This window comes from Ammospiza nelsoni, chromosome 5 (genome assembly GCF_027579445.1).
Source record: "Ammospiza nelsoni isolate bAmmNel1 chromosome 5, bAmmNel1.pri, whole genome shotgun sequence".
Classification (NCBI taxonomy): domain Eukaryota; kingdom Metazoa; phylum Chordata; class Aves; order Passeriformes; family Passerellidae; genus Ammospiza; species Ammospiza nelsoni.
In genome coordinates, this window is record NC_080637.1 from 57,989,681 (window position 1) to 58,133,838 (window position 144,158).

Here is a 144,158-nt window from a genome sequence, read left to right on the forward strand (position 1 = left end):
GTTTTCCTGTGGAGACCACCCGTGGCCACCCCTGCCCTGCTTCCAGTATATGGCATGAGGAGCACCTCACCCTGGCTTTCCTTGTTCGCAAAGCACCCTCTTTTTATATTTTTTAAATAAATAATCTTCATTAGAAGTCAGCAAGCTAAAATGAGCATTAAAACACCTCCTCACAGAAAGATAAATATGAAATTAAACTCACAGCAATTGGATTACTAGAGCTGTCAAATCACAGAAAGAATAATTCCAGAGAAGAACATACCTCCAGCTATTAGTTAATTTTCCAGTACACTAATTCAGGCTATTTGCTGATGGATTTTGCCATGCCTGATTATCAATCAGTTAAAACCCAAAGCCCTTGCTTGGAAACTACTGGTTATCCACAGCATTTCTCCAAAGATAATGCAAGCAGGATTTCCATAAACTTGCTTTAGCTCCCTGATAGACAATTAATTCTTAAATCCCTCATGCTGGATTTGCTTCAATGCTTGGATGAGAGGAAATCAGAGATATTGGAAAGTAATAAGGTCCAATACTCTTTGCTACATGCAAATATAGCTAAGTATGCAGAGAGGCTGCCACTGAACAGTCAGCACAATTATCTGCAGCTAATCCAAAATAGCTTATAAGCAAAACCAGAGTGAGCAGTTCATGCTGCTCCTAGGATTACAAAGGAGGCTTTCTTGATTGCACTGGCACTAAGCCAGCAACAAGTGGATTTTCTGGAGCCACCAAGTTTGTGATAGATTTTGTTTCAGAGGAAAGTTGTGATGAGGAGGAGGTGGGATCACCTCCCAGACATTTATCCATGGTTCTCCCCATAACGGGTCAGCACCCAGGCGCCCACACTCCTCCCACCCTGCCTTCCATTTGTGTCCCATGGGTGGAGTCCGTCACTCTCACAAGCACTCTGTGACAATCCTGCTTGGTCTAGGAGTGGCCCTGGAAGGCATCCATGCAGCATCCCCATGACGGCAGACTGTGTATTTTGAAAAGGATTTTCCAACATGCTCTAATTTGGTTTAACTCCCACCGAATTCACAGCTAAGTCAGTGGTGGGAGTCTTCAAAAAAGAACACCCACGGGCCAGAGAAAGCACCATTTTTGGACAGTATCAATGCCTCCTGTGGGTAGAGGAGGTAGGAGGGAAGGCACTACCTGCCTGGCACACATTCCACATCTCCTCGCACACAGTCACCTCTGAGAGACCTTTATTCTTCTGCCCTCAGAGCTGTGTGGTCACTTCCACCCATTTATTACCACCAGTACTGGCAGCATTTCCTACCCAGCTTTGTAGGAATAACCTCACAAGAACAAGGCAGTGAGAAGTCAGAGAGCACTTTCCAGCATGCTCAGTAAGGTTGTTTGCTGATGGATTTTGATACACTTGATTACCGAGCCATTACAAAAATCTCTTTGGAAGTACTGTCTGCCCGCCAGCATTTCCCCAATGGATATTCTCCTGAGCATTTATGTGACAGCTTACATGCAGCTGGGCTCCAGCAAAGACTCAGGCCACCTGTCTCAGGCTCTGCACCATCAGAAGCAGCACAAGCTGGGACCTCAGAGCTGGCATTGAAGCACACCACACTCAGCCTGCTGGTCACTGAACCTTTTCCTCTAAGGGACACAGACCTGAAGGTTCCCAACCATCCATCAGGATTGTGTTTTCTTGCCTGTGTTACTTTGTCTTTCTGTGGTCAGCAACTTCTTGGAAGGTTAGACAAGGAGAACTGTGAGGCTGTTGAGAAAATCTAAACCTTCCCTGTGTACCCTCCTGTAGCTATCCTCCCCGTACCAGTCAAGTTTCTTCCTCCTCCAGGCTACCTGTGCCTGATTGCTCTCCTTCTCCAGGTAAAACTGAAATCCACTTCCTTCCTTGCCCTGCCACAACTCACAACTGTCATGGGGTCGACAACTGGCTGAACACGAGCCAGCAGTGTGCCCTGGTGGCCAAGAAGGCCAATGGTATCTTGGCCTGCAACAGGAATAGCGTGGCTAGCAGGAGCAGGGAAGTCATTCTTCCCCTGTACTGGTGAGGCCACACCTTGAGTGCTGTGTCCAGTTCTGGCCCCTCAGTTTAGGAAGGACGTTGAGAGGCTTGAGCACACCCAGAGAAGGCAATGAGGCTGTTGAGGGGCTTGGAACACAAGCCCTGTGAGGAACGACTGAGGGAGCTGGGGGTGTTTATCTGGAGAAAAGAAGCCTCAGGGGGGACCTTATCACTCTCTACAGCGACTTGAAAGGTGGCTGCAGTCAGGTGGGGTTGGTCTCTTTCTCCACTTAGCAACTGACAGAACCAGAGGACACAGTCTTAGGCTGTGCCAAGGGAAATACAGGTTGGATATTAGGAAAAAGTTTTTTACAGAAAGAGTGATAAAGTACTGGAATGGTCTGCCCAGGGTGGTGGAGTCACCATCTCTGGATGAGTTTAAAAAAGACTGGATATGGCACTCGGTGCCATGGTTTACCTGAGATGTTAGGGCATGGGTTGGACTCAATGATCTTGAAGGTCTATTCCAACCTAGTGACTTTTTGAATTCTGTGAGTTCTGTGAATTCTGTGAATTCTGCCCCTCCTCACAGGTCACTTGTCGACGGAAGGAGACCCAGACATCAATTTGATCATCACAGGCCCAATTTTATTGATCAGTACGGCGGGTTAAATACAGTTAATAATGAGCTTCATACATATTGCAAAAGTGGAGCTCAGGATTGGTCAGTTACATATCAGCACCTACGCCTACTTCTGCATTCCTATGGTTCTACTTTTGATACTTTTCACATATTCTCAGGATATATTCAGGACTAATCTCTACTCCCTTTCCTCATGTTGCAGCAAGGTCACTGCTGACCTTTCCTTTTAGCTTGCTGACTTCTGACTTTTCTCCTTCAGCTTAACCAGCGGCATTATTTCAGCGTGGCCTTTCTCAGCTAACCAATTATTAATAATACTCTCCACATTTCCCCCGTTTTCTTCTTGCGCAAGGAGATTAGTTTGCCATGTTTTTGCTATTGTACGGCTGACCATGTTTTGAATACAGTTAAAGATACAAGGCAAAATAAGCAAAAACAGTAAGATTACACCCAGCAGGCCTATAGCATAGATCACAAGGTTCCTCAGCCACGGTCCAAGTCCTAAGCCTTTAAGCCATTCGTCAATTCCTAAACCGTCTTCTTCCTTAAGTTTGTGAAGTCCCTGTTGCAATTCTTTTATCTTAGTGTGAATGGACACCGAATGATCAGACAGATTCATGCAACACATTCCCTCAAACTCTTCACATCCATGCCCTTGTGCTAAGAGCAAAAAATCTACAGCAGCTCTATTCTGCAAAACAGCATGGTTAACACTTTGCACATCTGCAGTTAACATGTCTAGAATTTGTGATGTCTTGTTCAGCTCATCCCTTGCCCAGCATCCTAATTGTTTTGCTAAATTCATAGCTTTATTGGCAGATCCTCCTGGCAAGATAGTTGAAACCACCACCTGTTTGAATGTGCCCCAAAACCGTGGATCTCCTATCTTGCTGCAGTCTAAGTCATGTATGCTACGTTTTTTCCTGTTTGAATTTTGACTCAGCTGCATTAGCAAGGACACATTAGGGTGAAACAGTGACAATTTTCCCAAATAACAGGGTCCACCCTGTGGTTTAGCTGGTATACCATTCCACGCCCTGTCTCCACAAATCAAAAATATTCCTGTGGGTAATTTCATTGGTGCGGTGATATTTGTGCCGTTACATTGACTGTAATGCTGCGGAGAGAATTTACTCAAATTCAGGGATGAATCTAGGGTGGCCCATGTTTCTTTAGGTTGGTTTAAATTCTGAGCACCCGAAAGTCTGAAGCTAAACCACCCACCAGCTGTAGTGTTAGATACGCTGGCATTTGTACTTCCAAAAAGATCCAATTCCTCAGGAGGAGAATGCAAAGAGGTGTTAAGTGATTAGATTAGTAAGCATTGACGATAGCCATCACTCTGACCTGCAGTATACCCTTGTTGTACTGGCAATGTGATGTTTGACATGTTAGACATACATAAGGTTTGATTGTTTATCAAACTGCAAAATTCTCCAGGAGACCACAGCGGAAGTCCTACCAGGCATGTTCGAAATGGGTTAGTGACTCCTCCAAGACTAAGACAAAGTGATGATTGGTTAGTTTGATTAGCAAGTGTCACCCATAAATTTTCCCTTGGTTGACTAAAGTGTGTTATTCCTACTGCTTCACTTGCTACAGCATTGAGCAGCATAACAAGAACAAACCTCATTTTTCTTTTTGCTTGCTTTGCTTCTCCCTTTCTTCCTTCTGCTTGCGTTGTTTTTCCTTTCTTCGCTGTCTTTTCCCTGGTTTGTTAGATTGTCTATTGTAAGGCTGAGTCAATTTTTGAATATACTGATCTAATTCTAAATCAGCATCCTTGCTCACAGGTATAGCATGAGGTAAGTTTGAAGGCAAATCAGCTTTACAGCGAGCTGCTATGATGCGTGAGGCTTTAGTAATTTCAAATACTCTAAGGTTTTCCTGCAACTTCCACCTAAGATATGCTATAATCACTTGTTCTGCACTCTCAAAGAGCTGTAATCCTGTCCGTCCTGGCAGGCCAGTACTTTGTTCAAGAGCTCTAACCCAGAAAAAATTTCAAATCCACCTTCCAGAACAAGGGTTACACCATAAATAATCTACTGACCTCTGTGAATACCAATAAACCTGATTACAATCTGCACAATGCAAAGCTACCCATGCATAGCATTCATCATTATCCCTTTTGCAAACATAACAAGGAAGTGAATATAAGTAAGGACCAGTATAAAAGTCTGGTTCTTCAACCCAAAGCAACCAATTCAATGGTGGTGATCGCAAAGCCTCTTCAGCTTTTTTACTATATGAGGCTAACAGCTCAAGGTATTTCTTTAACACAAGGCGTATCTTATTCCGTAATCGTAGTTCTTGTTCGTTATCCTCCTCAACAACTATATCTTCCCGAGGGTCCCACAACTGTAAAAGTGTTCTAATCATAGAAAATTAATTAGCAATCACTGATACCCTTATTCAAATGAGACCTTTTTGCCTTCTTTTTCTTATCTGTCTTTATTCTTGCTGCTCCTGATTTCACTGGTCCTGCCACTTGCAAACTCAATTTTTGCAACTTGTCAATGCAGCAATCTAATGCTCTATCAGGATCCCCTTGGAAGGGTCCTACAATTGAATGCTGTGTTAAAGGCACTAATTTCCTACACCTTATAGAAACTATACGTGATTTACTTTGAACCTTAATTCTATTCACAATACATTGTACCTCCCATCGATAATAAGCAAGAATTTTCTGTTCAGGAGACTCATAAAGATTTAAAGCTATATATGCATTTTGCCCTGTTTGTCTCCTTAATTCATCTTGCCAACTTTTACCCCACGTGTGCTCGTGTTCACAATATGACACCACAAATCCCACAATAGTGATTGTTCTATCCAAAAAGTTCTTTCACAACCCCCACAACGTAGAGCTATCCAGGCAGCACAATGTGGATTGTGACAGTCAAGACAATGTAGTTTCGCTGGATTTGTTAAACGAAAAGTTGATAATGAGTCAATAAAACCAATCAGCTCCTGGGCCGTCCGATAGCGACGTGTCAGTGCTCTGTCCAACGCTTCCGAGCACCCCTTCAATTGTAACAGTAGTGGTTGTAGGACTAGAAGCAGTTTCTTCCCCAGTCGCTCCCTGTCCTCCTCCGTGAGGCGATCCACCAGAGGCTGCATCAAAAACAGGTTTAGTCTACTTAGCAGGCACCCACAAAGGTCCTGTAGGTGAGGAAACACAAAGATACCCCCGACCCTAATATAATACTTTTGCAGGTTTTTCCCATAATCCTGTACTTGGGTTCTTATACTTAACCCAGATCTCTGTTTCCTTAGTATTTTCCTGACCTGACCTCGGATGATGTTTCATTGCAGGGGGGGTATCATCTTCCCCAAAAATGCATAAATGGTTAATCACATACAAAACCTTAGCCAAACATGCTTGTGGATCTGCCAAATCTTGATGTTTTTCAATATACTGCTTAAGGGTACCGTTTGCTCTTTCCACTATTGCCTGTCCAGTAGGAGAGTGTGGAATACCTGTCACGTGCTTAACAGACCACTGATTCAAAAATTTCTGGACCCTAGCACTTACATAAGCTGGACCATTATCGGTTTTAATACTCTTTGGAACTCCCATAACAGTGAAACAACTTAACAGGTGTCTGATAACATGTATAGCTTTCTCTCCTGCCTGAGCCGTAGCCCATATGTAATGACTATATGTATCTATAGTGACGTGCACATGCTTGACTTTACCAAATCTAGCTATGTGTGTAACATCCATTTGCCATTTCTCATTTATTTCTATACCTCGAGGATTAACCCCGATGCCTAGACCTATCCCACCATTATGATAACTACATGTTGGACATGCTCTGACAATGGCCTTGGCTTCTGACAAACTCAGCTCAAAGTGTTTTGCTAAACCCCTTGCATTTTGATGATATCTACTATGTGCTTCTCTGGCCAATGTGAGCTTGTCAATAGGACAAAAATTATCAATGGGTAGGGTAACCAATTTATCTGCACGTTCATTCCCTTCTCCTAAACCTTCAGACCACTTATGACTCCTAATATGAATCACAGAATATGCTGCATTTCTTTCTCGTAAAGCCTTCCTTAACTGTATCAGTAACTCATACAATCATTTATTATTCACTTAATTGCTGCTTCCTCTATTCGTTTGGCTACTCCTGCAACATACATAGAGTCTGTGACCACATTTAAAGGCTCCTGTAAGTTGGACACCGCCCATACTACTGCTAACAATTCCAAAGTTTGTAAGCTATCTGCAGGGTCTGCTGTGAGGAGTTGATGCTTCCATTGTCCTTTTTCTTGCCAGGTGACAGCAGCACGCCTTGATTTCTTTCCTGCATCTGTAAAAGCTGTAATAGCTCCTTCTATGGGGTGTTCTTCTCTCAAAGGTCGAGTGATCCAGTTCCATTCTGTCATCCATTGCAAAACTCTAGGCACTAATTTACTAGTCTCTACTTTAGCAGGTGACATCAATAATGCTTCTTGTAAATTCTTCGAATTAATCAAGTACCAGTCCAAGGTTTCTTTTTCCATAGGCAATCTAATAGTAGCAGGTTCTCTACCATCCACTTCAAGAATTCTGAGACGCCACTTTTTGATTAATGCAGCCAATTGTTCAATTTTTGAAGATAGTGTTTTCTTATGCTGCAGTGGTGGTGATAACCATTCCAACACCCGTATCTCCCCCGTTTTCTTTTGCAACTGAGAGAGAGCACCAAGCAAGTGGCAAGGGCTATTCCAGATAGTAAGGTCAATGGGGTGACCAAGTTGTCGACGAGACACATACCCTTGCTGTACACAGTTACTAATTTGCTGCAAGGCAAGATGATGCTCCTTTGTCAGGTGTACAGGAGTAGTAGGGTCCACGCCTTTTAACAAAGGCCGTAGGGTTTCTAATAAATGATTTGGTATTCCCACAATAGGCTTCAGCCACTGTAAGTCTCCCAGCAACTTCTGTGCATCATGTAGAGTTTTAATGTCCAATTGTAATTCCAATTTTTGTGGTATTACTATTTGATCTATCAGAGTCCATCCCAAATATTTCCAGGGCTTTGTAGTCTGAATTTTCTCTGCAGCAATAACAAGTGAATATGCAAGGGCTTGTGGATAAACGTAGGTGTCCCTTTTGTATATTGTTCCTGTACCAATTCATGGGCATGCATAAGACTCTCCCCTTTTAATGGCCATTGCTTAACCACCACCGGTGTATCCGTTTTCCAGGTGAGTGGAATGGGGAAAGTCCAAGCAATGGCAATTACCCCAAAGGGTGCTGATTAGTCAACACCACTCCCAATTGTGTTAAAATGTCCATTCCAATTAAGCAAGAAACTGTAGGAGGCAGTTGAACAATTGAAAACACAGCAGATATTTGTTGATTCTCAATACACACAGACAAAGACGGCGATCTGCTTGCCAATGTAAATCCTCCCACTCCTGTGAGCATGTTTGATGAAGGAAATAGAGGCCAATGTTGTGGCCATGCTTCTTGAGAAATGATGCTGGTATCTGCTCCTGTATCCAATAATCCATAAAGGGTTATGCTTTGATGCCCATAAGTAATTTCAACCTTTTGCTTTGGTCTATTTTGTAAATCCACAGTTAAAAGTGTAACACCAGTAGAACCAAAACCTTTTTCATCCCGTGTGTGTCCAGTAAATGATTGTATTCCTGATGTCATTTGTGACAGTGGTACCAATTGTGCAATGCGTTGTCCCTTTGTAATTTTAATCAGAGGATAAAGGGTGTAAGCCATGATTTGTATTTCCCCTGTAAAATCTGCATTGATAACACCAGGCAAAACAAATAATCCCAACATAGTTATAGAGGAATGTCCCAGCAATAATGCTCCACATGTTTGTCCATTTAATATAAGAGGGCCCTTTACTCCAGTGGGTATCCTCTCAGGCCGGTTCGTCATTAGTGTGACGTCTACTGCTGCTGTTAAGTCCAAGCCGAGGCTCCCTGTTGTTGCGGGTTGCAGACAGGAGGTAGCAGCGATGTTACGGCAGCAGCTGGTGTCTCCGATGTCACGGCAGCAACTTGTGTCTGTCCCTCATTGCCGCATCGGTAATACTTGATGAATGGTCTCGAGCCTCCTTACGTGACTGCCAGTGAGCCGCTTTGGAGAGGAGCAAGAGCAGCTAACACCTGAATTTGAGTAGACTATGCTTTTGCAACCCTAATCCTAATTCCTTTAAGGCTTCTGCTATAAATGCCTGTGAAGCTGTTGGCATTAATGCCATTTGCTCTAATGCTTCCTCAATAGTCCAATTTGCCCCTAAAGTAGCTAACACTCTTTGGGTTGCTGGATTGCTATTTTGCAAGGCACACTACTTCAATAGCGCCCTGCAACACCAGCCCGATCTATAGCAGTAGCTGTTCTATCGATAAAATTTCCAAATGATTCTTCTCTACCTTGTTTAATGCCCATATAAACCGGTAACCCTCCTGGCTCTTTAACCATGTCTATTGCAGCACTCACTAACCACATAGACTCCCTAAGTTTATCTTCTCCCGATATCATCTGTGCCTCTGTACGTAAAAATGCCTCTAAGCCCATCAGCTCCTTTACTGTTACTCCATGTAATGGGTCATGTGCATTAAACAATAACTGCTGATGCTGAGTGAATATCAACCGAACTATTCCTCTTAAATCATTAGGACATAAAACCTGAGTATTAAAAAGATAATCTAGCATTTGCCTAACAGGTTCACTTTTTACTCCAAACTGACTAACCGTAGAACGTAGCTGAGTTAACAGCTTCCAATCTAAGGGAGTATATTCTTCTATATTATGCGTAAGGTTCCCCTGTGCATCATACTGTGGTGTGTATGTAACTGGGCATGCAAGACTAGAAGCTATTTCCACTGCTTCACCATCCCCCATTTGCATTACTTCCTTCGCCAAAGCAGCCCAAGCTTCCCTCCTTTGTTTGGCCATCTCCCCCCATGGATCACGGTGTGCCCCTGGGATGGGATCTGGCTCTTTAAGGGTGCTATGCTGCTGGCGCTTCGGTGCAGACACCGAGTTTACGCACGGGGAAGGCAGTGAAGCAGAGGCTGGCTCGCGCGGGGGAAGCGGCCCCCCCGCTGGAGCTGACAGTGAAACCGGAGCCGGCTCAAACGGAGCCGGCCTGCGGGGGGCAATCAGCCCCCCCGCTGGAGCTGACAGTGAAACCGGAGCCGGCTCGAGCGGAGCCGGCCTGCGGGGGGCAATTAGCCCCCCCGCTGGAGCCGGCTCGGGCAGGGGAATGGGCCCCCCCCCGCCGAAGCTGTAACCGGAGCCGGCTCGCTGAGGGGAAGCGGCGGAGGCAAAGCTGGCGGCGGAGGCAAAGCTGGCTTGCTCCCACCCCCACCGTCCGACCCGCCTGAAGCTGGTGGCGGAGGCAAAGCTGGTTTGCTCTTACCCCCACCATCCGACTCGCCCTCCCCCTCTGACAGGAAAGGTGCAGACGGTTCCACTGCGCCTATAGGAAAATCCTCCACACCACTTTGCTGGGGACTCTTAGGCATAAATAAGTATCTTAGTTACAGAAGGTGCCAGGGGATCATCCTCACGACCATACCCTATATTCCTCTTATGAGCTTCTGTCGCCCTCTCTGCTGCCTTTCTCTCAGAGACCTGCTGAAGTAACGTGTTATACACCACCTGCCATAACTTCAGGATTTTCTTTGCTGACTTATCATCGTCTAACACTGTATCCCACAATATTTCCCCAAACTTCTTCCACTCTGCTAGCTCATGAACTGTATGAGGATTAGAAAAGATACCCTTAGCATGGCCATAGGCTAATAACCCTGGTAGCTCCTTTTTTAAATCTATCCCTTTTATCCCTCGCCACTCTAAATATGGGGCGAATAAATCATATGCCGCTTGCCTATTCACACCTATTAATCAGCGCGCGCTGTTGCAGCTCTCCAGGCTCCGGCGGACACGTATTGGCTTAAGTCACCGTTGTGAACCTTAAGGGTGCTTCAAATTCCGGCACCGTCCTGGCTGCAAGGACCCAAATCCAACTTCCTCGACTGTGGCGTAATCCCTTTTTCTTTTAATCCGAGAAAAAGGGCAGAGATTCGGTTATGCCCGCATTCTCCACCATTTATCGACGGAAGGAGACCCAGACATCAATTTGATCATCACAGGCCCAATTTTATTGATCAGTACGGCGGGTTAAATACAGTTAATAATGAGCTTCATACATATTGCAAAAGTGGAGCTCAGGATTGGTCAGTTACATATCAGCACCTACGCCTACTTCTGCATTCCTATGGTTCTACTTTTGATACTTTTCACATATTCTCAGGATATATTCAGGACTAATCTCTACTCCCTTTCCTCATGTTGCAGCAAGGTCACTGCTGACCTTTCCTTTTAGCTTGCTGACTTCTGACTTTTCTCCTTCAGCTTAACCAGCGGCATTATTTCAGCGTGGCCTTTCTCAGCTAACCAATTATTAATAATACTCTCCACAGTCACTTCCTCAGAGATACTGCCACATCCCCTCATCCATGGAGCAGGAGACTCTGGGCAAGATTTGCTCTCCCCAGGAGATAGCAAATGACTGTGGAAAAGAGGTACAGAAAATGATAGTCCCCTCACCCCACTGGGGGCTCTGGCAGCTCGACTGCTGAGAAGGAGACAAGCTGAGCAATAGAAAACTGACAAACCCTGATTAATAATAAAGTCATAATGAAACTGTGCCAGCTGGCAACAGCGTGGTCTGTCAGCAGGACTGGATTAGTGTGGAGGGAGCCTGCTGTCATCTGGGTCTGGAAAGATGCACAGGAATTGTGGAGAGTGAGGGCGTCCCCCCACCCTCCTCCTTGTCAATAGAAGTCCCACCCTGCACCTACATACCAGTCACAGCATGTGACACACTGCTGGCCATGATGGCCACCCATTTGGACAAGGCAGTCACTGGAGTAATGGTCTGCAGAAGGGAAAAGACTGGGTTTTAGGGCTCACACTGAAGAACTCACTGATCTTACTGACTCCCAGCCTGAGCTGGGCACAAATAGGTTCACCTCAGCAAAGGGATTTCACCTGCAAGATGTGCAATGCGGCGCTGACATGTAAAACATGGACAGTGATTCACGGCTGCAGATACAATATTTATTAAAGGCCATTTTAAAGACATGGCCACCCCTTGGGATCACGTACAAGCACAGTCTGCAGGTCTTTATGCTCCTCAGGTATTACCTGTAAACACTGTCTGAGGCCAGGTCTTTGGGGTGCTCAATATATCAGCTCAGCTAAATAGCAAGGAGGTAGCTGGACAGTAGTTTCACACTGTCACACATCAGATAAAGCTAAAAGAGCATTACCACAGAAAATCATTTGGGTGTAAAGCCTTGCCATGCCTGCTGAGCATTACAGACCAGTCTAGGTGAGGCAGCTCAAATGGGGTACTTTTGCCTGTATTACACTACAATATTTTCAATAAACTGCTTCAAAGAAGTGAAAAATATGACTTTTACCTAAAGGGACCTGAAGAATCTAGTTCTTCCAAGGAAGTTTTCACAAGATGATCATTCTTAATATGATCAGTCTGGTAGCTTTATCAGTGCTTTAACATTCATGTTTGTGTATGCTCACTTCTCATTGAACACTACTTGGGTTTCTTGAATCTGATGATAGTGGTACTACACTTAATAGCCTACTCTGTGCAGATGTTAAAAGTTGCAGAATCTATTTTTGTGGGTTTTTTGCAATAAAGCCTGAGACTTTTATGTTTTCCTGATTCTAAAATAAAGGGAGGAATTATTTCAAAGAGCAAATTAAAAGACAATGAAAAAAAAAGAAAGTTGTACCAGCTGGAAGGAGATTGTGGCTTTGGAACATGAATCAATTTTCTGGATTTCATTTTCTACTCACACACTGGAGCTGCCTTTTCCTACCTCCACTCAAGAGAACAAGTAGGGACACAATTTCTACTTTGTTTTTTTTTTTTAATTGTTTTAAAAACTTTTGGTATGGCAGATGACACAAAATGTGTTAGCTGCCCACTTCTGCAGAGATGCAGTGAACTTCAGTAACACACTATGAGCTGAATTAAATTGTCTGCCAAAAGCAAGCAAACTTTTCTAGACAATCTGTTATTTGACACACTCCAAGCAGTAAAGCCTGTTGGACCATCTGCTCTGCTTAAAGTCCAGGGTACGTGTTTCACATGGTCCTAAACTTAGCAGTGAGCCAGAGTTAATATTTCCACAGTGGGGATCCCCTACAAGAAATTCTATCAACAGCTCTTGCCCTCTTGGTATCCCAGATCCAGGAAAACCCCTTTCCCCAGCCCTACCTGTTCACTGCCAACCTGACACACCCAGTGCTGCACACACAATTCCTACATCCAGAAATCCCCTATACAACCACAAAAAACCCCCAGGATACAACAACTGCACCAGAGGAGGGTGACCTGTTGGAGTTTTCAAACACTCCAAAAATTTCAAACCCTCCATATTCAACATTTTCCTGCCAAAAAAGAGAATACAGCCAGGAAAACTACGCACAGACAGACACACATATCTCAGCTGCCCTGCATCAAAAGGTAAAAGGGGGAAGAAAAATTAGCTCATTACTGGATCTGGCTGTACTTCTACATCCCTAAGATGCTGGCTCAGTCAAAATGTTATCTGCTATCTTTGATATTATTTTAATGTTGGAGGAAGGACAAAGAAATTCTTCTTGCACCACTGAGAAATATTTTAAGTTCCTATGCACAGCAGCCAGCTGGTGTTTCCAGAGTTTTTACACAGCTTTTTTGCATTTCAAATACAGCTTCTCTACCAGATACCTTCCCAATGACATCCTGGCAGCTCAGAGTATGAAGAGGGGAAGGAGTTGTTGGACCACCTATGTCAGCACCACAAGGGAGGCACAAAAGGGAGGAAAATTGGGGTGGACAAGGAGTCAGAATGCCAAAATACTGAAATATGCAGGGGGAAGCACACATAGAAAAATTGGATGCTAGAATGAGGCTGCAAATTTAGGTTTATTCATTTTTTCTATAATTTTAGTCAGTGTGTCTGCAGAATATCTGACAAAATACAAATATCTGACTCCACTAGGAGTCTTTATCTTACTATGACACTGGTATAATTAATGTGGCCCAAATTATCCAGACTTTTTCCTATTTTATAACAGAATTGTGTTCTTCAGCTGTGTTTAGGGTCAGATCACATTTTCATTACACCACTGCCATTTCAGATCATATATTTCAACTTTCCATTTACCAACATGGGCACAACCCTGTAGCTGGGCTCTATTCCCCAAAGAAAGCTGAAGCACCCCACTGCCATGCGGTGTGTGCTCCCTGCAGCCCTAGGATAAGTTCAGTGCAGGCTGCAGCTCTCTGGAGCAGGTAAATCCCAAAGGCACCTGCAACAGAGTGCAGGGAACAGCATGAAGCACCCCAACTGCAATTCCCCAGCATTTCATGACAGCAGATTTGGGGAACTCCCATCTAAGCAACCAGTTACAGTTCTACAGATAAAACTAATCAGTTTATGACTAAGCTACTCCATTCTCCACTAATATTTAGCTGCTATTCTCTATTATTTTATTGGCTCCTTGGTGAGAGGTGTGAAAAGAGTTATGTGCAGGCTGAGAGAGGGCACCAATGGAAAAAATCCTTAGTAACTTTAATTTTAGCCAGTGGCTAGAGCAGAATGATTTGGGGGACTCTGATAATAAAGGAATGACATAGGGAAAAAGGCTTAGAAAACTCAGGGGGGAAGTGAATGGCAAAGGTACCCTGATGCGCTTTGTTGAAAACAAAATGCAAAAAACCCAGAAGTGATTCATTGTGTTTGGGTTTTTTTCCTCCTCATTTTTAAGTTCTAGAAAGTAGAGTTGGTTAATGGAGAAGACGGGATAGCACAGATGTGCCAGTCTGCAGTACTGCTGTCCTGATTTCATTTTCACTTGTCTCAAAACTCATCTCTCCATACCTCAGTCTTTACATCCTGTTCACAGTCTCACCATCCTAGAAAATTTTGAATGGCAGAGGAAATCCATCCATCTCCACAGTGAGCAGAAAGGCTCATATACACTCATTTGTTTCCTTCAAAGTAACACTTTCATCAAGTCATTATAAAAATATTAATTGACTAGAAAAAAAAATCACTTGTGAAAAGCTAACAATGGCTTTTACTCTTTGGAGAAATTTTAGCAGCCTGTAAGAGAAAGAACAAGGTCCCTTCATACAGACACAAACACAGCTCCTGGAGAAGAAGAATTTGAATGAGCTACTTTCATGGTTTGAAAACCTAATTGCCAAAGAGACTTACAGCAACCACTGTGAGCATGGCTCCCTGCAAGAAACAACATAATAGAAACCATTTGGAAAGAATAAAGGAAGGGGGAAAATGGAAAGGAAGGAAAGGGGAAAGGAAAACACTATTATTGGCACCCCCACCCATCAAGCAGGTGAAGGCTGCCAGAATTTTCTATCTGAAGTTCCCCTGCCCCATTGCAAGGCATCAAGGGCCTCACTCCAGGGTGCAGCCACATGATGGGGGCGACAAAAATGTCAGTGTGATCCTGACAGGACCGGTTCCCAAGGAGAAGAAGAAGTTTTGACAGCAGGGACAGCTCTTGAATTCCCTGTCTCAGGCTTTACAGGCAATACCAATCTCAGTCAGTGGCTTGATCCTGTTAATGAAAACTTCTGTGCATCCACATTCGCCTAAAATCACCCTGGTAACTCTGCCCCTTCCACCTGCAGTTCTCTCTTCACAGCCCTGCCACTCCACCTCCAGAAATATGTATTTTTATGGATGAGTCTGGGTATTTTGGATGGGTAGATGATGGAAAGATGACAGCAAGCAGGAGTTGGGAACCCTTCAGATCTGTCCCACTTTCCAGCTACTGCTGTGACCCAAAGCCACAGCACCACTGGCCTGTGAGACAGGAAAAGCAACAGAAGCTCCTGTAGGGCTTTGGAAGGGACTTTAAAGATTGTCCAGTTCCCACACCCCTTCTGTGGGCAGGGACACCTTCCACTAAACCAGGTGTTGGCATATTCTTTTTGGCTCTGTCACTTTATATTTATTACTAAAATGGTGCCAAGACTGTGGCTACATCTCAAGTGTGAATGGTGCATTTGTATACTACACCAATTTATGGAGTGGGTGTCTGTATGATGGATTAGTAAAATTCCACAGCATGTTTTAGGAATCAAAGACAGATCCTTTATCAACGAGGTCATACACATCAAGTGTATTAGAAATTTGCTCTCAGCATAAAAAGCAGATTAAAACATTAATTTTTGGTCTCAGCATGTTTTTGATTCAAGCACATTAACTGTCTTTTCTCCCCTGTATGTTTTCAAAAGAATGACTTGTTTATAACAGGTTTAGGCAAGCTGGTGTTGGAAAAGGAATATGATCCTTTCTTTCATTAAATATCAAGATCTAGACTTCCCCTGTTGGAAGTACAAGCACTGAATTTATTTATGCCAGAGGCATGGAACACAAAACTCAGAGCACACGGATTAAAATTTCCTAGCTAGAGTAGTTTCCTTGAGCAGAACCATCTAACCAGGGCAGCACTAGCTAATCCTCCTAGCACTGGTGGCTTTTTCCTACCCCAGGTCATATGCCTGGAGTCACACCCTGGAACTGAATTCTGATCACCAGCACAGGGCAAGAGGTTTAGGACAGCTTCCCAGGAGGAAAAGGCCAGACTGCTACCAAATCACTGCCCAGGCCCTCCTGCCCCCTCACCCCTGCTCTCCACAAGCCACATCCTGGGTTTATCTGCTCAATAGCATTTCATTCTACAATGAATGCATGTTCTATGTGCAGTGTTACAAAATTCTGTGAAGCAAGAATGAACTTCTCAGGTTTCCCAGTTGATTCTTGGAAGCCCATTAAGGAGTCAAGCAAGGTGCCTGTGGGAACTTGCAAATGAAAGAACCAAGTATTCTTTACTTAAATTGCCCAGATCAGCACCACGACTAATATTTGCTGGGGAATCAAGTGATCTTGGTCGCTCATTGGCACCAAAGATTGTATTTTTCTCTGTAAAAATGTCACAGGCTAATTCTTGGTGGAGAAGAGATTGGTCTCAGGGCAGTTTGCAGTGTTACCATTTTCAAAAGACTTATCAGTATTGCTATGTAAGGATCTTCCCTGGGCTGCATGATCCAGAGGTAGACACAACAAATTCTTCTCTGTAAATGTCAGCACTCACACCTGGTGAGCTCTGGTTTCCCATTAACCCACAGATGGAGGATCAGACCAGAGATCAAATGTCAGAGTGACCCATGGCAGGAAATTTATTCAGTTTACATGGAAGTGAAAAAAAATACTGAAACTTTTTTTTTTTTCTAATTATATCTCTAGTTTTATACAACATGACATAAATTTAAGGTCAAGAGAATAGATGGAGGTTTTGAAAGGAGTTCTGATTTAAATCCCCCAAGAAAGACTGAGGGTGATGATTAATAAATTGTGGCTACCTTGATGCACCCAGAGGAAACTGCTGGACAAATTCACCTAGGAGAGCCTGACGAGTTTGAGATGACTCAGCTGTCAGAGGCACTGTGAAGCTGAATCCACTGCTCCCACCCGTAGTGGCCTCTATCACCACCAGCTGCAGAGCTCAGCCAGCATCTGCCCACCTTTTACTGCAGATAAAGTGCAGATGTGACTCCCTCTCAAAGCATGCTAGACAGGGATTGGCATCCCTACTAGCTAGAGTTGGTGTCAGGGCTGCAATTGGAGCTGAACGTGATTTGGCACTGGCTTAGCAAGGAAATAAGGGCATCCTTCTACAGCTGTGCAGCAGAACCCCCTGTTCCTGCAGCTTCACACCAGCATGTTGTACTGAGTGCCTTTTCCATATTCAAGCAAATGAGCACTGAAACATTTATAAAACACTTGGTAAGTTCACATTTCATTTTTGCTATCTATTCATTTGGCATCCCATCCATATCGTCTTGTCTGACAGCACTGGCCACCCCTCTGAAACAGGTTTTGAACTTGAGGTGTGTCTCAGCCCTCCCTCTCTGGTGGGTCTTTCTCATCTCTAGTTTTCCAAATGACTTCCCGAAGCAGGAAAATGGGGAGGGATGCAACAACTTTCAAAGTCACCTTCAGGAGCAAAGAATACAGGGCCCAGAAAAAACACACATTTAATTTCTTTGCAGCATTGGGAGGGCTCAGAGAATACAGAAGGCAGGATCTAGAAGAAGAGCTACAGCCCTAGAATAACACCAGCTGTGGAAACACATTTACAGTTGCTCAGGCTGTGTATGTGAAACCTTGCATGAACAACATATTTGCTATACAGTGTTAACACAGCAAGTGTCAAACACCAGTGCATGCCCAGAAGCAGTGGCAAACAGAGCTGGGAATCCAAAAACCATACCATGGACTGCAAGGGACAAAACAAAACAAAATAAAAAAAAAAAACTAAACTAAAACAAAACAAAAAAAAAACCCAAACCACAAAACAAAACAAACAAAAAAAAGGGCAGCTCAAGCTCTTGGCCTTGTTCTTCATGCTTCTTTGGTTCTGTATTTGGAATACAAGCAATACAGAACTCGCATTATAGCCTTCGTATCTCCGTTCACAATATCTGTGGATACACAAAACAGACACAACAAAACCAGATGGGAAGTATTAGCAATCCCTGGAACAGGATGAGACTGCTCCTGCCAAAGACAGTCTCCCACATTTCCCCAATTATAATGTGAACTTGGACAATTGAATTGCAACAGGAAGCAAAACAGGAACTACAGAGGTAGAAACCAATAATTTATTAAATTAATATGAAGAATAGGGACTTCTGCTGCTGGAAGACAAATAAGGGCAAATAATGCAGAGCAAGAAATTAATTAGCAAAGAGCAGAGTAGATAATTTAATAGGGCTTTATATCTTGAGGGTTTTATGATTATTCTGTGTTAGGAATCATTATTTTTTTGTTGTACACTTTTTTTGTTGACACTTTATTTTTGCTGTAGTGTTTCCATCATGTTTTGCTGCCATTTGATGCATTGTTTTTTATTGGTTTTGTTTTGTTTCTGTTGTATGGAGTATTTTTTTTTTCATTTAGTTTTCAGCTTCTTTCTTCTTGGCTATATAAACTGCTCTTTTATTTAAAAATCTCAGTGGAAGAGGGTAATGGATTCAGAGGGGTTTCTGTTCTTCTTATGGTATTGTAAATCACTGGGAGAAAGACCAACAAAGAAATACTAGTAAAATTAGATCCTTTTAGAATCTAAATAGTGTAGCTCTAGCAATGACTCCTAAATAGTATTATATTCACTCACTAGCTGAGGATTTCCACAGTGAAGGTAAAGGACTTGAGGATGCTGGCACTAGTATTTCTTATACTGATCACCTCTGTGTTTGAGGCAGTGCAGAAAAGCCATAGGGGAGGAAGGAAAGCCAAAGGGGAGGAAGGAAAAGATCTATTTCTTTTCACACTAAAGATGGATCTCAGCATGGAAACCTGAGCCCACACCCATTACTCTATTAATGTTAATATAAATAAAAGCTCTTTAGCTTTCCAGGCTCCTTGCTCTGTGCAGCACTGCAAAAAGCCTACAGTTTGTGGATGCCCAGCATGCAAACTGCTGACATCACCAAAGCAGTAGTGGGAAGAGAGAACAAAAGGAAAAACAAAGGAAGCCCAAAATCCTCTCTTTCCCTCTCCATGATACCATGTGTTATGTACCCAACACATGCACCCACTCACAAATAACTAACAGGGAGCTAGAACTGGAATACTACTTGTTACTTTTAATAAAGATTTGACTTCCTTTTTCAGCAACAAGCTTGTAGAGGAATGCAGGGATTATGTGCCCTGCAAGAAATCAGACTTTGCAACCACAGCACCACCCATTAATTAACCACATCCCTCCTCCCCTCAAGAGCTATCACCAAATTTTTCTGTGGAGTATTTTAATTGGAAAACTGGACTCATCCAAATGTAGTTTGTTTGCTTGTTTTTGTGGTCAAGAAAGAAAGAGGAGCATGCATGTACATTGATTCAGGGATGGAAGCATTCACTTGAATGAAGGAGATCAAGATTGAGCTCCCAAGTCTTAACCAAGCATAAAAGCCACTAAAAAAACTGTGACTTTCATATTCAGGAGACTGACCCACCACTCTTCTGAGTTTGAATAGAGTGATCAGTGTTTCTGATTTTCCAGAGAAATTCTTCAAGGTATCTTCCCACAGAAACAAGCTTGCTTTTAATGCACTGAAAGCTTTTATAAGACAGGAAAATAGCTTTGCCTCCAGCTCAGCTGCTGTAATTTCCCTAGGAGCTGTCATGGTTTAAATTTTAACAAATACTGAATTACTAAACAGCTTAAGTTTAGTGTAAAGTTACTAAACTTATAACAACCCAACTTTTTTAGTATAGAAATAATGATTTTTTTTTTAAAAAAAGGTCTTTTGGAGCTGTAGGGCAGCCATATAAGGAAATGTGCCAGTGTCATTTCCAGAACCTGCTTCCTGCAATTACCTGAACATTTGCTAAGCTGGGATGTTAGCAGTTCTATTCCAGGTAAGTTTGCATGTCATGACTCACCTTCAGAGTTCACAGGAAAATTCAGAAGGCCTCCCTCTGCTAGCAACTCCAGTGCCAGGTTAACATTGTGGAGCTGTTGGAGAGAGATATTAATATAGCTGACAATATTTTCTAACCAACAAAAGGTTTTAAAAGTATTTCTCTAGTAGCTGAAGAACTGATTCATAAATATGTATTCGTATTCCTCTCCTTAGTTTTGATGAAGTGCTCTTCAGAATTTTTACCAATTATCATATAAAATTATATGTAAAATCCATCTCCAGCAAAACATATCCCATGAGGTGGGCAGAAGAATCCATTTGTTTAAAAACAGACCTTGCATGTAAAAGACTTGTGTTAATGGGGAAAACAGGCTAGATCCCTAACTGGATCTAATGGATGCATGGAGTGTATTTCTGGGTATTTTTAAGCAATGCTCATATGCTTACCACATTTGGAACAAATGAAAAGGGAAAAGTTCTCTATATTTCCTTCAGAATTGCAAAGATCAGGTATGATTTTTAGCTACAAGTTTCTGCTGTACTTCTAAAATGTCTATTCACATTAATAGCAGTGATGATATCCTTAATAACACTCATCAGAAATTAAGCCCATGTCTATGAATGAAGGCTGAGGGGTTTTTCTCATTTTTCCTCACTGCTTTTTTCTCTCCCTTCCCACATAAAAGCAGCATCACACACATGAGCAGTAGTTATAAACGATTTTTTTAAAGTAATATCGCCTTCTAACAGCTTAAGGGTAGTTGTATACTTGGCTGATAATTACCAAATTCCCTTCCTCTAAAGGAGTAACAAGACCTGAAAGAACTTCAGATTTTCTCTTCCTGCCTTCCCTGAGTTACTGGGCAATCTGGGCAATTTATCCTTTGGGAAGCTGCTGTTCCTTGTTATGTTGTGACAATAAGCACAGGAGTCCCCCCTGCATAAGCCAGGCAAAACCCCTGTGCTCTGAAGTGAAGCAACAGATTTATGTTTCACCTGGTTCTCTGGTTTACAAGTAACTGAGGGTGCCTGTTTGGATTCAGGTTTGTTTCCTTCCTCTGATAGTCAGCAGACAGGAGAGCTTAAGACCATGCAGTTCTACACAATTTGCTGATTGGAATGAATAAATCAAACGTTTCCTTGGTGAACCAGCACAGGCAAAAAGGGCACACTCTCTGTAATACATCGGGGATTTTCAAGGAATGGCAACATGTGCATTTCAAAAAGAATCTTTAGACAGAAATAACAGTAATTCCCCAAGAAAGGGAAGCCTTGAAAATAAGGCGCTTTTTCCAGCTGTGCTTTCTGACTCAAAAGATCTGGACAGTTTTCTAGAATTTACAACTGGACAGCAGCCAGGACATCTGGGGTGTTTTAGCTCTGGGCCTGTTTTGGCAAAAGAACTAAATTCACACAGTTTTGACAAGCACACAAGCCCTCCATCGTCATCATAGTCTTCATCTCATGACTGTACAGATATCACCCCTAGTTTTGTCTGACCTATTTTGTGATGGTATTCTTTGTCTCAGAAAACACACACCTTTCTACACTCACGAGCACCCAGAGCTGCATTTCTGTACAGTTCCTTGTAAATGCCATTTTTAGCAATAAAGACCCAAAAAAAACCCCTGCTGCAAACCTACCCACGTGCAGTGTTAGCTTCTTGCACCTCAAAATTGATCACCTCCTAAATTTCTGTCATGAAATTGTTTTGGTTAGAAGGAACTGTAAGGTGGATGCACCACACTGATCCCAACAGTGCATGTGGTTGTCACCATTCCAAAAACAAATGTGATCTTTTAAATCCCAGCAGACGCTATGTCTTCATACTTTACTGTACCAATTAAGGTCTAAAATAACCGGGAGTTAGAAAGCACAGGGGAATTGAAAGACATGTTTTGTGTACAAATGACAGCTGGACTATGGCTGATCGATATTTTTCGTTGTCATCCCGCTTTTGGCAAACTGTTTGACAGCAAGTCCAGTCCTTAGGAGTAACTTTGCTAAAATGAAATTATTGTACTGAAGCAGTACCCAACCCCATTCTATTCTTCTCTGATGCCAGTGATGGGCAGGGTAGGAACTAGGAAGTCTGAGCTTTGATTTGCACCAGAATTGTACCAGGGCTATCTCATTTCCAGAAAGACATCTGTGAGGCTAGAATAGGGCTGAACCAAAAGGAAAATAGTTATTTATGAATTTTTAAATAAGAAAATATTCAGTGACTTCTTCTGAATAAAGCTAATGGAAATGTTAAAAATTTCTGTCCAACTCAATGGGAACAGACCTAACAATTTTGAAAACTGAGTGGAAGAGAAAGGGAAGAAAAACAACTCTAAGGAAATGTTTTGATTATGTCTAATTAGATGCTTCAAAATGTATTTTCCCTGTTCTTGGATTTAAAAACACATAAAACAAACAAAAAAAAATTTTCCTAATACTTTGAACAGTTACCCACTGACAGCAATAAAATTTTGACAACATTTGAACCTAGGTGTCAAACAATTGTGCTTCTAAACTTTCTGATGAAAAGCTCCATGGGAATATTTATTTGTTAATATAGGACCTCTGAGAATTTTTGTTACAAATAAATATTACCCAGGGGCATTAACTGTGCCAAGGTTGGGGAAAAGATGAAAGCTTCCTCTGTGCGGGGAAGCCGTACCAGAGGAGAGAATTTCTTCTCTGGCAGCTCTCAAGCAAAAAAGATCTGACACATTTCACTTCCAGAGATTTGAGCACAAAACAGGAAAAACATCTACAGTTTCAAGATTTTCAGAGCTACTCAGAGACCCAAGTGAATAAAAGCCTACCCACACCAGAGACAATCTGAAAATACCTCAAATATCTTAAAATATATCAACATTCCAGACCTGTGGAGGAGGCAGCCCAGCACACACTTCCTTCTGGCTGGTGACAGCTTTTACTTTTAAAGCACAGATGAAATCTGCCTGGTAGAGGTGGAAAAAGGTGCCAAGCAGGTCTGGCTGAGTATGTTACAGCCCCCAGCCTTGGGGGAGGAAAGGATGTAAACTCTCAAGAGTTACCCAAACACAGAAGGGACCTTCAGAATGTTCTGGCCATGTCTTGATTGAGGCATATTTTTAGGGCAGCCTAAAGGAAGTCACAGAGAGCCATTTCTGCTATGCAAGACGTGTCATCCTCTTCAAATCCTGTTTGCAGCACAGACTGGTAGAAGACAACGCACCCATTTTCCAGCACACAGAGCCCTGGATTTCACCAGAAGGCTGCAGAAGCATGGCCAATGCCAAACAAGTGCAAGTAACAGGTGTTTGCCTCCCATGAGAAGCTAATTTTGAAGAGGACACTGACCTATTCTGAGATGTTTTGACAGCACTGAGTGCCTGTGTTGGCACTGCCCCAAACCCCCCTCCTGCAAACACTGTGGGTGTGGGACTTCACACACAGCAGCAGCAGTGCAAGCAAGAGGCAGAACACACAGTTTTATGGCTCAAGCTCTACATAATTACAGAACAACCTACCATTTCCATGGTGCTGGCCGGAGTCAGGAAGAAATTCCTTAAATTCAGAAAGTAGCCCTCTAGTTGTCCAATTAGGAGAAGTAAGACAACCCCATCTGAAAACTAGATAAGAATTGCCTGAAAATTATTGCCTTTAGTAAGCTATTCCAGTAAATGCCATTCTAGCAACAAAGGAATTTAGATGTTACTCAGGCAAGCAGACAGTCTAATGACCCAGCTCCCTCAACCTCTTCCACAGTGAACTTCATATTTAGTTAGGTAAGGCTCCCAAATTCACATTTGTGAAAATGCAACCTTGTAAAGGGATAGCTGTTAAAACAAACAATTCCAAATAGGAAAACACTTCAGATGAGCACAAATGCATAACTATAAATAATAGAAAATTGTGCCTAGTTAGGTATGACAAAACGCTTGAAAACCCTTTTTTCTTACAGTTGCCCACTGGAAAAATTCAGAAGAGCACCTGTTCACCAGAGCCCAGGATGCTCAGCCCAAATTCTTGTGCAATTTCATATTCTAAAGAAGCTCTACAGTCAAGGATGAGACTTTGAAATGTGATGAAAATAAGGCCTTCATACCATGAAGCAAATGCAACATCAACAATCACTAAATACAAAAATCAACTTGATTTCCATTTTAATTTCTGGAGACCTTTATTTCCATCCTGACAAAGAGAGCACCCTTAGGAGCTGGGCAGACTCTGAGAATTACTCCCTGTAGCATTACAAAGGGCAGCATTCAATACAAAGGCAGTATTTTTGCATTAATTATTAGCTTCAGAAACTTCAGAGACCAAAGCTTGATATCTTAACCTAAACCTGGAAATCATTATGTTGCCAAATTTCAAATTTACTGTAATAAAAAGGAGAATTCCTAATGGTGAGAGGAAACACCCAGACAGCTGACAAAACATGGGTACCATGCAGCTTGGAGCACCCTACCTTAGTTTCTATGTCTTTCACATTTAATCCTAATTTTCCAACATGCTGGTCAACAAATTCCAAAAGTGCCTAAAGAAATAAAGGGAAGAAAGGTGGAAAGGAAAAAATAACTTTTCTAGACTTTTCTAGTATTTAAGCTCAGCCTAACAGATTTTGATGTCAACTAAAAAAGTAAATTACCTTTTTTACAGCATCCAGTTTATCTGGATCACAGCTAAATAATTCATCAAAGGCATCATCTTCTGTATCAAAACAACATTAATTGGTTTCATTTTTAATAACTGAGAGATCAGAGCTTTAATGTGGCTACAGAAGGAGAAAGGTATTTGCAACTTACAATCCAAGGAGGAAAAGAGTAGCAGGGAGGCAGAGAAAGATGCTGCTTTTATATTTATCAGACGACAGGATGACAGGCTTCCCTTCAGCCTGACCACATCAGAGAAAACAATTTACTTCATTCAGCTCTGTAATTTTCATCTGCAGAGGTTCTCAGTTTGTGCTGCCACCAGTCTGAACACTGGCTAAGTTTCACAATACTGTGATTTATTTCTTTTCACTTGGGTGGTTTTTTTACCCTGAACTTCTGGGATAAAATGCAGGGAGCAGAAGAGCTGTATGTTTTACTGCTCTCCTCAAACAGAAATGTCAGTTACACCAAATTTGCAGAAAAATACCCATCCTCCTCCCTTCAAAAAACCACAAGCAAGATATGGAGACTCTACCCTTCCTCTGACAAGAGACCTCAAAAATGGCCAGTTCTGCCACCCAGTTTAAAGTGGGTGAGGAGCTGGTGCCAGCAGAGCTGTGCCAGAGAACTAGTAGTCTAAAACTTCCAAGGAAATGAGATCCATCCGAGTCCCACCCTCACCTCCCCTTTCTGCCCAGGTGCAGCAAAAGCAGGATCCATCTCCTCACCCAGCCGCAACCTAGCTCTGGTTCAAGCATGAGCAAAATATTTGAAACTCTCCAAGCAAGGAGAGGTGCTCTGGCAGCTCAGTTAAATGGAGAACCAGTTTCTCCAGCACAGGAAAGCAGAGGCAGCTTTGCTTAAGGGAAATTCCTCCCAAACGACGGTGACAGAGCAGCCTCCTTGGTGAAAGGGATTCCTTCGGTTTCTCTGTTCTGCGGGTTGCTGCAGGAGCAATGCCAGGGAATAGGTGAATCCATCGAACAAATCAGAGAGAGCCCTCTTCTGGAGCCACGCTTTGGGATTTCTCTCTTGGCTAAGAAAGCCGTGTCAAAAATAGAGAGAGAGCATCTTGAAGAGTGAATTGCAGATTTCTCTTCCCAGCAGAATCAGCCCACTACAAGAAACACCTAATTATGGGTTGGGGGTTTTTTCTTCCTTTTTTTTTTTTTTTCTAGTTTTATTTTCTTTTTTTTTTCTTTTTTTTTTTTTTTTTTTTTTTGCTTAGGGCAGGGGGTGAGAGTTGGAGTTTTTTCACAATTTCAGCCCACACTATAGAAAACTCAGTGGAATAAGTGATAAATGGATATTAAATTATATCGTTTGCACCTCTGCAAAGGATGAAAATGCCAAAATAAAGGACACAGAAGAGAATTCAAACGGTTGCCTTGGTTCTCTAGGGGTGCAGTGTGCTCCTTTGCATCAGGGAAGAGCAGCTCACACTGAACTTGGAGCAGCACCCAGAGCTTCTGCAGGCTTTGCCCACGGGGACATTTTTCACCTCAAGTGTTTCCCAGCCCTCAAAATCCCTAAGGGTAAAATCTCTGGGGATGTTTGACTGAGCTGCCATCCACGACCCAGTACCAGTGGATTTCAAAATCTCATTTGCAAACTGTGGGAAGGAAAGTACAAAACCCAGTAGCAATGAGAAACACAGTTCTGAAGCCTTTATAAATAGTTCCAACAGTGAACATGGTCCATGCACAAATCCAAGCTGGCATTTTGCCTCCAGCCAGGTTTCTTTTTTGGGTCATCAACCCACTTTCATGCCCTGTCTCCCCTCCCATCTGTTGCCTGTAGCCTACAGGCAAAGTGACCACCCATTTTCCAAGCTGTATTCTGTTGGTAAGAACAGACAGTAACAGAAGACATTTGGAGAAAAACACGAGGAAAAAAATCCATGAATCTCTATTAACTTTAGTGGGAGCATACTGATTTTATCACGGGGTAAAAATGGATCAGGACATGGTGTCCAAAAACACATAACAAAACACCGAACTTGGCAATGCCAGCACTTACTTGACTGAGCTTCTATATTCTCTCTGGAAGTGCAATAAAAAGCAAGAATTAGAAAAATGATTCAGCAGAGCTGATCTTGTTCATAAGCTTTGCTTATCTGCTCTCCTGTAAAGCAGGAGATAGAGTTTAAAGTGGCATTAACTTTATTTCAGAGTGACTTTCCAATAGACATTTTAAAGTAGATTGTATATCTGTGTAGGGTCTTGGAAATATATGAGATTTTAACTGGCCCACACACTAATGAACATTTATTTTACAAGCACAGTACTCAATATCCTCTTCCAAAAAGCTGCTCATGATATTAGAGCTTGAAGATGTTTTGGCATATAAAAAATGACAGTAGGAAAATGTGTTTACAGTTCTTAGAATGATGCGCGTGTTTTTTTGGTTATGTAAATGGTATCCTACTAAACTCCTTTAATAATGGCAGTACCTCGCACACTCAGCAAGCTAAAACTTTTCTTTCACAGTAAAATAAGAAAATAATTGCCTTCTTTTTCTTTATTTATAAAAAAAAGCAGCAAATTTAAAGTGGATTTAAACCTTTGTGGCTTTAGAAAATTTCCAGTTTAGTGTGGCACAGGTAAATTTACAGGACTGGAATTTTATTACTATATTTGCTATGAAATTCCATGGCAATAACAAATGCTAAGTTTAAGGAACAATCATACATATTGTTTTATATATATAGAATAAATAAAGGGATTGCACCATAATGCCAAACAGGAAGAGGGGAATAAAACAAAAGAGAAGAAATCAGAGAAATAGCTGACATGCATTTACCTGCCTGGGCTTACACCTTTGTCATCATCATGATCCCAGCTACTTTTTGCAAGGGGGAACATACCCACAATGTTTCTTTTCTGACTGACAGTGTAAAAAACAGCTATGTCCCCTCTTACTTGTTTTCTGTGATATATTCCACCGCATTTGATGTCTTTAATCCTCCAGAGATGGACTGTTGAAAGGACAGTAAACAGTGTTGGGTTTGTCACACAAAAATATTCCATAAACAAGCTTTCATGACCTGTTTGCTGCCTTAAATGATTATCAGAGGGCACTTAGTCAATAACTCCAGTACAATTAGCACAGATACTTTGAGAGATTTCTGCTTCCTTCTGCTCTCTTCAGTCTCAAACGGGAAATCTCTTACTTCCTCATCAGAGGAAGTCCTTGGTGTTTGCTGCTCTTCCCTTTCATGCAGTGAAAAACATTGTGGTTACATACACTGGTGGTGTAATTTTTGCAATTATAAATATTTAAATATATTATTGTAAATAAATATAAAATAAATATATATTATAAAATATAATAATAAAATAAGTAAAATAAATAAATCGTCTCCTATAGTCTCAGAACAGACTTTAAGAAACAAAATAGAGGAAGAAGACATGTAGATATCTGCTTGTAGAGAAAAATACCAAAATGTTACCCTAACAGAAAGGGAGTAAAAACTCCCATCACCTAAAGAAAGAAATATTCAGCATCAAAAATACTTAATGATTTATGAATACAATCTTCTATTTTAAAATATTTAGAGACAGTAACAGTAGAATTTCTTCATTTTCTTCTTTACAGAGATCAACATCTGTTTTCAGTTTTGACCATTCCCTTGTTTGGCTGAGGAAGAAAAACAGCATAGTGCTTTTCCCCTTTTAAAGACAGAGTATCCAAACTGAATACTCAATCTAATCCAACAAACTCAGAAATTGAAAGGTGTAATTCACAGAAAATATGAGTATCTCTTTCACAGCTGCACACATATTTCTTCTAATTCTAAGCAGGTTAGCCTTGTGAAAGGACTCTAGGATCTACTTTAACAAATACTGAAACTACAAATACCTCGATGGTGATTGTCTCCACTTGAACATTTGGAGGCAGAGCCAGGGTGGGTTCAAAGTGCTTTGCTATTGCAACAAGAAGATGCAGTGTGCTCAGTAAGTCCTTTGCCAAGATAGCTATAAAGGAAGAAAACAATGCTTAGTGTGCAAAACATGTGAACTTCCCTCCAACATCATGAATTCTCCCTGTGCAGAGAACCTCAAAGTCATGGAGGGCCATAACACCGGTGGGACACCAGATTGCAGTTTGTATAATATCAAAATTTAGCAATAGCACAGCTTAAAAGTGAGATATACAGGGATACTGAGGACTCTTAAGTGATTCACAAGCCACACACTTAGAGGAGGCAGACCCAGGCAGGTCAGATATTTCTGTCTCACTTTTGATTCAACTAGTAATTGAAAACAGGTTGTTTAATTACTGTTCTGGCAGCACGTTGCCTCACAGCAGCCTTATAGCACAAGAAGCCTGTGATGGATAATTTTTCTTCAATTTCACTTCTGCACCTACATTCCACACTCCATTTCAGCTGACTTTCTTCCAATTGCAAACACTTGGCCACGACTTCCAGAATCACTGAGAGTTTCTTTCGCTGTTTTTTTTCTGTTAATGCAATCTTGTCAACATCCAGCTGGAGAGATCCTAAATTTTCTTTTACAGATGATCCATAGGAAGAAGAAGGATGTATTTTAACATCATTGTAGGGAAAAAGAAAATAATTAGAAACATAAAATGACAGCAGAGCACACAAACTCTTGTTTTTAATGTTCAGTATCATTTAAGAGCTTTACAAAAGGGACAGGACTCAAGTCACTCCTTGTAGCATCATCCCCTAGCCCTAACTCTTTCCATTTCTTCTACAGAAATCCAAGGAGTGAATCTTTTCTGTAGATAATATACAAAGTCCATATCAATTCATATATAGAAGTTCATTGCTCAGGCAAGTAAACTATGAAAAATCAGCCAGTCCTGCTCATGCTGCTGCTCTCAGCCCTGGTGGAAAGGAGATTTAAAAGACAACCCCAAGGAGAGTAAAAGGGAAAGAAAAATATAGTAGGGACAGGAGAGATGGAGAAATAGGTAACAGGCTGCTCTAGGAGGCCACATCTTTATACCAGCACCACATAGTGCCAAAAGCCTCTTAGATTTTACAAGTTCCAGAACAGTTCTTTGGACCTAGCCTTTAATTTTTTTTTTTTTTTTTTTTTAATGCAGGAAAACATACATTGCCATGCTGATTCCATCCAATGTTTCTGGTAGCACCACAAGCCACCTTTGTGTCCCTGGTTTATGTTCCTTGTTTGTGTTCCTCCTTCATTTCAGAAGTGCTGAATTTCACACTTCATAGTTAACCTTTTCATTATGTCAACTAGCAGGTATTAATAATTTCTTAGAAGTAAAATAACCATATGAAACAATAGTGGGAATTTGTTCAGAATTGTGATTATCACAGCTAGCCCTCAGTGCAGTGAGAAGTGATGACAGGTCCCTGCTACTGTGATTCCTGAGGTTTATTCTCTGATTGGAAAGCTCCTCCATGAGATGTCTCCAAGAGCTAAACTCAAAGGACCAGCTCACCCAGGAGATGATGAAGTACCAGCCCATCATACAGATCTTCTTCTAGACTTTTAACTACTATGTGTTCCTCTTTCAGAGTTCTGTTGATCCACTCAGTCAAGAACTGCAGGGGAAAACAAAGCAATTATAATCCTGTGGTTCAGACAGCACAGCACTCGGTGCTATATTCTGTTTCACTTCTCTTCAGTCCCTTATCTCAGATCTTGGTTTGCTTTCAATCTCCACTTCCTTTGTGCTTTTTGGTAGTTTTCTAAAGGGTTCGTTTTTCCTAATTTTCAAGTGAGACAGACATCTCGCTACTTATAGTCTGAGGAATTATGTTACACAGCTCAGGAAAGAGACACTCTTCCCACTTCCACCAGGGAAAAGGCTGCACAGTACACTTCCCATCCCCTGCCTTCATCCCACATCACAGAATTCACACAAATTCAACTGCCAGGCAGAAGTTTGTAGGAAAAGCATCTTGGCTCATTCTGTAGGTAGTTTCTTGTACTCATCCACACTATTAGCACTCCTTCCTCTCATCCCTTGGTTTTGTTTTCTTTTTCTTTCTGTAATATTGTACCACTCAATCCCCAAATACCTCCTTGGAACTTTCTTACATGGTAGTCCTCCCACTGTTCTTCCAATATTCTTCCTGCCTTTGCAAAGAGGAAGCTGCTCAGGAAGCCAAGGTCTGGCTACAAAAGGAAAGGAACCACATGTGTTTCTAGATGGAAGAACAAAGCAGTTCCTCAGTGCTTCTCCAAGCATGTGTTTTTTTCACATGTGTTGAGGGAAAGGGAATATGACCTGGTGAAGCAGAACAGAAAAGCAGTAGCCCCAGCTGGCTGCCAACATGAGCATCCCTCTTGTAAGAGGGAAGGGTATTGCTTTTATTGCTGTGATTGTTATGAGTGAGTGTCTGGAGTAGATTATATTCTTCTCACATGCTGTAAACAGAGGAGAAAATTCGTACCAGATTCCTGTAAGCTCGCCAACATTAACAAAAATGTAAGAACGGTTTGAGAAATCTCTGAGAAGCTTGAAACTGCACAAGAAATAAAAAAGCCTGAACTGGGAAGGTGTCAAACTGTAAAAGGCATCCTCAGCTAAGAAATAAGAGCAGAAAGCTGTGCTCTTCAGCTGATGCTTGGTGACACTTCAGAGGTGTGAGGGGTAGAGCAGAACCCCGAACACAAGAGTCCAGCCAGAGGGAAGTCAGAAAAGCAGCAAGCACTGCCGAGCAGCCCTATGGCATCCCTCCTTTGCTCTCCCAGCCTGCAGCTGACACAGTTCTGCTCAGTTGTGGGGGCCCCAGTCAGCTGCAGAGCAGATCTTCCTGTCTACAAATGAGCAAACAAGAAAAGGAGAAAAGGAATACTTTGTGAAGTTTGCTGCTGGCTTCCAAATTTAACCATCTTCTATTTTACATGCAGCTGGATATTTATAGCAGCTACAGGGAGCCATTTTGTATTTCTCACTTCTCCTAAACCACCTCAAAAGGAAAATGCAGTGAAAGTGTCTCTCCCCAGTGAGTTTCTTTGCTTCCCTTGTTCTTCCCTTGAAGATTCCTCCCTGTCCCTGTCTCCATCCCAGATGTTTCTGTAGAGAAGCCATCAAATCATTAGATTAGGAAGGCAATCAAGGGGCACTGATGGAAACCCAGAGGACTTTGTCTCCCTCAGGACACAATTTCCATCTCCTCATCACCCAAAGAAAAGACATTAGACAGTGATGAACATCATTTCAGGGATCTCTGAGAGGAAATGGATTAAGCACTGAAACTCACAGAAATTTTCATAACTGAGGAAAACTCTTCATTTTCGGCAATCTCAAAATAACAAATCCAGTCTTTCTGTAGACAACATAATTGCATTTTGCAGCACCACTTTTCAGACTTTCCCTTTGGTATAACAACATCATGAAAACCTGACACAAAATCAAAACTTGTTGATCAAATGTGCATGAATACCTAATATAGAAACACCCCTACATATTTATAAATGCTACAAAATACAAACAACAGCACATATCTTAAGCTGCTTTTCATAATATTTATAACAATTTCAGCACCTCTATAATGCAAGGAGTGCATAAGACACATGCCATTTTTCTTCCTGGAAGTTTTATTATGTGGACTGTGTCATTAGAGAAATTGAAACAGTGATTGAACTCACTGGGGAGACTTTCAAAATTAGATGGAAATAAAGTACTTGCCTGTGGAATAGGACTCATCTTTCACAGTTACCTCAAGAAGGTAATGCACTGTAGAAGGGCCTGAAAGCTTTCATCCTGAATTCCTGGTGACTTGCATACTCTTCATCCCATCCCCCTCTGCTCTCTGCTAACCTTGCCAGCTGAGCCAGCTGCTGGTGAAGGCTGCTGCAAATCAGTAGAGCACTCCTAAAAGTTACCATGGGATCAGTGCAGCAAACCTGCACCATATCTCTTTTTAGTCACAGCAAATGCTGACATTTCTGCTTGAGATCCCAAGATTCCCAAGAATCCCTGGATTCTTGTAGCTGCTACGTTACCCTCACAATGAAAGAGCGACTGGGTGCTTCTGGTGTGGCTCACCCACGCAGCCCAGGTTAGGAGAGGTGTCACATCAGAAGCCACTCAGGTTTGTATCTGCACTCCACACCCAGCAGTGCTCACTGCATTGGATGCTGGATCCTGTATGGCCCCAGCCACCCTGATGCTGTCCTGGAACAAAAGTTTGGCATCCTTTGTGTGAAACTCAAATGCCAAAAGCAGAGTTCATTCCCATCTGTAGAGACTGGGGACAGAGGTCAGAGGGCTGGGCAATTTACAGGGCTGAAAGAGGTTAAAGAGCCAGGTTCTTTGTTTGCTTTAGCACAACTCGAGGTGAGGGTTAAACAGTGCAGTAAAAGAAGTGATACCAGTTTCAATTCTTCTAGTTTGGGGTTGTTGCTTGAGGTTGGTTTTATGAGTTTCCTCTTCTCGCCTGTGGAAGGAAGCAAACAAGATCCATCACAGTTATCAGATATGACTAAAGCAAGTGTAGCTAAATCTGCTATCAGTTTGATATTCCCAGTATGGCTGATTGCCTGATGTAGAAGCATTTATTTTTCACTTTAGCTAATTCCTTATGAGCAAAACACTGGTATAGCGGACTACTAAACCTGCTGTTGGAAATTATGCTTCAGTGTACTTCAAATGAGTAAGATCTAGATGGACAATTCTAGAAAGAGGAAAACACACTTGGTCAGATATGTATGAAACTTAAATTTCAGTTAAAGAACCAGCTAGACTTTGTTTTGCATCTTCATGATCTGCCCCCAAAGAGTCAGCAGCCAAATGACAAACATAGGGCTTACTCATTTCTGATACAGCCATGGGATCACTGTTGAAAAATATAGAATTCATTTGTATGGCACATTTTCTGTTTGGCCCTTCAGGTGATTCTTTGGCCTTTTTTTCTGTCCTGGTTCATAAAGCACATACCTTTAGCAATGACATCTTCAGTTAGGAATCGATCAAGTGTAGAAGGCTGTGTAAATGCATTTAAAAAGTCTGGATCCATTGTCTTTAATCACTCCTGGTAAACTGGTAAAAAATTGGGGGGAAGGGAACATGAATAAAGAGACATAAAGATCCAAATTAGTACTAAGAAAACAAACAAACTGAAGGGGGGTTTTTTATCAGTTACTATTTCATCACTAGCTGCTTTTAAAAAAATCTGAAAATATATTTAAATGTGTGCAAAGAAAAAGAAGCCAAAAACAATTTTCATTTTTTTTGTGGTAATCATCAAAATGTAGGAAAAAAAGACCTGAAGACCTAAACTAAAACTTGTTTTAATCACATCTAGTTGTATTTTCCCTGTATTAGATAAGTAAAATACTATTTCAACTGAAGTGAAAAACAAGCTTCCCTAGGTATTCATGGACATGAAATACCATGAATGCTCGAAAATATAAAAATTATCAGTACTTAAGGACTATTAAATCAAGAAAACAGTAGTTATATTACTGAACAAGTTACTAAATATAAGCAGCTTCCTTTATTGGACCAGCTGGTACAGTTGTGGGGAAACAAGGACAGCTATTGGCATCTGAATAGTCTCTTTCACAAATTCTAGTACAGAGTCATAGAATCAGTTAAATTGGAAAAAAACCTCTGAGAACATTGAGCCCCAACTGTTCACCCACCACTAAATCGTGTTCCCAAGTGCCACATCTGCATTTCTTTTGTATCTTTCCAGGGATGGTGACTCCAGCACTTCCCTGGGCAGCCCCTTCCAATGCTTGAGAACCCTTTCAGTGCAAAAATTTTCCCTCATGTCCAACCTGAACCTCCCCTGGCACAGCTTGAGATAATTTCCTCTCATCCTGTCCCTTGTTCCCTGGGAGCAGAGCCTGATCCCCCCCAGCTGTCCCCTCCTGTCAGGGAGTTGTGCAGAGCCAGAAGGGCCCCCCTGAGCCTCCTTTTCTCCAGGCTGAGCCCCCCCAGCTCCCTCAGCCCCTCCTGGTGCTCCAGCCCCTTCCCCAGCTCTGTTCCCTTCTCTGGACACGCTCCAGCCCCTCCATGTCCATTTCTTGTCCTGAGGTTCCCAGAAGTGCCCCAGGATCTGAGGTGTGGCCCCAGCAGTGCCAGCCCAGGGGACAGTCACTGCCCTGGCCCTGCTGCCACACCATGGCTGGCACAGCCCAGGTGCCATTGGCCTCCTGCCCCCTGGGCACGCCTGGCTCCTGTCCAGCCGCTGTCCCCAGCACCCCCAGGGCCTTTCCCATCTTTCCAGCCCCTCTGCCCCAGCCTGGAGCTGCAGGGGGTTGGTGTGACCCAAGGCAGGACTGGGCCCTTGGCCTTGTGGAATCTCAGAGCACTGGCCTGGGCCCATGGATCCAGCCTGTCCAGATGCCTCTGCAGAGCCTTCCTGCCCTCCAGCAGATCCACACTCCATCCAGCTGGGTGCTGTCCATGAACTGACTGGGTGTGCCCTTGATCCCCTTGTCCAGATCATCAATAAAGACATTAAACTGGCCCCAGAGCTGAGCCCTGGGGACTCCTTGGGACTGGTCACCATCTGGATTTGACTCCATTTCCCACTGCTTTCTGGGCCCAGCCTTCCAGACATGCAAGAAGCAAAATGGTTCTTCATAAACTAAATGCACACTGATTTAAGTGCCAGAAATCAGAATTACAAACTGCAACTGTACTGTGGCCTGCAGAGGTGAAAGAGATCACAGGAGGATGAGGGCTCTGGACACTTAGAGCAGACTGTAGTTCTAGCATGAGTAAGAGAACTCATCCTTCCCAACAGTCCAAAAATCTTTGGAAGTCAGAGCAGAGCAGTTGTCATGACCAGTCTTTTACTGCTGGGCCACTGTAGGAGAGGGAGAGGGGATGCTGACTGGTTTTGTGCTTTTTTTAACAGAAAATGAGATGCTCCAGAGGTTCCTGCAGGAGAGTTCTTCACTCCCTACCCACGGTGCCCACACTGAGAGCCCTGTTTTCTAACTCTTCCTGTGAAATGAGTGGAAATGGGACTTTTTTAAAACAACCCAGAGCATTTAAATGAGTAGCTAATACTAGTTTTAGGAAAAGAAACTTCCTAAAGTGCACTTCAAGCACCTGGCTGGTGCTGCAGGTGCCTGAAGTGAGGTGCTTCCACCACTCAGAGCAAGGCACCTGCTGAAAATGCTGTGGCACAGAACATCTCCAAAGTGGCCTTCCTCTGCTCAATAGCTTTATTCACCAAAGAGCACAGTGCTGCTCTGAAGGCTTTCACATATTTCTTACAAGGGCCAGTCAGTATGTTATGAACATGTGTTTTAACAAAGATTTGCCAAAGCTGACAGAATATGAGTAGAAAATAGTAATTGGATACTTTTGCACATCAATCTGGTAAAACAAATTGGTACAAAATTGCCAGCAAGGCACTAGGAGAAAGGGTCACAAGAGAATTCATTTAATTATGGTGGTGGCAAAATTGAATGCCATCTGTAAAAAGGTGCTTGATTAAAAAAGATAGGAGAAATTGAGTGATGTAGTGCCTGAGGAACAACTGAGTTGTGTGAGATAAGACTGCCCAGATGAAATTAACTGAGAGAAGTTAATTAACAGAGAGCAACCCAAAGGACAACTTATTTTTAAATTAGGTTTCTGACAGCTGTGATGCCTTGGGGAGGTCCAGCTTATAACAGAAATGGCCTGTGTAAGCCACAACTTATTCTCACTCAGCTTTGCAATATTCCGTTTGTGTATCTTTTACTTCCTTCAGCTATCAAAGTGGTGTGTTGCCTGCCACACCCCCCGGGCTCTTTTTGGCCAAGGAACCTGAACATCAGAAGCCACTCTAAAATTTGGAAACCTGTAAGGAAAGGCCTGAAATTCAGAATTTGCAATAAGGTGGCATAATACCCTCTAGGGCCTCAGTCCTGTGTGTCAATCAGAGTTAAAACTGCTACCCTGGGTAAGATTAACTTGCCTGGTTTCTCCCTTTCAGTACCTTAGGGAAAAAAACCAGAACCCCAAAACATGCAAGCAGTGCAAGGATATAGAGACACTTCTCCAAAACACTTTAACAGTCTGCAGTTCAGACTTCCTAAAGCAAAGCTGGGGGGCCTGGTCACTAGGAGGTGTCAGCACATTTGCTCCCCATGAACTCCCTGCTCACCCCTTGAACATGTGTCTGTCCCTCAGCCCTCAGCAGTGGGGAGGTGCAGTGTGGCCCTACACCACCTGAAGCCCCATCTCCTGTTTCTTGCTCTCCACCGGCTGTTCCTGCAGGCACCAGGCAAACACCAACTGATCCACATTTTTCACACCACTGTGTTAATGCTCCATGTCACTCCTGCCCTAGAAGCCCAAAGCCTCTGTGTCCATCTCTTTCCAAAACTGAGCAAAGACAGCCTACAGTTACCCTTCCCTGGAAAACCAGCTGTTCATCCTCAGGGGTCTTTTCTGAGCTTCCTCCAGCATGATCACAGCCTTTTGGAAGTGCTAGGAACCAGACCTGCCCAGATTTAGAAGGGTACACTGCAGCATGCACAGTGGTATCTACTCCTCTCCTCCTAAGTCCTGCTTGTTTTTTTCATCACTGCTGACCCTTTATTGGAAATTATCTATTAGATCTCCAAGATCTTATTCCTACATAGCAACACACCAATGAGAGCCCATCATTTATTGTATTTCAGCTCACATTTATCAGTATTGATTTCCCACAGGCATTTCAGAGCCTGCAGTTCTCAAGCATTTAATAGACCCATTGCTTATTACTCATAATTAGCATTCACAAGCAGCCCTTCATGTGGCTGTGCAGCATATTGGTGAGGCTTGGTCCCAGGCAACAGCCTTTCAGAGAATAACATACTGCAGGAACAACACAAAATGGAACATGCCAGGGTTGGGACACCTCCTTGGGTGAACTGTTTAATGAAAAACAGGAAAGGTCAGAAAAGTTGATTGTCACACACAAATTTCCGTTTTTGCTGCAACCAGCTCCTGCCTCCCACCAGCTAAATTTGCTGCTCAGAGCTGTGGCTGACATCCTGGTTTTCCAGCCCCCATCCTCCTGCACAAGTTTTTTTATCAGTACTTGGAATACATTGTAAGAGACAACTGCTCGAATACTGACTGTACAGGCATTTCATTACAGCATCTTTAAATAACATAGATGTTTAATTATGGACTATTCAAAGGAAATGGCATTCTCTGAATGAAATGCTCATGCCCTGGATGTACAGGCTTTCCTTTAAACCCAAGGGGTGTTTGATTTCTTGTGTGCCACCTGCAGTGGCTGCCAAGAAGAGAACTGTTCTTAGGTCAGGAGTTAGGCTATTGCACAAACTTGCCATGTCACATCTACTGATAACATACTAATTCAAGTTGGGTCAGAGCTCACTTTTCCTCCATGAGCCTTCACAGGGTCTGGCTCCCAGACATCCCCAAAGCACCACACAAAGCACTAATGGGGGTCTCTAGCTTACAAATCAGCTGTAGAATATTCACAAGGCACTTTCCAATGCTACCAAACTCTTTCACTTGTTTCATTTCCTGTTTGAAAAGACAAAAGTCCCACTCTGCCTAGCTCAAACAAGTAGATCACACAAAGGAGGAGAAAAAAACCAAATGGGAATGTTAATATTTCAACCTTTGGGAAACCAGAATTAAAAAATAAATGAGGGGGGAAAAAGAATGCACATTGTGCACCCAGTTTAAAATTTATTTTCACTTCCCTGTGTAGTACCAGACTTCTCAGGAGCCATCTTTGCTCATAAGTATAAGAAGAGATGTTATCTTAGTAAGAACAATACACACAGACACAGAAAATCTCCCAGTTAAGAACATTAATTATGGGAAAAAGCACGAAAGGAGCCCCACTTTCCAGACTTACTATTCTCTCCTTCAGTAACTCTCCAGAAGCTCTTCCAAGACCTCGTCCCAGCAGTAAGGATGCAATTTCTGGGGGTGAGGGCTGAGCCCAGGCTTGGAGGTCTCCCATGCAGGGCAGCACAAAGCACACAAAGGGGAAGTTATGCCGCAGTGCTCTGCTCTTAAAAACGAAACCGTGGTCCCATCCGGAACTTAACTGTATGTGCTGGTCCCTGCTGCAGAGACTGAAATAAACAGGAACACAAGTGCAGCAACATGCAGCCCTGCAACTCCTGAAGCGCCAGAAAGTATTAAAAAGTTATGATTGTTCTTGGATGGCACTGCCCAGCATGACTGGGCCAATTTGTCTCTGGGGTGACTCACAGAGCACTTCTGCTTTGTAAATAATAAAAAACTAGACAAAAGCAGACAACATCATGTTCCAATACACCTTTTCTTCATGCTCCTTCCAGTATTTTATAAAGCAGAACAGCACCACTCTACCTACCTGACAGAAGGAGAAACCTACAAAACTAATTTATTTATCCTTAGAGAGGAAGTTAGCCACACCAGGGCCAAAACCCCTGATGTGAGATATGAGTTATCTCCAGCAGGCAGTGCTGCTGCTCTTACTCCCCTTTCACATCAGTGATTAAAGAGGAAGAGCTCCCCACAGAAACCACTTTCCCTGGACATTTCCTCCAGCTGTGAGCTGCATTTATTAACACACCTATTTCCCTCCAAAACCTGATGTATGACCAGTGCATGGAGTATCCAGACTTACATAGACAGCAGTAGTCAATCCTGTATGAGTTGCATTTGATGTCATGCCTATGATGCCTAAATATTTTTTGCTTTTTATACATTTTTCATGTATTTGTTGCTTTGCAGATGACTGTTAATACATGGTTATATAGCTCCTAGAGTTTTCCTACCCTTTCTCTTAGATTTTACAGTAATAAGCAATCCCTTTTAACATTCCTGAAATTCTGTTGAGTCTTAATCTCAAGAAGGGAGGCTCTAACAAGGACATTTTGTTTTGCAACCAGAATCTGAGGAGACATGGCAAGAAAATAGGGCAAAGAAGTCCCTGGACAAGCTCCAAGGGGCTGACCCAGGGTGGGTGTTTCTCTAAGTTCTCAAAGCACATCTCATGCACACACCCCCACCACAAACACCTGGCCCCCACATGAAAATAGCCACTGAAGAACAATTCAAGGATTCAACAGCAATAACAAGTTCTGATAATGCATTTTCCTGCTCCTTCACACAGCCCTGCTGTATTTGAGAGCCACTCTACACTCTCTGCACACCAGAGCAAAGGGAGGCTCATCATTCCTAAGTTCCTCCCACAGATATTTCCACTGAGAATAAAAAAAAAGTAGAAAACATAGTGATCATTATTTGTTTATTTGAATAAATAGTACAACTGTCAAAAACCATGCATAAACACTCCTGCTGTGAATTTTAGCAAACATAGCATTGCATTGTAATTTGCTTACAGTACACAACTCATCACTAAGATGGATATCTCCAACATATGACAAGTCCAGAATTTTATCTGCAAGGCTGGTTTTTAGTAGTTAGAAAATCCAGAGTAAACACTGTTAAAAACAGTAGAAAAGACTCTTAAAAAACACATTAATACTGACAGTACTGGGGTGAGGGGAAGAGGAGTAAGAAATCCTAGACAGTTTAAACTGATTTTAAAAAATCTGCCACTGTCCATTTTTCATCTTGAAAAACAGAATGAAGCTGAGGACTATCTGAGCTTTTTCAGTGGTAACAGAGCTCACTGTAACTGAGTGTGTCAAGTAAATGCACCTAAAAGTCAAGTTGTATGGACAGGAAAAGACAGACATTCATTAAGCACTTACAAATGTGGGAGCTTTAATGCTGCAGAGCATTCAGCATTTGAGATGAACTCTAAAGGATTCAGACTGGTACCCATATGTAACCCCAGTAACACAAAAATATCATGAATAACATCTTTAACACTGACTCAGCTTTCTGAGAGGCAAAGAATTATGGTGCATGTGTCACAGAAAGGCAGGACAAAAGCAGGTGTTCAGAGAAGCTTTACCTACATGGCTTCTCCTGGAAATTGGGCTCACTGGGATGAAGCCACACTTCAGCTCAATCTGCCCTGCTCACAAATCTGGTTAACAATAAATACAGTGTCTACAGAACAGTGAGCTGGCCAGACAGCCAGGAGCCAAGGAATGAAAAAAGTATTTTCCCTGTGCAACATCTACCAACAAACAAGACCACAACAGAACAGGCTGTGACTCCTGATCCAGGCGCAGTCCTGCTGACAGGGACATTAACAGAAGGAATGCTAAAGGAGACCTGTGGTTGTAGCAAGGGGACCAGAAACACAGAATTCAACAAAACACTCTTTCATAACCTGCTCACCTCTGCTTGTGCTCTGAACATGCCAGCTCTATGATCCCAGCTCAGAAACAACCATTCCCTTTCTAAAGCCAAATCACCCTCACTCATGTCTTCTTTTTATCTTCTGTTTGCTTTTGATATTAATACTGCTTGCAATTTCAAAAACTACACTCTCTGGAGGTCTTTCCCAGCAACTCAGAGAATATAAACAGAGCTGGCACCTCCACCTGAAGGAAGGAGGATGGAATAACAACTATTTAACAGACTTGCTTCCTGCAAATAACCCTGCATTCAACTAAAAGTTTGAGAGACTTTTCAGCTCAGTGACCTTCAAGCCTCATGATACCTTTATTTCTCAGCACAAAAGTTAGACCAATTTCCTTCACCTGCCAGGAGAGCTGTCCACTAGGCCTTAGCATTTCTCCTGGTGCAAGTCTCCTCTGTTGGTGTTGTGGTGGAGTTCAGTGGCCCCATATGAACTGCACATCCTTGTTCCAGGCTCAGTATAAACAGTGAGAGGTCAGCTCTTTCCTAAAGCACAGGCATGCAAAGATTCCCCAGAGAGCCTTGCAGAGCACAGGAGACCTGATTTTTTCATGCAAAAAAAGGGCAACTTCCTTCCATCTTTATTTTTTTTAGAGGTGTGAGGGAAGGTGATCCAAGTAATCCAAATACTAGAACTGAGAACCCAAAAATACAAAGCAAAGAAGCAGAAGCTCCTTTCTCTCCGAGATGAAAAACTGTTTGAGAAGGGAAGGAGAAAATCCCAAATGTAAAATTATACTGTTCAAATAGCATGTTTTCTCTTGAATCTGAGCTCAAAGGCAAATAATATTTGGTGCAAAAAAATTGAAATTTAGGGAAAGAAGACGCTGACTTACAACAGGACTCAAGTGAGCCTACGGAGCAGAGCAATTGCACTTGCTCTCCTTCAGGGCACTCTGCCTAGTGTTTCAGCCCATAAACAATGGATGCCCATAAAACAAAAGCTGCTGCTGTGATACATAAAAGCAGCAATCAAATCTCTCCTCTGTGTGCTCAAAGGAAAAGGGTGATACTGAATGCATATTCCACATATCATTTACTCTGAAATTGCCAATCCCATTTCCTCCACAAAGCTCTCCTCAAAAATCCATTCAGATAGCTCCTGCTCCAGCACATTGCCTCTGTTAGTTTCAGGAAGGACAGGGGAAAATGCACTAACCCAGCCTGTGCCTGTGTGACCAGCTCTGGACCAACCTGACTGAAGCTGCCTAACAGGTGACAGTGGCCCTAGCAACCAAATTTTCTCCTAGAAGAGATTAAATAAAAAATAGACACCAAAGGATTAGTTGGTAATCCCATTGCAAGACTTATTCTGTGTAAACACTGAATGGAAGTAACACTGAGTAGAAAGAGGTGAACACAAAAACTGAAGCTTTTGCCATTAGCTTCAGACAGTGCCTGTAATTCCCCTCAGCCAACCCACCCAACAGAACACACAAACCCTTATTTCATAGAAAAGGCTCAGCTTCTAAATAAATTCCAAAGGTGATTTTCTACTGTTAACACTCTAAGCCTGGAAAATCATCAAATGCCAGTTGCAACCAAGGAGTATGCAAAAGAAAGTCTTCTGCAGAAGTAAAGAATCTTGAGCCATGAGGAAAGTCTCATGTTCTCCCTGCTTATTAAAGTAGTTAGTGGTGTATTTCCTTTCTCAAAAGAACATTTGTGGGTTACAACAGATCCATTTGGCAAAAGTGTGAAATACCTACACATTTTCAAGTGACCTGGAGAATATACATGCATCATTTTTAGTGGGATTGTCTTGCAAACAGCTACAGAAAGAACACATCAGCTGTAGGAAGAATGCAAGAAGTGCATAGCATAAGGCACAATGGGAGCATGCAGAGGGCGTGTTTATTGTAACTTCTGCCTGGGGAGGCTGAAGGATGAAGAGTCTCACAAGCTTCCAGGATCACTCAACGTTCTTGTACTTGGTGAAAAGGTTGTACAGAACCCTGAGGGTAGACTTCAGGTCCAAGTTGACAACATCTGTGGAAGAAAAGGAGAAATCCTTAATTTGCATTGTGTTTTCCCTCATTTGTCCTGACAGGAACAGAAGTCCCCACTTCTCTGAGCTGATGGAATTGTGAATAAAAAAAAAATCCACAGATTTCTGATCTCCCCAAGCCTTTTAAATGTCCTGCACAATTTGCTTCAAAACAGCTTGACAATCACACAGTGACAGCTGACTTTTCCCTGGGAAACAGGAAGGTAATTCCCTTCCCCAGCTAAAACTGGCTACAGAGAAAGTCTGCTTCTGTCAGAGACCTGAGATAAAGGCTTTGGGAAATACTCCTAATGACTTCCCGGGCCACAGAAGCAGTGAACAAGCAGTCACGCACATCCTGAGGTACTGAACCACATCCACAGCTCTGATATGGTCCATGAATTAACAAAGCCTGTATCCTTAGCAGACTCCAAGCTTTTTATTATTTAATAACTCTTCTTGCCATGGTAGGCCAGGGAACAGGTCAGGGACAGCTCTCAAGTAAAACCTTTCCTGTTAGCACCTCTCCACCTATACTACAATAAAATGCCAAGAATGCAGGGATTCTGAGGGGAGGCAACAGGACAGAGAAGGCTGAAAAGGTAGAAAGAAAGTTTGAATATAACATGACAGAAATGAGTAGGAAGCAGCAAAAAATACACAGTGACCAATATATATGGAAGCAGAAGTGAGGAAGAACAGATAATTAAAAAATCATCAGAAGTCCTAGGAAGACAGCAAACTGTTAAGAGACCAAGCACAATTAATGTGAGGTCCAAGGGAAAGCCCCCCACTGTCTGCTTTGAAGACTCATTGCCAGGACCTCTCCACCCTTCCCTCCCACCTCACACTGGATACCACTCTCTATCCCCACACTTCATCTGGCATTTTCAATAATCTCTTAAATATTCTTTCTACCCTTTTTGCCTGTATTATTTTACATATTTCATTTACGATTTTCAGTTCACATTTGCAGAAGAATCTTCTCCTGCCCCAAAGAAAGATCCTAATTGCTGTGAAGTCATGCATCCAGAAAAAAAATGTCTATCCAGAAAACTGAAATACAAAACTTCTAATTTTTCCAGGTATCACAGAAAGTTGATACCCAAATTAAAACACAAGTTTAATGCTGAATGTTTTCTTATTTTTCTTTTTTTCTATCTTCCAGTAGTGAAAGTTCCATCTCCATTCCTTGATAATAGAGACCAATGGTTAATAACGACTGCTGCAAAAGTTATACTGTAATTCCAGTTTACCATTTCCCTAACTTTCAGACCTTGTTATGTCTTGGACTGCTGTATTAGACTACACAGTGTGCAGTGCATCCTCCCTGGTAGGCAACTACAGTGTTGCTTATTGATCAGTGTCTAACAGGTATTTCCAAGAATAACCATTCTCAGCCTCCTGCTTCTTATAATAAGATAAAACGTGCACAGCTATATCATTACCAACAGCAACAACTAATAAAATGTTAACTGAAAGTGACCATACACTCTAAAATTACTTTAAAATAATCCATTAATTTAAAACTCTCACAGTCCATAACAACCTCATTAGAGGATACTAAATTAATCTACCACAACATAGTTCTGCTGCAATAACTCAGCACCAAGTTCTGCTGCTGGCCCAATCCACTGAATTTGGCTGGAAGAACAGAGAAGAGGAAATGACCTGTATGGTCTCTTTCTGTTTACACCTGTACACAGACACATGCAAGATTTAACAGGACCTATTTCTTCCAAGCACTGCAGAAGCATGAGCTGTGGGGATAAAAACAATGTTCTGCTCTAGACAATGTTTTTCCTTAAATCCTACAAGTAATTAAACTGGTTGGACAGAAAGGCCCACTTTCACAGACATATTTTATGAAAAATCCTTTTGCCAGAGTCTTTTCTCCTGAGAAGATGAGAAGCTTCAGCTTCTCCATGTTTTGCTGCTTTGGAATGTGATTTGGAGAATTGTTTACCCAGCATGTGAAATTCTTTTCACTTGATGACCAATGACAGCCACTTGTGTTGAGGCTGTGAGCAGTCACAACATTTTATTATCATTCCTTTCTATTCCTGTCAAGCCTTCTGATGTCTCCTTTCTCTTGTCTTTTAGTATAGTTTCAGTATATAATTTTCTTTTAATATAAATCATAAAATAATAAATCAGCCTTCTGAAACATGGAGTCAAGATTCTCATCTCTTCCCTCATCCTGGGACCCCTGTGAACATTGCCACAGCCCACTACCTCAAATCCTGGGGGCAGTTTTGGGAATCTCACATCAGAAATGACATTGAGAGGCTGGAGCATGTCCAGAGAAGGGAACGGAGCTGGGGAAGGGGCTGGAGCACCAGGAGGGGCTGAGGGAGCTGGGGGGGCTCAGCCTGGAGAAAAGGAGGCTCAGGGGGGCCCTTCTGGCTCTGCACAACTCCCTGACAGGAGAGGACATCTGGGGGGGATCAGGCCCTGCTCCCAGGGAACAAGGGACAGGATGAGAGGAAATGGCCTCAAGTTGTATCAGGGAAGGTTTCCCCAACTGAGTATTGAGAAAATTCCTTCAGCAAAAGGGTTGCCAAGCATCAAAACAGGCTGCCCAGGGAAGTGGTGCAGCCCCCATCCCTGCAGGAATTTAGAAGCTGTGTAGATGTGCCACTTGGGTATGTGGCTTAGTGGTGAACATGGTGGCTCTGGGTTAATGCTTGAATTCAATGGTCTTAGAGGTCTTTTCCAATTCTATGATTCTAATCCAAGAGGCATTTACTACCCAATTCATGCTAAAGAGCATGGATTCACCTGACAGGCTTCCCAGCCTATTGATGACCAACAATGGATCAGAGTGTGGCATTAACAGAGCATAACTATACACAGAATTCTTTGGCAGAACCTAAGATTCTCTGTCAAAATTAATTACTGTTCTGTGAAAGACATATTGCAATACATGATGAGATCCTACAAATGACACTACGGTAACAAGCCATTCCCAAGATGTGACTGCCCTCTCCAGGGGAGCAGTTTTTCAGGAGCCACAGTCAGTTTCACAGATACCACACAAGCACACTCACTCCAACAGCTGGGAACTGCTGCCAGGAATGGCCACACACAGAGAAGAGGAAGGAAAACACACAAGAGATGGTACATCTTGCAGCAGCAAAAAGCAAAAAAGGAATGTTGTACGAGCTAATTTGGCTCTCCAGCTTATATTAATTACATTTTCAACCAGTAAAACACTTAAAAGCATATTTTGCTCCTTACTGAATCTCCACAAGCAAGATCTGGTATAGTGTTTTACCATTCATGATAATGTAAGAAAGCCTCATGAAAATGTAACCTCTTCTGGTTTTCATCATTCTTTTCAGCATTCTTCAGGAGCACTTTTCATTCCCCAGTTTACAACAATGTACTGAGAGCATGTATAAGCCATTTAATACTGTCTTTTGCCTTTTCTCCCTTCTACAACCATCTCCACTCTTTGTTAATTTATTTACTATCACAATTTTTCCCATTTTATGTCAGAACAAATGTTTCTTGCAGGGTCCTCGTTCTCCTCTGTTATGCAGAAGCTTGTAACACAAAGTCTGTAACATCAGGAATAAAAATTGCTCATTTAGCAGTCATAAAGTTTTAATTCCTCTTTTTATCCCTAGTGCAAGGAACAGTGCAGACCTCATCAATTATTAAAGTTATTAAATAATTTTGAAGTTCAGAGAGTTAACGGGAAAACCTGGGTTTTACACTTTTTAGTTCCAACCCCTACATCCACATAAATGAAGATTTTTTGTACTGGTTCTCCTAAAAAACCCCTTAAAGCCTTCCAGTTATATGCCACTGAAATCCAATCACAGGAGTCCAGACTAGCACCAGTTGCAAGAATTACGAGAATTAGACCATGAAAAGCTTTCTGCTTGGATTGTTATTGAAAACACCAGCTGAATTTATCATGTAGCACAGAACAGCTCTTGAATGACTCACTAAAGCTCCACTTGGACACCTCAGTGAATCTGCTCCAGACAAGAAGCATGGGCAGGATATACCCCAGGCACAGACAGTGAATACTTTGGAAAACCCTCAAGGGGCCCATTCATAGCTCCACTTTGTGGTACTATTACTACTTTGAATGGAATTGCACTTGAAATACACGTGCCCTGATGACTTTATACACAGTTTAAAGCCACGTGGCACATCCATACCTTCAGGTCGAGCTTTTGGCTTCTTCAGGCCTCCATCTTGCATCAGCTCAAAAGCAAAAGAAACATTGTGCACCTGAAAGATATAAAAGGTTTAGAATCTCAGAGTTATATAGGCATCAAAAGCCTTTAATCAAATTTTTTTAGAAGCTTTATTCTCTCTGTACTTGATAATTCTATTTAAATCAATATTAAACATTTACATGATTAAGCATAGCAGAACCATAAAGTGCTTGGTGACAGCAGCTCCTGAGTGGCAGAGAATCTGCAAAATAAGCTAAGCACAACTGTACATAAAGAGCTTCTGAACAAGCCCCTGGAGATCACACAGGAGCACAAATTCTGAGAAAAGAAAATGGACCAAAAGGGAAAGTGAAAGAAGGCAGGTGTCTTCATTTAATCTCTCCTTTGAGGAACAAAAATTACAATTTAAAGAGATCTGCATAGCAGATTTCTTGTCCACACTTATTGAAATTTAGGCAAGGTAATTAACATTATGAATTCTATGCAGTTTTGTCACTGCACATGACAGTTCTGGAGAGACATAGTTTACTACTCAGGACTTATTAATAATCTCTTTTACCTGCTGCAGTTCCTCCTTATTCATTGTGACAAAGCCAATCACTTCCAACATGGTATTTTTTCCCCCCCAAAACACAGAGTCTACCTCTCCTTCTTCAATTTACAAATCCCCATTCCTCAAGGCTAAGTCTCCAAACAAAACCACACTTCTGTAATACTGGATAATCTTTATGAATTCCAACCATTAGTAATAAAATTGTAACCAAACAGATGCTGGCTGCAGCTCAGCATCCTGCATTTCAACAAGAGCAAAAATTGAAGACAATGGGATAAAGAAGCAAGAAAAAGCACTAAGAGATGTGTGAGATGTAGTAGAGAACTATCCTTCCCAGAGATGCACCTTTGCTGAGGGGCTGACAGCAACAATGTGTGCAGGAGCCAATATGAAAACCCCATTTTAAAAACACTCACAAAGCATTCCATCTTTAAACTTTAGCCAATGTTTCCCTTTTTGACCTAGCCCCCTCCTGCTGCAGCTCAGCCAACACAAAACCTGTCCTCTGCCCTGCAGAACCTGGCACAATGAAAAGCAGGGGGCACCTGCAGGACTGCAGCAGGACCAGGCTCAGGGTATTCTGATACACCATCACCAAATATACACAATGCACGTGCAGGTCTGGGACCAAGTGCAGACAGAGGCAAACTTTTGGTTGTGACATGAAAACACAGCCTAAATACTTTTCTCATTGTGAGCACAAGAAGCACATTTCAGGCAGTACTACAATCTAAAAAATTACTTTGGTTATGCAAAATACTATACAGTACAGAGCACTCATTACTGTATTCATTCACCCTGGACTTTAGTAAGCTTTATTTGTTGTCTGATGCCAGGAACAGAGTATCTTTCTTCCTTAACTATGAGGAATTTACCCATTCATTTCATAATTTTTAGAGGTTTTAACCATCAAGTGCCACAGCCTATTTGCTAGATCTTCAGAAGAAAATATACCAGCTTCAGTTTCACCTGGCACAAGGAGAAAAGATAAAACAATTGGAAATAACCATGTGATAATAATGCAGAAAGAGCATAACCTGGAGTTTCTACCCACCTTTTGATCAAAACTTTCAGGTGTTAAGTAGAAGTTGTGAAGAGGAACAAAATAGTCCTCAAGGAGACCCATGAGCAAAACCAAGTAAACACCATCTGCAAACTAAAGAGAAATATGAGGAGAAAGCATCTGTTTTGTAAATCACCATTCATAAACAAGAAGAAAGAATGCTTGGCCCAAATTATGTATTTAGATGATTTATTTTTTTTTTGCTAGCACAGAAGTGTGAGATGGTTCAGGAGTCTTTTCTTGCTTTCCTCATGTTCATTTAATTTGCTTGAGGAATCCTGCCAACTTCACAGCAGTAGTTAAAAAAACCCCAAACTTCCTGGGGCACATTATATACTCCCAGTCCTACTGCTACAGTATCAGGTAATTTCAACCACAATCCCTCTTAAATTGTGTGTGTTAGACATTCAAATCTTTGCCCTTAATCAAATCTTGAAAATAAGTCTCCCCTGTCACAGGTAAGAAGTTGAATTTAATAAAAGAATTTTTTCCCCAAAGTCAAAATAGATTGTTTATGGTTTCAGAAAATACTGAATAAAATCCTACATATTTTCAGCCACCCTATTCAGTGTTCCTACCAGACCAGATGGCTACTGAGTGGCTAAGGGGGATAATGTTATGCAGTTCTAAGACTTCCCACTTGTGATCATGATATGGCACATGTGACATCCTCTAAAAATCAAATTCTTGGGTATGGCTGAGGCAACAATTTCTTGTGACAGATCAAATCCAGTTGCCCATTTATTTCAGCAAAGCTGTAAAATAGCAGTGAATGAATGACTGGTATTACACCAAGCCAGGCTCAAATGAATTACCCATACTCCTGGTATAATTCTCTGGATACTGTGCTTATCATTTTGCTGGGACAGTAAGATAACCATCTCTCATGGCTCAGTAAACTCTGGAAAGAAGATCTGCTTCTGCTTAGCCAAGCCATATTTGAAAATCTGCAATTTACACAGACTACATCCAAGAAGACAAAGCTTCCTACCTGGGTTTCCAACTCTGTTACTTCCAAATTGAGTTTATTCAAGTGTTTGTTCACAAAGGTGATCAGAGACTATTAAAAAAACCAGCAGAAACAGTGATGTCAGACACTACACTCAGTGCTGAGGTGAAAAAGCTAACATAATCTTTGAAGACATTTTTAAAAACGCAATAGGCATGTTTACTGCCTGCTTTTGCACATATAAGTATGCAGGACTTATTTGTTTGCACCAGATGCCAGAACTCAGCAGATGGTGCTGTTACATGCAGCTTTCCCAGCACATCAGGCAAACTTTAGTGGCCTGGGAAAGTGCTATGATGACATCAGAGCCTGAAGATGAAGTGCGCACTAGGTGCATTTACTGTCCCCAGTAATTTATTAAGGTTCTTGAAGGTGCCAACAGCACAGTGGTGTGCACACAACTCTGTTCCTGGAGGGATGTGTGCAGGATTACAGCCAGGATGTAGCCCAGGTCTGGGATTCCTATTCCTGATGCAAATCCTGCCATTACAAACCAGACCTGTGCCAATGGATTGAAGCACAGAGATCTGTCAGCCCACTTACACCACTTACAGAAGGGACACATAGCACAGTGTTACCACTTTTATTGTGTGCAAAGAGTTAAGTTAGTTCTTTATCCACTTAAAAGGACTTTTCTAAAAGACATTTCAGGCTGGAAAGATAAAAATCTTCCTGAGACTTCAAAGCATTATTTTAAAAGCACACATCCTTTGTTTCACACAAGGGGAAGGGACATTTTACAACACTGATCTTCACATACTGCTCTCCTAATAAGCAGCTTAACAGCCAGGCTGCAACTATCTGATGGAACTACATGGAGTCTCTTATATATTCCCCCAAAGCAGCAAGAGCTGGCAGAGAGAGATAAACAGCTACATTACCCCTCTGCTCTAACACAAAGCCATGCCAAAAATATGGATGGACATGCTGTGCAATGATGCTCAGCCTTAAAGGACAAACCAAGGGACCATAGGAATAAGTGCTTAGCACCTGGGCAAAAGCAGCTCTTTTGTAAAAGCTTTATATTCAGCAAACTTCTTTATGGGTGAATCACATTTTTACATTTGGAAAACATCACCTGGCTTTGACACAGTGATCCTTGGGGATAAACACCCCTTTCATTACTTCAAATTCTTCTTCTGTTATTTGCTGGATGCTTCTGAATATCTTTCCAAAAGCACAAAAACATTGCAATAAATAAATTGTGGAAAATAAAGCTAGGATTTTACTTTTTACCTTTTTGACTACGCTGAGCTTGTCTGGTGCATGATCAAAAAGAGTGTCAAAGGCATCACGCTCTGGTTTGGGGGAAAAAAATTAAAATCAGAACACCTCCAATAGCACAAGTGTGGAAAGCAGGTTTCCTGTCCAAAACCTAAAGGTTTTTCTCCTCAGAAAGTCACGAAACAGAGACCCAAGCTAAAAGCACCCTATTTTGGTGTCTGGATATATGCAAGAGCAAACTGCCCTGGGAATTTCAGAAGTAACTGAAAATAAATTCACTGATTTCTAACTGAATTCACTAACTAAAACATATTCACTGATTTCACTTTTCTGCCTTTCAAAATTGGTACACAAGATATGTGGGTGAAAGAAAAATTAAAATGAAACACAAATTCTGACTATATCCCAATCCTAACTTAAACAGCTATGGTTGCATCCACATTCAGTGTCAAATTCAGACATTAATTAGGTTAATTTAAAATTACTGGTAGTATCCCTGACATCAGTAAAGCCTAGAACTGAACTCAAGGGAATTCTGTTTCAGCAGTGTAAGAAGAGCAAAGCCTACAGACAGCATAAAGATTCAAATTATGTTTCTACCTTCAAAGCACTGTCTATCAATATCTAATCAAATCTGTTTTCAACATAGTTTTTAACAGTTTTTCCATGATCAAATACTTTTTATTTACAGAACACATTTTAATAGTTTTCTACTGTCAAATAAACAAACATTCATTATCTAAATTCTTTTGGTATCTGAAGTTACATCATTTAGCCCCTATAGCTCCCTGACATTACTTATTTTCCAGTGCCTTTTTAATATTTAATGTAGATATGCTGCAAGAAAAGAAATGATAGTTTTGACATAATAGGCAAATAAAGAAAATAAATTACTTCTTTTCATCCCTTACAGGAGCATACTTCTTAACATGAGAAATTACTTAATGCTTCTAAAAAAAAAAGAAATTCAAAAAAGGAAGTCTCTTGGCAGCAACAGCAAAAGAAATGGGTTTTGTTTAGAAGACCAGACATACAGTTGGTAAGGCCTAAACTTCAAAATCTAGAAACTACAAAGGAGATAAGATCCTCCATGCAAAGGAATTAGATCTGGTCCTACCCATTATGCTCCGTATCTGCATGGAGTAACAAAACCTGCCCCCACAACACATTCCAACCTCATGGAATTGCTCAACCCATTGTCTTGGTCTGCTGAAAGAAAAAAATTACCAGATTTCTGTGCCTGACAAAAATCAAACAAAAAAAAAAATTCAGAGTTGTTACTTACCAAATCTTCCCATCATCATCCTGCAAGTCAGAGAATTCAAAAACATGAAGTTAGTTCATGAATAATCAGTCTGGGAAGAGAATGGCCCTAAAAGGAGTTGTCCTTTAATATGCAGAGGGCCAACAACTTGTGCAGACTCAGGGGTCTGAGCACATCACAGGGCAGACCCAATGTGCTGCAGGAATGCCCCCAGCAGAGCACCAGGGAAGTCAGGGAAATCCATTTGAAATTAATGGAAATACTTAATTACATTTTGCACACAATTATGACTTCTTATCCATACTTTTTATGATGAAGGGTGAATGACTAAAAGTGCTTGTATGTGTATTTCCACAAATATAATCTAAACCACACAGCTTACAAGAAGCAAAGCCATCTATCTCACTTTAACCTGTTTTCTCTGAAGAAAACACAATCTATGTGAACATTATGTAAATAAAACTGCCATGTATGAAATACATACATAGCCAGTGACATCACCAGACATGTAGATGTTTATCAGCTGAGAATCAGGCCCTGATTTGCAGAGAGGAATTGGAAAGTATTCAGTGAATGTTGGATTCTGCTGATCACTGCATTTTCCATAGGTGTACTTGTGTCTGGATATGCAACACATTAAGCAGTAACCTCCTAATACTGCATAATATTAATTAGCTCCATAAAATATATGTATAAAAAACACACAGGCAAATCTGCAAACATCTTTCTTGCTAAAAAATGTCCAAGCCCCAGCCTGCAGATCACATCTTGCAAAACACATCCGGAGAAGAGCACAACAAGCTCACTGTGTTGTTCAAGGGCATAAGAGAGAGAGGAGGAATTTTGGCCCACAAACCTGAGCCAGAGCTCTGATCCTACAAAAACCACTATGAGATCTTTAATGTCCACACAGAGATGTTATGATCTCATTTCTGTGTGTTTCCATCTGAAAGACCTTCCCCACTAAGCACCACATTGTGCTTCATTTTATCTTCAAAGCCATGGGAAGCTGAGCCAACTCTACAGGGAGCCAATACACAGATACACTGAGGGAGGGCTTGTGTAAGCCCCTCCTAGAAAAGCTGCCTTCAGGCCATGTGAAGGAAAACCTCAGCTTTCAGTTGAAGCCAAAATGTATGTCTAGCCTTCTCTTTACAAAAAGGACTGTAAAAACATACAGCAAAGTAAGCTGGTACAAAAACTGGAGAGGGAAGAGGGTTATTTATTTATTTTTGCTGAGCTCTTCTCTCCTTACAGTTCTAACTGCATCACTTCAGTTTAGAGAGCTATGTCAAAGAATTGCCTTTTTTCAAACTAATTCTCCCCCAAAATATCTACATTAGCCCTTCATTTCATAGAGAAAATAACACTAAGCAGAAAGCATATATATAGCTACATCCAGTAGGCAGGGGGGGAAAAAGGCTCACATAAGTCACTTTCAGTTAAAAGCTTCTAGGAGACAAGAATTTCCAGAGGACACTTCTCCATTGTAGCATATTTTCAGAGACCAAGTCATCTTCATGTAGTTAAAAAAACACCACATGAAAGGATTTTATTAATTTAGCAAGAATGGGGGATGATTAAATTTCTCCCTCATGCTCAGAAATGGTCTCACATCCTGCACAGAAGCATTTTGTGCTTACTCTGTCGTGGTCGTCAGCTCCTCTGAAACATGAGTGGTCTGAAGGAGGCCTTCACGTTTCTGGAAAGGAAGATGGAATTAGCAAAGAAGCTCATCAGAGGCTCATTCAGCATCTTTCAGAGCACCAGAGGACAGAACTGGACGAATTCACTAAGTTTCACAAAGGCAGAGGTGAAACAGCTGACACAGGAGAATTCATGCCCAGAACAGTGGCATTGATCAGGCTGACAGCCACAGGAATGTTTGAGAAATGTGTGAAATGTGTTTGCACCTCTATTTGCAGCTAACCACCTCACTGGCAATCCTCCTCCTCCTCCTCAGACCACAGTGAACATCATGCCTGGAATACAGTTTGGAGTTTGTCAGCCCCACTTTAGATCCCTGCAGGGCAGCTGGTTGTGTCACAGTGCCTGACAGCAGCTCAGCACATCTGGCAGCCTGACTCTTCTGGGACTGAAATGACACGGATGGCTGTGCCCAGGCCAGGGCTCCAGAGTGCTGCACAGCTCTCCTAGAATAGGCATGGCACTTGGGGCCACTGCCACACACCTGACACAGACACACACATCCTGCAAGGAAACACAGGGAGCATAAAAAGCTCAGCTAATGATTTCAGCACTTCCCTGATACCAGGTTGTCTCTCCTTCGCATAATTTTCTGCATGAATAAGGAGTCTCTACCCAAGAGAAATAGCATGTGTTGAGACAGTTTCAAAATACCTCAGAGGGTGAAAGTGCTTTCACCTGAGTGAAAAAACTCGCTTAGCATCTCCACGGGTTCCTTTCAAAACTATGCCTGAATAGAGGAATTTCTTTCCTCCCTTCTGCGTGCTCAAAAAGCTGACAGAAAGAGCTCAAATCTCAGCAGCCATCTCGGAACCAGCTCTGTCAGAATGACTTAGGGGAGGGCTAAGGGAAACAACCCCCCCAAGCACAAGCTCTGCACATCTTTACCATCTCAGTCAAACCTCAAGCAAGAACTTATTAGGGAGAACAGCTTTGAGGAGAAACACATCCTTCCCCAGAAGCAGTTTGAGAAATGAGAATTGAAATCTAAAAACCTGTAAGAAGAGCTCCTGCCCCTCCACTCCCTACTGAAGTAATGAAGGCAGGCAGAGCTGCTGGAAGGGAGGGAGCTGTAACAGCTCCATGCCTGCCAGGGCTTTGTGCTGCCAGCTGGCCACGTCTGCACAGCCCTCACTTCCCTATCACACTCCTATCTCATCCTGCTCTCCCGAGGGAGCCATGGGAACAGCGCCAGCAGCTTTGGGGGAAAAGCCAGCATGACAGCATGGATGGAAAAATGAGGAGGCATCTGACAGGGCAGTGTTTTCCTGCATACAAAACAATGCTGCCTTTATTCCATCCCACCACGTCTCTGCTTTATTAACACAGGGCTCAGGACCTTCCAGGCACCCTGAACCCCAGGGAGAAGATGGTGTAACCTGTGAACAAAACCTCAGTAAGTGATGACTCGTGAGTAATGCCTCCAAGTGCCTGATAAGAAAGAGAAATAGTTTCCAGCACTGGCTGCCCAGCTGGTAGAAAAGGAAGCACTGTTCCCCCTCCCAGGCAGCCCAGCATGCTTCTCTCACAGCAAGCCTAGGTCTCCTGACCTTGCAATCCAAAAGCAAATGTCATTCCTTGATAAAATGTTGATTCCTTCCACCACTGGCACCAGACACATTTATTTTTCATCCTGGCTTGGCTCTGACCTTTCAGTCTGCAACTCACACTAAAAGGGAATTACTGTAAAAATACCCCAGATCTCCCAGCAGCACCAAGCTGGGACATGCTGCAATTTTAAGAATGAGGCTGACGTGAGTTAAGCATAAAGGATGACAATTCCTGAGCCTTGCAAAAATAACCAATACAGTGAGCCTTTAGCACATTTTTTCCACTTAATTCTGAGAACTTTTTTTTGTTTTCCTGAATTGGGGTATTTCTTCATCATGCAAGCTTACATTTAGAAAAACAGGCAGTCGAGTCAGCTAGAAAATATCAGTCCTCACTGGAAGCACCACCAAAACCAACAGTTTCTCTCCTCCCTGCCCTCACTGAGGAGGGCTGGAATGACAGGCATGTGTTGAGTGACACCAGCATTAAAGCATGTATCACCCTAGACTCTCAACTCAGCACTTAGAGTAGCCGCTCACAGAATTTAACTAGAAGACCCACCCTTGCTCTGCCAGGACCCTTCTTGAATAACTTGGGTATACATTGCCATGATCCCCCAGTTTCCTACTTCACACAAAGAAACCAGCAAGAAAACTAGTTCTGGAGGTTGATTTCAAAAAGGTTTTCAAGTTACTTCCAAGTAACTATTTCAGGAACTCTGCTCTTGAGAGGGGCTATTATGAAATAGCCCCTCACAGAGGCCATTATGAAATAATAAAAAGATAAGTGGTTTTCTGCTGGGTTGGTCTTGTAGTTGTTCAACAAAATATGGAAAAATGGATAACTAGCTAAAGGTTCTTCCTGCCAAGGAAGGTAAAACAGAAAGTCATCTCCAAAATGCTTGTGGGTTTCTGAGCAAACTAACAGTGCAGAACAAAAAAGGATAGTGCATTGTTTGACAGACCCAGATTGAGCTACAGATATTTCTCAGACTCTAAATCAATTATTTTTAATTAAAAAAACATATGCAGCACCTTAAGAAAGTCTCAGTCTGCCACTGCAAGATGGTAAAGGAAGAGAAGGATTTAATGGAAGGGCAGAATTACCATGGAACTGTGGAGATCTGGATAAACACCTCCCATGTGCTGTCATAATATTATCTCACTTTGTGCATTAGGACACTGAAAGTAAGAGGAAAAAAGAGCCCATAGCACTTACACAAGCTCATAAGGTGCTCTGCATTGCTCTGGGATGGGCTCTGGAAATGCACACATCTTGGCTGAGCAGTCACTTGCTAAACCACTTTATTTTCATGGTGTAAGCACAGTCCTTTTGGGGAAGAAGCACCTCAGGAATCTGCACAGTGTGAGGACAGCTCAACAAGTGGATAAAAATAATCAAAGTCACCCATGAAAATGAGACTTAGCTAGTTTTGAAAATTTCAGTGTGGGTGTGTTCCTGCACCATACTCCCACAGCACCTTGCATGGCTGTCTTGCTGCAGGGTCAGTTCTGAAAGATTTGCACAGAAGTCACTTAAACTGTTTATTTACCCCCTCAAATGTATATCCAAGCAAAAAGAGGCATTTAAATGAAAACCTCTCAGTTAACACCTTATGTTAACTGTGATCTAGTTTGACAGAACCCTGTTCATTGTTGGGATATGTAACAAGAGATCACTTCAAAACAAATTGGTAATAGTGGCAATAATTTTCTTAATAGTAGTTTTCTTGTTCGGATTAGGAACAATATTCACCTCATCACCATTCTGTTTGTCATTAGAATAACAGAGACCAAACAAAGTTCATTTAAAGAGATCTGTGTTACTGAACCAGCATGTATTTTTAGACTAGATTATGGATGCTGAACTACAAAAATTCAGTTTACCAAACTAGAAGGCAGAAGGTTTTTTTTCCAGAATGAACACGCTCTGTTTCATACCACCCTTTGCTTTCCATTTAAATAAACAAAGATGAAGAGTTGCAAGATTTTCCTAGCACTGGGTTAGGGGCTGAGAGAAGCCTCCTCTTGCACAGGGCCAGCTGTGTCCATGCCCATTGCCAGGACTCCAGGCTCTAGATCCAAGAGCAAGAGCCTCTAGGATTTGACTTAACCCCCACTATACCTGACTCCTTGGGGACACAGGTGTTGCTCTCTCTCCTGCCTAGCTTCTTGTCAGCCTTTATGTCACCCTGTCATCTAGTCTCAAGATCCAGGGACTCTGGTGAGCCAGATGGAGTCTCCTCTATATCCCTCCAACAGGAAAAGAAGTGAAAACCTTCTCCACAGCCTTCTTTCTGCTGTAGAGGTGGATGGTTCTGTAGCTTGAACTAAGGACAAGGAAAGGGAGGCTTTATCTCTCTACCTCATATTTTTTTCTGCCTTAGCAGTTATAGAAGACACTTGACTGTACTGGGCAGAATGAGGTTTTTCACATCAGGGTGTGAGAGAGCTGCTGACCAGCTTATATTTATATATTCCTCCTTATCTTTCCAAGACAGACAAAAGAAATCTAAAAATAAATCCGTCTCCTATTTACATTCATGTTACTTTATAACTAACTCACTGTTCTTAAATTCAAAACCACCTCCTATAGATAATACACACATTTATTATGAACCAGGGAACATCCATCAATTTCTCATTTACCTCACACCCTGCACATCTAGTGCATCCAGGCAGGCAACCTGGAAACACCATTATTGAATATAAGGCAAAATGAAGCTCATCTAATCAAGCACCCTGCATCTTGTAAGGGGATCCAGGTTTGCAAAACAGGGCATGGGATCACTTTATCCTCTTCATTCTTGAAAGGAAACCCACAGCTGGAACAGTAAATTGCAGAGTGAGTGCCACAGCAAACAGGCACTTACAGAGCAGAGTGCCAGCTGGAACACATCTGCCTGAGGTTCAGCAGCTGGGAGAAAAACTGGGTTCCCATGGGAAACTTTCCCTGGGATAGAAGGCAAGGAAAAAAAAGAGGTACAGGTGCTTGAAAGTAGAGCCTTTGTAGAAGGAAAGGTCAACACAAAGCAGAGAAAAGAATAACCAGAGCAGTATCTAGGGCAGGGGGGAAGCAGTCAGGGTTCCTTAGATCAGATCTCTCTCCCATATCTAAGGAAAGCTAACAAAAATATAGGACTGTGAAAGAAATTATGAAAGTCTATCAGGCTTGCCAAGGAAAACAACGTGTCTAAGTCTGCACATGAAGTCATAGGGGAAAAACCACACTGCTAACAGGCATTCCAGACTGGGGAGATTTTATGAGCTGAGACTCCTTGCTGTGTTGTTTAGGTTTCAATGGCTTCTCTGCAAAAAATGCATGGCAAAAAAAACTGTACCAGAGTGACAGAAATTACAAGCCCAATGCTCCCTTATACAAAATCCCACTGCATGTTTGAGCTTGCTATTACAATAGCAAAGGGTGGCCCCAAACCTACTAAAGATGTGCTGCCTTTGGGGTCTCATTTAAGCACGTGCAACCCAAAAATGCATTCCCAAGCATGGGACTCACCAAACAAGTGGGACACACATTTTTTGAGTGACAAAAAGATGGGAGGCAGTGGGTGGGGGCAGCCCAGCCGTGCAGAATGCCCTCTGCTCCTGCCAGGAGCTGGTACTCACCCGTACAACCACCACCTGCACAGACACGTGCTCAGGCAGCCGGATGGGAGCTCGGAAATGCATGGCCAAAGCCACCAGAAGGTGCAGGATGGAAATCAAATTCTTGCCATGAATGGCTGCAGGGAACAAGGGAAAGGAAGACAGTCAAAGGACACTGAGGTGTTATTTTAAACAAACAGCTCTGGGGGAAAAGGCAGTGAAAAATGCTTTTGGTCAACACAGTCTTTTTATCCTTCTTCCTCTTTTTCCAAAATTAGTAAGGCCTACAATGTAACTTCACAGGTAGCAAAGCCTACATTCAGCCCTTCCTTTAAGCATAACTTACAAGTCCCAACCCCCTCTGATCACAGACAGGCAAACCCAACCACTTGCTTTCCACTGCACTGGAGGATACTGGGGAAGGATGATCTTAGCAGACTTCCTAAGTGATAACACACTTACTGAGACAGAAAATATAGTAAAAGTTCTTACAGTCAACATTCCACTTGATTGTCCAGCCATGGGGTCGGAGTAAATCATGGACAGCTTCCAAGACCGTCTGCAGCTTCTGCTTCTGACCAATTTCAGATTGTGTCACCTCTGCCACATTCAGTTTACGGTCAGCCAGTTTTTCTGCATTTGAAAAACAGACAAAATAAATAAAAAGGGCAGACAAAACCAGATTAAACTGTGTGGAGATAAGCACAGACCACTGGAGTCTACTAGAGCTTTTCTAAGATAATTATTTTCCTTGGATGGAAAAATAGCTGAAAGTAAAACTTTTACCAAAATATGTCAGTTCCAATAAAAATGTGACAAAACTGGTGAAGTCTGGCTGAACATGCTCATCAATCAGATATAAAAATCTGTAACAACTTTCAGCTAGGCATCAAGCTAACAGCAATATTAATTATACCTCCCACTTTCTTTCGCTGCAGAAAAGCATTTGGCACAACACAGCCTTCACTGCACAAGGAATCTGCACAGGTACAAAGGACTTTTTTAAAGCTAGTTTAGGACAATAAGTGGGAAATATTTTGTATGAACATTTACTTTAGCTTGACAAGCTTAATTTCAAGTCAGCTGAAGGTATGAATTTAAGCTAAAGCACATTTTGCAACCTCAAACCCTCAAGACTCATACCAGGATTAGCTCAGTGGAACTAATTTAAAACGTAAATTGGTACAATCTTGTCATGTTGTTGACATTGTCACATCATAGTTGATTACTTCCAAAATGAAATAAAACAGGAAAATATGTAAAATTCCATTACTAAAATTTCAGTTCTGCTGATGTAATATAACTATTTGTGGCCAAAGTCACAGACAACTTGTTCTTCTCTTTCTCTGTGTTGTGGCCCTTGCCAAAGAGACAGAAGCCAACATTCTAAAAAAAAGAAAAACCAAGCAGCTGAGGAAGGTGGGTTTGAGTCCTCCAGCCATCAGAGCAATGGGAACAGCTCATCCCTGTTCTTGTTCCACACCCATAAAAAAATGTGGCCAAACTCACTGCGCTGATCTGTCCACGATGTCAGGACTGGTTGGCCATATTCTAATTATATACTATTCCACTCTCTAAAACAAAGAAACATACTGCACCAAAACTGTTTTCACAAAATGAGATTCTAAAGACTCTGATGACTCTTTCAGAAATGTTTCAGAGTCATCAAAATTCCTCTTTTTCCAATAATGGAGATATTTCTGCTCTCAAAAGCATGCTTCTTCTGGATGTTTTATCTAGCTGAAGATATCTTTTTTCTTTTGTTTTTAAAGTGGCAGCAATACAAAAAGCACTCGAGTAACCCAAAGAGAAAAGACTTGGAGGTTATCAACTAACAAATACTTTGAACGTTTTGAATGTTTCTAGCAATCTAAAGTACAGATTTTTTTAATCAATATTTTTTTATCAAGATTATGAAAACAAAATAATTTTTCGGTCACATGTTAGGGCTTCTACCTATTCTCAGCCCAGGTTACCTATCAGTCAGCAATCAAATTTATTTCCTTTCACGCCAATATCATGTGTACTAGGCCATTCCAGCTTCTCTGAGTGGCACTGCTTGCACCTGGATAAAATTAACTAAACAAGGAGCTCCACCTCCATCAGTCATTTACTAATATCTTACTTCCAATCCCTTCAGCATAAGCCCAGTGACAAGCTGTTGTCTTTCATCCTTTTTTGGGGGCCTGGCTATCAAGACAAAACACCTCTCACTCAAAAGGAATGGTTAACTACTACTTGAAGTTTAATGACCACACCTTGTTAGTTTTTCCAGGAAGGTGAGGGAAGGAACAAAGACACTGCTGAAGAACAGCACAAGACTGGGGCTGAGCTGTGGTAGCTCCAGGTCAGAGGAGATGCATCTGCTCCCCAGTCAGGGGCCCAAAATGCAGGAAATGAGTAAAAGCTGGTGCAGTGAAAGATCTCAGGCTGCAAGATGTCCAAGTCCATCTTTCCTAACTGATCTACACAAAGAACCATAGAACCATTTGGAAGGCTGGAAAAAACCTTCAGATCACTGAGTCCCAGCACTGCCAAGACCACCACTAAACCACATCCCCAAGTGCAAGACCTGCATGATTTCTGAACACCTCCAGGGATGGTGACTCCAACACCATCCTGGGTAGCCTGTGCCAAAGCTTAACCACTCTTTCAGTGGAAAAATTTTCCCAATATCCAACCTGGACCTCCCCTGGCACAGCTTGAGACTGTTTCATCCTGTTCCCTGGGAGCAGAACCCAACCCTCCCTGGCTGTCCCCTCCTGTCAGGGCATTGTGCAGAGCCAGAAGGGCCCCCCTGAGCCTCCTTTTCTCCAGGCTGAGCCCCCCCAGCTCCCTCAGCCCTTTCCCCAGCTCCACAGAGTGACGAAGAACAACTGGATTCAAGCAAATACTCCCCAGTTAAAATTGCCTGTACATTGCTGATCCATACAACATTTGGAGGCTCCTGGCTCCATGCTAACCCAGAAGTGTTGAAAGTATTCTTGCTTCATTCCTCAAGTTATTGTTTTTGAGGAGTTTCAACTGCACACAAAGGTAATTGTCATTAACTAATTTTAAAAGCTTGTGGATGTACATCAAAACACCTCTCATTTAAGGGGCCTGTGCAGAAAATCCAGCAGCCAGTGGAACCAGCAGCACTAAGTCCTCCTGCCCCACTGTGACACACACACATCCCACAGCCCAGCCGACTCCTGAAAACACATCAGAAGTGAGCTGAGAGCAGTCTGGCAAAGAAAAAGTGTGTATTTATTATACAGTACTGGAAGCCTCAAGCCTTTTTGTTTTCTAAAAGCATTCTCATAAATCACCGGATTATCCTCAGTCTTCTCCACTGTGCTTCCTGCATCAACACACACATTGCAAAGATGGGAGGGGGCTGCAAAATCCCAAATTCTCAATAGAGTGTATCCCCTCATGTGTCATTCACACAGAGGTGCACATTTTGAGCACATGTCTGCTGTCATTTATTCTCTTTTTCTTTTTTCCCCTCAAAAAGTAATACTTTTAATCAGGACCTCAAAACATCTCTCAGCCCAAAAGCTTTCAAAAGCAAAATACACTGTCAAAATTTTGGACCACATGGCTTCTGCTTGGCCCCACAAACACAAACCTCTTCACTCCTTTTCTACCCCACATTTCAGCTGCCTGGACTACAGTCAGTCCATGAAACAGATACCTAGGGATTACCTGGATTGCTTCCCCTCTCAGCAGACAGCCTGAGCAGAACAGATGGAGAAGCTGAGGCAGCTTTCAGTGACATCAACCATCTCCCTGAGATGTTGAGTTACGGCACAGTCTGCAGCTTTGGGAGAGGTTAATTCTGGGCCCTCCCAGTCTTTGGTGTCTCCTTCTCTGACAGGGACTCACCCAGCAGCTTTTGCAGCACCTGCCCATCGTACAGGTCCTCTTCAAGCTGTTTGACAATGATTCTCTCCTCCACCAGCACATCATTAATCCAGTCAATTAGAACCTGCAAGCACAGAAAAAGAAGGCAAATGTTTAAAACCAAACAAAATACATTCCTTCCATTCAAGGCAGTAATCAGGACTATAAAACAGATGAACTGCAAGCATATTTATGTATTTCCAATTTGCAGAGATGAGATCTGAATTTAAAAAAAATAGAATAAAAGCACCTGATTGTCCCTTATTGTTTTAAATTCAGGTCTTGACAACAGGACAAGGCATTTTATCCTCAGCTATTGCAGAATACAAAAGTCCAGAATTAAAATCTTGATCAAATGGGTCTGATAATAATTCTACCATTTTAACAGTTCCCATATGCTGACTACCATAACTATGAAAATAATTCAGTCACCTGTAAAACTGGAATGAGCATAAAGAATCTTTAAAAAGAAAAGGAACTGAGCTAGATCTCCCAGGTGCCAAAGACAATTTTTTCTGAACAGTTACAGGAAAACAAACTTTGACTGTTTGAAGCTGGTAGTATCATTCTCCTCCAATTTACTACTCGGAAATTTAAATTATTTTCACAAAAATAGCACAGTTCTGTGGGAAGAGACACAATGTTAGCTCCTGCTACTTCCTAGGTTCCATAAGATAAGAGTATTGCCAATCACAGATGTGAAAAATCCATTGACTAGAGCCACCCAAAACAATAAGCTTAATTTAAAGATTCTGTAACCTTTAGTTTGCATTCATAAAAAGTTGCAGATTCTTTTAATTCACTTCTGATTGGACCCCATATTTCTGCCTCTTCTTGGCAGTTGTGATGGCTAAGAAGGTTCTGGGGTTTTATTACACAAGAGGTTGTGAAACAAAAGCAAATAAACAAAATATATGCAGGCTTGCAGTGGAAAACAGCCACCCTGGGACTCCTAGGGAACAAGAGCATTTGAATGTGTTGGGCACAAGGACATTCAGCCTGGCTGCTGATGTTCATTCAACCTAAGAAACTCAAATCTGGCTAGGCTTAGTGACCATGAAAAGGTTTACAACCCAAACATGAAATACTAATGCTTCATGTGCCTCTAATCCATGTCTCTAGTGCCTCCAAAGCATGCTGAAAATGCAGAGTGAAAGTCAGCTCTAAAAATAGGGGCGGTGCGTAATTGGCAAGGAAGCTTTGGCTGAGAGATTTGGCAAGTGCTCATTCCATAGAAAACAAGGGTCAGCATCAATCTCACCCAGGTAAATCACCTTTGCCCTCTAAACTGTCCAGAAGGATTAAAACCTCAACAATAAAAATTACTCTTCCAAAGATCTGCCTTTGAAAATAAAGGTTTTCTGTTAAGTTATTCACTATTCAATATCGTCATCTTGTGTCAGAAGAGGTCTTCTCTCACACAGGTACAAGAGGGGAGGTGAGTGAGGACATATGGATACACAAGGATGAGCTCTGCAGCAGCAACATCATCACCCCATTGCTCCCCCAGGACAAGTCAGCAAAAGATCACCAATGAGAAGCACAATGCTATCTTTCACCTCAAAAACTTCCCCAGTTATACAGAAAAATCAGTCCTAGATAAGACATCAACTAGAAAGAGAATTTTTTAAAGGTGACTGCCTAATTCCATAATTATACAAGCTTGAAACACTGACATTCATAAAAAATCAACTGAAGAAATCAAAATCATAAAAGGTTTAGGTCTTCTGTGAGATTTACAGAACAGGCTTTCAAAAATTATCTGAAGTTCAGCAGAAGATATTTAATATACTCAGATCCCATTCCAGACCCGAGGTTGGGTTTCAAGAAGTCCTCAAAAGCTTTGTTAAAGGAAGACTCAGAATGCTAAACTATTTGAAACCATTAATAAACATTTTATTTTGCTTGTCCTGTGCTGAATGGTATTGAAGTCAGAATCTAGAAAATGCCAAGGAATTGTAAATAAAAGACTAAAATGTAAGATCCAATATCCCATTTCCAAGAGTGCAGATACACAGTACAGGGTCTTAAAAAAGGAAAATATATGCACTATGTGCTAATTAAATGTTCCACAAAAATTTAGAACTGAAAAACTTTAAGTAAAAACTACAAAAAAGACAAATTAAACAGGTCTAGTCACAATTATTTTATTATTTTCAGAGTTTAGTACCCAAATCAAAGAAAAATATCCCAAAAAACATTCTAACTTCTCTACTATTCAGACTACAACTTTAGCTCCACTAAAAAAAAAAGAGTTTGCAAAGAAAAAAAAATCCAGGTGTTTTTTTCCAGCAGCTGTTGAAGACTGTAAAGTACTGCAATGAAAAAAAATCCCAAGCCTTTCTTGATTCCTTGATTATGTCTTAATTAGAAACCTGGAAAAGCTTTCAGCACAGATTTTTTCTTTTTAACTTTTACAGAGGAAACACCACATTGCCCATTGAAACGATGAAGGTGCATAAATAGTTTCTGATTATGCTCACAGAACATCAGCTCTCTCCAGTTCTTTGTGATTTCTCCTTCATAAAAATGCAGAAGCAGGAAATATTCAATAACCTGAATGTCTCAAAATTTTAACAGCCTGACACAGGCACACTGATGCGTGGTGGGAAGCAGACAAGAGCATCTCCTGTGCATGAAAAGATGCTTAACCTCGATGTGTCTGGTCTCACACTCTACCCATTCCTTCCTTCCTGTGCTTGCTCAATATTACATTTTGGGCTCATGAAAAGCTGCTTTTCTATAGCCTTCTATAATATTTGGGGCTAGTAGCATGGTTTTAAAAATTTAATATGATATTCTGATGTCCTCACAACTGTGCCTGACATTTCCTGCACGTTTGCACTCATCTAAGGCACTTCTGAACTGGGCCAAATGCTCAGACACATGCACTTGTAGCTGCAAAAATTCAGAGTTCAAGGGCATAAGGACCCCACAGTCACCACTGTACAGTAGTGGAGAAAATGCACAACAACTCAAAATACATGAACACATCTGGCACAGTGGGAAAACAGGAAGCCCAGCCACCAAAAACAGCCCAGAAAGAAAACCCTGGCTTCAATGACCCACTTCCCCTCTGCTTCTGGGGAAATCAGGAAGCAGAGATCAAAGGTATGAAACTGGCTGAGCATGAAAATTAATAGCAAAAATTCACATTCAGGCCTCGTGGCTAAGCACAAAGCATTGGCATCCTGTAAGCAAGGGGAAGGCCTCCTGTTGCCAAATGCAGATCACAGAGCATTTCAGGAGCTCGGTTTCATCTGGTCACAAGTGACAAACCACACGTCAAAGGACAGTGGCCTCATTTTGGTTTTCTCTTTACCTCAGTAAATCTAAAAAAAGCCATAAAACCAGAGATGGGAAAAGTTGGTATCTTCCAGGACAGTGAGTGTTTTACTACAAATGAGAACGTTTACTCTTTTCAGGCAGTGTCCAGAGCAGCAGTGTTTGGACCTGTGTAAAGTTTAGATGAGTCTTTTAAAGGCTAGAAGTTGTTGCAGTTCTAAGTCAATCTTACAGAAAGCTTTGCAGGGAGGAAAACCACCTTACAACTGTGGTTTGCTACCTGTGGTCAAGGCACTTTCAGACAGGACCCAACTCTTGCAAGCTGATGTTCTGAAATTTTGCATTCAATTAGCCAAAGCCCTTTCTCATATTTTTCCTAATGAAATACAGAAAATGAGCAAATATTGGACAAGAAGTAAAAGAAGCTGACATATTTCAGACATTAAAAATAGAGCATTTTGTGAATGCAATATTTATACACACATATAAATAATAGCAGCAACTTATCTCTTTCCCTGATCTGAATTTTCAGTTTTAGGTCTGTTCAACCATCTACCAAATTTTCATTACACACTGGGCCAATTAAGTGAGTTTAAAAAAGCTGCTGGCCAGAGAGGGAACTTTGCTGAACACTTCATACTTACAAATTGTGACTATTTTTAGTAAACTGTCCATGGTGATAGCATACAACATTTACAGGCATAATGGTTTTCATATGTGCAAGAAGACTTAAAGCAGGTATTTTCACATCCCCAACTAAGCAGCCTTCAACAAGGAGATTCTCTGTATATTTGCTTTACTATGAGAGAGGAATGAGGTTTTTTCTTGTGTTTTTCATCTGCTGGTCTCTGTATGACCACAATGCTGTACAGTCTGTCCCTCTAGAGTTACAAAGACTCTATCAAAATCACTTCCAAATGCCCAATCCACAATGCATATAATTCCTATGGCATGGAGTTAGCAGAAATTAAACCAACATTTGGTGGAGACAAAGAGGTGCTAAAGCGGTGTCAGCAGCAGAGATCTCTGCTGCTTCTTTGCACTGAGATCCATTTACCCCACTGCATTCAACTGGCAGGACAGAAAGACTCAGCATCAGTAATGGCAAGCTGTTGGCATGTCTAACTCTGGTGCTGAAAGAGACCTGGGCTGGTCCCAATGAAATTGAGTTCCACTGCCAGCTTTGAAAAGACACCAGGATCTGCTGCTGTTATTGGCACACTCCTGTCTGAGGGGAAAGAGAGAGAAGGAACCACTTGGAACTATAAAAACCTCCATCTATTCCAAGTTCCCACTCCTCACTAGTCCATGGAGAGCTTTCCTTTCAGGCTCTGCAGGGCAGACACTTTTCTGCTGGCTGGGTTTATAAAGCACAGCAATTCTCATCCAGCACTGGAGCCCTGGAAAATGCCATTACCACCAAGGAACAGAAAACAAAGAATAAATTACTCTTTTTTTTTTTTCATTATCCAAACTCTGTAGTAAAAAGCAAGTTTTGCCAGCATAATTTAAACCTCCCCTTGGCTTACAGACTGACACCAACACAGTGTGAATTCACATCAACACCGCTGAATCTCTGTAAAAAACTCTAACTGCAGAGAGGTATGCAAGTTATTAGCAATTACCCAAATTACACAGGCACTCTACAGAACACATCTCTCCTTTGGGGATGATCCCAAGGAAACAATCTCCAGTTCCATGCTGCTCCCTGCACCAGCTGATCCCATTCCATTGGAACTTCTCTCCTTGTGCAAGTGTGAACTGGCATAGTGACCCTGAACCTCACTCTGCAATACACTCAAACATTATCCTCAAGCATTGTTCTGGCCCTGGTTTTCATTCCTCCTGGAGGCTTTCAGGTTTTTAAACTGAAAAAAAACCCCAAACCTTACTGGACTACACCATCCAGGGAAGACTCAAACTTGTATTAAACTCAGCAGGAAAATTCACAATTTAAAAGCAATTAGAGTCTCCATATCAAGTTTCCTGAATCTCAGAGTACATCTGGTTCCTCCACTGCAATGACTCTTGTTCACATGATAATATCACTGCTCCACTAGAAGAGAAACCACATTACATTCTGAGAGGGTGATGCAAGACCGCTGCACCTTTCAGAGAATTAATGGATTTAGGTACTAACATAGAAAGAATGTGCAGTCGCTTAATTCAAAACCACAATGTACTCCCGGTGAATTAGAATAACAGAAATTTGAGCACAGTTCCTTGTTGAGCTCAGTCTGATGTGGTTTTGTGATGCTAAACACATTATTGCAGTGGTAATAACAGATCACTGGGCTTGTTTTAAAGATGTACTAGGTGAGCAGTTTGCTGAGGCATTTGCTGAACAGTTGGCTTTGGGGAAGCAGCCAGGGTGTGTGCAGCCAGAGTGCATCAGGTTTTCAGCAGGGAATATGCTCAGCCCCCTCTCAGGAAATAATATACACTATCCAAAAAAAGTTTTCATAGCCACACAGATATAGCCAGATTGTCATTTCCAACAAAATTATTTTTAGAATTACTTTAAAGAAATGAAGCAAAAGTGCAGTGGGAGGTGTAACACCAGCACAATACTTTTTTGAAAGAGATCCCACTTGTTCAGGCCCGTCATCCCTTCCCTTCATGCTCAAGCTTGCACTACATTAACCCCAACAACTTTCTGCATAGAAAAGGCTCTCTCCTAAACACAAATCCTTCAGGAGCAAGCCCTCTGTCATGCCAGGCAGGAACTATGGGCACTGCTGAGTCAGGAATTCTCATGTAACATCAGCACATCTGGGCACACCATACCAACACCTAGGGCAGTTGTGTCCAGCAACGAGACAGACTCAGAACCACCTGTCCCTGACCCAGCACACAGGTAAACTGAGGACAGAATGTAGGGCAAGAAGAAACTCAGTTCCAACTTTCCCAGAACACAAGAGGTTCCTTCCTCATTCCCTAACATTTCAGTCCTACTCTTTCTTCTCCTGAAACCTCACTAATGCTTTGCAGAGCTCCTTCCCAGCTTTCAGAAACAGAAGGTACCTACATTTTATGTGCAGGGACTCAAACCAAGCACTGATCCTTGCTGTCATCATCACAAGGATAGAAATGGACAATGGAGCTTAACTCCATAACTCCATGGGCACCCTGACATTCAGCCTTTCCTTGCCCCTCTCACTGTTTCTTTTAGCCTTACCTTGTTGTTGACCTTGCTCTCAGTTTCCACAGCTACATTCCAGTAACAAGTTGCCATTCCTCAACTACATTCTTGGGTGACCAGCTTGTAAATTACTCCAGCTCACTAGTTAAAGGTTTGAAGAAGGAAGGACCAAAGATTGATTTCCTACCTTGATCAGCTCCTTGAACTTGGGGTCTTCTTTTGAGTTAGGATCGATCATAGTGCGTTCCTCATTCTCCTCTGTTCAAGTAAGAGGGGAAACCTTAGTGAGATCCACTTCAAATGTGCACTGCTGAAACTGCAACAACTCCACACCATTAAGGGGCTCGTCAGCTGACTGAGAAATGGCAGGGGATGTCCCATGACCCCAGTGTCAGGCAGTTTTAGAGACACACAGAATGACAGCACAGCCCCACTTCCCTAAACCAGGATTGTCCCCCCTGACCCTCCCCTGTTCTAGCCCTGCCCTATGCAGAATGCTTCAGGAAAATCCCTGTCCTGATGTGGGGCACATTCATAGTAACAAACCAAAAACCACAGTGAACTACTTTTCTGCTTCTCCTCAGTTTGAATTTAAGTTCTAATTGAAAACACCTGTCCCAAATTGCAGCACCTGGAAGAAAAAAGTGAGCTTAATGCACTACATTCAGTGCAGTTGCTGAGATTTGGGCTGAGAGTTTGTGCCTCCACCCTCTGGTTCCCCAAAACTTGGTCACACATGTGCTCCTGAGTGCAGGAACTCCTCAACCTTTGATTAAGCTTATGAAATAAAATTACCCCACTTTCTATCAGCTGTGCTGGTGCATGGGGGAAGAACATAAAATAGATTTCACTGGTGTAAAGTCTTCCATTTCTTCTGCTGATGAGATGTGTGAGAAGTGCTAATGGCCAGAAGGCAGGCCATATACAATCCAATTTTCCTATTGATTTTTCAATTCTTTCTTCCTATCAGGACAACGAAGTTTTGGTATCACCCTTGGTCAGGCCATTGTCACACTGCTCAGTGAATCCCAAAACCTGGCAGTGACCAGCCTACAGTGACTTCCCACTGCAGAGCTAGACCTCACTGCTGTCAGATGGGAAACATGACACATCCTGGTCATGAGACTGACTACACAGCGTTTAGTAACCAGCGTTTGACTGGTTACCTTAGACCTCACCCACACATTTTGGGGTCAAGATTTTCCAGGGCTCTTCATTTTTATAAAAAAAAATACGACTGTGCTACCTAAACACGCGTGAAAAATTTTCACAAACCAATGAATAAAACATGAATTCTTTTGCTGCCTTTTTTCCCACCCTGTTCCTTTACTTCCTCATTACTGCCTACGGTGAATTCAGGCAGTCATCATAAGGAAGTGACACCCACTACACACCCGAAACACTAACCCTGAACTGGACTTGACCCATAACAGAACATGATTTACCACAAAACTCGTGGTGATCACATCTTTGGAGGACAGGCCTTCAGCAGAAGTTCTGCATCTTCTAAAGACATACCCAGCTTTAGTGGTATCCAGAAGAAATGACTGGAGACACTCCTGGTCCAGACATATCAACACAGAGCAACCAACACTTCACCCACATCTTAGGAAAAAGTACTTTGCATTTCCTGCTACTCTCCTAATCAGAAAATCCAAATGAATAACACCTTCTCATTTTAATTTACTATTTTATCATTTATCCTGATGTCTGATTTACTCTTTCATAATTAGCTTGCTTCAACTAATTGCATAGATTAAGAGATATGTGGCCAGGAGAGACAAAAGTGGTTTATTTCAACAAGTTTTAACACTTTTTGCTATTAAATTATGCTGTTTCTTTTGTAGGGACTCAGAGTGCGGGAATGGGGATGGACATGGGAGAGAGTCCATAAACTACCTCGCTTGGTATTGCTCTTCAAACTCCATTTAGCCTTTTTAATTTCTAGTCTACAAGTAATATGCAACTTTTTTCAATTGTCACTTCCAATCCTCTCAGCTCCAACTGGACAATCTACATTCAGCACTGAAGCAATGACGTGGGGGCCACAGTGGCCCCCTTCACAAACCATCCCTCCAGCACAAAACTTTACCTAATAGTGTGTCTTCTGGATGGATGTCCACAGTGCTTGGGTTCATTGGTGCATTGATGGCATTTTTACCTTCTTCTTGGAGGTCACTCACTGGATAGAAGAAAAACAAACAACAGAAAGAGTGTAATAAATGCAGAATTGGTGTATATGTAGGGGTTGGGGACAGTGTTCATAGTAACAGACAACATCTGGTAGATCCATTTTAGAACAGGACCACAGTTTATGGCATGAAGAACTGCAGCCACAGTGGAAAATAAAATCCAAGTAACATCCTTTTATAGCTTCCTATTAAACACAGCTACTACAGAAGTGGCTGGAAACTTTTAAAAAGAAAACCAATTCTGCGGTAAGAACAAGCTCGGAGTGCTTGTTTCTCCAGAAGGAAGGGGTGTGAGCTTTGCCTGCAGGACAGGCCCAGCCTAGAGCAGACATCAAACTGTAGAAACAAACCCCTTTTCTTACAGCACAACCACTCACCACCACCCTTTCCAGCTGCAGAACATGCAACTTGCTAGTGCCCTTGTTAAATCCTCAGAGAATTCCAGGCAGACCCACTAAATAAAGATGAAAATGTATTTAATTCCAGTGTTGCCACTTGATAAAATAGATGTGCCATGATCTGCTGAACACAAATAGGAATTTTTCTACTTCAAGCTGTCCTAAACTTACAACTCACATTGGCAAGCTCAGTAAAGCACATTTTATAAATAAAATGGATGTTAAAATACTTCCATGCATCCTGCTACTAGGAAGGAACTAAACTTGAGGGCAAACACTGAATAGTTCTTCAGTATTTTCCCAGAGCTTCTCAGTAAGAAAAGCAACAGCATTGTTGTAACACTTTCACATTCTCCAAGGCACATCTCCCCTTAAGCTCAGATGACATTGATTACAAGGCATGAAACCACAGCAGCCCTGTACTTTCAGTGACAGTTCTGTGCAAGCATGAACTAAAATGACTTGTGGCAGCACTTGTGGTAGTGCAGTCTCCTTTGGGAGGGGTCGCACACTCTTTTCAGGAAAAAGCAAGGACTTTGAGATAAATAAGGTTTGCTAGACAAAATTTTCTCAGGAAAGAAAAGGAGGAACAGTTAAATAATGGTCACAGTGTCCCTGCAAGCTCTCCCCTTAAAGAGCAGCCATTATTCCCCTTTCCCACTGGAAAAACATTCCACAGGCTTGACATTAGCATGCAGTCTGTGAAGGTTACAAAACCCTGTATCAGGACTTGCTGTTTTTCTGCCCCATACAAGTGGAAAAGACAGAGATCCTACTGCCACAGGGGAGGACAGGGAAGAAGAATACACTGCAGTCCCCACTCCTTCCCTCACAGAAAATTGAAACAGGTGCTTAAAACAAGTTCTCACATTTCTTAATTGAAGTCTCAAGAGGTTACTTAATTCTGGTTCACAGCATGGTTCTGATCACCACTAACATCCTCGTTATGGAGTGCAAGCAATAAACCCCAGTCTTGTATTTTGAGACCTGAGGGTTTATGCCCCATGGTTCCCCACTGCAAACAGAACACAGGGTCCTCAGGCCGAGATTTTTCCTCCCGAATAAAGACGCTGGTACAGAAATTCTGAAGTTCCCCTTTTCAGCATTCCTTCTCATTTTCTTGAAAAGGTCCACAAACAAAAAAGTCAAGGAGCAAGAAGGCATCATACAACAGATCCAACCAGCTCTAACAACGTGCTTTACCCAGCCCTGTTTGCATTATTCCCAACTGGAACTTTCTCACCCCAACAACTCCTACATTGTGATGCTGCCAGGAGGGCATAAGACAATTCACATGAAAACTGAGGTTTGATTTTTAAAACCCTGCTAGGACTAGAAATGTTTCAATTAAGTCAGATTTATTTAGGAACTACCAGCCTTATTTCTAGATGTAGCACTCTTCATTATCACAGCAGTGCTGTCATTCTGGGAATGCCAAGTGTTCAGTGAGTTCAGGGCATCACTGTTCCCAGTGCTTTGCCAATGCAGAGAGCTGCTAAGTTCCTCTGGGCAGTGAATGCATGGCACAGTGTATGTATATGAAAAAAAATGATGCATACATTTCAAGCCAGAATACTTCTAAATGCAACTAAACTAGATTTATTCCCAGAAGTTCAAGTAAGGTGATGCACTTACTCTTTTATTTTAAAATAAAGGTTATCTCTACTCTTCCTAACAAAAATACCTAGTTTCTGAGCAATTTACTAAAATGGAAGAAAACATCAATGCAAATTTGTGTATTAAGCCCCCATCCCTCAAGACATGAAGAACCACACAAAACCTTCATACTTATCTTCAGACCTTGTGCAGCTATGCCACATCCCATGGGACCAAAACATCTCTCTCACCTCTGCCAGCTGAAAGCTTCCCAAAGCTGCTTCCCAGGAAGAGCCCACCAGGTCCTCATTAAGAGATTCCTGCCACAGAGGAAGCATTTCCTACCTCCTTTTTTGCGCCTCCTGCACAGCAGTCCGGCCATCCCAGCCCCAGCAGCAAGGACAGGTCACAGACAGAGCCCATGGGGTGTCTGAACGCTGACGGAGTGGCAGCAACTGGATACGGCCCTGCCACCTCCAGACTGCCAAAGCCCTAATTTGGGCACAGTGACACGGGAGCAGGCACCAGGATCAGCTCCCAGCTGCTGGGAACAGGGGCCAGGAGGGCGGACACAGCACTGGGCTGTGGTCCCAGCCAGGAGTCCCTCCCTGTCCCAAGAGAGCCCAGCACCTGCCTTGGCCAGCCTGGCTGCCTACGGGCAGGCACCTAGGGATGCTGTTTGCTGTGCACGGAGCTTCCCAAGCAAGCCACCTGCACCTTCTGGTGAGGGCACAGCTGGGTGTCCACAGCTGGCCCCCAGGGACACACAGTTCCCAGAGGCAGTGTGCAGACAGGCACCTGCACTCAGGAACATGAATTTTCCAGGGCACTCCCCACACCTGCAGCACTCCAGAAGCCTTTCACGCTGTGCTGGAACAATGCTGAGGACTTTTTCCCTGCTCACTGCCCCCAGTATTCACTTATCACTGCTGAGCAAAGAAACAGAATCAGGAAAGGAAACAGAGCCACAATGCTGGAAAGAAAAGAGAACCCACAAATGAGCAAGCCGAGGCAGTTATAATCAGAATGGAGCAACGGGTACATTTCTGAGAACCCAACAGGTATTTTAATGCAAATGTACAACAAAGAATGGCTTTCAGCCCATGCCTTCACAAACCCAAAGGTACTGTAGAAGATTATGGATATTAAAAGATTGGCAAGTGCCAGCAGCAGGGTCTTTGCTGTGAGGCTTATACCAGAGCTGTCCATGCAAGAGGCAGTGACTGGAGAGCAGAGCTGTGCTTGCACAAGTTATAGTCATGACAATTCCCACATGAGGTATTACTGCTCCCTGCCTGCCCAGTCACAGGGCTCCTTTTCCCCTTCCCTTCCCCACAGGGAACAGCCTCCCCTGTGGTGATGGCACAGGTGTTTTGCTCTCTACCCAATGCTGGTGTAAAACACCTTTCTTTAAAGCCTGGTCATTCCATTTCAGAGACCAGTCACAGCAAACATGCAGCATGAAGGGGTAGGACATTGAGAAGAGGCTGAAGGAGCACAGCTTAATCCAGACTGGCTTTCAGCAAAAACACTGTGTTTTCCCGTAAACTAGAAATTTAAATTCACATGAAAAGGTCGCTGCTCTACTGGTCCCCAGGAAAGCAGCAAGGGTTCCTGGCAGCGCTGCAATATTTTTACAATCTCCTGGCAGTGTCAGCAGTCAACATGATTAAGTCACATTGGAAGCTGTGCTGGCCTTTCAAACAAATAAATAGAATGATCAGATCACACACACAGACACACAGAACAGAGCACTAGATCTGCAAGCCAGGTAGGCTGTCTCAGACATGGGATTACAGGCAAGCTGCACACAGCAAAACCAATTAGATACAAAAGCTGGAAGTGCCACCAGAGCTGTCAAGGATTTCTCAGAAGCCAGGAGATGGCCTTTAAAGTTAGCAGGAGCACTATAAAAAGATGTCCCAGCTTTCTCCTTTTTAAAAGAAAGAGTCAACTGATATCAACAGCTTTCTACCTTCACTCTTAATTTGAGTGTAATTTTAAAAGGTATCAGCAACAGCACAGGTCACTTCAGTCTTTGCCATTCACAGCCTTGTTATAAAAAATCTGACCACAAGCCTCTGCATCTTACAAAAACAGATGGAAAATACTACTTAATTTTAGCTCTGGTTATTTCTGACTGCAAGGCTGAATCCCACCCTGCAGAAAGCAGCAGCTGTTGTGACACTGATCCCAGAGTTCCTGTGCTTCTCTTTGCATTCAGTCAGTGCCCAGCTGGCTCAGCACAACTTTTACATGATGCACTTCCATCTCGTGATTCAGTCCTAACTTTGGAAGATATCAGGCTGCTCTGAGGTCCTTGGATGATGGTGGTCCTTGCAAATGACCTGTCCAGGTAACTTTGTCCTCCTCTCTGGTGGGAGCAGCACACAGACAGCAAACTTGCAATGCCCCAGTAACTCAAACTGCACAGGAAGCTCCCTTCCTGCCCCCAAGTTCTTAACGCTTCCCAAGTTTCCTCCTCCTCACCAGAGACAAAACTGACCAGCTGCACTTTTTCAGACAGCAACTCACCTGCCTGCATTTATATCCTTACAGTCCAGATCAGCATGTGCAAAATAGAAAGCCCATATTCAGGACCATGCTTGGCCCTTTCACTCACATCTCAAAGGAGAATCCCCCTGGTTAAGCAGCAAACCCTTGCATAAAAGATCAGGTATCAGCTGGAGCTCTTGCTTTCCATGGGGGAGGTCAGACCAGAAGGTAACAAGTCCCTGAACACTCTGCAGTGCCAACCTCTTAACTTGCTCCCCTGTCTGTCACAGACTAACACAGGCAGCCATGCCCACAACTACATTTCCACCTGACAGCTAAACCTCTTACAAAAAGCTGTCTTGAAACCTGCAAGCTTTCTAAGCCGATTTAACAAAAGGCAGTTTTGCTAAATCTCACATTTTCTGAGAAAAACTGATAAACTGAACGGTTTCAGAACCAGGCCCAAACATGCTGCTACACTGCACTTTTTTCTAGAGACAAACCACACACAGCTCAGACTACTGATCACTGCACATTTACAAAAGGCCCTGAGATCTTTTCATAGAGGCTGCAGGAGAAAGACAAAGCAGCCATTAACTATAACAGAGAATTAATAATCCCAGGCAGATCAAAGGCAAAGACTTGACCAAATCCACATAAAGGCACTGTATCAAGGGACTGCATTCACAGCAGAACTGTGGTAAAAAAGCAGATTATTTCAATGCCTCAGCAGGCAAGGCACTTGCAATGGCCAGACTCTGGTATGTAAAGAAATGGAAAGGCATAAAACAAAAGGGAAAAGCAAAAGCCAAAAGCAACTTTTAGGAAAGGGCTGTAATAATGCTTTTGGTTTAGTTGCAAAGATCAGGCCACACTTGCTTAAGCGGATGTGTTAAAATTTACACAGGTAAGTGTAAGTCTTTCTGCCAAATGAAAGATCTCCCCTTTATTTCTGCCAAAGGTAAAACATGAATCTGCCATGGTAAAAGCATATTCAACACTTGAGCCAGCTGGGAACATTTATAGGAAATTTGGGCTTTCTTTTGTTTGCGAGGGTGAAATACTGCTTTTGTATTTTCACAAATAAGAAGGTTCCTTTCTTTCTACGGAGTTGTCTGGGGGGTGTCTGTGGAAAGAGGAATTCCATTTTTTGGTGGTGTTATGTTGCTGTCTTCATCAGGCAGGGATCCCTTATGGCAAAGAGGCACTCAGGCTTCATCCTGAGCCCCACCTGCCACTCACCCCTTCCTTTTGCAGGCATTACTGGTTCCAGAAGCCACAGAATGTCACACAGCGGGGAAACTGTGTGAAAACTAGCCAGATAAGAAAGAGGGAAAATATATAAAGTTAATTTTCACTGTGTAGACACACAAACATTAATGCTGGGCAAAATTAATTAAAAGAGCCAACCAAAAAACCAACCAAACAAAAAAATTACCAAAACCAACCAAAAAACAAACAAACAAACAACCCACTCCACCCCCAGACAGCAGAAATACCAGTGTGGACAAGAATGGTGTTTTAAAGTATTTGTAAAGTTACACTTAAAAATATAATAATAGATGGATACCCTCAAGGATGCACAGCGGATACCTTCTACACTCCAGGACATGCACTTACTTTGTCCTGAATAGATTGCTTCAATACCAAAGCTTTTTGACTGGGAAAAGCCAGGTAAAAATTAAAGCTGAAGAAAACCCTAAAAACAGCCAGGGAAAGCTACATTCCTCCCCCTGCACCCAAGTTCTCCTTGAAAAAGGGGAAAATGTACTTTTTCAGCCTCTCCCAGCTATAATTCCCTCCCTCCACAGAAAGGGTCATTTCTCCCCTCAAAATAATGGTGAATGGTTATGTTCTCCCAAGGACACTGCATGAGCACCAGAACAACTTCCAGCAGAAGGGGAGATATGGAGCCAAATCTGACATAGGAGAGCAGAGGGAAAGACAAAGTCTGGTAAGAAAAGAAAAGGACTGAAAGAGATTTTGGTCTTGTGTCCACTCCCAGTAGAAAACCATCAAGGCATTTTCAATTTACTGCCATCCATTTTCCATGAAAAGCTGTGCTCTCCTAGAAAGTCCTTAGTACTCTCTCAGGCTTTGGTGTACTCCTACAACCAAAGCTGAAGGAACAGCCCCCTCATGTCTAGGAACTCAGTCCAAGATCCCAAATGAAGCAGGTTGATTTCCACAAGATGCCAAGCAACAACAAGCCTCTTTTAGCCAAAAGCAACTTTAGAAACCAAAATCAACTCACTGCTTAAGGCATCCACATTTAATGGGTCCAGTGAAAGCAAACCACCAAGGGAGAGACAACAGAAGCTGTGAGAAGCAGAGCTAACAGGACTACTCTGGAATAGACACGCAACCCATTCATTCAGCCCTTGTCTTCTGCAAGAAGAAATCTGAAGAAATCTGGGAGAAAAGGGCACTTCAGTTTACAGCCTCCTATAAGCTGTACCTCTGGATCCCACACCCACATCTAACCCTGCAAACTTTATCAAGCAGAGCAGTCAGCTTCAAACAAAGTAATTACTGCAGCTCAGGCTAGCATATTTTACAAGTGACCAGCTTTCCATTCCTCCACCAACTTTCTTCCACCTCCTCCACATGGTTTGGCACTATGTTTGTAGGCAGGTAAGTGAGTGAACCCCCCCTTAGTTATCTGCCAAACCAGTGTCATCTGCCTTATCTTCTTGCTCTCCCCATATCCTTTGCACAGAGGAATGAAAAGGTCACCACCACCACCACAAGTAATCTGCTATGCAAATATGAGAATGTTTTAGGCTGTTTGTTCTTCTGGACATGCCAAGAGAAGTACAGAGTAACAGACTCACTTCTAAAGGCACTGATGGCAGGATGGTGAGCAGCAGCAAGGCTCTGTCTTCCACAGCTGACAGGAGAGAGCTCAACAGCCAAACTCCAGGGGAATGGAAAGGAGGCTGCAGATATGACTTGCACTTCAAAGAAAAGCAACTATTTTGCTCGTGGAACATGATTCTACAGGAAGAACAAGCCAAGATAAATGGTTCTGCAGACCACAAAAAGTGCACATGCCTCATTGCTGCAGTTGCCCAAATGTCACCCAGAAAGACAAGTAAAACCCTGAAAAACACTTCCATGCAGCAACTCCACTTGCAACACACACATTGAGAGTTTGCTAGCAAATACCAGAGGACCAGTGGAGGGACAGGCCATACTCCAAACTAGAAGCTTTACACTAAACACTCAACACAGAGTTTTCAGTGTACCATATCCCAAGGTTGCTCATGTCCAGCTGCACTTTCCTGTGTCCTCCCTGCACTCAGGGCAGTAAAGCAGTGTGTTAGAACTGAGATGAAAGATCTGTGTAAGTAAAAGCTACAAAATATAAGGGAGCTTTCTCACTTTTTTCCAGATATGTCATATGAGGGAAATTATTTTACTTCTTGCTTTCAGCAGCAGAGGAGCCTGTCAAGACAAGCACTTCAGTGAAAAGCACTTCAGATCTCACAGTAAAAGCCTGGAACTCAGAGCCCACAACCAGATAAAAGCCAGTCCATGAAGGGAAGGTACAGTGGAGATGGTGGCTGCCATAAAAGCATTTAGATGATTTACTCTGCTGGGTTTAAGTCAGAAATAGCCCCAGAATTTCCTAATGGAGCTGCTGAAGACTACATAGGAAGAGTGGAGCCCTTCAACTGACTTTGCAGTCCAGTCTCCCAAGCACAGCCCTCTAGGGATATCAAAATGCAATCATGAAACAAGAGCCAGCCAAAGAATCAAATCAAAACAAGTCCAAAGCACCAGAAAACATCACATTTCACAAAGTAGCAAAAAGACCTGCCGCTATTTTTATTCATTTACTTAGTAAGCACAGCAAAGTTTCATGGGATTTGCAGTTAGAGCTTTCTGTGGTCCCTTTCAAAGCCTTTGCACTGGTAACACCAGGCCCTGTGAGCTAGAAAAGGTGGTGCTTCAGTGGTGCTGGACATCTTAAAGACTTTGAAGCTTATTTACAGGTCAATCCCAAATCAGGGAACAGGATACATCCCAAAACATGAGACAAAGAGCTCACACAGCATAGGTGTAGCCCAGAGGATCTTCTCCCTTGTCTTCTGCATCTCTTCTTACTCTGTCCATGATTGCAATGGATGTGGAATCTTACACATTCCCCACAGAGAATCACCTGGCCAGCTATGCTGCAGCGTGCTAAACCACCCAACCCCCTGAAACAACAGTGCCCATCTCCTGTGCATTCAGCACAAGAGGGAAATTCCCCAGCTCAGACAGTTTCAAATTGTGTCTGCAGTCTTGGAGAAACTTCTTACCAACCACTGGATCAACAGCAAATGAAGCACTCCACTGAGGATGCCTGCCATCAAGTTTCTGGGTAGCATGGCATCTATACCTAATGCCATTCACAGCAAGAAAAGTCCCTCACTAAAATTTCTTTTATCAGACGGAAACAATTGTATAAATTTTTCCCTCAACCATACAGCAAAGAGTGGAGGCCAGTCCCTCTCATCTTCCATTACCATCTGTCTCTTTCCTAAAATGGGACCCTCAAAAAACTCAGAAACAGAGAGAAACTCAGAAAATAGGAGACCATAATCAGAGAAACTTTCCTTGGAAGGACCTAAAAAGTTCAGGTTGAAGCTGGACTGTTGCGGCATTAGGTTAGGTCAGGCACAACAGCTTCTTCCCTTCCACATGCAAAAATAAAACCCAGCCACAGTGTGTGGTAGACAGCATCAGATCTGCTTCACAGGCAGCACATCTGGTTTGCTCCTGGCACGGCAGGGCCATTTTGCAGCATGACATCCTGGATGCAATTAAAATCCAGTGTCCCAATCATATGGCTTCATTACACAAGCTTATTTAATTACCTAATTTCATTACCTGTGCTTCCAGTTGCAGAGAGCTGTGAGAGCCAGCAGATCAATACCTGGCTTCAAGTCTGGTTAGGGTCTTGAATTTTGGATTTTTTTTATCATGGATCAGTTTGCGTGACACAAAGCCTGGTGGTGACACATGGGATACATCTGTCTCAAAGGGGTTAGAGTCTCTTGGGAGGCAGCTCTGAAGGGAAAATGGGTCCAGGAAGGCTGGACATTCTTCAGGAAAACGGTTTATCACCTTGGAAGGAGGGCAGGCAACTCAGGACGACTACAAGGATGGCGTGAGGTTATGCAGGGAGAAAATTAAGGGGGTTAAGGCCCAACCAGAACATAAAGGACAATAAAAAATGTTTCTAAAAATGCATCTGCAGCAAAAGGAGTGCTAAGGAAAATCCCACCTTTTACTGCTTGCAATGGGGACACATAATGAAAAAGGCTGAGGAAAAGGCAGAGGTACAAATGCCTTCTCTGCCTCACTCTTTAACAATCAGACTGGTTGTTCTCCTCGTACCCAGCCCCTGAGCTGGAAGACAGGGCCAGGGAGCAGATCCAATCCTGGAATCACTTTTGGGCCCCTCATGGCAGAAAAGACACTGAGCGTGTCCAGAGATGGGAAAGGAGCTGGGGAAGGGTCTCAAGCACCAGGAGGGGCTGAGTGGGGGGCCCAGCCTGGAGAAAAGGAGGCTCAGGGGGGCCCTTCTGGCTCTGCACAACTCCCTGACAGGAGGGGACAGCTGGGGGGGGATCGGGCTCTGCTCCCAGGGAACAAATGATGAAGCAAAGAGGAAATGGCCTTAGGTTGTGCCAGAGGAGGTTCAGGTTGGATATGAGGAAAAAATGTTTTCACTGAAAGGGCTGTCAAGTACTGGAACAGGCTCCCTAGGAAATGTTGGGGTTATCATTGCTGGAGGTACCTACAAGATTTGTAGGCACTTGGGGACATGATTTAGGGATGGACTTGGCAGTGCTGTGGGAACAATTGGACTTGATGATCTTATGCAACTTAACTCCAGAATTCGAAGTAGAGCATCAAGATTCCTGTCAGACCAAATTCTGCAGAGTTACCATGCCTTCTTTTCCAGTGGAACCAATTCACTGCAACAATACTGGGAGCCACACATGGGGAAGAAGGCAAACAGGAATCCTGAGGTACAATTTCATAACCCTGCTCCTGTGGGAGAATGTTAAGTGGGAAGTGCTAGTGGTTACTTTTTCCAATCATTTTTGAAGAAAATCCTGTCAGTTTTGCAAAGCCTCCAGATCCATCTGCTGGACTAGGCAAGCCAGAGAGTAAACAACACTATTCTATTTTAAAATGACAGAAGTGTCTACATCTGTTTAATGGCACCAATGCATGCATCTGCCAGACTAGTGGAACAACACTTTCTGAGGATTACACATTCTTCTATTTAAAGACACTCAAAGAGACACGATACCATGCCTCTATACAGACATCTCCTCATCCAGTTCTGTCTCCTTCCTTACTCCAAATAAACTGTGTATGCAACCTTCCCACAGCTAATTAAAAATTAGCAGTAAGGCCATATGGCAGCCATAATGGAAAATACACTATTTTTTTCAGTGGATTTCATTATTATCCAACCACACAATGAAAGAAGTACTAAAGAAGGAACTGGGATTCCAGGAGCCAGAACAGTTTGCTTGTTTTATGACCAACATGCAGCATACATTGAAAAGAGTTTTCATAAAAGTCTGTATCTGATTGCCAGACAGGGGATTATAAAGAAACCTTTTCTGACCTGGAGAAACAATCATTGAGAGGCAGAACTGAATTCCCAGTTTTCTCACCACCAGAAAAGCCAAAATGAGATTCTCATCCCATGGTCTCCCCTCTCAGCCTAAGGGCTCTGGAGAGGTCTGCAGAGAGTGCAAGGAAACAAATCAGTGTACAGGGTTTATAATTAGGAGCCCCATTGTTCCTCCAGGAGGAAGTGACAGTGATTTAAGGGCCTGGAGCCTACAGACCCACTGCTCCCAGTACGTGCTGCCAGGTGTGCCTGTTCTCTCCACATCTGGTTTTCAGAGCAAGGCTTCACTGGATTCAAATTACAGAAGGCTGACACCACGTGTTTCCTATCATCCTGTTCCAGCCAAACCAGACATACACAACAGAAGTCACGAATTTCAGGTTGCAGCTTTCTACTTGGCCATCAGAAGAGTATAAATTAGGGAATCTGCACCTGAGCACAATATGCTTCACCCTGGAGAGATCACTTGGCCGCTGGCCTATTAGCTGTACAACACAGAGGTTTCTGTTCCCCCTTCCCATCAGTGCTGTGCCCACTCCCAAAGGCAAACAGGGTTTGCTTACACACAGCTGCTGGTTTAGACCCCTGCCCACAGGCACCGAGCAGCCTGTCCTGAGCAGAGCTCCAGCACCCAGCTTCAGGAACCCCTCCTGAAGGCAGCCTGGCAGAAGCCCTGGACAAGCAACGCTCTCCTACTGGTCACACTCTCCTTCATTCCCTTCCACTTCCATCCTCCTCACAACAATTCTCACCTCCCTCAGCAGGGCACCACTGCTGATGCAGCCTATGACACAAACCAGAGACAGGTATGCTACAGCCACCACAGAATCACAGAATCCCCTGAGATGGAAGGGACCCACAAAGCATCAAAGTCTAACTCTGGCCCTGCACAGACCCCCCAACAATCCCACCCTGTGTTTCAGGGCGTTGTCCAAGCCCTCCTGGAGCTCTGGCAGCCTTGGGGCCGTGACCATTCCTGGGAAGCCTGTTCAGTGCCCCAGCACTCTCTGGAGGAAGAAAATTTCCTAAACTCTAACCTCATCCCTCCCTGACCCAGCTCCAGCTGTTCTCTGGGTCCTGTCCCTGGTCACACAGAGCAGAGATCAGGGCCTGCCCCTCTGCCGCCCCCAAAGAGGAGCTGCAGGCCCTGGTGAGCTCTGCCCTCAGTCTCCTCCATTTGACAAGACCCAGTGCCCTCAGCTGCTCCTCATGTGCTTCCCCTCAAGGCCCTGCACCATATTAGCCTGCTCTGGATGCTTGTAGCCCTCCTCTGGACACAAGGCCTCCACCAGGCAAAGCAAGGGCCAGTCCACACCATCCCTTGTGAGTGAGTGAACAACTCGGTTGGGCTGTGCCCTGAGCAGAAAAGCTGAGCTTCATCAGTGACAGTGCACACCCACAGCACATCCCACAGAGCACGCAGTGGCTCTACGAGGGTGGGGATAAGCAACTACCAAGGTCACCATGAGAAGAGCTCAAGGCTGGGCAGAGTAAGGCATGTGGATATTGTGAGAGCTGAGCAGAACAGAAATCATGCCATCAGCCTCATCCTGACACTGGCACAGGTCAGATCATTCTCTGCAACCACCTCCATGACCCTCAGGTAGTTGGCTTCTCTAACAAGAGAAGCCTGTTAGTTCAAAGAATCTGGAAGTGTGCTGAAGTTACAATTTCTCTAATGCTCAGAGGTCAGCACAAGGAGGAGCCTTTGAGAAACATGGTCAATTTCCTTTCCTTCTTCCTTGCTGACCTCCAGATCTCCTGAAAGGGCTGAGAGAGCTGGAGGGCTGAAAAGAGAACAAGACTCCAGGGCTGAAAAGGCACATACAGTCCCTCCCGCACTGCAGGAGTGACAAGGATCACAAACCAGTGATGGTACAGGTGAGGCAGAAAATTCCTTCTCCTTGTGATACACACCAGTGTCTCTGTATGGTCACATTCCCCTTTGAGACATCATATCCCAGAAACACTGACAGAGACAACTGCAGGAATCTTGCAGGCTGAGATTTCTAGTGATGCCCGAGAGATCTGTACACTTGACTGGCTGCATTTGAAAGCTGAAAGCAATTTGGCATCCAAATCCCACGTGGGCAGCTCTGAAGTAGCAGCTCTGCTGGACTTCCACAGCTACAAACCTGAATCTCCTCAACTGTGACTGTGAAACTTGTGCGCACAAGGCACACACACCAAAGCTCCTTCCAGCTGAACAGCAGAGCTGTGGCTGCTGAAACACCAATTCCTGCAACCAGCAGACTCTGTCTTGCCCTGGGTTAGCCTCAGACCACATAAGCCTGGATCCCTTAGCAGCAAGTTGTTCTGACATGCTTTTGCAAAGAAAAAAGCTTGCCAGCTAATCTCCCAAATCTCCTAACATCAAAGGACAATCCAAAGCTCAGAGCAGTGCATTAGAAGACTCCACCAGCTCCATCTGTTCTCAGATCCACTGGCCTGTAACAGTCCTTGAAGTACATAAAAAGGCATTCAGCACTGTCATGCATGACTATACTCTCTCTTCTGCACTGCCCTGTTGCCAGTGTGCACATCAGCAGGATGCATGTATGTTAATGAAGTGATCTAAGTGTCCCAACGCTTACCAACACAAGCACACAATCAGTAGATTCATGTATTGATGATAATGCACTGCAGAAGACAGCCTGATGTCCCTGCACAGATTCACCACAAGATCAGGAGTCCCCCTTCACACAGACTTTCCGTGAGTTGTGACTTTGCAGCTCCCCCCATTCCCATCAAGTCCATGTGCAGCTCTGCACTACATCAGTCTCACCCATAAACTCCTTGGACACAGCCAGATGCCTCCTTCTAAAAGTCTCTCTCTCCAGCGTCATAATTAATAAATCCTTTAGAAGAAATTAAAACAGGTATCATTGAAAAAATGCTCTGAAATAAGGGTAGACTTTAGGGAGAAAAGGATTGGAATTCTGGTTTTGGAAACCTGGAAGTGTTGATAACCACCCTGCTAAGGTTTTACAATGAAGGTTAACAGTATTCTTACAATGAATCTTATTTGAAAGATTGAAACTCTGGAAATAAAATGACTTTTGAATGCCTGTTTTCCTCAAAGGAAGGCAAGGCATTCCTTTAACACTACTGAAGAGCTACAGAGCTATTTTGTGTGTCTTGCTGCATCCCATCGGGAAGAAAACTGGGAGCTGTAATTCCTAACTCACTTGTCTCACCAGGAGATTGTGCCTGAAGGTTAACTGGGTGAACCATCCTAGCCTAAGTGCAGCTACAGGAGAAAAATGTGGGGGTTATGATACTGTTAAAAGCACAATTCTTGTGCATGTAAAGTTCATTTCAGTTGAGATATTAACACAAAATATATTCCCAATACAGCTTTTGCCAGAATAGAACAGAGAACCAAACCAGCACCACTCTACCAAGATTGCAACCAGACCTGGTCAGGCCTGAGCTCTACAGTAGAAACAGCAATCAGGCTACACAGGTTCCAACTGCAAATTTAGGTCTTTCTAAATCAGTGGTAGAAAGGATAATAAATCGAGGTTGAAATATGAATCTATCTACGTGTGTTTGCACAGACTTTCTATATATACACACATATCTGGAACAGTGTGTAGCTTCAACATAACTACTACTACTGCAGAAAGGAACTGCAAATTCCTTTCTTAAAGAGCAAGTCCCTCTACTTAACCAGCACTCCTCTCATCTTCTGTGGGGGTATTTCAGCAGCAGTAGCACATCACAATGCACAGACACACTTCTCCAGCCAAGCATCCTCTCAGTCTGCAGCTAATGTACTCGTGTGAAGCAAGACAACAGAATTAGACCCCACTCCTTTTGTATTTGTCTCTCCATCTGCCTAAAATTTCACTGCCACATCCTGTGAGTGCAGAAAGTAAATTAAGAAGGGGGTGAGACACCATCAGGACATCTCATCGTAACACCAAGACAGGGATCCCAAGAACAGCGCTTCAGCCCCCCTTGAAATGCACAAAACTTTCCCCAGATTCAGCTCCTGTTGCAATAATCCTGCCCTCTGCAGTGCTATCCTCTCTTTCACTCCCCTCTCCACCTGATTTCATCAGGCACAAATGAATGGCACTTTTCCAGAACAGATTCCTCAGCCCTGTGTCCACCCTCCATCATGTCACTGGGACACAGCACTAAGCAATTGCTTCTGTTTTATTTCTCTCACTGAGTGCCCCATATTGGCTATGCACACACACAGATACAATAACAGAAAGCTTATTCAGCCAAACACCTGCTGCCCAGATCTTCCATACAGCGTGTCATGAGGAAAAGAAAATCAAGCTTTGCAACAACAAGGCTGGGAGTGAAGCTTGCAGCAAAACCCCCTCCTTTATTTCAGTACAGCAGCATCACTCTGACAAACATGGAAGGGCAGATTTTTCAATTTCCTTTTGCAGATGAAGTTGAAATGCAGTACTACCTGAAACCTACAAAATCTGAAAAGAAGCTAAGGAATCATCTGCTTTAAAAACCATATCCTCTATGGGCCCTGCCAGCACCCCAACATTTTTCTAAGGTATTTAAAGCAGATTTTGGAGCTCTTGAACAGGTGGCACATTTTGAAAGACCAAAATCACAGAATCATAGAATGGTCTGGGTTGCAAGGGACCTTAAAGCCCATCTCATTCCTGCCATGGGCAGGGACACCTTCCACCAGCCCAGGTTGCTCAGAGCCCCATCCAGCCTGGCCTTGGACACTGCCAGGGATGGAGCAGCTGCAGCTGCTCTGGGCACCCTGTGCCAGGGCCTCAGCACCCTCAAGGTGAAAAATTTCTTCCTAATACCTAATGTAAATCTCAGATACACCACGAAAGAGACGTGGAACAGTAAACAGATATTTGCAGATGTCCATGTAGCCTAAACGGGGAACAGGGAGAGAAGTAAAAACCAAAGAGGTCACAGAGCACTGGAACTGACACATCCCACTTTTCTAAGGATGTGCATCATGACTGACTGTAAGATAAGGAACACACATCTCCCTCCATGCTATCCCATGGCCTTTCCTGTCCTTTCTCTGGCCAAGTCCCTCCCCAGTGGGCTCTCAGTACTGTCATGGTGTGGTTGAGTTCATCTGCTGGTTTTCCTACTGCAGAGCTCCTCCGACATGTTCCTATACTCACTGGTGACCCATTCTGACATAGCCTGCAGGCATTAATAATCAGCAAGACTTTTCTCCCTGGGACATTTTTACCCAAACTAGGGGTTAAAAATATTCCTGGGAAGGAAGAGGAAGGGAGGAGCCAAACAGACACTGAGATCACTCACCAGGCTTCCATAGGAAACCAGGGTAAAAACAGCTTCCCCACGAGCTGCTTTCTCTCTCAAGTTAAGGCTGTCTAAAAACTCTCCCCAAAAATGCATTGCAATAAGGTATGGAGTAATTAGCAAAAAAAAAAAAATTAAATTTAGATGCTCATTGTTAGCAGCCACACATTATGATTATTTACAACCTGTGATTAAAGAAACAAAAACCACAAATGAGAACTTTTTCAGTATCATTACAAGGAGCTTTGAGCTGCATGGCTCAGAAGTTGTGCACAAAAATGAAAAGGATTGATATAAGTGCATTTTAGCTCTCACAAAGACCCCATCAGAGGTCACTATCTGAGCACAGCTGGGACAATAACAGCTGCAATACATAGACAGGCAGTGAAAGCAAGCAGAAGGTACAAAGAGCCCTCAGGCTGGAGCTTTTGGAGCTGATGGAGGCAGAGGAGGAAAGGATCATTTCAGGCTGTGGCAGCCTCAGCATTCTCATTTGCCATGGACAGGATTTACTCTGGGAAGATCATTCTGACCTCTGCTGGTCCCCTCAGGCAAACCCAGCAGAAACCTGGAGGCAGGCCAGGAATTCCCAAGGGCTGAGCACATGGGGAAATGCTGAACACATCTGCTTTTACTAACTCTTTCAAGGAACACCACTCAGATGATCTTCCAGTTTACTTCTGCTCCACACTCACATAAAAACAAAAAAAAATTAGTTTCTAGCCCTGAAATTTGCTCTTGAGGCTGCCCAGGTCCTTCCTCAAGACGTGTTCCAGCCTCTCTCTCCCTGGTGCAGACCCTGCAGCTCATCACTCTCACCCCTTGGCCCACTCCCATTGCACAGGCATGGCTGGCACAGCCTCCACTGGAGAGCTGCTCTGCAAAGGGAAAAGGCCATATCCCTTCTCAACAAAGGGCTGAGCCCCTGCAGCACCAGGGAGTGTCACACCAGTGGCTCCTCAGTCTTGCAGACAGTGGCATTTCAGACTGGAAGGAATGCTCTCATGAAAAGCTGCCCCTTGTGTTGCAGATTCCTCCCCATCACACCAACAGAAGCAGGGCTGCGAGGCTGTGGTGTGGCTCCCCACCAAATACCAGGCACAATGACCAAAAGAGGCCCTTCCAATGCCACGAGGAGCTGTGGCCACACAACTAGGTAAAACCACAGGCAAAGTCAGCAAAACCAGCAGCTGGCCCCTGCTGTAAGTGGCCACATGGCCTAGTGAGGCTGAAATGCCTAAGAAGGGAAGCTGCCAAACTGTTTCAGCTTTGAAGACACCTTTGACATGCACTTTTTTGGAGCACGTGCTTGGCCTCCTTGCCAGAGATGAGTTTTTTACACCATCTTCCTGAAAAGCAAATGAGATCATCTCAGGAAGACACAACTGCTTGTGCTGCTCCTCAGTAGAACCACGTCAGGGAAACTTGATTAAAAATAGATAACAAAGGAAACACCAGTAAGCCACACCAAAACAGGCAGCAGAAGGAAAGGGAAGCAATTTCCTTGAACCAGATTTCAAGGCCGAATATTGTGTTTTTTAAGATTAAAAAGCTGTCTTCTGAATGCTGCTGGCAATTCATAGACTCAATACAGGCAAAACATGCTCAACAGTCAGATGAAAGGAGGCTGAAACTTGAATTACATCCCGACCCTACACACAGCAGACACTAGGACAAACCAAGGCCAGCCATCAAGTCACAGTTGTGTTAAGCCATAGGGCAAGGACACACATATTTCCTTGGCAGATGCCGGGAGCCTGGGGATAACACAGACACATCTTCTCCACAGAAACCAGCACTGGTGAGTCGGGGCAGCTGGGGAGAACACCAGACACCATCCCCAGAGGACGGGCACACTTTGAGCATTCAGGACTGGGCCAGCTTTATCAAGTCCAGCAAGGAGACACCTCCCTTTTCCAACAGCAACAACGCTGCTATCTGCACAGCCCTGGCGAGGGCCTCACTGATGTGCCCACGCCCCAGGTCAGGGTGCGCAACAGGCTGAGCCCCCAGTGTAGGTGCTGGTCCATTGGGCTCGGGCTGGGGAGCTTCTCTGTGCTCTCTGGAGCGAAGGGAAGGCTCCTGCCTCCCTGCCTAGGTAGCACGAGCAGCGACATCCCACACGGACACACTGGTACAGCCTGGGCGATGTGTGCCCATGCGGAACCCTTCACAGTGAGGTGGGCAGGATGGGTGTGTCTCTGAGCACTGTGCCTACACCAACATAAAGCCTATGGATGAAGCGGACCTGGAACGAAACAGGGGTGGACTTAACCATTCCCTCTAGGGTCCTCATCTCTCAGACCACAAGAAAACGACAGCCACAGTCTCGCTGGTCACTAGGACTTTATTTTATAGCACAAAAAGGGTTCTGGGCTTACCTTCCCGGACACGAGACATGAGCTGATGTCCCGCCCTCCATCGCTTCAGTCTCCCCCATCGCTGCCAGCCTCCCCCCACTGCTATCAGCCTCTCCCCATCGCTGCCATCCATCTCCCATGATTCCAGTCTTCCCCCATCGCTCCAGCCGCCCCCCACGCCCGTGCCCGGCCGCGTTGTGGCTCTCGGGGGCGTGCACGGCCCCTTCGGGGGCCGCCGAACAAAGCGCGGCTCGGGGGCTCCGCCGCTGCTCCCGCGGAGGAACGGGACGGGCCGGGACGGGGCGGGCCGGGACGGCGGAGCGGCCGCGAGTCACGCCGGCCCCGAGCACGTTCCTTCCTTCCCCCGCGCCGGCGAACTCACCCTCCTTGGCTTTCTTCTTCCTGGCCAGGGTCCCGCCGAGCTTGCCCAGGAACGACTCCTCTTTCTTCATCCTGTGCGGCCGCAGCGTCGGGGAGCGGACGGGCGCGGCGGACATCGGCTCTGCCGGGGCTCGCCGGGGGAGCCCGCCCGGCCCGATCCCGCCCGGCGGCTGCGGGGCCCACGGAGCCGAACCGCGTCCGGCAGCAGCGGGGAATCAGTGGCCCGAGCGAGCGGGGCGAGCCCGCGGTGTGCGCTCGCAGCACTGGAGGCGGGCTGGGAGCCGCCGCGGCCACAGCGCCCTGCCACGGCCGGGAAGTCCGAGGGAGGCGGGGGCGGGACGAGCCTCGGACACCCCCGGGTGCCGGGGGCGGGCACCGAGCCCACCCGAGCATCACCTGCGGCCGGGCGGGCGGGTCCCTCCCCGCTCCCCCAGAGCACCTGGTGCGCCGGACCCACGCGGGTGCGAGGAAAAATGGATAAAAAGCATTGCGGCAAAACAAGAGCCCCGCTCCCACCGCAGCCGGACCAGAATGGTGTTAGGCTTGAAAGTACACAAAGATCAAATTTGAAATGACATCCTGTCTTAGGAACCGTTTTATATAGTCCACATTCTACAACAATTGGACACAACTGGAAGCAAACGCTCAGCATGTGCCATTTGTCAGGGCACCGCAATTCCTTGCTGGCTCTATTCAGGTGTGCCGCCTAATTTTGCGGCCATGCGCCCCTTCTGGCAGACCAGCCTGCTTTCTCCTCCTGGCATGTGGCCGGTCAGGTCTGACATCTCGTTTGTGGGAGGATGGAGGAGAAGGGGCCGTGGGCTCTGTGTTTGCCAAGCCACCACCTCCCAGGTGTCCCCGCACTGCTGCTGCCATCGGCACGCTGTGTGCACAGAAACGCCCCAAACCAGACACTCGGTTGGGACCCCACAGAGAGAGTTTGTTATTCCTCATCATTTCACAGCAGCGTGATAAGGGGGCTGTGAAATACACATTAAAAACAGGGCCTGAGGAGTTTCTAGTGTTAGGGTTTGGTCCTGTTTAAGCCCCTGAAGTGATCCCACTGATTTTAACGGGACTGCTGGGTCCCCAAAGTCACACACAACCTTTGTCTGTGCTCCTGCGAGCAGTGTCCCTGTTGGCAGCCCTAGCCCCAACAAAGGAGTGCATTCAAACCAACACAGCTTGGCTCAGGAGCTGCACACCCAGCTTATATGGGACAGATTTGCAGGCTTGACCTGACACAGAGGCAGGACACATCCAGAGCAGAATGTAGCAGAGACAATTTTCTGAGTTTCATTCGAGATTTAACCCCAGCTAATCCCCTCTGTCACCCAGACCCACCCTTGTCCCTCACCTCCAGCTGCTTTTCCACAGTCACTTTGGCAACTAAAAGAAAAGCCCAACAAACAAAAACCAAAATCACCGAGGCTAAGCTTTCCAGTGTGACTGAGCATGAAGTCACCCAAGGGCAAGTGCCAGCAGAAGGGAAGTGGAGGGCACACATGACCAGGCTGGAAAGGCTCTTTTGAATGGCAGTGCACACTTCTGTGAACTTTATTGAAACTCTCCTTTGGAACAATAAATAAATTTCATTTCCTGCTACAACAGTGTGTTGCCTGTAGCAGAGGCTTTTAGACTGCAAATGAGAATTTACCAGGGGTGGGATTAATACCAGTTACAAAACCACTTTGCAAAACTAAATAATTAGCGAGGATGTCAACTGCATTCTCCTGGCATAAGCCACATGAGACCTTTTACAAGTTCAAGCTCCATTTTCAGTTCATCAATAACCTGAATTCATACAAAACCCACACATTAATGTTAATCTCCAACAGGACTAGTAGAGTGGATATTTTCATTTCATAAAATACCTACTGAAATCTTAGATTACACTTAGCATTAAGGCAGTGTGGAAAAAGCATTTTATCCAGTATCTGGGGGAAAAAAGCCCAATCAGTTCTCATACCAGATTTTTTTAAAATGAAATTACAATCAGAAAATGTACTAGTACAAACTTTGAGCAAGAAAGCAAACTGGTTAATTTACACACATGGAACAAATGGTAAATAAAACTTCACTGACTCCAGTGCAACACTCAAGATGTAACCCCTTAAAAGAAAGCGTCTTTTAATAATTGAAATAAAGCCACACAGATAGATCCATTCACCTCTGACTTTGATGTCCTATCTATTTATAAAATGCTTCAATCTATAGCTAAGTAGAAAAAGCATTCAGCCTATTGCAAAGAAAAAAGGAGGTGGAGTTTTTGAGACAGGAGAGCCCGTGGCAACAAAAAGTGAAATCACACTTCAGAAACACCAAAACAAAACCTGGAGCCTTTTAAAGACTCATCAAACAAATAGGGCTCTTCCAAGTAGGAAATGGAGAGCTTCCACGACTGCTTTGATCAGTGTTAGTGTGCAGATTTAACTGGCTAATGGCCACTAACAGGGACACAGCTGCTGCTGCGCAAGGTCAGTGGCCTGCAGCTCAGAGCAAGCCCAGCTACGTGGTTTAAACTCGCCATAATGAATGAAATATCAGCCCTCTGCAGCCAGAAAATTCTCTCTTGTACCTTCCACTCATTACGGATGAAGTTCCTACGTATTTCTATAAGAATATATTCAATATTCCAATAATGAGTGTATTCTCATTTTAAAAATTGCCAGAGCATAAACATGTAATATGAGAGAATTACACTAAAAAAACTAAGCCTTGTTTAAAATCTGTTTTTATTTTCAGCACTGAACTGCTACTTTAATATTTAGCTGAACATTTAAAAGTCTGAATCCACATCTGCTCATTTTAACATTGCTCACCTTTTTGATAGAGGTGTTGCTTCCTTTATTTGAACCTCATAGCACTTTATACTACTTTCAAAATTTTAGACCACCTGAGGTTACTGTTATTAAATATATCACAGAATGACAGTGACATTGAATATATGGTCTCTCTTCATCAGATATTGAAGCAAGGCAAGCCCAGCCACTTCTTAAACCAGCAAATCATTGGTCTTGTTCTATTATAACACCACTTGTACTGACTTTGGAAATAAACTTTAAAGACAGAAGACAGAGTTAATTTTTCCTCCTGGTCTGCCAGACAAATGAATTGTGTTGGGAGTGTGACTGCTGGTGTTTGGGTTTGGTTTGTTGTTTGGGGTTTTTCTGGGCTGGGGGAGTGGGGGGTAGGGTTAATAATGTTATTTATTAAATACTGAGGCAGGAATGTCCCACGTAACTGATGCCACTGATTTGCTTCAGAGTGCCTTCTATTATGAATTCTATCTAACTGAACAGCTTGTACAAAGACCATTTATCCCATGCAGATGTTGGCTCTGGGTTGTGTTTTTTGCTTAACAAGCACAGGATATGCTCAGCACAGCGTCACATCCCTATTACAGTAAAACCATCCAACAGCATTGCAGTTGCTAACAGCAGTTTAGCACTGCTCTCACAAAACACACATCCACTATCTCAACAAGTTTGCTACGGTTGAGAAGCTGTGCAAAAATTCTCCTGGAAAAGATTCCTACTGAAGCTGTGGCTGCAAGTTCCAGCCCTCTTGAAAACAAGACAAGAATAGCAGAACAAAGTATAGTGTACGCTCAAATTCCATAATTTTGGGATTCTTATGCTCTCCCATACAAAGTTTTGGATAATCTTCAAGATACCTGACCAGCTCCTTAATAGTCCCACAAAGCACTCATGGGGTTTTCTTTCCCTGTAACACCACAGTAAAAATTCACACCTTTTCATGTGAGTGCTCACCCAGCCCAGAGAAGGGAGAGCCGATGTGACCTCCCCTCACTTTTCCGTATTTCATCACACATAGGAAAGTCTTGGGACACTTCCCTCAAAGGGCACAACAGGGACAGTTGTTTCTACACAAATACCTGACAAAACCAGCAGGTATTTTGCAAAGGTAGAAGTCCTAGACCTTAGTTGCTACACCTCTGCAAAGACTGGCAGCCAGATCTGTGTGAAAAAAGGCACAGAGTGACAGCAAAGGCACTTATGTTGAAGTACACTTCTGCATTATTGAGGTCAACATTGGAATTTATTTTTAAAGCTTTATTTTCAAATCAAATACATTTATGGCCTTACTATGGCAGCAAACCTGCCCCTTACCTTCTCACAACCTCCCAGTTTCCTCTTCAACTTTCACCTAAGTCCCCTAGAAACTCACTCATTAACAGCACCTGAGAACACCAGATCTTCCAAATATAAAGAGCAATTTCAACTTTTTTATATAAGCTAGAAATTACCCCTGTCTTAGAAGAGGTGATGGAAATATTTGCCATACTTCTGACATGCTACTGCCACCTTCTCCCAGGCTCGTGGGTGCCCTGACACATCACTGAGACCCTTGAAACCTTGTCCCAAAACAATCCTCTCCTCCCCACGCCTCCCTCAGCCCCCAGAAAGGGCTGCAAGCAGTGAATTAAGACCACAGCTGAAGGGACTCTGCCAGCCTGGTGGGCCCTACAGCCTCAGCACTGCTCACATGAAATCAGGAGACCACGAGCACATTCCAGGTGTGCTGTCTGGGGACACTCCTTGCCACCTTGGTGTCCCTAACAGTGGCATGCCTGAAAAGCAAAAGCATCTTCACTACTCCACAGGTAAACTGATATCCAAAAATGTCCATGTAAACAAGCACCAAGCTTTTGAATCACAGTTCTGACTGCAGGCCTTACTCCATTTATCCTTTCAACTCTGGCCAGAAACACAACCACGAAGAACAAGGATTCAGATCTGCCCAAAGCTCTCCCACTGAACACTATGGCAGCTTTTACTGGAATTCTGATTTCTACCTTATCCACTTGAAGTATCTGGGCCTCTGCAGCAAAATTTAAATGGAAATATATTAATCATACAGTATTCCATAGAAGAAACCACATACAGATGCTTCTTCCAGAGGAATTCAGACATACTTTCTGTACTGGATAGCTTTTGTGCACTTGTGTTATGCCATAAGAAAATGTAACTTTTCAACCTAGTGCAATGCCAGTAGGAAAACAGTGATGCAGGTGGAGCCTCATGGAACATGATTTTGCCCTTGTTATCCTACTGGACAATTCTCTGCTCAGCGGCACAGTGAGAAGATGTGCTCAAAAGTTCTCTTCAGCCTTCAGCAGTTTCTTCCATTCCTCCCTTGATGCTCACAGAGTCTCTCAAAGCTTCATTGTGGCCTGGCTGGTGTGTGGTGAGCACACTGATTTCGGGGCTCTCCCTAGGCCTGCTCAACTCAGAACACTGCTGAGCCCTCTCAAACAGCCAGCTGAGCTTAGGGTCTTGTGTCATGATAGAGGATGGCACTTGAGCAGCCTTGAGTAAACACAGTGTGCACAAAAGAGAGCTCTCAAGGCTGCAGAATGCAGCTAACTTTGAACTACTACAAGAAAAGCCTAAGAGTATTTCAGTATCTAAACATTCACATTAAAAATATTTTTATATGCCAAATTGTCGATAGTGCTGGAAAAAACTATTAACATTTGTTGACATTCTTGACATAGTTTCATATTTTATCTCATGACAACAAAAGAATCATCAAAAATGCTAGGTTAAATATGTACTTGCTGCAGTATCTGTTAGATAAACACACTGAAAAAGTTTTTTATATCAAATTTTGCTATTTGAAACAGCTGACTTCTGTCATTCACACCATTTTCAATATCTGTAAGCCTGGTGCTGCTACTTTTTAAGAGGGGAAGGATGTTTAATCAAGCAGAGCTCTGCAAATCCAGACAGTCCAGTTTGTAGCCTTCATATTTTAGAGAATTATCAACTAAACCAGATTTAGTTAGTGTATTACACCCACAGCAATACATACCAATGCTAAACCAATGTATAAAACTATGTTCTCTTTAAAATGGTAGAGTTTGAGTGCTGACTTGATTTGGAATGAGCTTTCATGGCAGTCCTGACATATTCAGCAAAGTCAAGGAGAGCACCAGCATATCCAAAGCTGTCTTTAGCTGAGCACAAAAGAAATCAGGAGTTTAACAGCTCATGTATTTCTGTTCTGCTCCCCCAGAATCTTCTTTGTATTGTGATTTTAAACCTGACAACACTTGACAACAACAAAAAGTGATACAGGGAAAGGGCACTCCAAGTTCATATTCTCTCAGCATGACCACACAGGGTTGATGCTCATAAAAAAAATCAGTATGCAACTACCTCCAAAGATGTTAGGACCAAAGTAGTGAATAAGTTCATTCTTATAAACTGAATTATACCCCAAGTGATAAAGTCAGAGGTGACTTGGAGATGAAATTAGCATCTCAACAAGTCAGGAGCAAGACACAGAGAAACCAGGCAGTTCCACATGTTTGTATGTCTGGAGTCACTTTTTGCAACTGCTACAAAAAGCTGCTTTTGCAAGACAAATCAACAGCTTTGCTGAGAGCATTAAAACACTCAAAGTTCAGAGCCCTGAACCTTTCAAAATCATCATTTTAGTATTTACTATGCTAGACAGATGACTTGAATTTTTACAGTATGCAATTCAGATTTTAGAAATTTAAACAGAGGTGAATTACAACTGAAATATATTCAAATCAGAACATTGTGATTCATTTAGAACCATTAAAATGGTATCATTTTTGACTTGTAACAGCTTTTTCAAGGACTTGTGGTTGGAGGAAGGAAAGCTGTGCAGACCAATAGAACTCTAATGATATGAACCACATCCAAGAACCAATATCTGACACAACTCTAATACTTCAAGTAAAAACCAACAACTAAAAGCTGCAAGATAGAATCCTACAAACACTCTCCCATCTTTGATAAGAATCAGAGGTACAATGAACCTTTAGAGCATAATTATTTAATGTAGTTTCTTGTGGAGTCCAAGAGGTAAATCACTCAGCTATATATCTGCATTTCAAGGAAAAAGGACCATTTTGAATTATGTTATAGTCTTGATTTCATCTCCAAATTACAATTTCATTCCGTGATGTAAAATATCTCTGTATTATAGAAATCTTATTCCTGCTCCAAACTGAACACCATCACATATCCTGAAAAGAAACAAACAATAAACAATGTAAGCGATCCATAAATCACTAATGAAATGAAATGAAAATCAATTCTCCCTATCCCCAAATTCCAAAGGTTTTAGCTAACATTAGTTTTTTAAAATAAATGCTTTGACACTCTGCCATCCATATGGAGCATTTACATTTCCAAATAAAGCCTATAATTTTGAAATTGCTATTATATATTCACATTGCCCACAGAAACAATCCTCCTGTATGAAAGACTGGTTATCTCACACAATATTCACAAACAAGAACAGGCCTCCTGAAGCTTTTTATTGCATATTATAATGTAGGGGGATAGAATATAAGAAAATAAAATAAAGATAGAGTAGTGTTGTCATTTATTGCAAGAGTTCTATTATCATTACATTGCAAGGGTTCCATATTGCTAGAGTTTCATAAGTCCTTGATGTTTCTCGTAGGCACCTCCTCTAGGCACTGACTCTTCCTTGTCCTCACAACAGCCAACTGACTCCAGTTCCCCTCAACCAACCAATCCATTCTTTTATAACACTTTTCTGATTGGCTACAGGTGGGGCCTGTTAAAATCAAGCCTGCTCCTAATCTTTAATAATTACCTCACAGCAACTCTTTAGGGGGTAAGATTACTTTCTATATTAACTTTATTTACTTATATTCTATCCCCCTACAGAGTAGAAAGTAATCTTACCCCTAAGGAGTTGCAGCTGGGTTAATTATTAAAGATTAGGAACAGGCTTGACTTTAACAGGCCACAGCTGTAACCAATGAGAAGAAGAGTGCTATAAAAGAGTGGGGTGGCTGGTTGAGACGGGAACTGGAATCAGTTGGCTGCTTTGTGAAGAGTCAGTGCTCAGAGGAGAACCCCATGAGAAAACACCAAGACAGTATGAAACTTTGGTGATAGGAGAAAACAGTATGGAACTTCTGCAGTAAGATGACAACATTATAATATTTGCTTGATGCAGGATAATTGGTTGCTAACAAATGAATTTGTTCTTCTTTCCTCTTTATAAACTTGTTTTCATTTTTCAAGCAAAGACGCTAAACTAGGTATTTATTAAAGACAGCAAATGAGGTATTTATCCAATCACTTGGGTTTAGAAGGCTTAAGAACACCCCACAAGCTGTTTGAGTGATCACTTCCCCACAAGAAATGAAGCTGCTGCACAGCTATTTGCACATATCAACAGCTGCTCTCAAGATAAATGAACTGTGGCACTTGGGAAGTGAAGTCTTCACCCAACTGTGCAACCAAGGTGAATAAAACAGGCTGGGAAAGCAGCAAGATGTCTCTGTTGGTATGGACTAAACAAACCCACGAATCACAACTCTCTCTCAGAAAGCAGACTGGAGTGCAGGAGCCTCTGCAGAAGCTGGTGTAGCAAACCAACCTGTCTCCAGGCTGTACTCCCATGGGGAAGCAGTAGTTGAGCTCGAGCCTGGCGATGTTTCCCAGGCGCAGCACTATTCCCAAGCCGTAGGACCAGCGGATGCACTCTGCCAGCCTCTGCAGGTGTGCCCTGGGACCGTCACCTGCAGTCAAACACCAACAGATGAGCAGCACAGCAAGAGAGCAGAACTAGAATTAAAATACTGTGATTTCAGTTGGATTGTTGGCTGCTCTCCATGTCCCACTATAGGGCATCTACTAGCAAGAAGGAGGAAATGAGTATTAAAGACTTCAATGTCTTTACTGCTCCCTTTCAGTACCTGAAGGGAACCCATAGGAAAAATAGAGAGAGACCAAGTGACAAGAGCCTGGAGTGACAGAATAAGGGGGAATGGCTTCACACTGACAGAGAGAAGGGTTAGATTGGATATGAGACAGAAATTGTTCCCTGTGAGGGTGCTGAGGCTCTGCACAGGTTGCCCAGAGAAGCTGTGGCTGCCCCATCCCTAGAACTGTGCAAGGCCTGGCTGGATGTGGCTTGCAGGAACCTGGGATAGTGGAAGGTGCCCCTGCCCAGGGCAGGCAGAAGAACAAGATGAGCTTTAAGGTCCCTTTTAACCCAAACCATTCTGGGACCGTATTCTATGATTCAGTGGGTCTCTACTATTTTTAAGTTGATTGAATTATCTCCCTCCTGTATGGATGTCACCTTTCTTACATCAAATGAGGCAGACATCAAATACCACTATATTCTAAAACTGAATGAAATCATATTGAAAAGTCATACATTAATACACTGAAATGTATCCTGAATAGAGTTAGGGATGGGAGATAAAAGAGTCCCATCAGCTACCACACCCTCTTCTAATGCTACCACTTTTTCTTTAGTTCATCCCAGTAAACACCAGAACCCCACTAAAACATCATCTTTCATTCTCCCTTCAGAATGGTGTAAGATAGCAAGTGTTAGTTACACACTGGTCTGCAAACATCACCTGTTCGTAGACAGTACCATTACCCTCCTGGCTCTCTTTCCTACAAGTTTTGCTGGAAATTATGGAGACAGCTAAATAAACTACTGGCAATCTGTCAAATATATTAGTTAAAAGCAGCAGGTTTTAGACAAACACCAAAATATATGCAGTAAACAAAGTGCCTCTGAGTGAACAGACACAGAACTCTCCTTTTTGCTCTTATGTAAAGAGAAGAGGGGGTTTTTATTCTGTTGAGTCTTACCATAGTTGAGATTGCAGAGATTTCCAGCATTAAGGAAGAAATGTGTTCGGAAAAGGTCTCCAAACCCTCCACGGCCAGGCCGGAAAGGGAGAGGGGTGTAGAGATGCAACCCTCCAGCCCAGTAGGCTTCTCCTCCCAAATAATCGCCTGCTTGGAAAAAATGTTGGAATAAACATTTTAATTTTAATTTACTGTGGAACATATTAAAAGAATCACTTGTTAAAGGCACAAAAAATCATCCATAAGTTGTTTTACGTTCCATGAGTTTATATTCCACTTCTACCCTTTACAACTCTTCCCATTTGCTTCCAACTCACTCCAAACTCACCACTATTAGTTTGAAAAATTAGAACTTCCACATTTCTTTAAACCTTCCAAGGGAAGTACATTTTTCTTCCTTCCCTCACCAGAACAGCCTGAGGCATGACAGTTCATCAGAATTATGTCCTGGCCACCTTTGCAATACTTCCCTTTGTAATAAAAATGGGCAATTGATACAACTGAACTATTAATTTCAAAATAGACTGGATATTGAATCCACTGATAACAGCAGAGTAAGGAAAAAAACTGAGGAAGCTCCTGGCCCTCCAAACACCTCTGCTGAGCAGATTATCTTTCTCCCTAAGCTACCTGAACATAAGCTGTATCAAACAAACTGTTGCTATAACCATGTTTTGGGAACTTTTCCAGCTTGAAGGTTGCTTACTAATTAAAATGACACACTGGAAGTGTGCAAGTTTGAACGCACACATGGTTGATAACATTAGTAATTAATCACAGCTTAACTAAGAACTACCTGGCTTTATCCCATTGAGAACTGATCTGTAAACAACATATTTTGATATATTGATATTTTGATATTTGAGAAGCCATAACACTTCTCAAAAGTAGAGAATGAGTGTAACTATTTTCAGGCTATACAAAGTTTAAGGATTCTCTGTGACACACTAATATTTACACTATTGTTCAGAGAAGGGGGACTTAGAAGTGTCAGACCTTCACTCTGGGGTCCAATGCTGTACATACTGAATCCACGCACACTTGTTGGTCCACCAAGGTAAAACCTAGTGAATAGAGATAAATTTACTTTAATGCTTCACCTAAAGGTGACTTTGCAACAGCTTTAGTAATGTGATCTTTAAACACCAGCATCAGAAGGCAAAATTTGCTACAGAGTGAACAGAGTCAAAATATGGCTTTGTGTCTGAATAAACCTATGCTTGTTACAGAATTTTGCAGGTGGTAAATACCATTTTGCAACCAGAAATATGGGCAGGCAGAGCTACTACACAGCCATTTATAAATTTTTACCAGCCCAATATGAAAATGGCTTGAGTAGGAACATGCAATTACAGCTAACTGCAAACATTTTATTCTCCTCAAAACTACTACTGTTTTTCTCTTGTGCAGAGTTTTCTATATACAACACCTCTGTTGACTGGGGAAAAAACCCCAAACATTTAAAAAACTTGCCTGTCAGCTATACTGGATGGCTTGTCTCCAATAGGTACCAGCATTCCACCCCATAATGATGCTGAAACAACCTTTGGAGAGAAAAACAAGTTGCTTATTAGTACCTATTCCTCTGGCAGAGCTCCCATCAGTCTCCCAGAGTTACAGCTGCTCACATCCTTTGGACATCACAGCCTGTATGTCAGATTTGCAACAGGATTTTCAAGAAATTCTTGATGGCTGCTGCCCTCTTTCTTTTATGCAGTGTTGTGCCTTGAAAATGTTAATATAGCACAATTGAACCAAATGCTACTTCCACAACACCTTAAGGGAGCACTCAACCTCATTGTCTTGAGAACCTCATTGTCAACCTCTTGTCTTGAGAATTTTCATGTCCTGAATTAAGACAACACTGCTGCCATCAATTATTCCTGGCAATTTAAACTCACAGGAGACTGAGTCCAACAAGCAGCTGCCAAAAATGTACAATTATAACTTGTCTGTAAATTACCCTTATAATTACATGAAACCACCTTCTGCGACTCACTATAATGACATCAAATAAACTACAGAGTTATTCTTTATCTATAAAAAGTAATTTTTGCAATTCAAGTCACTGAAATAAACATATTTAATAATTTCCTTGCTGCCTGTGTGCTAGGTGTCACTGATAAACAGTGACATCTATTGTCAGTACCTTTGGGATAGAAATTATTGTAACCCCTGACTTTAAAATCTTCATGATGGAAGTTGCTGTTTAATTCCCCATTCAGCTCTGAGAAGAATTTACTGCACTATCTCCATGTGATAAAAAACTTCTTTCTAAATTCAGTTAGAAATACTCCCGGGATATGTTGAAATTCTTATTACAGTTTTTCAGCATTTCAATTCAAAATCCTACTTCCACCTAATACTAAATCAATGCTGTTGAAATCAGCCTTCCAATTTTTTCCCAATAATCTTATACACAAGAAACAATTACATGCTATCACACCAAGATGAACAGTTATATATTCAACATTTCAATTAAAAAGGAAATTAAACCAAGATTATACAGAATATTCATGAAGGTTTAAAACTTCTAAGTTTTTCAAAAACTTCCAAGATCTTTGAAAAATCCCTTCTAAGGAAGACCGCAAAGAACAGACACAACCAACATCACTTCTGGAAGGAAAAACATTCTTAAGGTTAACTGTGAAACAAGTTCTCTCCAAAATTCCCACTTTTCAAGTGATTCAGTATTCAAGTGATTGTGCAGAGCAGGAACATAAAGTTAAAAATACAGATAGTCCATTTTCCAGAAAACAGAATCAAGTTATCTACTCCAGCCATTTTTCACAATCTTTTTCCTAATCCATAGCAGAAAATAATCGTAAGACACAGGTTTAATAGCTCCAGAAAAACCTCAGGTCAATTACTCAAATATCTTTAAAAAGTTTACCGAATCCCAGAGAAGTTGCTTATTCAACTGAAATTCAAAGTCCTCTTTCAGAAAGCTCACATCTCCACCTGTATAGCCAGCCAACTCCTGCAAAGACATAAATTTATGGAAGTTGCAACAGATATATGTTTCTTTCCTCTAAAAGCCCAGCATGTCTGCATCAGCACAGGAAGTATTTTTCTTTACAAGAAATACAGAAACACTGGCATGGTGAGGCTGCTGATTTTTGGACTGAGCCATGCATGAACCTCTGAGCCTCAGAAAAATCAGCTGCATTTTTTTCTGTTCCAAATATTAAACCAAACTATTGCTTTCCAAGCCATTTTTTAAATGAAGGCAAGACAGAATGGAGCTAGAAAATGCAGCATCCAAAATCAAGACTGTATTTTCCTAGATCTGAGAAGATTTCATCTGCTGAAGAAGGCATGATACAATTTGTTATGTTCAGCTCTCATTAAGTGACTGAACTAACTCAGTGTTAAGAGGCAGAATCTAACAAATTACACAGTACCTAAACCCTGAATTACAACCACTTTTCTCACTCACAACAGTCCATTGCTGCTTACTTTTAGTTCCAGCGGCATTTTAAATCTGCCTCTAAAGCACTAGAGAAATTAATGCTTCTGAAGTATTACCCACACAGCAGAAAAGCCTACTTTTAGAAAGGCTCTGACTGTAACAAGAGGGAAAAGCATTTTCTCAGCCAAAATGTTACATGCATATGCCTTGGAAAGTTTTTACCCAGTCTTTCATTTTTAACTCTCAGAAATTATGTAAGGAGCAACAGGACTGCAGCCTGGCAGTCTCTGCATGACAGTGTTAAAAAAAAGAAGGGCTAATTATAACCCACTGAAAGTGTAGTGCAAATACTGTCAGGGGTAGTGTCTCTCAGCTAATAAATAATTTAAGGCTGATGGAGAGGCTGTGCTCTTTGACTAATGGCATACAAATGAAAATTTTCCACCATAAAAATACTTTCATGATTTTAAAAGGCACACTGGGTAAACAGAAAAGGTAATTAGTAGTCTGCATTGTCCCCTAGTCAATTTTAGATTAATTTCTAACTTTAGACTTTTGAACATGAACATTAATTAGATAAATTAAGACTTATTTGAACACACAGATAAACCCCAATAATAGCACAAGTGATTTAAAGCTACCTGATTAATTTTCAGCAAAGCACCTCGTTTTGGCAAGATTGTGGAGTTCCGGGAATCAATTACCATGGCATGCTGAAAAGAAGAAAAAAAATTGGGGTTAGGTTCTCATATCTGTTGAATGCCTCAGAGCAACACCATTATTTTCCTTCCAAAACTGTGCAAACAGTGGAAGACAAGCACAGCTCCAGCTAAGATTAGTACAGCTACATGGATTTGGGAACAATATCCCTGTAGACTGGCTTTGTTTGACATTTACAGGCCACATGAAATGCACACATTTGTATTTTCTGCCATGGCACACACCAGAAACAGAGCAGCAGCCCAACTGCAACCCACCAATCTGCAAAGAGTTTATCTCCTACAGTTTGTAAGCTGTAAGTGAAAGATGGCAAGTGACCAGAAGCTGGCATCAGGGAGAATGTTTACAAAAGGCTGAGGATGAGGAAATTTACTCTTCCTGTCTGCTACACAACAAAGCAATTCTGCAAAAAGAAATGGCAGGTGAGACAGAGGGAGAACAAGCCAAAGCCTAACAGTCAACTATAATTCTCTTAATTCCCTGTTTTCCCTTTGGGCCTCCTGGATTCTCCATGCCAATGACCAGACACAGCAAAAGATGTCTGAAGGAAAATACATTCACTCCAAAGACAAAAAGCTCCTTTGGTATCACTCCTAAGTATGAGATGACTCAAAGTTATGTGTTTTTAAAATACTATAATGAAAAAGCCTTACAGAGAGAGAAGATTTTAGAGAGTGCCCACTTTCCTCTCGAACAGAAAAGGATGCTGTTCTAGCAAGGCAGCCAAGCTCTCTCCACACAACTTCCCACTTCACTGTGTGATTGGTCTTCCAGATGGGAAACTACAATAAAGGATTGAGAAAGTCATTAAAACAATTGTTACAAAATTAAAATAAATATTTTTTATATTTGAGTCTAAAATTCTTCCCAAACTTCTTGAAACAGAGAGAAACCCTTTTCCATTTGAGTTATGCTAATTCTGCTCCAGCAAAGAGAGTCAGATGCACACTAATGAATCCATTCCAAAGAAAAATACCTTGAATTGGGCTGATACAGTAAACTAGGCAGTCAGCTACCTTTCTGAAATGATAATTTTAAAAAAATTGAAGAAAAACATACTGGCATTTTTATATGGCCAAAAAGAGAATGAATTGTAACAAAAAATCCAAGATGCACAACCTCTGTCCTTTTCAAATCACTGACCTCTTTCAAATAAAGACAAGTCAGCCCTGTGCATGAGTGATTCAATTATTCAAAAAGTAAAACAAGTATTTCCAAGAGCCCAACTGAAATCTAAATGAAGCATGTGTTACACTTGTGCTACACTCACATTATATTCTGTTGATATTCCTCTGTCTGTTTCTCGAAGAGAGCTCCAAGGGAACTGTCCAGTTACTTTGTATACATTAGCTGAAAAACTGAAACACAACATTACTGGCAGGTTTGAAAGGGAAACTATTTAAGGTACAGCTCTGAGCAACTACAAAAATTTAAGAAACTAGCTCTGCTACATCATTACCAGACACTCAGAAAAGAATAGATATAAGTCTTACTCGAGGAAAGATCTTTTAATTGCTTTACATTCCTACACTAAAAAAAGAAGTAGCAAAAACCACATCCCCTACTTTTTTTCAAAGTTTCCAGGCCGTGGTTTGAAGAAGGACAGGCCATATGAAGTCTCTTTTGTTCCATAGGAGAACTGGAAGGTCACCTTTTCTGCACGTCCAAGGAGATTTGGGAACTTCAGCCCAAGTACCTACAGAAAATAAATTAAAAAAACCCCAAAACACTAGACAAACAAACAAAAACCTCCACACACCATAACATTTTATATTGTCTGCTGCCTTGCATCTAAATCATATGCTGAAGACAGGGACATCATGAGAATTAGGAATTAAGATATTTAAAAATACACATAACTGAGTGTGGTTTTTTTCTGTTAGTTTTCTCTCTGCACTGGCAGCAAAAGCCAACAGTGCAAATTACAATTAAACATCCAACTTTTATTGCTGTTTAGTAGCTGCTTACTTAATCTGCACTCTCACTGAGACATCAGTACTGGTATTACTTCCAGCAAAATCTCCAAGCCTGTCTCAAAGCCCCGGAGAACAAATCTTTGGCACAACAAGCAGCTGCCCTGCAACTGCAGACCCTCCCAGTGATCCTCAGGAGAAACCCATGTCAGGGAGGGTTCATCAGAACCAAAGCACGGGAAAATTATCACTATGGAGCCACTTCCCTGTAGTTTTGTTTTGAGCCCCAGGATCCTTTTGCAACTGGACCTGGTGGCACAACACAATTCTATAATTCTCCTGAAACTACTGAAACAGTTTTGCCAATTCTGACACAAATTCCTTGCATCCTTCAGCCAGCTCTTGGCCCTCTGACAGAAAAGATGGAGCAGCTTTCCTACCAACACAGACACTACCACTGTACTATTGTTGTGTGTTCTATTGGAAAAGAATACTAAAAAACTCCCAAATCCTGACTGCCTTGTCTGACAGCTGTTGGAAGCAAACCAGTAACCTGAGCTTTGTAATGATGGTTATTATGCCATAAAAAGGAAAAGGCTTTTAGTATGAAGTACTAGATGTATAAACTTCAGCTGAATTTATGGGATTAGAATAAATAAATCTATTCAACTGTTAAGGAAACATAATCTGGGTTGCCAATATCAGTGTATACAAATCATGCTTTTAGAGCATTCACAAGTTTTACTTCTCTGTGATAAATTAAAATCAAACAGAAGAGGAAGCTGAGCACAAAAAGAGAAACCCAAGCAGCTTTCAGTCAGTTCTGAGCAGCACTGGAAGCAACAGGTAGGATTCCCTGCTGGTTTCCTTCAGGCCACAACACCATGAACTTGGCTCCTGGCAGTGGAGCTGCATAAGCAGCTCTCAACTCACCCAGTTCCAACTCTCCTTGCACATGCAAAACACCATCACCTGAGTCATGTGGGATCATACTCAGGTTAAAAATATCCCTAAGAGGAAAAGGATGAGCCCCTTGATCTGGGTTATCCACCAGCCCCAGGCACAGCTGCTCTGTGCAGTGAGAAGGCAAAAAGGGTGAAGGATGAGCACCTGAAAGCACAACCTGCTCACAGCAGCACCTCTGGTAAAAGCACATTCACAGACCAGCAGTACAGCTGGTGCTTCCTGGGGCAATTGGCAAATATTGTTCATACAAGACTTTAATCTGATGCATCCTTAATTGAGTCATATGAAAACAAGTTCCAAAGTTTGTAGAATTCATGAAAACCTACAGCCCAGAATAATTGATACCACACTAAAAGAAAAAAACAAGAAAAATTTCTAGGTTAAATATAAAGCATTTTGACTGAGAAGAAAAATACTTCAAGTATATCTCATAGAAACAAAATGGCAAATTCCTTGCTAATCTCTCCAGGAGATGAAACATCTTAAAAGTAGCAAGAAATGATTCAAGAAGTTTCAAGAATTAAAAAACTAACATGCTGAGCTGGAATCTACAGCATTGTCCCCCAGCTCAAAATAGGCTCTTGCTGAATGAAAGCCTGGCACAAAGGCCTGACAAAGTCTTAGTAAGGCTGGATCAAGACTGGATCACCAAATTCCTAGCTAGGCTTGAAACTGAAGGTAAGAGGAATATCAAAAGGCATTAGTAATAATCTGAAATAATCCATACCATGCTGCCTTCATTGTTGCCAACCATGGTGTTATAGCTCCCAGTTAACCTTCTCAGTTCGGTTACCTCAAAGGTCACATCCAAACCATTTGGAAGGGCATCATCTCCTAAAGAAATAAATGAAGTGCATGTTATCTCTAAAGAGATATTTTAAAAATTGCAGACAGAAGGTTACTTGAATTATTTGAAAACTGAGTTAAGGCATAATTGGATGTGAGTGCAGAATTTGACTCAATCATAGGATTACTGACTTTAATAATTTCATGTGCATGTGATGTGCAATTCAAGTACAGGACACATTTTCAAGCTTTCCCTCACATGCTCCTTGAAACTGTGGATTAAGAAAAGCTTACTGTAATCATTGTAAGTGCTGAAAATTCACTCATTGACATACACATATATTCAAACACATGCAAATAGATTTCCTTCATAGGGATAACTGATGTTGATACATTTGTACCCACAGCACACCCACCTATTCTTCTAAAATACATACGAAGGTATACAAGACTAAGTTATACACACAAAAAACACCCAACCTATTACACAGGGAAATATATATTACAGTTATGAACATAAGAGAATAAAGGTGAGGATAAGTGAGGGAATACACACCTTGGCAGGTATCAATCAGAACATCCACCTGTCTAAAGATTCCAAGACGAAGCAACTTCTCACGAGCTTCATGTGATTTCCTCATCACCTACAGCATGAGAAAAGTTGCTCAGTCACAGAATCAGAGGATATTTGGGATGGAAGGGGCTTTCAAGATAATTTGGTCCCTTCGAGTCTTTCAGGTTAACAAAAAATAATGAGGATAAATTAGTTAAAATGCAGCTAAGTTGTAAAATATTCACAGATGTGCATCTTCAGAACAGAACACAACCACTTTAACACTTGCATCTGCAGAAATAATTTAAATCTAGAGCATCTGGCTCAACACCTTCATACTTTTTGTTAGTTTGCTTCCTAATTACTTTAATAGTTAGAACAGTTACTCAAATAGGTTCCAGTAGCTACAACTTATTTAGGGGGCCCCTGTTCTTGACAGAGGTGCCCCATGTCTGAAGGGAGTTGCCCAAAGCAGGAAAAAGAGAGAAAAAATTTAAATTAATGTCTAAACAGCAAGTCTATTTGTTGCAGCACTTACATCAATGAGATTTTTTGCCTTGAAAACATCACAGATTTCATACATGATGATGTCATCTTTGGTCCTTCCAAGTCCTTCGAAGTGCACATGCTGAACCACCACCTAAACACAACAAATCTTTACACACAAGTACTGGATTTGCATCTAATAACGAGGATCAAGGTCACTAATGCACAAAAATTATTGTGAGAAACCCTGATGATTCCTAGGGCTAATTCCTGCTAACCTACATCATCAGAAATGACTGCTTTCTGAGATTCTGGGACATTGTTCCCATAGCAGAAAAACAAAAGAAAAGAGATTTCTGACACCAAAGTTAACACTGGATGTAGCAGAAGAAACACTGATGGACTGCAGCTGCTGGGGTTGTGGTCATAAATGTTGTTTGGACAAAGAAGCAACTGCAGAAATCACACAAGTAATAAGTACATAAGCCAGAATTATGTAGTTAGTTGTAGTTATTTGCTACTTCTTTTATCAGCTATACATAAACAAAGAATTAAAAGAAGAAAATCAAGCAAGTGTACAAGCCAAAAATATTTAAACTCTGTTAAAACCATCACTACCACAGAAGCAGTGCAGTTTGAAATGCAGCTGAAAATCACTCCCACTATGAGGTATTATACTTTCATTTTGATACATAATCACCTGAGACAATTTTACTGTAAAAATCACAGCACCTTCCACACTACCCAGTACAAACGGAGTCCAGTGATGGTATTTCCCTTATTTTTCCAATCTTTTCAGTGAATTATCATTTTAGGGGTAAATGTCAAAAAAAATCTGCTTCAAATAGTTGTCAAGGATTGGAACAGGCTGCCCAGGGCAGACACTGCCCCTGGGAAGATTAAAAACCAAGAGGATGTGGCACTTGGGACATGGTTTAGTGCTGGGTTAACAGTTAAGACTCTGTGATCTTAGAGGTCTTTTCCAACCTAAACAATTCTATACCAGAGTTTGTAAAAGAGGCTATGCATATTATAACTCGATCAGAAATATTTGTATGACTCTGTGTATTATGTATAATACAACAGCAAAATAACAGCAACCTTCTATTACTGCCAATTGCTGAAAAAACTGCTCTCCAAAAAATTCAAGATGTTGCTCAGGCACTTACATCTTTGTTTTCAAGAATTTCCTGCTTGCTCTCAGGTTCAACTTCAACCAGTTCAGCTTCCTCTCCCAAGGAACCAAAGTCTGGCCCAGCCATTGGAAGAGGCTCCAAACTCTGAAAGCATAAGAGAAAACAGCATTTAATAGGGTACACAGATTTGTGATTGGTGCCTTTTGTAAAGAGAAATACCCGTGGTTCTCAACAGTGAGCTCATCCAATCCTAAGGGAAAAAAGCAAAAGAGAACTAAAATGAAAGGAATTTACCAAAACACATGACACCTACCTGCTTGCTGAAATTTTTAATGAAAGCTAAATAGCTTCCACATTGAATGATTTCTGAAAAAAAACTAATTCCAAATTCTTAAAAAAACCCTAAAAGCTCATGCTGTCACTTCTCTAGTTTGGGTTTTAGGAGGCAGAAGACTAGGAATGTCAAACAATAAAATAAAAAGGGTGTTCTCAGAATGTTAGTTTGCTTTGCATGTATTTATTTGCCTTTATATTTCAGTATTTCTTTTATTTTTAGCCTTATTCTTTTCAAATACAGCTCAAGAACCTCGGGTTCTGACCACCAGAGCCAAACACTTTAATGAAACACAGCATGGCTTTATTTATTATACCTGAAAGAGTCCTAAAAGAGGACTTATCAGAATAGCTGCTTTCCTGAATAGTAAACTGCTGTTGCATATCAAAATCCAGTCAAAGGAAGACAGAAGCTTCTACTACTGCCACAAATTTCAGACAAGTGTGAAACACTTTGTATCCACATAATATTATCTAGCAGTTCACACGATAGATGGACACAAAACACAGAATGCAAGCAAAAAATCTTGAAACAGAAATTACATTAGTCATGGTATTTACATACTCTAGAGCCTTAATTGGAGGCAGCTCTCTGCAGCTGTTCTTCAGCCTTAAAACTGACCACTTAGACCTCTGTGTTTCTTCTTTAAGCACTGGTAGATGGATTTGGAGATTTGTGCATATATTCACGATGATTTCAGGCATGAGCCCCTCAGCCCTCTCCAAGCAATGCAAGGCTCCAGCCTCCAAGTCTCACCAAGGGCGCTTCTCTTTGCACTGTGTTTTGTCAGCTGCTTGGTTTGGGGTTTTGTTTGGTTTTGGTCGTTTTTATTCTCTTTTCATTTCCCCAGCCTCGTTCCTGCCAGCCCACCCCCTGGGGAGGTCAGCTTTGCGAATGCCTCAGGAAAGACCGGGAAAACACCCAGGTATTCTATAGGGAGAAAAGTAGTAAGAAATTTATCTCCTTTGGGAGGGTGGTGAGGCCCTGGCACAGGCTGGCCAGAGAAGCTGTGGCTGCTCCTTACATGGAAGGCCAGGTTGGATGGGGCTTGGAGCAGCCTGAGACAGTGGAAGGTGTCCCTGCCCATGGCAGCGGGGACGTGTCACCACACGACCATAGAGGTCGCTCCCAAGCCGTCAGTATCACTGATTCTATAAAATCCCCAGAAATGAGCAGGGAAGGGAAGGCGCCTCTGGGCACTGGCACAGACTCCGACCCCTTCTTTCTGCCCCGACTGTGCCACAACCGGCGGGCTCGGAGGCGCGGAGCGGCTGAGGCGGGACACGGCCCCCGCTCGCAGCCCCAGCCCCGCTCCCGCCCGCGCCGTGCCCGGCCCGAAGGTCGCGGCGGGAAGCGCGGGGCCCTGCGACCTTCGGGCGGCTCCGGGGCGGCTGCCCGGGTCCCACCCCCGGCGGGTCCCGCCCCGGCCGACCCCCAGGGCCCCGGCGCTCACCCGGGCGTGCACGGTGCCCATGGCGGCGGCGGCGCGGGCGCGGCCTCGGCGGCTCCGGCGGACTCGGGGCGCTCAGGGCCGCAGCGCGGGGGCGGCCATGACAGGCGGCCCCGCCCGGCGCCCATTGGTCAGAACGGCGGAAGGGGCGGGGCCAGGGGAGCGCTTCCTGCGGCCGGGGGTCACCGAAACCGGGGAATTCACCCTAAACCCGGGGGTTAATCCCAAACCCGGGGAATTCACCCTAAACACGGGGAGTTAATCCCAAACCCGGGGAATTCACCCTAAACCCGGGGGTTAATCCCAAACCCGGGGAATTCACCCTAAACACGGGGAGTTAATCCCAAACCCGGGGAATTCACCCTAAACCCGGGGGTTAATCCCAAACCCGGGGAATTCACCCTAAACAGGGGGAGTTAATCCCAAACCCGGGGAATTCACCCTAAAACCCGCGGGATTCAGCTTAAACCCGTGGGATTCACCCTAGACCCGGGGAATTCACCCCAAAATCGCGGGATTCAACCCAAACACGGAGAATTCAGCCCAAATCCGGGGGGGTTAATCCCAGACCCACTTGTTCGTTTCACCCTGAACCCATGAATTCACCCCAAACGCACGTGTTACATCCCAAACCCATGGGATTTGTCCCAAACCCGGGGAATTCACACACGTGTTACATCCCAAACCCATGGGATTTGCCCCAAACCCGGGAAAGCAGATTGGGCACTTGAAACTGAAAGCTCATGTTGTAAATTACTTTAAATTGTTGGTATTGTAATTATCATTATTATTATTACTACTACTATTTATTTTACATTCCATGAAATTGTTATATCTAGCTATTTCTGTATGTCATTTTTATATTTGTATTATGTATTTATAGATAATATAGTTATTATATATTTATGTTTAAAAATATCTATATTAAATGTAAATAAATATTTTAGCACATCTATTATCAATGGAACAAATTATTTAATAGTTTTTTATTATCTTATTTATATTTAGTTATCTTCTAAGTTAGTTTTAGCTCAGAAACAACACACCCTTTTTTTCTCCTTTCACACCCAACTTTCTCTGGTTTTTAATTATTTGTTTAAATGCAACAAAGTATTTGTAAAATAACTGGTTGCAGAAAGCAAAAAAATCCCATCAAAACCCCAGAAAAGACAAAAAACCCCACAAAACTTTAGGGTGAGGTGACATTCAGGTCCAGCCAGAGTATGCACAAGCATCTCTCAAACTTCAGAGTAGTACTCTTAAAAAAAACACCTCAGAGCCATCAATGACATTTAACTTGCACTAGGGTGAATTACACTCAAGAAAGCTCAGAGACCATAGTAACAGAGATTGTGTTTTTATTTTAGAAAAAGGAGACAAAATGGGAGCTGTGCCCAACAGTAGAAGTGGTTGATTTAAATGTAGTTAATAGAAGTATTCCAACAAAGAACAGAAGCAAAACTTGGCATTCCTGATTTAATTCTAAAACAAACTGGTAAACTAATGAATGAAGACAATATAAAACAGATCTTATATATTTTAATTGTAGTTAGAGTAACAATTCCAACATTTTTTCTTGCAAGTCTGATGATATATACACCCAAAAAATGATCAGAAGAGTCGAAGTAAAGTAGCACCAGCCTTGTAGAGTACAGAAATAGAGAGCTCAGCACTTCATTCCCAACCTAAAATCCATTTGAATATTGTAAAATGCAGCATTCTAAGCTTAGGGAAATCACAACTGAGACACTGTTTGAAAGGCAGCCCCAATTCAAGTGCTACATTTTGCCCAAAGCTCACACTCCCATATCCCAGCTCCTGACCATCACAATCCAACCCCTTTCTCTGAACAAGAGGTCCTCAAGCAGCTCTTCCCTGGGTTGTACAGAATTCCCTCTCGATTGAAAGGCTCCCCCAAACACATGTGCAAATCAACTTTAAAGCCATTATTGTTTCCTTCTACTCAAAAATTGTACAAGACCTGATAAGCCATGAGAACAGCAATTAATCCTAACATTACTTTCCTTCCCAGATGCTCTCATCCACTAATGCATTGTCTTTGTTAAAGTCAAGCAGAACCTTTGTAGTGGAAATGGTTTAAGCTGCCATTTCTCAATAGAGGTATGATTTGGCTAAATTTTCTACCTATGATTTGAGACCTCTGCAGAGCTCCCTGAATATTGATACTTCCACCAAGCCTTACACTTTTGCTGTGCCTGACAGTCTTGGGGAACTTCCTTTGGGTCGTCTTACCTACCTGAGATAGGAAGGACACCTTTCTTTTTCTTCCTTTAGCAACAGGTAAGTGAAAGAAGGAAAGAAAAATCTCTGAAACTGGAGGGGAAAAATACCCCCAAAACAATGGGGCAACAATTAGAGAGACAACCTAAACATGATTCACCACTTGCTATAAATTGATTTTTGTTAAGATCTTCTGTAAAGTTTAACACCTTCTCCACATACTGCTTGCTACTAACCACAGTTACTATTTTACCTACTTTTCAATACTTGATCAAGTATTAAGCCTTTATGTTAAGTTCCAAAAAAAAAAAAAAAAGTCCTCTGAAGTCACTGAAAGTGTACTTGTTTATACTTCAGGGGAAGGTGTCCCATTTCTCATGCCATTTTTGCCTGAAGTATTTCAGGAGAGAAAGAGACACAGAGAAAAGGTAATAGGAACTGCAGAGTACATACAACAACCTAGAATAATATTGTTCCTACATTATCCTCTGCAGACAATTTTCCATAAACACAACAGTATGTTTAAATATAAGGCAAATGGACACTGGAGGCCACTAAGAAACTCACTTGTGTATTCCTCTTCAGGGAGTAAAAATTCCAGTTTCATTTAAGTGCTATAAAAGTAATCCTAACACACAATATTGTTCCATTTTAAAAAACGTTCTGTTATATATGCCTATTTGTCTAACAACCTGTTTACAGAATTTACATTTTTATGCTGGAAGGAATTTTTAAAAATATTTATTTCCAGAGAGACACTGTTTAACTACAAGTCTTAGTAGAGCTGATTGAGCTGGTGCTTCAACAGAGCTATAATCTGTTACTTAGTATAGCAGCCACTGTTTTTATAATCCTTAAAACAGTAAGAGTCCCAAGGCAGATTTGTCAGGAAGCTGTAAACAAGTAATTTTCCAAGACTTATTGGCAACAAACAAAGTGATCCCTAGTCTAGGTTTTAATTTTCTCTCCCCAATTTCAATTTTGGAAACTGTGGGATGTACTTCCCTACTAATACTCTGGAGCAGTTTGGAAACTTGTCTCTGAGGAAGAGTCAACATCTATTTCCAATGCAGATTCATCAGGATTTGGGAGGAAATTAGGATAGGACTTTAAGTCAGACTGCTCCTGGATATCAGCAGGAGCATTTTTCATAGCTGACTGCATGAAGCATGAAGATTCCCAGAGCCAGCTCTCAATGTGTGCAGCAGAGTGAGGCATTTTAAGGTGGCAGTATGAAGAACGAAATTCCACAGTAGATGGGACAGTCTGACATTTTCTTAGTGATGCATAATTGTCTTTCCTGTTTAAAAAATAAGGAAGGAAAAGGAGATTATTAGTGTTTCAATGGCATTTTTGTCATGTTTACAAATAGCAAATACAGTCATTTACCTTCCCAAAGGCTATCTCTGCATTCCACTTTACAATCAGCTTGTAATCACTAACCTGAACAACTGGAACAGAACTTATCTACACTAAACCAGCACTTGAATCACCAGGTTAGCCTTTTCCAATTTGAGAAACAGGAAACTGAAGTTTTAGCCAAGAACACCGTATTTTATTTTAAAGTTTTCTCTTCTCTCTTGCAGTGCTTTTGGGAAAGAAAAAAACAACTCCAAACAACAAAAACCCAACAAAACAACATGCCATAATCCCTCTCACAAACAAAAATACCTCAACTTGCCATACACAGACACTTCAACACTGCTTGAGCTGCTTTTCCACAAGGAAAACCGCGTTTCTGTTTATTCGTGATGCAGTGAGCAAAGAACCTCTCTCAGAAGTTATTTCTGAGACAAACTTGTGATTCTGTGTCTTCCCAAAGCCTGTCTCAGATTAAGAGATTCAGGATTGGTAAAACTGGAATATGAGAGACTGCTAAATAAGGGTAAAAGCAGGAAGGTGGCAATCTCCAAATTTATTCACAGAATGACTAGGTTGGAAGAGACCTTCAAGATCACTGAGTCGAATCCATGCCCTAACACCTCAACTAAAACATGGCACCGAGTGCCACATCCAGTCTTTTAATAAACACATCCAGGGATGGGGACTCCACCACCTCCCCGGGCAGACCATTCCAGAACTTTATGACTCTTTCCATGAAATTTTTTTTCCTAATATTCATCCTATAGATATTGTGGAAAGGAACCAGAAATATCACTAAGAAGGAAGAAAAGACACTGGATTACATGTACTATCAAGTAACTGAGGAGAGGACAGTAGGATGAATAGCAAATATATACCAAGAGCTACATTTTGCTTGGTGAGATGCCTCAAAAGCCAACTAGTGTTGGATTTTCTTATTCAAGAAAAGACTTTAACTGATTTAAAAAATAGAGAATTTCTAAAACTGCATCATTTGCATGCAGCAGCACTGCACTTTACCTGGCTGTACAGAACAGCTTGCTTTTAGCCTGGGCATAAACTGTGGCAGCAATCCGAAAAAGCTGCTCCTGCATCCATCGAACGTCAGCAGGCATGTCAGGAAACCAGTTCACCAACCTGCAGGCAAAACCAAAACACAGCTTTTGTAAGCAGGAGAGTTAATCTCAGTTATGTTTTTATACACCCTGTCCCACATCCAAAACAAGCTTTTTTCTCCCCAAACCAACTCCCCTAAGCAAGGTGTCCATTTCTTCTCCCTGAATTCCCTCCTAACCCTTTTAGCTCTCTTCTACAAGCTAAGAAAGCTTACAAAGTGTAAGAAAGAAAGTGTAGGGGCACTACAAATCACTGCATCTCTCAGTGGCTGACCAGTGTGTGCATTCCACACCCTGTGACCAGCACAGGAATCCTGCATAATATTCCTGTCTCCAAGGCCTTTGTGGTAGGAACTTTCTGCTCACTTTACAGCAAGGTAGAAGAGGAAGAACAAAAGAAAAGCATAATGGAAGAACAAAGAGAAGGCAGAACAAGAATAATGTACCAATTGTACTTTTTTCTTTACGATACCCCTTAACAGGAGTCAGGAACATCAGCGTGGGACAAGGAGGAAAACCCCACAGAGACATCTGGAGAAACTTGCTGCCTCCCCATCCACCAAAAATGGCATGGAAGTGCCACATTCAGTGGCACAGAAACAAAATACTTCACTGGAGTTCTATATGATTTGATTACCAGAACTATTTTTTCAAGATTTTCTAAAAATAGTCATGACATCTGCTGCTCAAGGACTGGAATTCCCTTAAGCAAGCACAAAGATTAGAATTCACAGTGAACTGAGCATAACTTCTCCTTGACAAGAATTGAAACTTATCAAATTAAGCCCTACTTCAAGAGCACAACTTTCAGTCAACCTAAACAAAACTGGTAAGAGAATTTATATGGTGAGTAAACAGTGGATTTCACTCCAGACTTCAGAAAGAAGCACAAGAGAAATGTGGAGAGAGTTCAGATACCCCTGCAGAATATAGTAAAGAATGTATTCCTGGAAAGCACAACTAAGGCTGCTTCTTTTGAGCAATTACAAGGTAGCTATTAGTAATACGAGTATATAATTTAAGAAGCTTCTTAATATGTTTATTTATCTAGTCTTGGATTATATAGGCTTTAGGATGCATGACATAGGTAGAAATAATAGGTATTTTGACAGTTACCATTTGAATTATTGCATCCCAGAATGCCTCCAACACTGAACAAGCTCTCAATGAGCACATTTCCAAAATGATGATAATTCTAGAAGAGCTCTTCACAAGTTCCTTACCGTAAAGCGACCGAGTAAGCAGACTCCACTGGGAGCGTGTAGGGCAGCATCAGGTAGGATATCACCCGCATGGGGAACAGCTTAGAGAACTGAGCATAGAACCCATTCTGTTCTTTACAAGCTTCCTGAAGTGCTTAAGAACAATTATTAGGGAAAAGATGTTACTTACTATCTGAAACAGTTTCAATAATTTTCACAGAATTTTGTAATATCCAGTCAACATTATCAACTGTTACTGAATAAAGTTCAGTTAGATAATGAAAGAATTAATCTCTGACCATAAACTTTGTCTATGATATTTTAAAATATGGGAACACAGACTCATGGCACAGGGACAAAACACACTATCCAGAACTTCTAAGCAATAAATCTAGGAATTAATGTAAAAAAAAGAAAAAAAAAAAGGTCAAAGTTTGCCACTCAGAGTTAGAGGAAACAGCCTGAAGCATGCACCTTTACGAAGTCTGGGAGGTAGACTCTCAAATATGCTCTTCTCCAAAGGCCATGGGTTTTGCTTTAGCTGGTCGTTTAAGCTGGTCATTTTCAAAGTTTCTACTCCATTATTTTCTGTCAATTTTCTTCTCTTCACATGGTCAAGGTGTTGTTGTGCAGCCTCATGGGGGTTTTTTTTTGTGAAGGACAAGTGGATATAAATTGAGTCATTCAGAATACCTGAAAGAGTCAAGAGCTTTCACTTAGGTTTGATCCACAGTCTCCTGAGTACCTGTACAGCACCTGAAGTCTGTGTGTCTGAGCAAAGATCTATCCTGAGGGAACACCATCATCTACCCCATGTCAAATGCATCTGGCTCTTAGGATCCCACAAATGTTTAATCACAGTGATGGCTCTTCTGAAGGTTTAGATCTTACTTTAAAACAGGTTCTAAAGAGAAGGAAAAAAGTGGCCAATTAAGTGAAACTGCCCTGGAAACACACAGTCATTTACCAAAATTGTGTTCCTGCAAGAAAGCAAAGGATTTAAAGGAGAGAAGGAAAGCTGATTTAATATGTATTTGAAAGAAAACACCTAAAACACATCATATATTTGGGAAATTTGACATGCCAAGTATCACATGAGTACTTTGAGGCATTGCTACAAAAGGGTTGAAAAGGAAAGCAACTAGGTTACAATATTTTTTCCAATTGTATCCAAAGAACAGATCTAAATCAAAATGAGTTGCATTGCAAAACTGGTGCCAATTAAGAAATAGCACTGATAACTATCTTAGAAACAAGCACTGGATCACAAATACAAAGAGAAAAACACAAGAATTTTATTTACATTTGATTTCCAGAAAACAATTTTAAAATTCCATATGAAACGAGATTACCAAATTTGAATAGAATCTACACCTGCATACAACAGAACCTATATCCTAACTGCAAGTACTAGTAAAAGACAAGTGTCAAAAGAATATACAGTGAATTTAGCAAAGGAAAATATTTGAAGTGTCACAGATGGGGAGGGGGGAATTAATTCCTACAGCTGAAATAATAAGAAAGGTGATGCATAATGAATGACCTTGGAAGGGTTATAATTATCATTGATTAAGCTCGACGCAAAACAACCCTGTGACAGAATAAAAACAAAGTTGATCACAGGATTAGCAGTGTGAAAAGGAGGACAATAGTGCAATACAGAGAGAAGATGGGGCAGAGAGACCAAGGAAGAACTGCAAAGAACGACAGATATTAGTGTCAGATGGAAACTTGCCTACAGGACACCTGTGGGTGCAGGACAGCAACAGAACCCAGCTCAGCACAGACAACCTCAAACCAGAGACTCTTTGTAGAGTTTGTGCTTTTTATCATGTTGTAAAAGCTACAATGCAAGACTTTCTCATTAAATAATAATAAAACATAATAATAACATTATAGAAAATCAAGCTCTTAAGCAGAACTGTGAGGTTCTTCAGTGAAGAGAATTGTTTCAAGACAACTTGGATATTCAGTAACTAGGTATCAGCAGAGTACATCAATGACTGCTCACATCCTGCAGCTGTGATCTGACCCAGTACCAATTTGCTTCTGCATCCAAAGACTACAGGGCCCAGGCACATTTAACACATGGCTAACTTCATCCTAATATCAAGTTACTGTTTTCAACTTGTTTGTCTCAAAGCTTGCAGAGCAACAATATTTATCAATATAAAACATGTTATTAGAATTCTAGGAGTAGAGTAGCAGAACTCGTAATTCTTCTTCCTAAACTTATCTGGGTGTCAACAACTGCTCCATTATAAGTTGTCATCTTCTAAAGTCTTGTCTCACCCACAGGGTTTGTCTGTAACTGAGTTTTTATTGTTGTTAGCCAGCTCCCACTTCTGGACTACCAGAAAATCACTTGGATGACAGCAGAGTGGAGGTAATAGAAGGTACAGGTTTCAGAGGAGTGGGAAGCAGTAGCCTATACCCATCCTGCACAATTAAGATAAAGCCAAGTAATAATATGATTTGCCTAGAACTGGAATTCTTTGGAAATTTCACTTAACATTTACTTCACACAGATTTGACAAAACTCTGAACGTTCAATTTTTGTGTGGCACAGTTCACCTCAGGTGAACTATAACTGTTGCATTTCTACAAGAATAAAACTATCAAGTTCCTTCTAAAATTCTCAAAGACCGATCCCCTTCTTAGCTACACACAACCCTCTCACTCTTTTTGTTTGTTTTGATCTGGGGGGTTTTTTTGTTTGTTTTTTAAACTTAGGTTAAGACCATATAATCAGTAATTATCTGAAAGTTTAACATACCATTCTCCTTCAAGAATTTAAGAGCATCCAAATATCCCTGCTCACAGATCTCTCCGAGCACCTGGAAATATAGAGTAAATGAGTCAGACAAATAAAAAGAAATTTCAACTTCAGATCAACAGTTTGCAGAATAAAGAGCCACTTTCCTCCACCTTCCACTATTGTAAGAAAAAAAAAGCTACCTTAACAATTGCTGGAATCCAGCAGATTCAGGTTAATATGGCTACTGTGATGATGAATAAGTGATCATGTACATTAACTTAACTTTCAGCTGTTAAAGATGCACGGAATGATGGCATTCCCACAGTTTGGAAGACTTCCCTCTCGTTTCCTTGATTAGCTCTTCAGAAGCTGCTAGCAGCAACGAAACAGGGTATTTGGAGTGTGTCAATTCCCCTCATTCCCTCCCAGTGCTTCTTACTTCCCAAAGCTTTGAAAAATTAGCTGTGCAATTCTGATGCTCAGGCTCAGACTTATCTTTGCTATGAAAATATCTTTTACCAAATGCAATACCAGCTCACATACACAAGGGTACTAGTAGGAGAAAAAAAAAAAAATAAAGCCTGCATAAGCAGAATTTAGAATTTGTCTTGAAGTGGTCAAAAAGCGTGCAGTTTAAATATATCTGCAGCAGTCAGAAAAATCACTTCTTTGCTGTACTATATCCCAAGCCAGTTGAAAAGGTCCGGTTTTATTTTGTAATTTTTCCAATTTTCACAACAGCAATTCAAGAGCATTTCTCTCTTCAGCTCTGCAACGAACAGCAATAAGCAAAGTTTAAAGGCAACTTGCCTGTGACAAGTATTATTTAAGATCTTTACAAAACCATGAAACTTTAGAACTTCTTCTAATTTCTTAGCAGGCAAACATTTAAGGACTACAAACTGACAGTAGTTCATTTCCCAGTGTTGATTTTATGATAGAATCCTGTGACAATTCCCAAATAAATACTGAAAGCCAGTAGCTGGATATGCATTTTTAGTCTGAGAGAGACTAAAACCAAGGAGGACATAGACAAAACATGAAATAATAGAAACAAGATACATCCACAGAGAAGTTTATGTGACTGGATGAAAAGCTAAGACGCTGCAACTTTCTGCAAAAGCTTTCATGTGGAGAGATGAAGCAAAGGAAGGCAGGGGCTGACCTTGGGCTCAGGTGGAAAGAGTGCCTGTGTTAAGCGGTAAAGGTTGCCCAGGCTGAACTGGATGCTGGTGTTGGTCACATTCATCTCATGGAAGTTGGCTGACTTGCCCTTGGGACAGATGTCACACTCCCCAGCAAAAGGGGACACTGTGATGGTGTTCTTACACTCATAGTGAGGCAAGTTGTCACTGATTCCGCCGTCCACGTAGCGCTACAAAAAGGAGCAGAAACAACACATCTCAAGGGCTGGCAATGTCAGAGCATCAGTCCCCCATGCAACAATGAAACAGCACTTAAGGCTCTAGCTTCAGCCTGGTGCCCCCAAGCTAAACATTTTGAGTGGCATGATCTGTTCTCTAAAGCAAATAAACATTCCTACCTATAGTTCCACAGGCAGTGCAAGCATATTCCCTTTGGGATTTTTCAGTATGTTTTTTAAAGATGATAATCCTACACAACTCGCAGAGAGAAGCAGCTCCATGCTTCAAAGTTCAAGTTCCAAGATACTAAACCATTCTGACTTGAAAGTACTCTTCATAATTAGAATTTGATAGAAAAGCATAAAAAAAAATTTGGACGTAAGCAAAGTGTGAGTAAAAATGGGACAGTGCTTCAGAAACATTGCCAAGTCACAGACACCTGTTGTGCTTCATGTGCAAGTTTCAGGTTATGCTTTTGTCTCCTTCACACTGAATCACTCATTTCTGTAGTTTTAATACATCACCACCTCAGACATTTTAAGATCCAAGCCCCAAAGTGCTCTGTTTTGGGGTAACTACTGTCTAGTGCAGCAGCTGCAGTGGTACAGACAGCCCCCTCCATTCACTCGCAGCAGCCAGGTTCCAGTGGGCCACAGGGAACTGGTTTGCTCCCACACCACCAGCTTTGCTGGTTCAGAGGCTGCACTGTCCTCCTTCCTAAAAGGGCAGCAACCCAAAACTATAGGTCCTTGTCAAACATAAATGTAACAGAGCACTGATTTGCAGGAGCAACCTGGATTATCAGTTTCAGCTCCCCTGATACTCAGGCCCTGACCATTCTGAGAAACACATTAGGAATTTCTCAGAAACACATGAGGAATGAGGAAGAGGGCAGCTCTTGGCCTGTCAGCTTCCCAGGATACCCTCTGGACCCAGCAGCATGCAGCTACTGCCAAACTTTAGGTGTGTAATGCAATCACTAAAGTACAAGTGAAATCCCCAAGTCCTTTGTGACATAAATAAAATACAACAGGTCTGGCAAAGGAGGACCCTTCTCATGAAAATTATTAAAAGGTAGAAGTAGGAAGTACATATCTGAGTCACTGTTCTACTGATCTAAATGATTTTCATGATTTGGAGTACTTGCTCAGCTGTTCCTCCAAGTCATTTTTTAAATCTAAAACCACTGCTGTGTTTGAAAGAGTAAAAAAACGAATGAAAGCCACCACACACAAAAGCTTTTGAATTGGCAGTTAGATACCCCTTTTAAATGTTATCCTTAAGCCTTTGTTTTACAGTATATAGGCAGGAATCCCAAGCAGTAAACAGCAAAATGCCCCAAAGTTTACATTTTTGACATTCTGTTGTGCTTAAGCCTATAGGAGTCATGCCAAGCACAGGTAACTGTGGTATTCTTACCAAGTTACATAAAAAAATTGCCTCCTAAGCATTAAAATAGTCTAAAAAGAATTGCAAAGATTAAAATAATAGAATTATGCCTTCCTTTCCTCAAAATATGGCCAAATAAAGCATCCCTTGTATGTTTTTGTACTCTGAACTAAGCCTTTTAAAATAACATTGTTGTCTGGTGACAAGAACTGAACAGCCAGATTAGCCTGGATCCACCTAAACCTTGGATGTAGTCCAACGTCCTGTTTTCATAACACCTTTAATCTGGAAGAGTTTAAGGAGACATACAAGGTTTAGAAGTACAGATAAAGAAAATCCCTATACAGTTCTAATCACTTTTGCTTAAATTTCAGCATGAAGGAAAAAAACCCCACAAAAACATTTTACATCCATTATTGACCTTTTAATACTTGCAAATTGCCTTGAGAACAGTGTGTAATCAAAGACATTTAAAGTTTTCTTTCTTCCTTCACTTCTCCTTGTGCAAAGAGCACCAGAGTTGGAGAGAAAGCAAATGTAAGGGAATAGAACAGGGTAACAAAAAGGCACCGATGTCACTGCCTTGATTTGAAATGCAGATCTGCTTCCAGACCTGTAATTATAACACCTACAACAAACCATGCCAACTTTCCTGCAGTTTTTGTCTCTTAAACAAGGGGACTGTAGAGAGCCCAGTACAGCCATGAAGTATTAAGAGGCTTTGGAACCAGCAGTTCCTGGGAAGCAATAGAACATACTAATATCCTGATATTTTACCTCTAAAAAGTAAGCTTTCTTACACTGAATACAAATGCCAGAAGGCAATGGAAAGCTTTGTCTGCACCTAACTGAACACAGAACTTTTATTCCAGTAGTAACGCAGATATCCCTACAGGCAGAACAGGAAGATACACAATAAACTATATTACGAGACATTTTTTTCAAAAGTTTTAGGTGACTCTTCCTGTAAATTTGTGCAGGTGAAAGAGCATCACTTCCTTCAATAAATATTGATCCATAGGTTACATATTCGTTGTATTATATCTTTTTCTTTTATTAATGAATTTTACGGGGCAGAGGAGGGACAGAGAGACAATAAGTGTGTTAAAATACATGTAATATCTTCCACACATTCAGTGTTCCTGTCTTTTTTTGGAAAGTTGTTACAGCTACAAAACTAGAAGCAATGATGAAGTCATTTACTTTACAGTAGGATAACAAAAAGCCCCACATGCATTCTTAATATTTTTAGAATAGCTAGAACTATTTTTAGATCTTAACAATAGAGACTTACCACACCTCTAAACGATGGTGGAATGAGACCACAATAAATAGGGACAAATGAACTACAGATTAAAGCCTGTAAGAAAATGAGACCATAAAAATTAAATGTTAACTGTTCCATTACTGACACAAACATTTATCTTTATAAAATAAGTTCTTATTCGCTAAGACTATAGTTTCATTAGATCCACTACACTTTTAAGGCATTTTTCCTTTTTTATGACTGATCCCTTGCACCTCCTCCCTAAAACAGTTCACAGACACAATGACTGGGAAAAGCAGTACAGGAATCTGCTTTAAAAATGCTTGAATTCCTCTTTAAAACACTGTCAGAGTAAGAATATCTAAAATGCTTAAAGCAGAAAGAAGTTTCTAAAGTAAGTATAGAATTAAATAAGTATAGAAGTTTCTAAAAGTTGCCAAAAAGAAACATACCTGTATAACTTCTTCTTTAGAGTTAAAATTAGATATCAAGGCATTCTTGCCATCTGATACTCTGGTTAGTGAAATACACAGTCTGCCTGATGACAACTGGTGCGTGTTTTCTGGAAGATTTCTCATCAGCCCATCTCTTATTATCTTTATCACATTAAAGGAAGGATGAAGAGGACCCAGATTTCGCTTTCTAGCTTCTTTGGCTAATGCCAGAACATCTGCACAAGCCTGAGCTGGAAAGAAAATACATTGCATTTAACAGCAGAAACACAACGCACATTTGGCCTAATAAAGCATATCTAGAGCTCCAACTTATCTCTCTTAGTACTAGAATGAAAATGCAAGAGCTTTTTAACAGATTAAGTAACTCTCCAACATGGAGAGTTAATGAGTTTAGGAGTTTTCTGAGAGACAAAAAAAAAAAAAATTAAACTTTCAAAAAGATCTCTTGGTGAAGATTAAGCTACTAATATGTCATTAAGATGTAGATTCTAAGTGTAAAATACCCATATGAGACACCTGCATTAGGAATTAATCATTCTAGTAATGCATTTTTGAGGGAAAAAAAAAAAAAAAAAAAAAGATGAACCAAAATAAAGGTTTCAGGGCACAATTTTTCCTCATTGATACATAAACACACTAATGGGAGCATGAAGTGTGATCTGGTAGGAATGCCAGGTAGGTGCATTTTTACAGTAACAGACACAATCTTTTCTCCAATTAAATCTATGTTTGGGAACTTCAAACCACTACAGAAGACAGGACCGTCCCTGATGAACACTAAAATCTTCTCAACATTTAGTCACAGGAGGAAGATCAGCTCATCCACCTGCAATGGTTTGTTTGAACTTACAATGTCACATTTCTCCAGGACACACTTTGAGGAAATTGCTTGTCAGTTTGGTAAAGGAGAGGGTGGGAAGCTCAAAGTAACACCTTATCAGCCTGAGTGATAGGCTTCTAAAAATATGTTCAGAACTTACATGCTTGAGTTTGCTAGAACAGATAAATTAAATTTATCAGTTCAAATGTGAGCACTGCACTGGCAACAACTCTGCTTAAGCCTTTGAGCACAGATTAATTTCCAGAAATATTACATTTCTACAATGTTATTCCCCTCTCAAACAGCATTAACTAAACATTTATCATTCTCAACTAAGAGTCTATGTCCAAAAGAGCATCTCTACAAAATCTTAGGTATCAGACACACTTTGTTTTTACCACTTCAATTGTTTCATTCCATCCTCACAGAAGGAAATCCTGGGCCACAGATCCACTGACACAGGTAGCCTGACACCAACCCCGCCCCAGAAGACAGAAAACAATTTAGACACAGCTCACTGTTCATGGTTAAATATATGTTTATCTTAGTAAAACACATTTTACACACAAATTAAAAAACTGCACAAGTCACATTCTGACCAGTGACAAACTTGCTTCCAAAAGCAGAATCAGGCAGTTCTAGCAGTTCTAATTTTCCCTGCATCCAGATACTCATTACCAACTCCTTTTTTTTTTTTTTCTTTTTTTTTTTTTAGCAATGCCCAGTCTTCTAAACTTTCTAAAAATAGCCACATTGTAGGAGCCTGAGATACTGAACTACCAGAACTCTGGCCAGGAAGAGCAGTCTTGGAGCATATGCAATAATTACCATCTCCAAAATAAATACTTTGGAAAGCTTATGCACCAAGCAAGTCACTTGCTTTTTCTAAAATACAAACCAACACATGCAATTTGATTTAGCAGTTACCCATTGTCTTCAAATACAAGAATTTCTATGCTCAAAGTAGCTCATAAGGAAAAAAAAACCAAAAAAAATGCTGACAGATTTTGTTTATTGAAACCTATTTTAAACTCTGGAAGGGCTCCAAATCAAGGAAAAAAAGAAAGAAAAAACAAAAAAGGAGAAGTTCTATCTAAGAGTATGTGATATTAAACATTGAAAATTTAGAAAGCTTTTTGTTAATAATTCAACAAAATAGTAGTAGTCCAACTTCTTTTCAAAGTAGTCCAACTTCTTTTCCTTCTCCCTTCCTTTCCAACAGGACTAAAATACAGTTACCTCTTAGGCTGGTGTATTCCAAAACAGGAACTTCTCCAAAAGGGACTAAGGGCTAGAGCTCAAGTCAAACTGGGATTTTAGACAGGTCTTGGTCCATCTGTTTTATTTTTGAAACACAGGAGAGCTAAAGAAATTAATATTCCTAATAAATGGAACTGTTTCCTGTTATAGTTCTGCATTCTGATTTTTAATTGTTTGTTAACTGTTCATTCATTTCACTGAGTAAAAGCTGCCATTGTATTTGCAGCCTGCACTAAATCTGCTCTCTCTAAGTGCCTCACTGGAATGGATGATCACAGCACCATCAAAATATCAGATCTCCAGGAGATCCAAGCAGTGCAACTTTAACATTCCAGTTTGGAATAGCCTGGAATGCACTTCATCCTCAAAACAACACTCATGGCTAAGCTTCCCAACCTCCCCCAAATTTAATTAGAGAAATCTCTTTGTCAGTCCATAAAAGTACACTTTTCTTCTCCATTCATGAGAAGAATGTTTGTATTTATCCACGTTTGAAGTTCCACAGACTCCCCACCTATCCAGCAGGCAATCTGAGTCAAAGAGAAAACCCTTCACTTAAAACATCCGGCTGCAAGGCTGTAAGAAATTAAATCAGCACTTAGATTTCAGCCACAACCCCTGCTCACAGATTTGCACCCCCTGTTTTGTGTGCACTAGCACACAGACCAGCTCAGGGCTGGGTCCTGGCAAACCCCAAACATCTCCAAGTGTGGAGATCCCACAACCTCTCTGGGAAGCTGTTCTACTATTTTACCACTCTCACAGCAATTTTCTTTTCCTTACACCTCATCTGAATGTACCAGGTTCCAGCTTGTGCCTGCTGCCTCTCATTGTTCCTCTCACCTCTAGGAAGAGCTGGGCTCTGTGTACCCACAGGAAAATGCAGCTGTGATAAAAAACCACAGGACTTGCTAACACCTCCAGCTGCAGGAACCACAAATACTGCACATTAATGTACATCAGAGTAAGAGAGGCATACGATACAAACTCACAAAATATATCTTATTGTCACTGTAAAACAGAGTTTCTTTACAGCTTATTTACCATCTTCTGCTTCCACACAAGCTAACAAAACACAGCAGCTAGAAACTCAGAGAATAAGCATGGGAGTACCTTATTAGTTTTGTCAATTTACAGCAATTCACAGATTTTAGAATGTAGGTTGTTTTGAGTTATTTTGCAAGTGATGCCTTTGTTTGGGTTTTTTTCCCACAGTAGAAAAACACTTGCCCATGGAATCTGCTACCTTGGACAGTGACCACACACAAATTCTATTAGTTTGAGAAAATCAGGTATCTCAGTTGACATATGAGATTGGTAATAACTGGGAAAGGTAATAGTTTGAAATCTACAACTCTTAATTATTGAAGTGCTAAACCATTTAAAAGCTGTTATTAAGTCATACTGCCAAATAAACAATATACTTTTTCTGGGCTCAAGAGTGCTTCAAATATTTAAGACGGCTTCCTTCTCAAATCATTTACAATGACTTAAAACTTGGTATGTTCTAAAAATACCAGCTATTGGGGAAAAATATTATTTGTTTCAAAAGCTAATAGCAGGCTCATAATAACTCAAGTGTGTCATCTTTGGACATTACAGCAAAATGAAATTAAGCAGCACAAGTTTACTGCTAAAGCTTTGAAGAAATTAAGCTTATGTGCTAGAGCTCAGGAGCTAAAGCAGCAGGGACAAGCACTGCTCTCCTGTACTTACAGAGAATTTCTGCTTGTTTCTGTCAGTGGAGTTTTTCCTCGGAAATTTAACAGCAAAACCCACAAACCTCTCCAAATTCAAAAGAGGTACGTACTCATTGTTCTCCTCCTAAGATGAAATCTGAATTGGCAAAATCCTCTAGTTCTAAACTAGTCAAGGTTGCTGCTAGCAAAAAGCAATCAGTATGGAGTAATGAACTAGACAAGGGTTACTCAGTGGATTCCTTTAGTTTAGAAAGAAAACCATTTCAGATATTTCATATATTTTCTTAAACTGAAATCCTGCTGCTTTTCCTAAACGCCTCGATTTATTGATAGCTTTTATCAAGTTCAATTAATTAGAAAAATGTATATTCATGAGCCCTAAGTACGCAAAAGTAAGGTGTATTTTTCATACTGCTAGAAAATAGGTGTGTATTTCAAAAGCACATTACATTCTCTTTCAAACTAACATCTTTAATCCGGCATAAATACAACACAAATTACCTCTATTGTTTAAATGACAATTAAAATCAGTGAATTTAATCAATCTACTGTTTCTAACCATACACCTAAGCGACCTTTGCAACATATACCGTGTCCAGATTAGAGAGAAAAGCACGTTAAAGCTAACCTAAGCCGTGACCTTAACTCCCTTAGCCTTACCCCAGAAAGGAGCAGCTTTGGAGGAAGCCAGATAAAGCTGCCCGGCACTTCACGTGCAGGGAGACAGATGCTCCATTTCCCAACAACGCAAACACTTTGTTTACAGCTGATGGCAGGGCTGGCCACTGGCTCTGAGGGTGTGAGGGCTCGGCCGCCTCCCGCTCTCCCAGGTAACTCCCGGACTTTGGACAGCGCGGCGATAGCAGCCCCTCAGGGGGACACGCACGGGAGGAGCTCCGACCTTCCGGCTGCGCGAGTGTGCGATCGGACCGGGCATCGCCAGCACCATTCCCTGCGCCACGGACCCCGCTCGGATGTAATTCCACCCACGGGCACACGTTTTAGGGGTAAAGAGAAGCAGAGAATCGGAGCCGGCCCGGCCCGGCGAACCCCGCGGCCCGACCCCGGCGCGGCGCCCGCCTTCCCGCGCAGCACCGGGCCCTGTCCGCCGCACCTGGCCCTCCCCTGCCGCCCGCCTCGCCTCGCTCCCCCCGGCCCCGCCGCTGACCCAGAGAGCCGCCTCCGACGAGGACGGCGCCGGCGAGCGCCCCGGCGCTGGCGCCGTAGATGTGCCGCGCGTCGCGGATGACGTGCGGGGCGCGCTCCTGCAGGCAGGTGGCGGCGCCGATGTGGTAGACGCCCAGGAAGCCGCAGCCGGCGAAGGACACGCTCCAGCCGCCCTCACGGTCCAGCATCGTCGCCGGCAGGACGTGCGCTGGGGCCGGTGCGGACGGAGCGCTCCGGTAGCGGTGGCCGCTGCCCGGCGACTGAGCGCACCCGGCACGGCCGCCCCTAGCGTTGCACGGCGGCCGCGCCCCGGCCGCCGGCCGCGCCGCAGCCAATCCCGAGCCGCCGCTCGGTGGCACAAGGCGCCCTCAGCCAACCAGAGGGCAGATGCAAATTAGGCCCCACCTCCTCGCGCCCCTGTCCTGTGTAGGCGCGGTGCGATCCGCGGTGCGATCCGAGCCCTGGGCCCCCCCGTCGCCCGTTGCGCCCGTTCTCCGCAGAGCCGTCGGTTCCCCCCAGACCCTTCGGGCCCCTTGCCTCGGGCAGCCTCCGCCGGTACCCTAGCCCTGCCTGCCTCCCAGTCCCGCCCCGAGCGAAGCGGTCCAGAGGGGCGCGGCCCGCCCGCCGCCCTTCCAAAGCCGCACGGCGCCCGGTGGGCTCCGGGGTTCGTGACATGTAGTGGGGTGCGGGGTCAGAGTGGGTCCGGGATCAGTGGGGCACAGTGGGGTCTGGAATCAGTGGGACACAGTGGGGTCTGGAATCAGTGGGACACAGTGGCTCTGGGATCAGTGGAGCACAGTGGGTCCGGGATCAGTGGAGCACAGTGGGTCCGGGATCAGTAGGGCACAGTGGGGTCTGGAATCAGTGGGACACAGTGGGGTCTGGAATCAGTGGGGCACAGTGGGCTCTGGAATCAGTGGGGCACAGTGGGGTCTGGAATCAGTGGGACACAGTGGGGTCTGGAATCAGTGGGACACAGTGGCTCTGGGATCAGTGGAGCACAGTGGGTCCGGGATCAGTGGAGCACAGTGGGTCCGGGATCAGTAGGGCACAGTGGGGTCTGGAATCAGTGGGACACAGTGGGGTCTGGAATCAGTGGGGCACAGTGGGCTCTGGAATCAGTGGGGCACAGTGGGTCCGGGATGAGTGGGGCACAGTGGGTCCGGGTCGGTGAGCTGGGGTGCCGGCAGCCAGCCGGGCCGATCGCGCCCTGTGATCCGCCGGTAGGAAAGGAGGGATCTGGGATCTGCCGGGCACGGCGGGCAGCGGGAGGCGGCACCGCTTCCCCAGCCCCTGCCGGCCGTGGCAGGTGCGGGCTTAGCAATCACCCCAGTTATCCACGGCTCAAAGGAATCCACTGGGCCAGCGTATGCAGGTATCGCATGATCTCCTCTGTTTAATATTCCTGAACTTAAAGAAAAATCATTATGACAGTAACACTAGGCTTATAGCAGGCAAACTATAGAATAATCTGCTTTCAGGTTGCAATTTCAATCTGCAAACAATTCTGTGTTCGTGTTCTACCAGCATTTTACAGAAAGAAGTTCAAGCAAAGCACCTAAATGCCATCTGAAGTCTAGAACAGCATCATCTAGCAGAATTTCAGTAGTACCAGCTGACTGATGCATCAAAACTATTAGGTAGTGGTGGACTTCTGGAGGTCTCATAATCTTTAAGACTCTGAAGATCTCATGCTTTCAGCTCTGCAGGCTTATTTTCCTAAACAGCAGTTGAGATATTTCTGTGTAGTGCTGCATTTCAGGCCGGAGACATGCTCTAAATAATTTTCTCCTCAAGTCCTTGTAAATGCATCTGAACATGTCCAGGTGGAGTTTAGCTCCCTGTAAAAGGGGCAGGTTTCCTCTAAAATTTGTAAGAACTGGCATTTGTATGTGATTCTGTCACCACAAATCCCTGAGTTCCCATTAGGCCACCCTGCAATGCTGGTAGAGATTGAGTAGCTCAGAAGGGAATTCACAACAATTACCTTGCCCAGCTGGGAGCTCCTCAGGGCTGAACTATGACAATAAAACAGAGAAGAGCACCTCTGAAATACTTCAGGACTTACTTGCCTCACTCAGGACTGCAGAAATCCCCTTTAGCTACCTGCATGCAGCATTGCATCATAACAATGGCATGTTATAACATCCAAGAGTCCAAGAGGACTTCATGCTTTCCAGATACACCTAGGAGAGGTGTATTTGGTGGAGAGGTTATGTGGTGAGATGTTTTATTTATAGAAAGCACTGCCATGATGAGAGCAGAATTCAAGCTCTTTTTCAGTGGATTGGAAGCCATAATTCTGCCTCTAAGTGAGCACCACAAGCACTGGGCCATATTTCCAGCTTTCTCACTTCTGAGTAACTCTAGACACTTCTGTCTTGTTGGGCCATTCAGCTTCATCTATTCACCATTTCAGTGAGCAGAGCAGGGAGTGTCTTAATCCCAATCCTACTTGTCGTTAAGGTGCTTCCCATTATTTAGGAAGAAGAATTGAACCTCTTTCAGTTCACAGGGAAGGAAGAAGCTGAAAAGTTGAAACCAGACCTCACACTTCCTAGAAGAGCCTTCTTTCATTAAAAATGTGATTGTGACTCCTGTAACTTTTCCATTCTCTTCTAAAGGAAAGGCCTAGCTGTGCTGTATTTTGTATTCACTTCATGTGTACTCTCATGCTATTTACTCAGACCATAAGTGTGGGAGAGTACCATTTCTTAATCCATGTTTTGGAAAATGGACACCAAGGTGTTCAGAGAGGGACATTTCTGGACATTTGCAGAAGTCTGTCAGAGCCAATTAAATGGCAGGCAAGCAGGGGATTTTCAGAATATTATCACATAAAAGGTTTTTCAGGGCTAAGCTCAATTTTGCTGGTAGACATCAACTCTGTTTGAAAATGCCTTTTTAATCCCTAAACTCTCACTAGAAGGCTGTTTCTGAACCACATTTCCCGAATAGTCAGGAGGAGTCCTATTTCTCCTGTAAAATGGCCAGTTCATAACCATCTGCTCCCCTGATTTGGGTCCTTTGACATTAGTATCTCCTGTATAGCAGTGACAATGGAAAGAGTTTTATTCCCTTTATTCCCCATTCTGTGACACTCAGGGAGCTGAGCTCCTCTGGCTTCCTCTCATGACACAGGTGCTACAAATGCTCCCCAACCAGTAAAGCAACTGGTCCTTCAGATGGGGCTTCTCTAGAGCTCTACACAGTCCTTGCTAGGGAAGCTGAATCACAGATTCGGATTACTTGTACTGTGATGAACAGGTAAATCCAGGTCCTTCCCTATCTCAATTTACATCAATGTTTTTTAAATGTATTGCAATTCCCTCAGTACACAATACCAAATTTGTTTCCAACACTGGTGTCCCATATATGCCCAGCCTTTTTCACTGTGTCTTCTTGGGCTGCTTCTAACAGAAAGTGCAATTTCTCTACTACATCATCTCTAGTTCAGCAAATAACATCTCTTGCAAGAAAAAAAAAAGGGCAACAAACAAAAATATTTAAGTTGAGGTGCATAACCACAGGATCCAAGAAAGGTGATACAACCTTGTCACAAGTACTACCAACCCTACTGCAATTGTACAAAATGCAGTTTCAAGATATATATCAAGTTTTTAATCAAGTTCATAGTTTATATCAAATATTGTCAACAAGTATCAAGTCATGTTTTTACCAAGTATCACTCCATGTACTATATGCTGCAATATGTGTTGTATACACATCTTAAATCTTTTACTGAATCAAGGCCATAATAATTTTCCCATAATTCCAGGAATATGAAGCAAGGCCTGAAAGGCCTCATGAGGAAAATCAAATGTATTTCAGTGGGGTTATAATCTACCAGGAAACCTGCATGTAGCTTGCAATCCTGTAAGCAGACACTGACCCAGCCCAATGTCTGGCACATAAACTCAACAGACACACCTTCTGTTTGTCATTTAACCACCCTTCATCTTTTCCATTTAGCAGCTATGTTAATCATAATACAGGCATGCCATAAGATGTGGACTAAATAAAACCTTTCATGCAAAAAGAGAGAAACTGATAGTATACTTGTAAGGTATCTTTAACTCCTTAGGAGAAAAGTACCATTTAAATACCTGCAGGTAGCTGAAGGCACATAATTTATGGGAAAAGGAACCACATGGAATGGAGCACTAGCAGGAAGTGACAAGCAGTACTTGGCAGGTAACAAAATATCAGGTCTCAGATCTTGGCCAGCTGTGTAAATCTAACAACAATTTCTGTCATTAGACCAAGAGGTTCAAGAAGTTACTGCTAAACCCTGCTTGGAAACAGCAAAGGTTTTCTATGATTTTTTTTAATTTCAGGGATTCATTATTAAAGCATTTTAAAAGAGATAGATGTATCACAATGGCCTTTTTCATGGGGGAGGTGGAAGGGGATACAGTAATGAAGTTGGCCAGTATCACTCAGCAAGTCTAGTTTCAAAGTTGGAGGGGAAGTCTGATTTACTGAGAGTTAAGCCAGATCCACAGCCTAGAACTTCTCCAGAAGGATAACAAAGCACCTGCTAGAACTTCTGTAGCCCAGGACACTTGCCAGTGCAGTCTGTCATATGTATGTGTCCTTGTCAAGTGATCATCTACCTAATCTAAAAATATCAAAGCCTCATCTCTGCCTAATACCTTTCTGGAAATGCTCTGCTGTGAAAATTTTCTGCAGAAACACAAAACATTTGTTGGCAAAGTTTAGGCACCTTTGGTGGGTAATGCAGCCTTGGTTCATTATAGAAGGCCTTGCTCTTCTCTGCCTAAGAGACCCAAAAAGCAAAACCAAGGGATTGCTTTACACTGCATTTGAGATCTCTTATGTGGCATGCTGCAGGTTTACTCCTCTTGTTTCAGTGCATGCAGGGGAGAAAGAATGTGAGCTCTGCTGTCTTTGTTATTCGGGTGACTGCTACTTATGTTCCTCTGACAAGGCTAATTTGTCACAGAAATTATAATCAATAACAAATATTAATTCTTCTACTTTTAGGGGATCATCCTACCAGGGCTGGATAAAATAAGAGAAATTCTACTAGATAAGTAGCCAGGAGAATGTTAAACAGCTTTTCCTCCTTAAAATGCATGAGGAACCACAGGGCAGGAATGGAGAAGTGTTGAGTTACAGAGGCAGGTAAGCTGAGGACAAATACAGAGCATAACCTGGACAAGGAATTCATTACATCCCTGGTGCCAAGGCCCCACATGCACGCTCACCACTGGCAGGGCTGTACACTATGGAGCAGGGACAAAGAAAGGACATTGAAATCATCCTGCCAAGGTAAGTTTCAATGGTTTTTAGTCTGTTTGCAACATCAACCGAAATACCCTCACTACACTCTATTGTAACCTCACAGAGAAACTACACTTGGCACAAGCATCCATCCTGTTCCATTATTGGCTTCCAGCTCTATTCAAACTATATGGACCAGCAAAGATCCAGGCATTTGGTGGAGTTTTTTTTCTCTTTGCATGTCTTGTGACCCAGTGAGCTTGCAAAGGTCTCAGGTTCACTACTCTCAGGTTACTTTGGCTAGAGGTTGTTTTAGTGAAAGCTGCTTTTTCCCTTGGGCCTGATCTTCTAACATTTGAGTATGGATTTGGGAGTTGAGGTTAAGGTTCTAGTGACTGTTTCTAAGTCATTATTTTTGTGTACAGTAAAGCTGAAGAAACTTGAGGGTATGAGCTCAAAAATTGGTTTGTACATGTCCGATACAGAAGACGATGACAGTTTGAGCAGTTTTAGTGCAGATTCCAAACTTCAGAGCATAACCCTTTGAACTAAGCTGAGAGGTCTCTCTGACTTGCAGTTGTGACTGTGGACTAACAGACTCCAGTCTGGGCAAAGGGAAATCAGCTGTGAAGATCTGTATCAAAAGGGCAATACAAAACCTAAAACCAGACAGACAAAGCAACCTCTGGTGTTTTTCAGAGGTTTCTGCCATGATCTTTTCCAAAGGAAATGAAAATCAAAAATCAAGCATCCATTTCACATACCTTTTACTAAGATCCAACACTAAGTCATTCTGTAGAGACAGAGCCCTGTGCTCTCGGTGGCCTAGGCATGGGGGTTGTAGGTCTAGCTTTTTAAAAAATGTCTTTACAGGTCCTGTTTCAAGTGTAGGCTCTTACAAAACAGGGATTTTCATTTTGGAAGCTGCATTGGAACTACTTTCTCTGGTTGCTTTGTCTTTAGTATTTAGTGTGCTACTACCTGGCTTGTAGTTTACTTGCGCAAACAATTTTGTGACTGTGGCTGAACCTTAAAATATAGGGGAGGTTCTCAGACCTAGGTGCATCCCATGCCCTAAAAATTCTGGCTGTTGAAATGCAACTTCTGCTGCCAGCCCTTTCTTCCTCTGGGTGATGTGGGAGGGAGAAACATAATAAAGCAAATTTAGAAAAGATAATTCAAAGAATTTATTAACTAAAAAAACCATACAGAGCATTTTTGCCTTTGGGCAGCTTGTTTGCAAACAGGTGTCTCTCAAGAACAGGCTGTGACAGCAGGCAGAGATGAACACCATACAAGGGACACCACTGGCCAGGGTCTGCTTAATTACAGTGCATGTAATGCCCTCACTGATCATCAAGAGCTTCCACCTTGTGCTAAAGGACTGACATCAGTGACTGAGTGCTGGTGCCAGAGGCTTGCTTTGTCAATTTATTGGAAAAATAAATGTACACTCAGCACATTTTCATATCCGAGGGTGGCTGGAAGCCAGTGTAACTGGTTCAGGTAGGAGAAGCAAAGAATTTTTGTATCTTGAATTCCTTGGTGTGAGCTGTGTTTTTCCTTCTGAAAGCCAAACAGAAAAATCCTGAGAATTAAAATTGCTTCTCAGATCTGATATCAAAAGCCATTGCCTTTACTCTTCATAATTTCAAAACTCTTGCATGGAACAAATAGCCTAGAACTATTTCACATGAACATGGTCCAAATACTGTTTCACAGGAACATGGCCCATTTAAAAAATATATTTATTACTTTATTTTTGTTTCATAACTTTGTGGCCTGGTATGCATGTTGCAACAGTTTCTTGCAAAAGATCCCATGCAGTTCTATACATCCTACTAATGAGACACAGCAATGACCATGCCCAGTGCTGACTTGCAACCTTGTTTTTTTATCAATTGCTTTTGGCCTTGACCTAAGAAAAGACTTCAAGCCTGTAATTGCCCTAAAGACTAGGTGTTTGTCTTCCCAAGTCTAAGACCAGTACCATTTAGGGAATTATTCTAGATATAGATATGTGCATATGTACACTTTCTCTGGCAGAATATTTCCTAAGAGTTGTGGTGCATTTGAATCTTGTCTTGCACACAGTGCAAGACAGGCAATGTACATGATTATTTTATATTCACCTCTTTACCGGGGTTCTCATTCTGCAGAGAAACAGCTGGTCCTTCATTCACCACCCCTGAGAGGTGGAAGCTCGTGAGAAAAGTATGAAACTAACATTTGTAATAAAAGGAAATGATTGTTTGTGTACACAGAGACCAGTAAGCTGCTTAGCATTCATTAACACCTTCTTAACATTTGAAAATGCGTTAAGAAATTCTAGAGAGGAGATTATGGAGCTGAACATAGGTGAAGATGTTGTCAACAGAGTGTGTGGGTGGGATGTAAACATACAGGCTGTGCATAAATATAGGCCTTTGGTAGAGCAGTCTTGGTTCTCTTGATTCTTTCCATACCAGGGATTTGAGATTCCTAGGTTTTTTTCCTTCCAGTTGGAGAAGGGAAGGATGTTATATGGAGCACATTGCACCTTGCAGATGGCTAAACCAAACCACAAGCTGGTTGACAGAACCACACAATGCCAGCACAAAGGGGACAGGCACTTCGCAAGTGCCACAGAAATTTGCCCAAAGGACCTCATGCAGTTTGCCTTGAAAAGCAAAAAATTCTAGTGAGCTTTTGGGCAACAATACCTACCCAGGCAGTCAGTGCCAGCCCTCTACCATCCTTGGCTGTGCTCATATTCTAGATGAGTGCACAGTGGACTGGGTGGGGGAGTTGCAGTGCCAGGAAATAATTATTTCCCCTCTGTTTCCCTCTGTGTTTGCCTACTTAAAGCTGCTGAACAGCAAACCACCTGTGGCCTCAGCATGGAAAAGCTTCCTTAGGGCTTACGTAAGCCAGGTGACCTGGGAAAGTCATTCCCTGGCACGTAGCAGAGGGGACCTGAGGTAGGAGGGGAGGCAGCCTCAGCAGGAAGGATGTCCCTGCATGCTGCACCGTGTCTGGGGAGCTTTCTGCTCACCCAGCTGTACTGCAGGTTTGAGGGGCTTACTGAAAGCTATCCTTGTGTTGTGAAGGTGTTGGACAACCCATCACTGCCCACTGTGGCCCGTACACCAGATTAATTCTGTAGTCACCAGGCTTCCAAAAAATTATGAGAAAAGAAAGAAGAGAGATTTTAGGAAGCCTGCCTTTTCCCTAAAAGTCTCCAAAGTTCCTGTTTGTGGAGCTGGAAGTTTGGAGCAGCTATTCCAGAATACAGCTTGAGGAGAGTGGCTGAAGTCATTAGAACTGGCTACAGTTTCACCACTGTATTCCAGGAGTTTTCCTGAGTGACCTCTCTCAGCCTGGACCTGTTTTAATCATTAAATGATAGCACAATAAGGAGGATTTGGGGAGGGTTCTTTGTCCTGTAGCTCTGCTTTAAGAGGAATAGAGAGCTTTTTCTCTTTCTTTGTAGAGGAAGGATGTTATTTAAGTCCTGAGAGGAAGACATGGAAGCTGTGCATCTCTCATTGGGTCAAAGTAAACATTTGTTCTCCTCATGCTCCTGTGAATTATGTTAGGCAGCCACCTGTGCAAGGCCCTGGCTGCTGTAGATTCAATTTTGAAGAATTGACCATTCTTCCCAAATGTTGCACAGGAAATTTAGACACACCTTTAACACTATGAAAACTTTATGCCAAGGGATTAAATGCTTCAAGAGAGCTGATGCAATGGTAAAGACAACAATACCCAACTCCTTCTGTTGGTCTTTCACCTAGATTGATTGGTTTCATTTTTAAGTAGAAATGATCCAATTTTTTTAGTAGGCAAATGATCAGTACAGCAGAAACCAAGGACGTGCTCACTCCCCACTTTACCAGTAGTCCTGCCAAGTTTAAGGAGGATTTGAGGGCTCTGCAGAGGGATCTGGACAGGCTGGATCCATGGGCCCAGGCCAGTGCTCTGAGATTCCACAAGGCCAAGGGCCCAGTCCTGCCCTGGGTCACACCAACCCCCTGCAGCTCTAGGCTGGGGCAGAGGGGCTGGAAAGATGGGAAAGGCCCTGGGGGTGCTGGGGACAGTGGCTGGACAGGAGCCAGGCGTGCCCAGGGGGGCAGGAGGCCAATGGCACCTGGGCTGTGCCAGCCATGGTGTGGCAGCAGGGCCAGGGCAGTGACTGTCCCCTGGGCTGGCACTGCTGGGGCCACACCTCAGATCCTGGGGCACTTCTGGGAACCTCAGGACAAGAAATGGACATGGAGGGGCTGGAGCATGTCCAGAGAAGGGAACGGAGCTGGGGAAGGGGCTGGAGCACCAGGAGGGGCTGAGGGAGCTGGGGGGGCTCAGCCTGGAGAAAAGGAGGCTCAGGGGGGCCCTTCTGGCTCTGCACAACTCCCTGACAGGAGGGGACAGCTGGGGGGGATCAGGCTCTGCTCCCAGCGAACAAGGGACAGGATGAGAGGAAATTGTCTCAAGCTGTGCCAGGGGAGGTTCAGGTTGGACATCAGGAGGAATTTTGTCATGGAAAGGGTGCTCAGGCATTGGAAGGGGCTGCCCAGGGAGGTGGTTGAGTCCCCATCCAAGGAAAGACTGGACGTGCCACTCAGTGCTCTGGGCTGGGTGACAAGGTGGGAATTGATCACAGTCTGTATCTACTGGCATTAGCATTTAAAAATAACTGCCAGGTCCAGATCTTCAACTGCTGCAAATCATTGCATTCACTTTTCAAATGTGCTGGTGAATTGGTTTTCAAAACAGTAAACTGTTCAAGCAGAACAGTTGAATAATACTTTTATTTGGAGCGGTTCCCTTTTACTTCAGTGACGTTTTCTAGTGAGAAAAACAGTATAAAATTCATTCCAGAAATTGTACAGGCGTCCTTACATCTTTCCCAGCTCTGCTCTGCTGGAAGATGAAGGACTTTTCCTCTTACTTTGTATTTCATCCCTTTTGTCCCTTGTCCTGCTCTCGATTGCTCTGCTCCTTCCTCCTCTGCTTCCATGTTTGTATGCTCCTTGTCTTCCCTTCCTTCTCCTGCCACTTCTCTGATTTTGGGCTTAGCCAATACTATTAGCTAACTTCAGAAAGAAAAAAGTGAACAGTTATCTGGGTAAAAATGCTGAATTGGAGAGGGTAAGCAGGTACCAGAGGGAGGCTCTGCCTCCTTGCCGTGAGCCAGCTGGTGGCTTGGCTCTGTCTGTGGCCTTACAGCAGGGTCAGTGCAGGCTGAGGCACATTTCCAAATATTTTGTGACTTGTGGGCAGTCCCTGCTTCCCTCTCCTGGGTGTGCAAGGGAGAGGGCACAGCGGTGTGCCAGCTAAAGCTGGTTAGTGGGTCAGGGAGCTGGCTCTGGCATGGGGAAGGACTGACCTTCACCTCCACCCTCTGCCATTCCCCAAAAACACACCATGGGAACCAGGCTGCTGATGTGCCTGTTCTTTCAGAAGTCCAGAGCCTTTTGCAGTTTCTGTCTGTGCTGTGACAAGAGGTGACCAAGGGGTGGGGCCTTTTTGGCCTGTCCATTCTCATTGACCCAGTCTGCCCTCTATATATCCCAGGCAGATGTCCCTGATGTGCTCCTGATGTCTGTTCATGTGCCTTCTAAGAAATGCTTCTGAGGACCATTATGGTTACATGTTTAACCGTCTTAGATTGTGTACAAAACAGTAATTGTCATCTTCTCAGGCCTCAAGTTCTTGTGCACTGAAAAGGCACAAAATAATTTTGTCTCCTTCCCTAGCCCATTCTAATTTAGGAATCTAGGCCACCATGTCACACCATTTCCCTTTACTCCCCATTCCCCCCACTTCTTTCCCAGCTGCTGAATGTTGGCTTGCTGTAGGGAATTTGGCTGTGGCATGATGTCAGTTATATTGTGAAACAGCCAGACTCTGATCTTAATTCCTGGCGGGTAAAGGCAGAGAAACTCATAACTTCAACTTTACCCTCACTGATCTGTCCTGACTTGTCCTGTGGAATGAATAATACTCCAAAAATAGGAGTAAATACAATGTCCTTTCCCTAACTAAATACTGACTTTGGTCAACCAAAGAAACAAGGTTTATTTCCTTCGGTCCATTTCAAAAGCAAAGCATGAAGTTTGATCTCACTGAACAAGTTCTGAAAAAGAAAACTCCATAATTTGATTCACTCCTTTTCCAGAGAACACTGTTGCTGCTGCCCACTGATTTCCACTGAGCCCTCCGAAATGTGCACGCACCCAGACATAGGGCAGTCCCTGTTAATTAACTGAACTGTGCTTCTGCTTTCAGGAAAAGATAATGTTCTGACTGCCAGCAGATCAACCCCTTCTTTGCCACCTCAGAAAGGATAATTTGCATCCTGCTGCACAAGAGACCAGGCTAATACTGATTACTCCCAGGGTTCACAGCAACAGCACAGGAAGCTCATGAAGACTGCACTACGTGCAGGCAGAGGATTCACTCTCTTGTAGCAAGTTCTTAGCTTTTATGCTCCAAACCCAAGAAATAGGCATTTTCCTAGCACAGCTGAAATGTTCTGTCATCTCTGGATGCTCTGCGGAAGAAAGGAGATAATTTATACCAGTTCAGAGGAAACACAACTGCTTTACTGCCCTCCCCCGTCAACACCAGGCATGCAGAGTATAAGTGAAGATTAACTGGGAGACTAGGAGGAAGAAAGAATACAGGTAGTTGGGATAAACAATCTTATCTTTAGATGACCTCTTTTAATCTTATTTGTTGCCAAGATCAGCATAAGCCCAAGTTCTGCATACTCAGAAAACAAAAAGGCAGCACATCCAGTAGTGTTAGTTTTGCATTATTTTGCATTAAATTTGCCAAGCAGAACTAGCAGCTTGGCATGGTTTCCTGAGGGTATTTCAAAGTTCAGCTAAATAATCATGCCTTATAGACAGGAACTTTCAGTGTATTATCAGATAAACTGTTTCTCTAGCATAATTAAAGGCACATATTTTGATATTTCTCTATTCACAGATGTCCATGTGGCTTTGCCTACCTCCATTATACCACAAAAATACTACACAGATATCTACATAAATGCATTGATACTCCGGAAAACACTGAAAAATATAAGCAGACACCAAGGTTAGAAAAGTTCAATGCATAATGTAAAGCATAAATGTGTCTATGCAGTTAAATCATTGATGCTAAGTTTGTGATAAAATGGAACCTCAGTTTATAAACACTTATGATGCAGTGACAGACCTAAAACTGTATTTTGCTTATATTATTAGTATCTGCTTATATTATTAGTTCTTATATATATATATATATATATATGCTCATGGTTGCATTTCACTTCTCATGGTTACAGAGGTTGAGGTATGTTTAGTAACATAATGGAAATTACAATAGGGAACAAATGAACTAAAGCTTCCCCTTTCTATTTGCTAACCAGACATGAGGAGGGGCTATTTCTTGAGGAGGTTCTTGACAGCTGTGTGCTGTGAAGTCCTTGAATGCCCCCCTTTTCCTTGCCTTTCCATGCAAGCCTTGCCCTTTTCCTTTGCTCTTAGTCTCTGTAGGCAGCAGACTCCTTGCCCTGTTGCTTCAACACCAGGCAGCCCTCCAGCCTTCCTCCAGCACATGTTGCAGCCCTTAACCCATTAATCTGGCCAAAAGGCTTTCAAAATGGAAACACTGATAAATATGGGACTTTCTCCTGTTGTCAGGTGCAAGCAATCTATTATCTTCACAGAAAATATCTGGTAACAATGGGTAAGTTGTGAAAGTAACAATACCCCAAGGGCTGTCTGATCTATGGAAAATTAAAAATCCAGAAAAATTCTTTTAAGGAGTATGTAAAGGCAAATCACTCCTCCTGGATCAGTTTCTAAATTGGTGGGGTAGGGGTGTAGTTTGAAGAGTCTTGGTAGTAGTTTGAAAGAGTCTTTAGACAAGACTCAAGTTACCAGTCACTTTGTAAAATATGATTTAATATAATCTATATTCAAATTCAATGTCCCACAGAAAGAGCATGTGGGAATTTCCCCCCATAGTTTTATGGAAAGGCCCAGCTGTTAATCACTCACTGATGAATCCTAGCAGTATAAGAGTTCTGATGTCAGATGTTGGCCTATTGTACAAACTCTTCCCACCACACATCCCAGACAGCTCACAAACGCTTTATTCATCCTGAGTTTTAGAGACCTCAATTCCCTGTCACAGCCCAAGACCTCAAAAAGCCTTTCAAAATGCAACTAAAACTTATAAAAAATTCTTTCAACTCCCAGTCCTATGAATTGGCTGTGATGTCCCCTGCTGAGGGGATGAATCCATTCCCTTCCTTGCTGCATACTGCATTGATGGCTTTAGTGAATCCAGAGCTTCAGTCTCAGTCTTCTGCTTAAATCCACAACATAATTCCTTCTCCCTTCCTGAGAAATCAAACCAGATCAAAGCTGTCCTTAAAATTTACCTGATGTCTTGAGAGAATCCACAACATGCTGCTCCCTAATGAACCTAGGGGTTTTATGCAGTATTCTCATCCTGGTCATCATGTACTACTAATTAAGTATTACATTATAAAATCCTTTTACTTTCCCTGAATAGAATGGACATGAAATTATCTCCAAGAAAACTAGATTTCTGTGGGTTTCCCTGTGCT

General features: G+C 42.5%; 4 protein-coding genes across 11 annotated transcripts; all 4 read right to left on the minus strand.

Annotated features, from left to right (window-relative positions):
- Positions 1–16,870: 16,870 nt before the first annotated feature.
- PARVG (parvin gamma) lies at positions 16,871–38,696 on the minus strand. Of its 3 annotated transcripts, none has more exons than XM_059473122.1 (13): positions 38,558–38,696; positions 33,664–33,765; positions 33,099–33,163; positions 30,214–30,316; positions 29,146–29,277; positions 28,636–28,751; positions 27,696–27,751; positions 26,794–26,816; positions 24,768–24,829; positions 24,588–24,656; positions 23,647–23,748; positions 20,163–20,235; positions 16,871–18,199 (listed from the first exon to the last, which is right to left on the minus strand). In XM_059473122.1, exons 2-13 carry the CDS (start codon positions 33,740–33,742, stop codon positions 18,120–18,122), a joined length of 960 nt encoding a protein of 319 aa, XP_059329105.1. In that variant the 5' UTR covers positions 33,743–33,765; positions 38,558–38,696; the 3' UTR covers positions 16,871–18,119. The 3 variants fall into 3 exon arrangements, with proteins under 3 accessions (XP_059329105.1, XP_059329104.1, XP_059329103.1); XM_059473121.1 differs by having other exon boundaries at positions 24,768–24,826; positions 29,146–29,286; XM_059473120.1 differs by having other exon boundaries at positions 29,146–29,286.
- Positions 38,697–39,926: 1,230 nt separating this feature from the next.
- Positions 39,927–91,088, minus strand: PARVB (parvin beta). Of its 4 annotated transcripts, none has more exons than XM_059471770.1 (13): positions 90,793–91,088; positions 71,538–71,627; positions 69,633–69,703; positions 63,001–63,103; positions 59,623–59,763; positions 59,152–59,267; positions 53,914–53,972; positions 52,292–52,311; positions 51,019–51,080; positions 49,765–49,833; positions 48,765–48,866; positions 47,137–47,209; positions 39,927–42,963 (listed from the first exon to the last, which is right to left on the minus strand). In XM_059471770.1, exons 1-13 carry the CDS (start codon positions 90,905–90,907, stop codon positions 42,887–42,889), a joined length of 1,098 nt encoding a protein of 365 aa, XP_059327753.1. In that variant the 5' UTR covers positions 90,908–91,088; the 3' UTR covers positions 39,927–42,886. The 4 variants fall into 4 exon arrangements, with proteins under 4 accessions (XP_059327753.1, XP_059327756.1, XP_059327755.1 ...); XM_059471773.1 differs by lacking the exon at positions 90,793–91,088 and adding an exon at positions 78,962–79,003; XM_059471772.1 differs by lacking the exon at positions 90,793–91,088 and adding an exon at positions 73,977–74,067.
- A 6,521-nt stretch (positions 91,089–97,609) lies between these two features.
- SAMM50 (SAMM50 sorting and assembly machinery component) lies at positions 97,610–112,349 on the minus strand. 2 transcript variants are annotated; one of them, XM_059472128.1, is made up of 15 exons: positions 112,207–112,349; positions 110,453–110,563; positions 109,336–109,437; positions 108,801–108,888; positions 108,186–108,292; positions 106,145–106,275; positions 105,850–105,937; positions 105,233–105,361; positions 104,501–104,572; positions 103,341–103,427; positions 101,921–101,991; positions 101,444–101,511; positions 100,448–100,594; positions 99,213–99,354; positions 97,610–97,818 (listed from the first exon to the last, which is right to left on the minus strand). In XM_059472128.1, the coding sequence occupies exons 1-15, from the start codon at positions 112,225–112,227 to the stop codon at positions 97,773–97,775; spliced, it is 1,410 nt and encodes a 469-aa protein (XP_059328111.1). In that variant the 5' UTR covers positions 112,228–112,349; the 3' UTR covers positions 97,610–97,772. The 2 variants fall into 2 exon arrangements, with proteins under 2 accessions (XP_059328111.1, XP_059328109.1); XM_059472126.1 differs by having other exon boundaries at positions 100,448–100,597.
- A 1,316-nt stretch (positions 112,350–113,665) lies between these two features.
- LOC132073907 (patatin-like phospholipase domain-containing protein 2) lies at positions 113,666–130,527 on the minus strand. Of its 2 annotated transcripts, none has more exons than XM_059473215.1 (9): positions 130,305–130,527; positions 125,354–125,586; positions 124,929–124,994; positions 122,047–122,256; positions 120,900–120,960; positions 118,598–118,816; positions 118,145–118,277; positions 116,827–116,943; positions 113,666–115,744 (listed from the first exon to the last, which is right to left on the minus strand). In XM_059473215.1, exons 1-9 carry the CDS (start codon positions 130,489–130,491, stop codon positions 115,453–115,455), a joined length of 1,518 nt encoding a protein of 505 aa, XP_059329198.1. In that variant the 5' UTR covers positions 130,492–130,527; the 3' UTR covers positions 113,666–115,452. The 2 variants fall into 2 exon arrangements, with proteins under 2 accessions (XP_059329198.1, XP_059329199.1); XM_059473216.1 differs by lacking the exon at positions 130,305–130,527 and adding an exon at positions 129,797–129,873.
- Positions 130,528–144,158: the final 13,631 nt, after the last annotated feature.

Excerpts from the sequence above, each read along its gene's own strand:
- PARVB (XM_059471770.1), bottom strand. The coding sequence starts at position 90,907 with ATGTCCGCCGCGCCCGTCCGCTCCCCGACGCTGCGGCCGCACAGGATG. Across the intron at positions 71,628-90,792 it reads GAAGAAGAAAGCCAAGGAGG|TGAGTGACCTCCAAGAAGAA; the intron begins GTGAGTTCGCCG and ends TCTTCTATCCAG. Across the intron at positions 69,704-71,537 it reads TCCAGAAGACACACTATTAG|AGGAGAATGAGGAACGCACT; the intron begins GTAAAGTTTTGT and ends TTACTTGAACAG.
- SAMM50 (XM_059472126.1), bottom strand. The coding sequence starts at position 112,227 with ATGGGCACCGTGCACGCCCGG. Across the intron at positions 101,512-101,920 it reads CCATCCAGTATAGCTGACAG|GTTTTACCTTGGTGGACCAA; the intron begins GCAAGTTTTTTA and ends TCTATTCACTAG. Across the intron at positions 99,355-100,447 it reads TCTCTGCAATCTCAACTATG|GTGACGGTCCCAGGGCACAC; the intron begins GTAAGACTCAAC and ends GTTTGACTGCAG.
- LOC132073907 (XM_059473215.1), bottom strand. The coding sequence starts at position 130,491 with ATGCTGGACCGTGAGGGCGGCTGGAGCGTGTCCTTCGCCGGCTGCGGC. Across the intron at positions 118,278-118,597 it reads ACCTCCCAGACTTCGTAAAG|CACTTCAGGAAGCTTGTAAA; the intron begins GTGCATGCTTCA and ends ATTGTTCTTAAG. Across the intron at positions 116,944-118,144 it reads GCTTACTCGGTCGCTTTACG|GTTGGTGAACTGGTTTCCTG; the intron begins GTAAGGAACTTG and ends TTTTGCCTGCAG.
- PARVG (XM_059473120.1), bottom strand. The coding sequence starts at position 33,742 with ATGGATCCAGACTTTTTAAATGCATTTACACAGCCTTCTACACTTGAT. Across the intron at positions 27,752-28,635 it reads TGGAGACAATCACCATCGAG|TCCATCTCTGGAGGATTAAA; the intron begins GTATTTGTAGTT and ends TCCTTTCAACAG. Across the intron at positions 23,749-24,587 it reads TGAAAGACATAGAAACTAAG|TTTTCAGATGGGGTTGTCTT; the intron begins GTAGGGTGCTCC and ends ATTCTTATCTAG.